The sequence below is a fragment of the Hetaerina americana genome, unplaced genomic scaffold, assembly GCF_022747635.1.
Source record: "Hetaerina americana unplaced genomic scaffold, ioHetAmer1.1.p SCAF_11, whole genome shotgun sequence".
Taxonomy (NCBI): domain Eukaryota; kingdom Metazoa; phylum Arthropoda; class Insecta; order Odonata; family Calopterygidae; genus Hetaerina; species Hetaerina americana.
This window is the reverse complement of record NW_027286181.1, coordinates 2,671,296-2,815,474: the sequence shown is the minus strand read 5'-3', so window position 1 is coordinate 2,815,474 and position 144,179 is coordinate 2,671,296. Positions and strand designations below refer to the sequence as shown.

At 42.8% G+C, this 144,179-nt stretch overlaps 1 protein-coding gene and 1 long non-coding RNA gene across 2 annotated transcripts in view; both read right to left on the bottom strand.

Moving 5' to 3' along the window:
• The window catches only part of LOC139700769 (uncharacterized), a 382,041-nt gene extending 360,566 nt beyond the window's left edge, over window positions 1-21,475 (bottom strand). Inside the window, exon 1 of the long non-coding RNA XR_011703886.1 lies at window positions 21,162-21,475. This is a non-coding gene — a long non-coding RNA (uncharacterized lncRNA). The remainder of the gene's footprint in view (window positions 1-21,161) is intronic.
• A 9,710-nt stretch (window positions 21,476-31,185) lies between these two features.
• Window positions 31,186-139,270, bottom strand: Tet (Ten-Eleven Translocation (TET) family protein). Its single transcript, XM_071599642.1, has 8 exons — window positions 139,209-139,270; window positions 48,413-51,002; window positions 47,063-47,238; window positions 46,201-46,367; window positions 43,903-44,089; window positions 42,694-42,921; window positions 40,876-41,030; window positions 31,186-35,643 (listed from the first exon to the last, which is right to left on the bottom strand). The coding sequence occupies exons 1-8, from the start codon at window positions 139,239-139,241 to the stop codon at window positions 33,069-33,071; spliced, it is 6,111 nt and encodes a 2,036-aa protein (XP_071455743.1). The 5' UTR covers window positions 139,242-139,270; the 3' UTR covers window positions 31,186-33,068.
• Window positions 139,271-144,179: the final 4,909 nt, after the last annotated feature.

Below are 144,179 nucleotides of genomic sequence, written 5' to 3'. Positions count from 1 at the left end.
GATCAGGAATCTCAATTATATTATACGCACATTCATATATGCATTAACTATTAATTAAAATATCGTAACCTTTAAATGATAATCTACAACCCTCATTTCAAGTTTCGTTTCTAAAGCAGCCGAGAACCAACTCTTTTAATAACACGTGCTCCTAGAGACCAGTTTGTTTCTTACAGTTAACATTCAAATAACAAGAATCATTGAGGATGACGAGACCTAGCGGTATTTGAACTTTTGACCTTAACAGCCAACCAGCGAGAGTAATAAATACGAGTATGCATATGGTACTACCACCGTACATATCCAGAGAGTATTTTCACACCAACAACACGACATCTAGCAAGACAGAGTATAATCATGGCAAAGCATTCTAAATTGAGGAGCTTAGTTTTCTCCGGCGACAAAAAAAACAATGACATATGTGACGCCTAATTAAAGTTTCTCACCCTCTTCAGCAGAGAGAGAGGATTCGAAGCAATTTCGTAAGCTCCGTCCTAACGGCGTCGTTAAGATATGTTGCGTGACACATATTCACTTCACTAGCGGAAATGAACATGCATTTTCAATACGAACGAAACTCCACGCCAGTCATGAAAGTAACGCTGAATTTCAAGCCAACCTCAGATATTCCTAGAATAAAATAACACTTATCCCATCTCCTCATTTCCAAAGAAAAACAAAGGCATGCGCTCCTAGAGATGAAAATCGCACATTAGCGCCTTTTGGAGCCATACGGACCCCGCAGAAATGCCATTTGTGCTATAGTTTGAGTCGGGTCACGCACAACGCGTCGTAGCAGTAGGCAAGGGAGAAAAAAGAGGCGGAGGCGCAAAGGAACCTTCCATTGTTGTTCGTCCATTCCCGACCTGACTATTATATCTTCGCATCGTCAGTGTTTTAATTTTCCCATGAAAAAGCATGAAATTTTGCCTACTTACTATCATTGAATTTCTTATTAGGTTTTATGCTACACACTCGTATTTTTTCAGTTTCAAGTGAATTTTGCCGCCTTAGCGATTCAGTGACTCAAGAAAGTTTACCCAATGCAGCTTCGAAACACCCAAGCTACACTGAAGTACTACAAAAAACGGATTATTATTTAAAAGGATGACAATCAATATTTCTAAACACTTTTTGCACAACTCGCGATCGCATTAGACAATATTTTTTAAACAAATTCTCGCCCAACAATTCCTGGTGTCCTAACACCCCCCGCCACACGCCCTTGCGGCGGTTTGGGGAGTATTATGTAGATGTACTTACTCTGCCAGAGTTGGAAATCAATGAGCTTGAAGAATGAAACAGTTACTTCGGTTTCACTTAAGGCTTAGTTGTCTTTTTTTACTATTTCCCTAATTACCAACCAATGCCTATTTAATTTCCCATAAGCATTTCACTGTTCTCCCATAGTTTGGCTAGTATTTTGACATCATTCGACGCCGTAAACTGCCTAATATTCCCTGTCCACCATCTACATATAGACAATACCCCAACAAGCCGCCGCAAGGGCGTGTGGCGGGGGGTGTTAGGTCACCAGCCATGCATGTACAATCGTAATCATGTTACCTCTGCAGAAATATTAGTTTGATCACACGGAAGAAAGTACTAACAAGCAACAATATTCAATAACAGGATACGTTTGTTCAATTTATACTTGAGAACATAAAAGTTGGGCCTATTAAATAAAAAGAATAACATGCAGAATATCGACAAATATATGCACTGCCGATTCTAAATAACTCCTACGCGATTGATGTCATATGTATTTTGATCTCTAATAGTACGAGGAAAAAACGACATTTTAAATCCATCCGTTCTACAATAAATCTCCCCAAAGGTTATACGGCGGTGATCCATAGTAAGTGGTAGACTGTAATACGTCTTTAACATCCTCAGATAAGTAACCTGCCGCAATTGTACGGAGTAAATTTAACCTGTTTTTAAGCCTACGGTCAACTACGCCCCAGAGATTGTAGACCGCGTGGAATACCATGAAACAATTACACCCAGATGCTCGCCACCCTAGCCGCTTTCATTTCAAGGATTGAACAGTTGCGGAAACGAACACTTAAACTTAAATGGATTGCTTTGGTAGAGGTAAAAGAAAAAATGCGCCGTGTAATAATCATCATCAGGAATCCACTTTTCCCAAGGAGCTTAAAAAAAATTACCGCGGAGATGCTCGTTCGCCTTATTGTTTGCAGTACAGACACCTGAAACATAAAACTCCTCTCTCGACGGAAGTAACACGCAACGGGATATTTTGATGAAACTTGTGAATCGGCCCGTAGACGAACGCTCTATCAGCCACCAACCTTCAGCGAATGAGCCTTATAAGGGCATTACAAGCTGATTCGTGCATTGAAGAAATTGGAAAATATACTAGCCATCCCCCTTTCCCCAAAGTACAAGCATATCAAAAACTGGCATCAAAGGAGTGAATTGAAATAACGACCATAGAATTGAAAAAATGAAAATGTTTTCCAGCAACCACATTTCCCTTTGCATGCAAATGATTTTATAATTGGTCCTCTTTCCAGGATCCATTAACGCATTAACAGGCGTCCTCGTACGCAGGAAGGATTTTTAAGGCGTGGTCCCCGACCAAACAGCTATCAAGTACATTATTGGTCAGGACGCTTCCATGCATTTTTAAAGGTTTCGACAGAAGATGCGCGGTGCCTGGGATCCTGTCTAACTTGGATGAAGCGGAAAAGGTTTTGTCTTCATCCAAATTCAAAGCATGTAAATGAAGACCATAATTAAGGTATGATACACATTATAATTTCCTCTTTGTTTCATATTTTCTTTATTTAAATTCTATTAGGAAATCTTTTCTTCAAGAATGAAATATTTTAATTGTTCTTTTATTCATTAAAATTTCTCCGCGGTCTCAGGAGAATTTAAAAATTGTTCAGAGACTGCCAGCAGCAAGCAGCTCAAGACCCGTCCGTTGTGAAATCTGGGGCTATCAGGTGAAAGGGGCAACTATATATTTATTTCAAAACGATCCATCCAAAATTAACCATTGTGCTTCAAAGGTGGTTTTTTTAACTGAAATAAACTATAGACATCAAACATAAAACCCAAGCCATAATCGAACGTGCGAAAACGTGAATCGCGAAGGAAAATGCGATCAAATGAAAGACTACCAGGACAACATCGTCCGATGCATGTTAATCTTCATTGTAAAAATCAAAAGAAGTTCTTAATGCGCAGCTATTGCTTTAAATACGAATTGAGTGACGAGCAATCGAACCCATTAATGACACTGAAAAAAATAAAAATAAATCGTACAATTTATATATTGCATGCATGAAGATTGCTTCAATATGATTCGCCACCTATGAGTTAAATAAAAATAGAACCACCATATCGATGATTTTTGACAAATATACTTAATAAATACAAAATATTGTGGCATTCCGGTAAAAGAAAGATCTGCACAAAACCATAGCAAAAGAATAACAGTCTTCTAACTTGTCTCCTTATTTATGAGTGAATGCCAATAGCCTTAGGGAAACTGAACAAACACAACAACCTGTTCATATAAAAATCAAATCAAAATTCCCTTATCGTTCAACTAGATTTAAAGAATTTTTAAAAACGAAACGATTTCTCCTGATGGCTCAGTTCAACATTGATCAACGGATCAAGGGAATCATACCAGGACGACGCGAGGCGAACTTGAGCCTAATGCCTTTCCCGTACCATACCGAAAAATGAGCACGAACACGGACTTTTTTCAGCGGGTACGATTGAAAATAGCGTATCGGCAGTTGCGAGAGATTGGTGGGCGTTGGCGCTTCGTGGGCAAGTTCAGACCTGCTTACCTATCCCGTCCCTTCCAGGTTTGCAATCACCACGCAAAGGGCGAGACGGAGGAGAGATATACGCAGACATGTCTTTCCTCATTTATATAAACATGGATTAAGGTGACCAACTTCAGTTTAATTATCTGCAAATAAATTCAACCCCGATCATCCGGATGATGCAAAGGCATTCTGAAATCGTTGCGAAGTGCCAATATACAGTGGAGAGGTAAACTTTTATTAGATTTTGACGGCGTTACTACAAATCTATTATTTACGAATCCAGACTGCTGTGAGGCTATCCAATTCTTAAGCTTAGTTTAGGAACAAGATCGAGTGCAACGCAGAGCAGCTGGATTTGTGAAAATCTGTTAAGAACAACGCAGCAGTGTCACGACAATATTGAAAGAATCAAGGTGAGCGTAGATTTGAATAAAGGTCATATTTATTGCGTTCATTAGAGGTATCCGACGATGCTAAAGACATACTACAGGCTTCGACTTACTATGATGGATCATATTAGGCCGAAGGACTTACATAAAGTCTGGGAGAAAGATACGACCATAGGCGGGAAAGAGATAATTAGTATATGTAGTGTAAATATTTTATCGATATTCTGCATGCATTTTAAATAGCCCCATCTTTATAAAACTGTTCCCTCATAATTTCAATATATTCTCCTTTTGAATATTCGGTACATCTTTCGTATGATTATTTTTGCTTCAGTGAATGATCGAACTGATACTTGTGTACAATTGTAATGATTATGATTGTGCCTGCATGGCTGTTGACCTAACACTCCCTGCCACACGCCCTTTCCGCGGCTTGCGGCGCATTATGTACATGTAGAATACTAATGCCAGAACTTGTCCGGATTCCCTTCCGGACGCTTCTCCGTGCTCCCATCCAGTGGGCCTGCCCCCGGTGTAGTTTCAAGTGCGCTCGTCGGAAATTCCAAAGGCCATTCCTTCGCCGCTGCATCGCGCGCTCTCTACTTTCCGGGATCATTAACAAACGCACACGTCTCGCGGGGGGGGGGGGGCTTCTCACCGCCGCCGGGCGGAAAGTCACGAGATGATGGGGGGGGGGACCCTCCGGCGAGGGTCACCCCCGGAGAGGTAGACAGACTTCCGGAATACGACGATGTTCTTGAACCACTCTTCCCTCTCGATCCGAGGTACGTCTTTTCCTCTTTAAACACGAGGAAGGAACTGAGGGTGTTGAAAAATTACTGATTAGGTACTCAAAATTTATCCGAACGAAAACAGAAATTCGAACCCGTGGCTAAGCGAGGCAGAGGACAGGAAGGGAAAAGTCATGTTGGAGTGAACGAGTGGGAGTAGGAAGTATGTATATGGAGTTGAATTAATTCTTTGACGCATTAGTATGTGCTTAGTAGCATAGCAGCGATAAGTTCCTGGAAGCATAACATATCTGTCCACCTTAACTGCGACTAATACTATTATATGTTATCGGCGGATACCTATGTTTTTTTGGGTGTTTATTGGGTGTTTTGGATTTTTTATTTGACTATACATTGCATACCTTTACTTTTTATATGCTTTGTTTTTTTATTATCTTCTATACTTATTTTGGATGGGCAGGATTTTATAGAAGGGGATAGTAATTTGCCTCGTTTTATTTCATTAGTCCTTTTGTTTGTGATATCCATGATATTATTTATTATTAGTCCTAATATAATTTCTATCCTTTTGCGCTGAGATTGATTTCTTATTTGCTGGTAGTTTATTATCAGAATTATAAGTCTTATAGAGCTGGTATATTAACTGTGATATCCAATTTTCCGGGTGACGTTGCTTTTTAGTTGAGCATTCCTTGGATACTTGATTACGGTTCCTGGAATCGTATTTTTTATGTTGATATTTTAAGAGATAAATTTGATTATTTTTTATTTCTCTTTAAATAGTTTTTGCTGCTAAAACTAAAAGTACTCCGATGTCCTTTTCTTTTTGGCTTCCAGCTGCATTGGCTGCTCCCACACCAATTTATGCTTTAGTTAATTAGGGAAGAATCTTAGAAATACGACAGAATAGTCATACGATATCTCACACTAGCAGAATTTGAATATACAGACGTTTCCACGTGTTCTTAAGATTCCTCCGATGCAGGACGGTCCCGAGACTTAACGTGAATGAAGGGACGAGGGAATCCTCACACGTCAACCCTCCTCCCGTCTCTCACCAACCCCCGGCGTAGTACTCCATTCGCTAATGTGATCCTGTACTACCATACTCTGAGGCGGAATTCTTTAACTGTGATATTTTCTCTACATATTTATTTTAAATATAATGCATACATCTTTTTTGTGTTCAAATGATATATATATATATACATATATATATATATATATATATATATATATATATATATATATATATATATATATATATATATATGACCATTTCACTGCTAATAGGCATCCTCACATAAGTCATCTCTACTTTTTTACATCATTATACTGTCGTCAAACAGGATTTCCCCTTTTCTTTCCTTCATATTTCCAAGAAACCACCCCCTCGCAGTTTGAAATCCACGGGAAGCTCGACACCTTCGGGCTCTCCTCGGAGGAATGCCCACGATGTGGTGAGCAAAAACATGACATCATTCCCCTCCTCTAAGAGCTGACGAAGGATAGCCATCTCCCAGGGTAAAGGTCTACAGGGCCGACCCCTTCCCTCGCGCCGAGGGGAGCGAAAGCGAGCGAGCGGTCCCCAGCTGGGGAGGGCGAAGGACACAGTGGCCGGGAGCGAAGCCGCGATCGACGCTCGTGACGCGAACCAGGATCTCCAGGCTGCGGGTCTGCCGGATCGCTTATCTTCCTGCCGTGGCGGCGAGAGGGAGAAGGGGGGGGGAGCCTTGGGCGACTGCCCTTTAGGCGACTGAAAAGTACGAGGCGAGTAATTATTCGAATTGTGAAGCGAACCGATTTTCCTCCGTGACGATGCCGCGACACTCAAAAGGACAACATGTCCAGCCACCGCTTGTTCTTTGATCAATTAAGACCAGGGAGAGAAGATGAGCAACGAAATAGTTGAGAAGAATAGTGAATAGAAAATGTCATTCCTTAATCAAGCCATCCTTTTAATGACTTATTGTTTGAGGCGTTTAGGTTTGAACATGCGTAACAATCATAGTAGCTAGGATATCGTCAAGTAGGATATTTGTTGTAAAATATAAACTGATAAAGCGCAGCAAGTATTCCGTTCAAAAAAGAATTAAATGAAATGAGCAAGAGTCTTGATTTGCTATATCGCCAATAGTTAGTATCCTACTCCAGAACGCAGCTCTGAAAACCCTGATGCAATCAATTTACGTATAATAACATTATAACAAAATTACCCCTCTTAAATTTACAAAATTCAATTGTCAAGCAAAATTGTCTGCAGCCTTTTTACCGACTTCTTCATCGATCGATAACAAACGAAAATTTCTAGAGAGTTATTGGTAAACGTTCACTTAAGATAAATAAACAAAAGCTCCATCCTTTCGTGAACATATTCCAGCGGATAGGATTGTCTCCTAGATATACATAGTTAAGAGAGTGGTGGGGTCGACCGCGAATCGCGCATTCTTCCGATGGAGCACAACGACTAATTTCGGAAGGTCCACATTTATCTTCCCTAGTCCACTTTCACCAGTTCCTAAAAATACTTTTCATTGCTACTCCAAACCGTTAATAAAACCCCAAATCCATATCGTCCGTCATGTGGAAATATACGAACACATTTATTCAAGCATTTCTTCACACTACTCCTGTAAAATGCGCCTTCACTTTTAAATTAAATTGCGCGGAAGGAAGCGATAGTGGAACTTCCATCACTTTCTCGTGACGCGACGTCACTAGCCCATCTAATGCTCTCTATTCCACCAAAAACAATCGAGACTCCCTCAAGAAAGTTCGGCAGAAATCCAAATGAGCGTTTCGTTACAAGGGATGCATTTTCTCATTTTAACTAGGCGAGGTAGTTCGCCCTTGTTAGCCTCTCCACCAACCATACAGGACCAACACAAAGGAGAGGAGAGTGAAACACGGATCGGGGGAAGAGGTTTCACGCATTGAAGACGCTCCACCAGCTGCGACAGACACCTGAGGACAGCGGAAGGTCGAATGAACGAAGACAGCTATATCCAACGGTGCGACGGCAAAACTGAAGTGACAATTATTAAAGAGGAGGAAGCGATTCGGCTGACCATTGGAATTCCACCGTTTATGGTTTACGAGTGATTAGGCCCAGGAATGAATTATCCCGGACAAAAAAACCGATAAGAGCCAGGAAAGATGCCACTCTTCGAAGCAAAAAAACGCGCGATAAGGTCAACAATGTCCATCGAGGCCCATTCGTCCTAAGGTGACCCCTAACTGCTTCTAAATCCATTCCACCTGATCGGAAGGATAACGGAAGCTCCACTTGTCCAACGTCACCATTGAATATCAAAAGAGGGAAGACAGTCGAATTGGACCAATCCTGAGAACGACACACACCGCGGGTAATGAATGATTCGGTGAGAGCACGAGTGATAGAAGGGAGACATTGAGGGAATGTTCGGAGCCTCGGCATTCGTCTCGATTGGCTAACAGCAGGCGGTGTCTGCAGGAAGAGAACTTGTAGAACATGCATGGACGACGTCAACGAAGCAAATCCTACTTGGCCAAATTCTATAACATTCTAACCCTATTAATAACCAACTTCTCTCAAAAGTCATCCATTAAACTTAAGATTATCGTATCGGGTTTAACAGCAGGGACACTGACCGCGAACACGCCAAAAAACTTTCTCACTACCACCGTGGTTAGCGGTGAATAACAACAACTTTACGAATCTATCGAACAGAACAAGGGTCTGTAGCAACAGACAATCAGTGCCCCATAAAACTCGTGCCGCGGACAATTCTACGAGTACCGCTCTAGAGCTCGCCCCCCCTCCCCCCGCTGTCCTCTCACCGTTCCGCCACGCTGGGCGCACCTGACTGGAGCTGGAATACATTTGGACCGCCCGCACACGCAAATGGCTCCGGCGCCGAGGCAAGAACCACCAAACACTCCCGGGGGGCATGGGGGAAATCCAACGAGAGGAGGGTCCGGCGGGGGGACGAGATCGTGACTTACCGTTCCTCTCCTCGTCCCCCGGGGGGACGAATGCACAAGTGCGGCGGGTATTTTATCTGGTGCCGATCGCGTCGGATACTCCTCCATGCCCTGCCCTCCCTGGAGTAGGGCTCAGCACAAATGGGCGAACGCGATATTCGTACCGGAGGCAGTAAGAGAATGAGGTCGGCAACGTACGAGTGGTAGATAACATTAATTGACCTCCCCGTGAGTAGTACATTCCAGGTGATTATTCACCACACAGACGAAAGTGCATTCTTTATTACTGAAAAATGCGGAGATCGACGATGTAATCAACAATCTAAAGATTCAGTTTCGTCTTTACTCATGCGGAACTGAAAATCTGGCCGGAGAAAACAAATACATTGATTGGAGGAACGTTCAGAAATATCTCAGTATTACATCCGCAGTGTTGGGCGTTGCAAGTTAGCAATCTCAACAAATTTTTCATCTAATCACGTACTAAACATGAGACGACTTCCTTATTCAGTCTGTGCGAAAAGAACGAGCATGAAATAGGGATTTGGGAAAATTTCCCGTTTATTGCCGAATTCATGGAGAAAAATCTGGAAACCGTAGGTGAGCTAATTCACAGTGTAAGTGTTAAACCCTTAAAAGCAATTAGCAGAGCAAAGACACATAAGGGAAATCCAAATTCATTTTTGGAAAACAATGACGTCCTTTTTCACTATGGACATAAGCAAAAGTTGTGCAATGGAGAATGATCGGCAAGAAAAATGTTCCGTCATCTTTTAAATCTTAAAAATTAGTTCGTTCATTGGGGTAAAAAAACTAATGTTTTATGACATCCAGTGCTCTTTCTCCAAATAATTAGGAATAAATTTGTTTATTTACAGAATCCAACTAGTCACTGTTCCTCAATTGATACTTCTGAGAGATGTGTTGCATGTATAAGTATTAAGGTGTTATAATATACGTATTGATATAAAACACGAACTGGCTTAATACGAGGGTAAGTCAATAAATAACTTGCAAAACGGAATAGAGGTAATAAATATCAAATTAACTTGCAGAAATTCATTTCACTCTTCTACGTATTCAGACACTTTCATTCAGACAATTTCTACGCATTCAGACACTTATCCCATCCCTTGACAAGCGCAAGATAGCTGGCAGTAAAGAAGTATTTTGTTTTCTGCCGCAACCAACGAGTAACCTCTTGGACTACGGCATCATCATTTTCAAAAATCGGCCACCCAAATGGATTTATTGGGGTCCGAACAGATGAAAATCACTGACAGGGCTAATTACGGTGGATATTCCAAGCGTTTCCAATGAAATGTTTGTAACAGCTCCTGTGCTTGTCCTGCTTACATTTGCGACTTATTTATTGACTTATCCTCATATTATTCGGTGGAGGTACCGTATGGCTACTGACAATTATGTCCAGGATACAAATCCTGATATGGCTCTCGGCATGCCTCTAAAACCTTACACGCGTGATTCTGGACTCGGGATCTTCCTGGGGGACCACCGGGTTAACAATGAACATTATTGCCCCCCTACCACCCCACTACCTTTCTTTTACTCTCACCTATCAGAACCCGGCGTTCACAATGATTACTATTCTGGTGGTTACAAAGCGGATTTTTTTTTCAAATTGACTTGAAAAATGAGAGAATCCTTTGGCCACCGATTCTATTTTTTTTTAGATGTTCTCGGGTGCCTGATTTGAAAAATGATCCCACTTCCGAAACGAATATTGCTTGATACACTTCTATTTTCTCGAGTTCAATACGCGGAGGGGCACTTTTAAACTCAAGCGTAATTAGTCTCACGAAAAGTAATGTTGATGGGATAGGAGATATCATGAATAGGGGCACCCGCGGGACAAGGCGCGAATCGGGCCAGCGGAAAACCAAACCTCGGGTGAGTGAGTCCTTTTTTTCCATCGCGTCGTCGGCTTATAAATTATTGATAAAAAGCAAGAATAGAAAGTCCCGCCGGCCGCGCCGTCGTCAATCAAAAACCCCTTCCCTACGGGGCGGGGATGGAGATCTAACGACCGAGGGAACGGGGAGCCAAATGGCCGCCGCCGCTGCAGTGCCGCGAATACGTCGAGTCGCAAATCAAGTGGAGACTGGAACTCCGTCTCTATAAATATCGAATAACTCCCGCGTTCCATTACTCTACAACTACGCTGCGATGCCTGCGAAGAAAATCGATCCGCGCACTCCTTCCTTTGTTCTCGAGTGCGAAGGAGTTTTCCTCCGACGACGCGCAATCATTTGCTCGCTCATGCACGGAAAACCAACCATTTTTTATTCGCCAGAGCTGCAAAAAACGCCGACAAGAAATTAAGTGGAACTTAACCAAACGCTCATTTTCAATACGTTGCCTTTTTTTCTACAATGGAAGGAGTTCTGCCACTACCGTCGTAAATTCATGCGAGATATATCGCACGAGTGATATAATGCCTATAATGATTTAAAAAAATAACATTAAATTACAATGATATCTAATGACATAATCTCCTAAAGAGCGGCAATTTTATCCGATTGGTTGGATTATTCTGATGGTCAGCGCGGCTGTCACCCGATACGGAAGACGCTGGTTCAATCATGATCAAACGGAATCTCTCATTGAACATGCTAATGTCCGCATCGGGTTTTCCTCTAATCCCAAATACAAGAAGGGTCCCAAAAAGCCCCATCTTCTCAACTGTCAAGTGGGTCACCCCGCCGAGCTACTACGCGCTATGAGCTGACCCGCTTATTGCCACGCACGCCACTTTTCTCAAAACAAAAGGTTCTCAAATATGTAGCTAACCGTGTTCGTCATTAGTTAATTCCATTATTTCAATATCATCTCGCCGAAGTGCCACTTTAGGGATAAGGTAGGATAAAGAAATATCACTTTAGGGATTAACTTATCGATGAATGAGTATTTAAAGGGAAACCTTAAAAAATATATTTAAATATTTCTAAGTACAAATTCACTTTTTATTAATTTGTTGGTGCAAATTTAAAAAGTTGGGTAACGGAATCATTTTTATTGATTCAAGAAATTTCTCGAATAAAAATACCCCTTTATTTCAGCCAGACATAATTGAAATTGGTGTCCGTTGTTTTGAAAATTAAAAAACTACTTTTCTGATTTACGGTTTGCTCGATCTCAGTCGCAATGCACAGGTCCCGAAACCGACGAGCCATACTCCGGGAAGTGAGGTTCTGCACACTGGATCGCCCATGCTATGATTTACGGCCAGAAGTACGAGGGCGTATTGAAAAGTAAGATCTCCTATTTTTTTCATGTAAAATCAAATTTATTTTATACGAGGAAGTGCTAGAAGCAGTCGCCAGTTGGCTTCGCGACGTGGCGGGAGAAATGTATGACGCCGGTATGAAAAAACTGGTTACAAGGATGCAAAAAGTGATCGATCGTCAAGGCAACTATCTAAAAAAATAGCTAAATGCTCAACCTTTCCAACGATGCACGCAAAGTTGAGAGTACATTTGTTTTTCCATGAAAAAAATAGGAGATCTTACTTTTCGAATCGCCCTCGTAATTCATGAAATAAGACTGTGGCCTCTTATATTATAGCGGGTAAGCTTACGCCCTGATATAAATGATATATTATGAAATGAATGCCGAAAATTTTGATTTTTCTTGATGTAAGTTGAATTAGGTGTCGCAAATTCCACACCGATGAGCCACTCACCTGGAAATCTACGGAAATGGTCCAAAACCAGAGAGACTCATTGGTTTGGTGAAGAAGAGGAGGCAGGGCAGGGCAAGAAAGTTCACAAGCAGAGCAGATAAGCACACCAAACTAATCCATGACGATAACCTCAGTAAAAAAGAACAAAGATTCAACTGTCCTACAATTTAAGGAAACGATTATCGTTCGGCAAAAAAATGTATTCTATATTTTTATCTCCTACGAATAACAATGAAACAAAATTCAGATTTACAAGACGTTACAATCCCGTGAAGAAGTTAATCCAATGATGATTCTAACAGAGTCCCATGATGAAAAATGCCATTGGTCACCCTCGATGGAAAAATGGTCGGTTGAATTTTCCAAATACAAAAGGTGAAAACCCGTAGCGAAAGGGACAAACGGGCAGAGATCAATTATGAATATTCATGAAATTTAAATAATCTTAATTGGACAATCTAACGATTCCATGGCAGAACGTTAATAAAGTCCCATTCATGAATGATGAATTTCCGTTTCGAAACCTACACAACAATAGCATGTTTGAGATAGAGCGAAATCTGTTTGGCTTTTGTTTATCTTGACATTAACGACATGGTTGCATCGTCACTAGAAAGAATTTGATTTGATACATCAATTTACAACACAAAGCAATTAAACCTCATTCGAGTACCTCTAGATCGAATCGATGGAGACATCTGTACATATTTCCTCTGAAGGGCGAATCCTAATTATTTTAAAAGTACATCGTCAGCACGTCATTTCGAGTTATTGTCAAAAAACTCTTCTATCGAATAGAAAGTCATTCAACTTGGCGAATATACAACCAACATACGTCATTATTGGATCGAAGACAGAATAATGATTACGATGATTAAAAGAAACGATGCCTCCTGGATGTTTTTCTTAAGTAGGCAAAGTGAAATATATATTAGCCAACAAAGGAATTTTAACGAGAGAGAACGATAGTAAGACTACGCGACATTCTGTGCAAGTGCAGTAAAAAACCACAATACAAATTGCAACAGATATTGATAATCAGTTGAAACCTTTTTCATAAGTATTGCAAATAGAGCGGCCGCTTCGATTTACTAGGCAACACATGTCGAAGATCTGACGGGTATTCGACAGATGGCATTGAAATTCTTGCAAGAAATACGATTCCAGTGATGAAAAAATTCCCAGTGATTCCTAGTCCCGATGGATCATTTCATACCATAAAAACGTGATCCTTGAAATGTCCGTCTTTGAGAGTGAAATAACGGTGGGGTATTCGTCAAAGCGACATTCATTGCAGTGCCGCTGAGTAAAGATGGGAAACGTGAAAATTCAATGACCATCAAACTAAGACGTTCACCTGAGGAAAAGCCAAAGAAACAATTTCTAAAACAACTGAAAGGGGATTAGCAAGAAACTCACCAGTACTTAAAAAAAATAAATAGCCTTATCGGGGCGAATATTGTCGCACAATAGCGTGATGAAAACAATTCATCGAGGGGGAAAAAGAACGGGAGGAAATAGAGAGTAAGAGATAGATGGATCTAGTAATGAGAGACACTAAAGAGAAGGACATACCTTGAAATAAACAGGTTAGCGGATATAATAGGGGGAGCTGAATAAAACCAACCTTGAGATTAAATACCACAGATGAGATAAACATTTTTAACACCAATACCGTTTCGTGCACCAAACACCGTTCATACATAGAACTTATTTTTAGGCATTAATAACGGTAAAAAAAGGTCGACGGTCTAAAGATTCATTGTTACCCATTCACTCAATAAAAATCGTGTTTTTTTCCACTCAAATACCCGCGTCATAAGGTCAGTGACTTATGCCGTAAAAATTTTTAGTGTGCCTTGCCAACTAATATATGCTATAATGATTTTTTTTACAACGACTCAGTTGAAATATTTGAATGAAATATTCCAACGAAGAAGAGCGCTTCGTTACTCCGAAGCGGTGATATGATTGGAGAGGAAATTCCAATTATGTCAGACAAATATATTCGTTCAATTATGGGTGACCCAACAGTTTAACGAAGATATATTTGCCCACTGTAAGTTAGGAGAATGCATGCTCAATCACTTATGTGTATTTCAGAACGAGTAATCGGGCATGCCTGAGATAGACCTATCCCCGATCATGATATGCGATTGATGGTGGCTCATTAATCGCGACTTCCGCACGAAATATGCTCTTTCGAAACTCTCTGAAGACATTTCAGCCCGAGCAGGCGATTGCCCTGGGCCCTTTAATGAGCACGGGACGTCGTAACGAATGTGCACACCAATTGGCACTGTGGAAGTAATTTTCCCCAGCGCGCGCCACCTTCGTGGAGGGTCGTAGCTGCCGCGGGCCGGCGTTCCGACGAGAGGACACGCCCTCTTGTGCGCGTCACATCCAGTCCCAACCACTCACGGGCTTCCTCCCGGCCCGGGTCGAATTCCCTCTCGATCCCCGCGGGTCAAGGTCTAACCCCGAGAGACATCCCCGGATTGTGTGCACACGCCTCGAATCTTTTGCCGTGCCGCTCAAATGTTTAAGTGCTCGTGGAATGGAAAATTGCTCAGCAACGAAATTCTCTGTGCGCGACCTGCTTGGTAGGGTCTTCGGAGACATTACTACTGGGGTCATGAAACTCATATGGCACTGTTCTTCCGTTGACTGAGGCAGGAACCATGTTTGTATGAGTAATTAGGCGTACCGAATTCAATATTAATGCGCCCATTGAAGTTTAACCAACTTGAACTTGTTCGAATTTGAATAACCAACTTGAACTTGTTCGAATTTGAATAAGTGCATTGTCCAATTGTTAAGAAAAGGCTCATCAAAACTTTGATATGGGGCGTAGTTAGGTACGGCGCGGAAACATGGTCAATGATAGATGTAGATTTTGAAATGTTGGGGTGGAGAAGGATGGAGAAGGTGAAATGAGCAGAAAAGAAATGAGCAGGTGCTGGGTATGGTGGGCGAGGAGAGTGGATTGTTGGGAGAAATCATAAGGAGGCAGGATATATGGATGAAAAGCACATTGATCGGCAGTGAGATGTTGAAGGCTGTGATATACAGGAGAGTATGTTAAACAAACGAGCAAGGGGTAGGAATAGGATAGGTATGTTGGACGGGAAAAAGTGAGTAAGGAAGTATACGGAGATGAAGAGGGGCCAGTTGTAGAGTAGGATGTTGGGTTGTATTTTGTTAGGAGAAACAAAATATTAATTTGGCAGTTGTGTCCGTCCACAACCTACCTTAACCGGTAGATTACCTAATAATAATAATTATTATTAAATTAGAATCACGGGGGTTACTAATTCTAGCACGGTCGAAAGCAACGGTGCCTTAGTTGGAGAATAATAGGTTGAACCATTATTTTTGTCCCGCATTGGCCCTTCATTGAAATGTTTTCTTAATTATGTATGCCGTGCTCAGCTACTTCTAAGAGGAAATGAAGACGCTTTCCGAAATAGAGTGCTCGACGGATGATTTTCTTTGGCAGAGAATATGTTCGTGACTCGTACTTGTCATGTAAAGGCTATGTAGGCATACCAGCCGTCATCCTGACGACGAAACTTCTTCCATACGACACAAAAACACAAAAGGAAAGAGGACCCTCTTCTATAAGACTCCCGAGTGCCGGATAAAGGGAGAGTGAGGATGGAGGCTTCATAGATATGCGGGGGGGTACAATGGGGGCAAAGGGATGCCCGCTTCCCGCCGCCCCCACTCCTTAACACTTCCGGGGGCTCTCATTGTCGGAAGGGATACGATGGAAGCAAGAAGGGTCAACTCTCGTGTGTGTAGTCCCGGTGTGAATTGAGATGGGGAGCCATGCAGCCGTTTCAGATTTCCGCAACACACGAGGGTTGGCGACCCTGAGGCGAATAAATGTAAAACACCATCCGGAGAGAAGAGGCCGATGATGATGAGCGAGCACCCTTGTCTAGAAAGGGAGCCTGCGGTCAAATCTACCCAAGTGTGAGGAGTAATTTGCCGACCTTGAGATTTGCCTCGTACATGAGTCCACTTGGATTGATTCAAGAATGCTCGCACAACATAACAAAACTTCGGTCCAAGGCTAGACCTAGAATTCAAATGTTTCAGGTGTGAAGATGAACTAAGAATGAAGAACCTGAAGAAGACGCATACATAATTGCTGAAACCTCGGTCGTGATAATCAACTTCTCTGGAATTTACAGATCATGTAAACAATTACAGCAACACATGCTTCACTGGATTTTGGGTTCACTGGCTTCCACTGGTAAAGCTTGGGTTTTGTTAAACCCAATGTTTAGCAAATATTCTTTTCTCTAGATTCAATCAACTTCCCCAAGGGGGGTTGGGCGTTGGACTACTGATCGGAGGGCCCGGGTTTGATTCCCGGGCAAGTCACTCTGGGCACCTGCAGATCCACCCAAGCTGTGTAATTTTTCGGGTATCAGATCTTCCTGCGAAACCGTAACCGGCACAGAGAAAGGAACTGGCCCACCCTACCCTAATGTGTGAATTTCACACGCCGTCGGGCTTATTACTGGGTGAACTCTACCATCACCTAACAAACCGACCTTCGGGTTGATTATTGTGTTTATGCTTTATGGATATATATAATTTTTTTTTGTTTATATATGTGTTTGTGTGTATATATATATACATACGCACACGGTACACTTTGTATGCAAATAGACTTGATTATTTAAATCACGTATCTAGAAATTCTACAAAGGATACGGTCGATGCATTTGAAAATTTAGAATTAATTCCCGTTTCTTCGTAACGGCAGCCTTCAACGAACTATTTAATATATTAATGCATATCTTTTTACTATACATTTACGGCTAAATAAAGATGGTAACTAGAATAGAATTTTCAAATAAAAACATTGCAAATTGGGTTTTATAGATGTACCCGATCATGACAACCGCGTGTGCGAAAAATTCCAAACTCTTATATATTTGAATTAATTAAGGGCTACACTAGGAATATTATCGAAATGATAGCCAGAAAAATGCACTTCTGAGTTGTATGCGCTCCCTTGCATTAGATGAGAGAGGCTTTCATCGAACCTCTAAGAATTTACTCTTTATCCCCGTGATCATTACTGGAAGGAGCTATCCAGGCCTCGTGGTTGGATTAATGCCTCGATATGTTGATGCATTCTAGAAAATGAGTAGCGTCAACGCTGAGGATTCCCACGACCTTCTCCAAAGCCTACAAAAAAGCAGTAATCAGCACCGTACAACAACGTATTCCCTAGGGAGATCTGCTAACAAGAAAATGTACCCAGACTTGGTAAAGAAGGTGGTCTTCAAACTTATTGTTCACCCAGATTGGAAGCTTAGACCCTCAAAGACACTAAATGAATGCTCTCACAGCTTTAACGGCCTTTGGGTTATTTGGAGCCGAGCGATTATGGAAACGTACAAACATAAATTTCATTTTCTGAAAGTGTAAATGCCACGATTCTACCTCCTAAGATAAAATAGCTTGTGAGCAATAACCACCCCTTCGTGGTGATATGAGAATAATCAGCTTTTCCTTTCTATTATTTATGTCAAAAAATAACAATAAGAACTTTTCATACTGTGAAACATAACAATATTTCACCTTTGTGGCGTTATTCATGTACTAAGCAAAGCCCTGACAATAGTATTCTATACATATTTATTTGGAACTATGAAAATAACGCATAGGAATACATTTTAGCGGTAAATTACTGCACTCATCTTGACATTTAAACTGGGATAAAACATCAGCACTAACATAACTAATATTAATATCATTTTAGTAAGAAGAAATGCATTATTTTCAAGAGTTCTACTAAAATTTTAGTAGTCGGTGCTACCTAAAAGAAGTTTTACATCTTTTGCTACTCCCATTATATTTTTCAATGCTATTCCACAGTGATATGACGCGGCAACCATTTAACATCGAGGCTGCAGTCCTAATTCATATTATTATTTTAATACAAATGGTGATATGAGGGGCTTTGATCTGCTTTGTATATTTTTCAAGGGATATTTTGAAAAAGACAAAAGGCGAGTCACAAGATGAATTCGTGTCCTTTGGAGTCGAAGACGTTCTTCGACTGGCCACCCCGGGGCAAGTAGCGCGAATTCCTTCCTTAAGAGCACTCAACTCGGGGCCGAGACTCGACGCGGGATTTGCATCATGCATGTGATTATCTCGCTTCTTGTTCGACCAGTGCCGGCCACGTTGGACCACTGCGGTGTCCACTCGCCATTTTATCCCTAAGCGGTTGTATCTCAAAGACTGCTCTCGCTACCTGTTGCTCTGCGAATTTTTGTTGTCCTCTCGGTCATCCTAACAACTAGTTGCAAGAGAGACCGTTCGCATTCCTAGGGGATGACAGACTAGCTTTTACTTCCGATGACATAGGAGTAGGGAATTACGGGTTAAATCAACCTAAAAATTGCGGGTAAAATATTATGAAATTATTTAAATAACATAAATATTTCCAATTCAAACTCTGATAAAGGTAAAATATGTTTGTCTAATGTTGAAAGAAAGGGCACGAGGAATAATGGCATGGATAAGAACACTAATATACTTCTTGGCACGCAAAAATGGAAATAAGTGTTTTGATAAATTTTCTCCGAAATGGTTACTTTAATCGGAACGATTCGTGAATAGCTAAAAAGCTGCGAAGTTACACTGCGCACATCAAAACTATAATAGTCGACATGAAATGAAATTATTGACTTTGTAATTCAGATTTTTAAACATTAGTGAATAATGGGATGTTGCATCTTGTTGAACATACCATTCGTGTAACTCTCTGGTTAGCCAGGCTTTCTATTCTACAACAAATTTTATTACAGACGACATTCAAGATACTGGGTTGATACCCGAGGACGGAGATTGCCTAATGCGAATCCACGAGGCTTGTGAAATTAGGGTGGATGGGGGGAGTGAGCGAATTCCTTATTCTGTGTCACTTGAGGTTTCTCAGAAAAACGCTGCACCCATTAAAGCATGAAGCATGCAATAAGTCTGCCCATGGGTACCGTCTGGATTTGAACCCGGCTCTTAATACACTCCATACATTCGGCCACGATTACATGACCCTTCCCCACGCCAATTAACAAACCTCCAACCACAGAATCTTTCATTTCATTCCAGCGTTATCGTTTCAAATATTTCAACAGCACGTTAAAAAAATCTTAAAAAATGTCCTCATTCTCTTGCAGTTTGGTGAATCACCTCTTGCTGCCAATATTTTTTCGCGGTCTTTTGGGCGACCGACTCAAACATCTGAGTGAGTGGGAAATAAACAGTTCGAGGATGAGCGACCTATTGCAGGCATCGATGAAGGTGCACTTGGGTTGGGTTCGCAGACGTCCGGACGTTGACGTTCAGCCGCTAGTCGTAAGGATGAGACGAGGGTGTCAAGCCAAAACAAACGTTTCGGCTCCATCTCCTCTTCAAGCGAAGGCAGCTCACATAAACGTCAAAATACACGTAAACTTCCCAAACCAAGGGAACATTTATTTCTATGGTTGTTTTCAGTCGACGGCCGCGAGCATCTGGGATCCATTGTAGAGGAGAGAACACCACGGTGGCCTCATCCGATGACAGAGGAGACGAAAGGGAGGTTTGTGAGCCCCCCCCCCCTGCCACTCAGGGGCGCCACCGAGGGAGTCGCTGACCGACACTAAAGATGTTGAAATCAGTCAGGTGTGCGAAATCAACAATGGAGTGGCAAAATTAATCATCTTTGCACTCGAGTGCCTGAATCCCTCACCGCAACCCTGAAATCCACCTGCCATCAACCTTCGCCAATAATTTTTTTTTGGAAATTTCGCAAATGTTTTCCTTCGTAATTGTCATCGAATGTCTACGTCCAGATGAATCGAGAAGTCCTTACACCTTCCTCTAAACCTGAGCATCTGGAAAAATGGATGAAAGAACTCATGGTGTGGGACTTACCGTTTCCCTTATCAGATAGCGGGCCTTTTGGTGTCGAGTAGCACTGGGACAGCATCCACGGAAAAAAAATCTTTCTACATACACGGTTTTAAGCCAATGTTTTGGCACGCAATGGCTCTCCTTAAAGCACTTGCATGAATACGCAATTCGTGGTGATATGTACCTGAATCACTCATTCCATGGAGAAATCGCGGAGCCAGCGTCATATTTTCTAAGTAAAAATCCAACGTCAAAGCACTAAAAACTTCAGTTGTTCTGTTTCCACAATAAAATTGCACAAAACAGGTACATTTTAGCAAAACATTATTTTCCAGTTGAAATGGACAAGGATTAGCTTGGTTCGATATCATGCCCAACTTTTCGCGGGCGATGTTGTTAACGCATTGGAATTATTTCGCTGCGGTGCCTACCATACAAGAGAGTTAGGTATTAAAGAAGACAATTTTTCAAATTGAGGAATGAAACGTAAACAGGGCGCATTCAAATCATTAAACATCTACCAATACATCGGTGAACGTGAAGATTCTAGAGCACTTCGCGAGAAAGAGCAAAAACACCGCAAGAAAGGTCTTTTCAACACATTCATACATACCTCACGGGTAAAATCTCGTTCTTTCAGGACCCACCGATGTATCCCAGCCGGTCTGTCCGCAAGGCACTCACTTATTTCACCACCACCAGAACTCAAAGACCAGTTGCGGGGTGAAACTCCACTTGACCAAGAGCACAACCGAAATATATCAAGATCCGAAAAATACCGAACACTCTTTTGCGAATAGGTTCACCCAACTTCCGACGATGATATCTTTCCGACCAAGTTACGAGAGAATGTATTCCTGCTGTCCCAGGTGAAACGGCAACGACAGAACGACACTTCAAGGAGAGAGCGTCACTTAACTTCACGGCACGAACCTCTCTTCTCAAGCTCCCGCTAAAGGATGCCGAGCCTGCGCGTTTGACTCGCGAAGATCGCAGTGGAGCGACAGTAGCGACGACATACGGGATTCGCCCTCACTTCTACCAGGAACAGAAATGATTGGCGCCACGGTCGCACTACAACTGAATGTTTGGCGCGCTTATTTAAGACGACTGAGAATTTCACAATATTTACATTTGTCTAAAACGAAAAACGGTTATTTTCTCAAATTTTAGGTTTTGCAAAGGAAATTTGAGCTTCGTGATAGCCTAGTATGTAAGGATAATAGTGGGTGCTAAGGTAAGGCTAAAAGGCAGCGTCAAAACCAGTTAGACATTAGGGGGCACGCTTTCAGGTTTCATTAATGTAGATAAGAATTAGGAATTACGGATTATAAAAGAAACTATAAACGCAATTATCAACCCGAAGGTCGGTTTCGTAGGTAATGGTAGGCATCACCTAAGTGAACGATCAGTACTTAGCCCAACGGCGTATGAAATTCACACATCAAGGTAGGAGAGCCAGCTCAACTCTCTGTGCCGGCTATGGTTTCCCAGGAAGACCAGTTACCCAAAAAATCACACAGCTTAGGTGGAGCTGACAGTGCCCAGAGGCTTACCTGGGAATACAACCCGGGCCTTCTCGGGAAGGAGTCCAATGCTCTACCCCTGGACCACCGCTATCCAATTACAGGTGATGTGCAAATGTAAATATTTTGACAATTGAGAGAGCTCGTGCCAAAATATTGTGTAGAGGCAAATTCTGATGTCTGAGGCAAATTCAAATGTCAGGCGAAATTCTGAGTTCACTTTAAAATTCATTCGGTCGTGTTTTATAAAAATTTCATTTTTTTAATTTAGTAACTTAAGCGATTTTTGGGACTAGTTTCGTATTTACGAGTTCTCATATTTTCATTTCTCGAACTATATTTACTCTTTTGAGGCTACCCGTTTTTTTCTAGATTTTGCTTCAATGTATTTCTTCATATAGTATTTCATAATAATAGTTTTAGACTTTTTATCTTATTATATAGTAATGGTGGTTTTTTGGTCTTTAATCCTAGTTATAATTTGCTTTAAGATGTGCTTTTTGTCACATATAGTTAATTTATATTAGGGCGTGTTTTTATGGCTAAAGGTTTCGTACTTTTTAACTTTAGATTAGTATCAATTAACTTTTTATTATACAATTAGTTTTTCTCTGCACTTTTTAATTTATTTTGGTTTTACTACATTTTAGGGGAAAATATGAGCGAATTGGAATGAGCAGAGTGACTTGAAAAGACAATATCCTTTGTCATGAAATGAAGCAACAAAGCAAGATAGAGCTCCACCTTTTCCCACCTCACGTTATCAAAGCACTACATTTTTCCAGAGCTCCCTGTGTAATAACAAGTGTACTCTCTCAAAGGACAAAATAGTGATATTATGACCTACATACGAGGTCACTCTACCCTAGATCTACAATATAGTACACTCCTCCCAAGAGGATTATTCTTCTGCTGGTTGCCTCACATCCACCACTTTGAATTATGAAGTCATAATATGGCATATTTAGGACATAATTCTTCTATTCTTAATTCTGGAGCCAAAATAGGTGCCTAAATTTGCTCGTTCTTGGTGCCGAACAAGTTTGGACACCATTCAGGATGGCGTCTTTCAAAAATTTGAGCGATTTTTACATGTCTAACTGATTAGTTTGGACGCAGCTTAAGACTAGGGTCCTTGTTTCAAATTCCATGTGACTCTTTTTAACATGGACAGTTAAAAATTCAAGTGATCTAATTTTATGTACGCCAGAACTTCAAATGAAATGGTACGTGGCCCATAGAAAGGATCTAACTCCCCCTAACTGTGCACCAGATGTATGTGTGAGTTAAGGCTACATAAGAGTAGCCTACTTTCAGATCATACTAACCTATGGTGTTAGACTATGGGGGAATGCTAATGAAACTGTAGAAATACTCATACTGCAGAAAAAGATAATCAAGATTCTAAGCAATCCTGGGCGCCATGAGCATTACAGACCTATATTGAAAAATCTGAAAATTTGAACTATCTACAGCCAGTTTGTGCTATGCAGCCTCATTCACATTAAACAAAGCCTTAAATCTATACCCAATCCGGTTATCAGTTCACTCACATTACACAAGATCAAAATACTACCTTGATGCAACAATTTCAGAGTGTAAAAATCATTTACCTTGATTTTTACACTCTGAAATTGTTGCATATTAGCGGATGGCTCCATTAAAAGTTGCTGCGGCATCTCCCGCAATTTTTTGGAATTTCACTATCTTGATATAAATCAGTATATGCTGTCTAACACCTTTTATAAATCTGACAACTTGGATATAACATTTTTCTACAAGATGCCAAGCAGGGTATAGTCAGGAAGCTGCATAAGGTTCAAAAATATACGGAGTGTTAAATTGTGTTCTTCATTTAATGAGCATAAACTTCCACAAATTTGAGCCAGAAACCTTCCAATACATATCCTCCTACTCCCTTTGCCCACTAATAGGTTGCTGCAACTGTACTCAACTTACCCCTTCTCCCTTACTCCCCCAACCTTCTAAAATTTTTTATGTATGTCACCTGATGAGGATGCCCAGCATCGAAACCATGGTTCTGAAATATTAAATCTTTATATGGAAGTACAAAGTTTATTTTTTTACCCTCTTCATGAAGGAATTCCACAAAGTTAAACCTGAAACTGTTCAAAAATATTTTTGGAAAATGGTTGTGCACCAACCTACTGTACTTTATCAATGAGTATTTATAGCTGGACTTTGAAAATCTTGTATTTTAAATATATTGTTATCGATTCGTTACTCATATAAGATCCACTTTGGGTGCAGCTGTCCAATAATTCTACTTTGCCACTGCTAGAAGTCTGCACATCATGGTTTTGTATTCCATTCCTGGAGCTAATAGTGAGTTGAGTGGCCATGTTCCCATCTGATTATTATTATTACTTAGTAGTCTACTGTCTTGGATATTGGCTTTATTTTTTCAATGTAGAATCATAAATATATTTTGGAGTCCACAATTTAAGGTAGTTTCCAGACAGACACAGACTGAGCAGTGTTACATGGGCATTTCTAAAGCTCACCTAACAAGACACATCCTGACACCCCGCACACTCCATCCGCTTTTCCTGCCTTATTTGGATTTTTCCCAACAAGCCTCTTTCCTTCCCCATCATGCCTAGTACCTCTTCATTTGTTTTCCTTTCCATCCAATTTACCTTTTCCATCCATCTCCAAACCCATGTAAAAATTCTTCCATATCTTGGCATATCATCTTGCTTCAACAATGATGTTTCCATACACAAAACCACTCTCTATATCAAAGTCTCCTCTAATATTTTCTTATCATCCTTGCTCAACTTCCCTGCCATTGAATTCCTCCTGGTGAAAGCTTCTTTGCCTGATGCAATCCTACTTCTTGTGTATTCTCCTTAGATCAAAAACACTAGTAGTAGTATTTAGGGGAGGTGCCCGACAGCTGAGGTCATTTGCACCATAGGGAATGGACAGGAAAGGATGAAGGATTGAGAGAAACCTGGCATTGGCATTAGCCTGCCTACAATATTCTATCAGATGCTTGCTCTATGTTTACTGTGCTTCTAATCACCTTGTTGTTAAATACTATTGTCACCCTTCACTGGCTCTCTTCTCCTCCACTATAACTATCACTCCAGTATAACCTGATATCCTTCCATCTCACAGACCTAAAACATCTATATATTTAATTTCTTGCTTCATATTCTCTAATTTTCCTGTTGTCAACATTGTCCTAATATTGCAAGTCTCTATTCTAACTACTTTACTCTGTGCCCTGTACTTCAAAAGTTGATTTTGCTTTGCAAGGTTTTTGCATGGTAACGACTGTGGAAGCCTCCCCCTCTCCGCTGCTGGGCACCACACATGGTCCATTGGGCCGAATCCTTTAGTTGCTGGGACTATATGTCCATCATAGGAGCCTAGGCTATATAATTGAAGTGGTTTCCCATTTACCTTCCTTCCTCAATTGTGTTGCTAAAGTGATACTATTACTCAATTGGCCGCCCCACTGATACAAAATGTCTTTGCAGTTGTCTCACCTTGGGATGGATGTGAATCCCTTTTTAAAACACATATTTCCCATTTTGTTTTACCAAGATATTTTCAGGTGCGGCATAATAGAGGATCTAATCATAATTTGAAAACTGGGCACAGTGTACAAGATAACAAGGTTAACAAATCTTATAGAAGGATAATGTTCAATTGAGGTAATATGCCATTAATTTTGGGAATCCTGTTAATTCCAAGTTCAATGAAAAGTCTGCCAAATTGGCTCTACAGGGAAAGAGTCCTTCCAAATTTTTAGAGATTTATGATGGTAACTTGGCAATCAAATATAAAGAGAGACTATTCAACATTTCTCAGTTGAAGCACCCTGTGAAACCATGTCCGTTACTTTACCAGAGAACAACAAACTTTGTAAAATTAATTAATGTCAGCCTCATAAATTTGCTGTGATATCTATGACAATAACTAAATATTCTAATTATATATTTTGATGTATGATTTGGTTACAATATATAGATGTTCATGTTACTGCAAATGCAATTAGAAATAACTATATCAATGTTATATCATTAACTTTGCCTTTTATGGGATAAATTATGGATTGCTAAAGAACTAACACTATCCTTCCATTTAAGGGACTTTGAATACAATTAGGGACTCTGGCTGTTCAATGTGTTGCTTTCTTTTAATAGTTATAAACCCCTCCATGTTATCTTAAAAGAATGACAACTGTCTTTTTGGCTGAACCTGTTACCCATGGACATACTCTTTCCCTCTGATACAAGTGCCTTGATTAACCTTCTAGTTTTTGGCCATTTGGAAAAATAATAGACTCAGTAATTTTTCCAGTTTATCATTAAATGATGCACCATTATTGTTATGTGCTTAAATTTTGAATAATTGTCTGATTCCCACCTCTGATTACAGCCTCAAGTGCTCAACTAGAAAAGGATGTCCCAAGGTCAAATGATGTAAACACTGCAGCATTACAGAAAGAAAAATACAGGTATGTTAATTCCACTCACTGTTTCTGTTGCTATTCAGTAATTTTCCGGCACACATTCATCAAATAACTCTTAATCAGTCTGGTGAATAGTTCAGAAACTTTTGATACTACAGCAATGTCTGTTGCCTCATGGAGAAATTAGGCCATAGATGTTTTTATTACTTATATTTGTGGTAGTGACCCAGCAATTCTGCAAGTGCACAGATGTGTGTGCAGACCTAGTTCAAGTCAGAAAACCTTACTGCAAACAAGTCTGTTTCTCCAAAATCAACCTGCCATGGCAGACCAGAGGTGGTATAGCATCAGTAGCCTTGCTGCTGGGGAAGGAATGATGATTGCCCTTTCTCACTCACTAGTCCTCCTCATCCTGCAGGATGGTGAGTAGGTGCCAGTCAAACATCCTGGGATGGCTCCTCAGACATAATGATGCAAAAACTAATCCTTTTTCTGTTATACACAACATCACCAGCATGATGGTGTTTGTTTACATTTCAGTTGTTACTGTAAATAGAAAGAGTGCCACTCTACAATTTATTGGGACATAAGAAATTGTATATTGCACTAAATTTGTCCCCTCTATGTACCATAGTTGGCAACCACTAAGAAAAGTGGTGGATATAGGTGGTCGTTTTCACCCAACAATACATCACCTTACTCTGCGGATTGAAGGAACTGATTAGAAAGCTAAATGAGAAGAGGATGAAGGATGGAAGAGGAAATTAAGGAAAGGTTTGGAAAGGGAAGAGCCGGGAGAAAAAGAATTGGGAGGGGGAGGTTTGGAAGGGTGAGATCGAAATGGAAGGCTTTGGGAGAGGAGGGAGGCATGAAAAAATCTGGAGGGTGGGTTTATTAATATCTGATATTAACCCCAGGTAATTCTAAGTATCTATGAGCCATAATAATACCTGCTCCATTGTTTTAAGTTTAAGTGGAGGGTGGGAGGGATACTAGAATGGAGATGATATACCATTTGCCAAAGAGTGTATTGTTGTGGTAGCAATGCTTTGGGATTTGCAATATTGCACCCGGGGAAGAATATTTGCTGGAAGCATAGTGGTTATTGATTCTAATATTCAGGAGTATGTTAAACTGCCCAATGTAGATAAACTTCATTGCTGGAGATGCAGCAGGAGTAGGGGATGAGTAAGAGAGAGTTAAAAAGTGGGTAGAAGAGGGATGTGATTTGGGTTTTAAAGATAGGACACATTTTGTATCTTGGTTTACTGCAGGGTACGGGAGTGGCTTTGGGGTGGTTGGGGATTTAATATGAGGATTAGTTGATCTGGGGAGATCTGATAGGTTGGAGAGGAATTTGACAGTAACGGAGGAACAATTGGGAAAATAGGTTGGCAGAGGAGTTATGGTTCTTGATGATGTGGTTGAGGTTTTTAGGATGGATCCCAGAGATTCCATGCCAGGGAAGTAGCTGGTACAAATTGACAGGGGGTGGAATTCTGTGGTGGAATTCTATGTATGCATGTTTTTGGATTCTTTTGTTCAGGAAGGGTTCAGGATATCCTAAGTCAAGGAAGGAATGGTGTAGGTTTGAAAGGAATTTATCAATGGATTTGGGATGATTGCAGATTTAGTGTCCTCATTTTGAAAGGGAATTAGGAATGGAGCATTTTATGTGATACAGGTAACCACTATTATAGTGTACATATTATTGTTTGCTAGTTGGTTTTATACACAAAAAAGTGTGGAATTTTTGTGTTTTTCTATACTTTGTCTTGACTAACACCATCTCACTTCTTTGTTTGAATTATTATTCACACCTATGAAACTTATATACCATATATAATTATTATTATTAGGTAATCTACTGGTTAAGTTACGTTTTGGACGGACACAACTACCAAATGAATATTTTATTTCTCCTAACAAAATAGAACCCATCATCCCACTCTACACCTGGCCCCTCTTTGTCTCTATATATTTCCTTCCTCCCTTCATCCCATTCAACATCCCTATCCCATTCCTAACCTTCCCTCATTTTCCAAACATACTCCCCTCTATTACAGTATTCAGCATCCCACTGTCAATAAATATACTTTTTATCCATTTTTCCTGCCTCCGTATGATTTCTCCCAACAATCTCTTCTCCTTCCTCATCATGCCTAGCACCCCTTCATGTCCTGAGGTATGATTACCTGAGATTCTTGGCCTGAGTGCTAACACCAAGGCACCTGTATATAGGATCATTCTGGCACATTATGATGTCAAGTCATTGATACCCTGGATTTCTAAGGCTTTCTACTGTAAGCATCAATACCTGATTTTCACAGGTGCAAAGATAGCTGCAGAGCCTCCATTCCCAGAGTAGTTGTCACTTGTTAACTAGGTACTTCAAATATTTAAGACTTCACCTTACTGGTAGTTTTAAGGTAAGGCGACTGACAACTAAGGTCATTTGCATCATTAGGGATGGATGGGAAAGGAGGCAGGGTGGAGAGAAACCCAGCATTGGCATTAGCTTCCTCTTAACAAAAGGGGCCAAAGGGTCTAAAGTTTAACGTCCCGTACAATGGACTGTGGGACATAAAACTTAAAGTGCTCTCCTCAAAGCACCTCAAGTAGGGATCGGGATACCACTGAAAAAAATCTGCCGTCTCCAGGACTGGAACCCGGGCCCTCTCAGTGGGAAGCCAGTAGGTTAGCCACTGTATCAATGCGTCCCTCTTTGCCTTGTTTATCAGAGCACTAGGATAAATATAGTTGCAATAGTCACATGGGTTGGCATGAATTCAATGCTTCTGCGCAAGACCACAACTTCTAAAACTGAGCTCTCTTGGTTTCACCGTAGTATTACTCACTGAAAGGATTGGATAACATTGGCAACACACGATGCCTAAATTGCCGTATGACCTAATTAGTATATCAACTAATTTTAAATAGAATCCCTAAGTTCTATTGCAATATACATTTTGAAGTAATAAATATCTACTAATGAACCTAGTCTACATTATTAAATATTTTGGTCCAAATTATTTGGTAAATTCTACATGTTATCTTTAATCTACTTTTCTTATGTTTGTGAGTGTAAATACATTTTTAATTTCTTTATGAAATATGACTGATGGTAGCTCCAATTTTTTTTCAATTAAAGCAAAACACAAGGATCCAAAGTCTGACATATATTTTTTATCATACTTAATTTAATATTTTTAAATTTGATCAACCCTTAAATTTCAGAAGTCTGGAGTATATCCTTTACCATTCTTATGCAAGGTTATGTTAATATGCAAAAACTTGAAATAATAATGAACTAAATTTATGGGTTATAAGGAGACAAATAATAACATACTACAAATTATTCACAAAGTGGAGTTATATTCACATAAAACAATTACAGCTAAGTATGGATTCATTAACTACACTACATGTAGCTAACTCTACAAATCTATCATAAACAAAGCCTGAACACTGTAAAAATTCAGCTCCTGGATTTTAGAGCATTGTATTTGGTCAGTGAAAGAAAAATATCCCTGATAAAAAAAATGACCTCATCCTCATTTGTACAGCAAAAACGTTTTGTTTAAATGCTGAAGACCAAATGCTATTTCAATTTGTATTCTCTTTCTTAGATAAAGTGTCAAAAATATATATACAAAGTATATAAATATACTTTAATATTCAAGTGAAAAAATTGGATATTGTACTATTTAACTACTGTTTCTTTCCGTGTTATACACAACACTAACACAAACACAATAGCTTCACGATTATTCTTCACTTGACCTTTCCAGAAAGGTAACAAACAATGTAATCTTACACTTTTATTTTTGTAACTTATTATTTCATTATGAGAATACTTTCCTACAAAATCATCACTATTTGGAAGCAAGTTAACACGCACACACACTCACACACTTTAAAATAATACAGTCCCAGATCTTTCTTGTCTTTTCAGTATTCCATTATGATAATGAGTACAGTGGCTATGTAGGAATAGGGAACACTTATGCAGCACTAATAAAAAAATATCACTGCAAGGCAACACAGCAGCAAGAATAAATACTGACACCTATCTTGGCTAGGAAAAGTTTTCTTGGCACTTTTTATGCAAAGCAGACTCCTTTCTCTTTGCTTTTCAATCTCTGGATTCACTGCAGCACACTTTGGTAATTCATCCATTTCTGGCACAGAAAATAGTGATTCTTTTGTATTGAACAGAGCATTCTTAGCACTCAATTTGTCTAAAAAATAGTAGATTGTCATGAGACAGCTTGAGAGAGTTGAAACATTATGCGATTTGTAATTTTGTGTCTGAGTAAATTTGACTATAATTTACTAAAACATGAGTATGAATGAGAAACATTATAACTTCCATTATCTCTCAAAATCTTATCAATCAACACTCATTCACTTGGGGCATTCAAATGAGTTTATATTCTTGTTATGTAGCTGCCCCTTTGGTAATGAAAGTGGGCCATAAATGCAAAATGAACATTATATCACAGGCCTACATTTACAATATAATGATTATAGCTAGGGTCATGACTCATGACTGCAAGAGATTTGGGTTATGATATAAAATAAGATTTTGATGAAATAAATATTGCATGAGTGAAATGGGATATGGGAAGCTAGGACATTTGCTCTCTTCCATAAAGTATATCTTTTTCATTTTGAGCATCACTAGATCACACTAATAAGCCTAATGGTATTCTTTTGACTCATCCACACTCACTTCTATCCTTTTTTTTCTTTCAATATGATTCACTGGATGGACAAACACAGTTACATTTAGCTATTTTTCTTACAATAAATAGATACAATACACTGACCAGCATGGTAAATTAGCATAGAACATACATTTGGGGAACTATTTACAAACACAGTTGAATATAAATAAGCACTTGTATAATATTGTCAAATACTAATAGTCTTTCTTCATTTCAATTAAATACTAACAATTGCCTATCTAATTCACTTGCCTACACTCTCTCAGACAAAAAAAAACAAGAGAAGAATAAAATTTGAAGGAGTGAAAGGCATCCATGCACACATTGTTTTTTTTTTTTGAACTCACTCACAAAAACAAACCCACAGTTTGGCAAGCACTCCAGAAAAATAATACATACAAATCTCTAAGACAACAGGACAAGGGAATGTGTGTAACGAGGGCAGCGCATGACAAAAGCAGAGAGGAAGATCGAACCTGGGAGGAGAGGAACTTCATCACCTCACATAATATCCCAAAATATCAAAATATACAAAAATTGTTTTTAAGGAAAAGAGAAATAGGAAATGTCAATTTCATACATCATTTAAAAAAAAATGACCTCCTCCACACCTAATCATTCACTTTGGTGTCTGTTTCAAGTCCATAAAAACTTAATGGTAATATAAGGAATAATAAGATTGATAATTAAGCCTATTCAAATGCACACTTTAGCCTTTCAAACTTTGAGCATTTGCTTGTTTGTGACAAGGTTCTCATGAGATCAGAAAGTTCCTTTTATTACCTGAAGGGAAAACGACTAGCTATGTGGTAAATAAAACACAATTAATACATGAGTGAAAGACGTGGGGGCATCTGAGGGGGGGGGGGGGGCAGGGTGACAGGGCTTTGAAAGATTGGGGAAAGGACATGAAAAATTTTCCGTGCAACCACAGAGATCAGAATCTCATAAAATAGATATTTGAATAGGGCTCAAAGTGGTTATTGATGAACCAATAAATTGATAAGACCAACCATTTCAATTTATAAATGAATGACTCAAATTGGTGTACTCCAAATGACAAAAAGAAAGGAAAAATGGCTGCATGAAGACCACTACATATTAATAAATAACAATTGAAAGCTGGTGATATGATTTTCTCCTAAATCTGTAAACAAGTTTCATACTTACAAATTAATATTCCATTATAAAAGAATTAATTGGTGACAGTTGGAAATGACATCAGTAAATAGAAGATGTCACAATACTACTTACATGTGATTCTCAAATGGAAGTGTCATTTGAACACTATGCAGCAAGAGAGAGTAGGAAAACTTTGAGAGGAAGTTGTGCATTTTGGAGAGTACTAAAATGTGAATAGCTAATGACAAATGTTCCAAAATAGGCCCCTTAAATTTTTTTTTTACCTTAAGGCAAGTCAAAATTATAACATAATGAAGTCCATGAAAATGAACAACAACCTATACCATTCTGGTAATTGCTTAGAATTGCTTTTGGCAAAATGCACATGATGCATTCATTATTTGCCCCAACAATTGCTAGGAGATAGCCATTTTCATAAACATCTGGAATAATTGCCAAGGAGATGATACTGGGTTTCTAGTATAGAAAGTTGGCAGTCTGTGGCTCTGCAAACACCCCTGTCAGTCATAATCCATCCTCACATTAGACAGAGGGGCAAGGAGAGTGAGATGCAAGGTGAGACTTGCACACTACAAGGGAGCCACGTAGGGACGGATGGGAGAGATATAAGGTCCAGAGTGTGCACTCTCAGCTGGAGCATGCCCAGCCGAGAAGAGACTCAGTGTCTCTTCTGCTCACGTCAATCCTGCTCCACCCTGGAAGGCACCCGTCACAGGACAAGGAAACATGGGGAACGGAGAGGACCAGCTATTGTTGGTGGGCGCAGTCGACTTCATAAGGAATTGTGAGCCATAGGCCAAAGGTCTCTCGGGTGGCTGCAAGAGGAGCGAATGGTCAACACCAGTTGTCCCTGGAAGTCCTCCACCCACAATTGGGTTGCCACTGCCACCCCCACTCGCTCCCATTCCACCAATCCCCCCACCAACTGGCATACTGCCAACTGGAGTACTGCTGGTTCCACTCCCAGGATCACCACCACTGACTAAACTCATGCCACTGCCCGCCACACTGTTGCTGCTATTGTTCCCGGTGTTTGCATTGTTGGCAGACGTGCTGTTAGAAGTCGTGCTGCCAGAAGCCCCAGCTGGCACCGTTATCCCCAGTTTCCTCAGTCTCATCTTCTCCTCCCATTCATCCCATCCATGGCGTGCCCTGTTCAAATTCCGATGCTGATAGAAGACCAGGGATATTCTAGTCGGACGGAGTCGGTCGGGGCGCTTCAGAGCAGTCGTGGCATGAAGTTCGTGTTTGGCACACTCAAACAGGACGGAACCATGGCCCAAGGCAATGGCCACTCCTCCCATCTGAGTGTCCCGGAAGCACTCCTCATTGTCAGTATAATCAGTCACCTCACCTATCGGTTCTGGCCTTGGCTCAGTGGGGAAGAAGGGTCGGTGGGAGAGATGGGCATGTGGAAGCATGGCGGTGGCTGCTCCTCCCCCTGCTCCAAATGGGTCGCCCCATTCAAACTGACCAGGGAAGAAGGGGTGGTGTGGGGTACGGTAACCAGAGTAACTTCCATGATGATAGCAGGGAGTGCGTCCTGGTTGCTGAACTGAGCCCAAATCTTCCCTCTTGAGAGCTGCGTGGTGAGAGTAACTTCCCCACTGATACTCTGCAGCAACAGCTGCTGCAGCTGCCATACTCTGATGGTGATGATGGTGATGGTGAGCATAGAAAGGGGAGGTGGCCGCATGATCTGTCCAGCCATAACCAGTGCTGCCAGAGCAATACGCACTGCCATATGGAAGAGATGAAAAAGGGCTGGGTTGTGCCACAAAAGGACTCTGCCCTGCAGCAGCTGCTGCAGCTGCATAAGCCGCACTCATCTGGTGATAGCCAAGGCGGGATTGATCTTCAGAGCCCCAAGATGGAGTACCACTAGGGGTGGACAGTGAAAGTGGTTCCCGCTTCAGCTGTGTTTCGGCACCAGTTTGTCCTGCTTTGGCTCCCGTTCCAGCACGAGTCTGGCCATACCAAGAACAAGGGGAAGTGTCTGTGCCGGCGATGGGATTGGAAGAAGCACCAACACTACCCCAAGACTCAGCACACCTTGAGGAATCACTGCCCAAGGAAGAACTGGGAGGGAAGGGTTTGAGGAATCCATTGCAGTATGTAGGGTTGGGATGAGCTATCTCCCCTGCAGGTGCAGACGGAGAGGAAGACGGAGAGCCTCTTGTGGGCTGGGAAGAAGTGGAGGTTGAACTTTGTTGGTGCAGGGAGGATGACCTGGAAGGAGGACGCACTTTTGGGATGCGAAAGGGGGATGAATCAGAAACAGAAGTAGGGGGATATTCCCACCTGGCTTGGGGAGCCAGAGGTAAAGGCACTGACAAACCACGGTCCATCCCAGTGGATAATGGCCTTGGGACCTCCCCTGTACGAGCCTGTGCACCTGGAGATGAGGAATTTTGTGAAGCATATGGGGAGCTGGATGACTGGCCCTCACCCACTGAGTCTGAGGAAGGAATGAGGCTATTCCTAGGCATTGCAGAAGCAGGAGATGGTATTGTTCCAGGGGTTGACTTGCCGTTGGCTGGGTCAGGAGCCACTCCAGACCCCCAGGAAGAAAGACTCCCTGTTGTGCTGTATGATGACCCAGCAGCTGATACCGCCACACCTGCTTGACACTGTGTCCATGATGTTGTTTGGGGGCTCAAGGTACTTGTGCTGGCACTGCCAGAACCGTAATAGCCATATCGAGACACAGGAGAAGCATTTGTAGTGCTGTCTGCATCAGCCTTGGCTTCCTCTGAAAGAAGTCCGTGGTCGCCCATGGTACCTCTGTGGTCTCCCCAGCCTCCAAGCCACGGCGACTGCTTCCCACCTCCATACCCAATCCAGCCAGCACCTCCTCCAGGTCTCGTGGCCCTCCCCCAATAGGAATCACCAGCTGCAGAGTCATATGGGTTATAGGCCCCTCCTTGGGCTGCTCCTGCGGCACCCCACCCCTGGTACATGGACACTGGTGAATCCAAGACTGTGGAAGACACGTGAGAACTTTGTAGCTGCAACTGGGCTTCCTCAAGAGTACAAGGTGTCATTCCCATACCCATGGCTCCCATCATGCTCATTGGCCCCATTCCAGCTCCACCCATCGAGCAAGACAGACGATGGCCCTCAGCCTTGGGACCTACGGCCCCGGCTCGATTGATGACCGCATCTGGCTGATCCTCGTCCTTCCTCTTCTTCCCATGCCGTCGGCAGGGCTGCAGGGGGACTGACCTCACTCGAACTTCGCAGGGATACCTTCAAAAGTATCAGGTATTTAAAAGTTTGATCTCAATTCCACCACACACAGTATTATTATAAATCATGATTTTTCTCTCATTTCACCTTAACCTAATAAATATACATTGAATTATAAGGAAAATTGAATCATATGTTTTTTCATACTAAATATTCTTGTAATATTAAGAGGGCTATAATATTCTATATCTTCATTAGTTTTGATCAACTACTGTTTGGCACAAAAACATTCATCACACATTGCTCAGCATAATTAAAATTAATTTTCAGAACAAGGAGCAATAAAAATGCATCCCTTAATGGGCATTTTCATAAAACTTTAGTTCACAAACTTCTTACTTTCATTATTTCTCTCTCAAGTATCTCAAAGGCCAGGTGAATAATTTAGTAACATGAATTGATATTTGGTCTGTAGCTTTTGCAAGTCCTTTTGTTATATTAAATACGCATTAGTTGAACTCCATATTTTATCTGAGGTTTACAATTATCACAACTGAAAGTATGTAATACAGCTTATAGTTTGATCACCATCTGATTACGCACAGCAATATTCTTCAATCAAGTAGCAAAAATAATCAATTAATAGTATGATTGGATACATTCTTAATCATGGATTAATTAATTTAAGGTCAATGTGAAAATTGTGATGGCCATTTTCAGTAGGTCCCTCAATTTCCATGCTTCTAAAATGTTAAAATCACATTATATACATACCTATTCAAATCATGACTGCATCATTTAAACAACAAATAGTTTGAATTTTAAATAATGAAACCAAATGCATGACATGAAAATTAATCATTGAAAAATAATTGAATGATAAAGCACAAATAAAATTATCCTTAGAAGTTCTAACTTCTCATTGGTACCACATTTTATGACATCAATTACATAGTCCCTAATGGAAATGAACATTACATTCCTACAAACACATTTCACTAGAAGATGGGATTAACAGAGATATAGATAGTTCTAGCACATAGTGGCGTCATGTAAGGGGAAGCAGCCCATTTCATAGGGCTTTCATTTATTTCCCTCTTACCATACAGGATGTCTTAGGAGGAAAGTATAATATTCTATTCAGGAAACAATTACCTCTAAAAACACTGCTACCTATGTATGGATATTTCTCTTGGAACCACTATGACATGCATGTCATAGTGATATGGTTGTTACCGTGATCCCTGTATCACAATGGTCTACAATACCAATAGCGGTGTCTTTTTAGGGGTAAGTATATACTGAGAGAGAATTTATGTCACTCTTTTTTAGTCAAAATGATTTTGTCTCTTACTCCTAATGGTTTTCATATTTGATGTGATTTCCCTTCTTATCAACAAGAAGCACCATTATCCATAATATGTGCATTAAAGCTACCCTCAAGTTAAGCTTTGTGAATGTTCACTGCTGGTACTGTACAGTACCCACTGGAACAAAATGCAAAGGACTGAATGGTGAGTATTTTTACATGTATCACCCAAATTGTACCAAAGATTATTGCCACTATTTTCTGTAATATAGTGTACCCAATGATTTCACACATAACATAGAATTATTTTTTGCAACTAGAGATATAACATTTTTGAAAATATAATCTATGTTTCTCAATGGTGTTTCATGCACTTTCCACTACCATGCTGTGAGATGCTACACTAATTTTCTTCCCTAACAACAATAAATACACCAAACTACTGTGTCTAACAAACATTGCAAGATGCAGGCCTAAAATTGACAAATTAAAATCAGCTTGGATTGCAAAAACATACGTTAGAAATGTGTAACATGTGAAAAAAAATTAAAATCAAGACAACACTCCATTAAGGACTTTCTCAGAGTGAAAATTCACATGAGAAACAGTAATAGGCACTATGTGTAAAGGCTAAAGGCAAAGACATGAATAATATTTAGGAACTCTAGATGAAAATTTCAGTTTTTGATACTTTTCTACAGGAGGAAAAAACGGGAAAAATTATGACATAACAAACAGAAAAGCAGACAATTGACACATAAAGTCATCCAATGCAGATGAATACGATAAGGATCCACAAGGAGAAAGGAATGGAACAAATTGAAGAGGAGTCTCATGATCTAAGAAAATGAGAGGATGAAACACATTAGGCGTTCAATTTTTAACACACTATAAGGCCAATTGGAGCTATAAATCATCCAGTAATCATCCGAAGCATGGAGATTTGGTGATACTGGTAGAAAATACAGAAACAGGCTTTTAGGTCAAAGGAAGGAGGGTTGCTATTCCATGTTGCTGGTTAATGTGAAAGAGAAAAAAACACAGTACGATGAGGATGGAGACTGGGAGTAAACAATCATCCTGGAGGCTGGTTTTGATAGGTGGGGGTAGATGTCACCTCAAACTAAACTGGTATTTGCTGTGATATGAACTTAGGGCAATTTGATAGCCAGCAAAATAATCTATTAACTAGGCTATCATATTAATCCAACACATGGCTTGGCACTTTAATTAGAAGATGTTTCAATTTAAGGCACCGACACTACTTATGAAATACTGACCCTGTTTATTTAAAAGGATACAAATTCTTCTAGTTCTGAATGTGTAGAAATATTATGAATACACATATGTGAAACATAAGAGAATTTAAATCCAAGGAGAGACCAACAGGTCCGATAGATGACTCATAATGAAGAGGGTGACACTTAAAGGCATTGTGCCTGATTGGAGATTTGAATGACATGAATGGCAATGATTAGAGTACTTTACAAATGAGCAAAATACCTTCCCACATCTTCATATTTATTAATTTTCCATGATGCCCACACAAGGGAAAATAGTGAAATACTGTTACCACATTCAATTATTATGAAACAAATCAAAACACAAATCTAATTGGCAAAATACATCATCTGCTTTTATCCAAATGTGTGGTGACCATATGTAGATGTAATGATTGTTATTGGCAGAGTGATTTTCCCAGTTAAGCTTCTGAGGTGGCCTCGTACACTTTGAATTCCATAGGTTAAAAATTCTGTTATCAGTCATATGAGTGTGTTTAAATACAATCTAAGATTGTATCTGTATGCAGTGAAACCATGCTTAAGGAGCACCTCACATTATGAATAATATGTATAACGAGCAAGATTATTGTAAAAAAATGGCTCGATTAACGGGTGACATTTCAAATCATGAGTGAGGAGGAGAGGAGATGTCCTGGATTGATCACCCGCTGCATCGGTCTGTGTATAGCTTTCATTCTGCTAGCATCTTGTTGGTACATATGATAACACATTTGACTCAACTTGTGTTCTGGAATATTATTTGTGATTTTTTGTGCAAAAATGTCACCAAAGGAAAAGTCACAAGAAGACAGCTAAGAGAGTATAAAAATAATCATAGAAATGACACGTTAAATCATTGAAAACTCAAAACGTCATGGGGCATGGCCGATCTAGCGCTCACAAACAATTGGTCTACATCAGCAATTTGTACTATTCTAAAGAACAAGGACGAGGTTAATGAGATAGATGTTTCAAAGGGAGTGATCAGAATATCCATGCAATGGTCACGTATTCTCATATATGTAGTAGAGACCCGTTTCATCATAAATAAAAACCTGTTGCAGCAGTTAACTTTCAGAAACTGCAACCTTTTTGAAGTCAATGATGAAGTTCTTCACTGTCTTGGTGCCAGATATTACTGCTTCACCATGGCTTGAAATACTGTGCATGCTGGTTCTTCTCTTAAACTTCTTGAACCACCTATGGCTTTCCTTAGAAACTTCTTCTTTGACCATTAATGTTCTTGGTGTCTTCTTAAAGAGGTTGGTGAAAATTACTTTTGCTTTCTCACAAAATGATATTGCCATTAAAAGTGTTGCAAGGCAATTACTTTTTGTTTATCAGTATGAGAGACAACCTTTCAATATCATTGAGAATACATAGCTATTGTGTAGATATTCTTGTCATTCCATTTGAATTATCTATCTCCTTAATGTTATCCTTGTTCTTGAGAATAGTGCAAATAATTATCTTCAATGTCACTCTTTATGCAAAATGTTGCTCATTAAGTAAGTCATCATTTATTATATTTTGTACACATTATGCAAATTACCCATTATGCAAGGTGCTCATTAAGCAAAGCTCCACTGTAACAGTTCATAATTACCAAGAAATGTGTGTTGCATTGGTTTGTGAGGAAGGAAAAACTACTATAAGACCATATCAGAGGAATATAATAATTTATAGGTACAAGAAATAACTTTGCACCCCACTTAATCCATGGTTTTTGGGCCCATGTAATTTGATGACTAGAATTTGCCAAATTTTAGACATTCTAAGGAATATTGTTTATAGGGCAGTTGTGGTAACACATGTCAATTTCCAAGTAGTAATGCACATGAAAGAATAAGTTCTTCACTCATGATAATGTCAATTTCCTTGAAACCTATCAGAAATAATTAGTGATTGAAAGTTAGGGATTTATTTTAGAGTTATTCTAAGGTATGTAGCTGGTATCTCCTACATTTCACTGTGTGTCTCATATTTAGGCATTCAATTCTTTAATGTCAAATTTTTCATATGATACAACATGAGATTCTGTTATCTCAGCAATTTTCATAAATCAATAAATTAGCATTTTTACATAGAGAGACATTTCACTTATAGCCCACCCACTGAATGAATTTGGTTTTAGGAAAACATACCAATAAGTTAAACTTTAAAACAATATTTTTACTTTAATATTTCTCAAAAAGGAAGTCGAGCAAAACTCATATCAGCTTTATGTTCTTTTGGAATCTATCTCATCAAGTTTACAGAAGTGTGCAGGGGCACCATAGTCATGGATACAAAAATCAGATGAAAAAGTGGACACCCTATTGGACATGAGCTAGCCATTCCAAAATCATTACCTAAGTTGACTGAAGTCAGTTCACTCACTGAAAGTGCCACCATGTGATGCCAAACAAATGCAAATGCATTGCAAAGCACATCCACTCTCACATCAATACTATGAGATGTGTATTTTTGAAGCCATACGCATTTATGACAAAGGGTATTTAAGACTGTCGTGGGGTGGATACTTTGCATCTTCTTTATTTACAAGTCGAAAGAGGAAAGGAAGACAGTTAATTGCCAGCACCACAAAATGAATTATGGGAGGAGGGTGATGGATTGATGAGGGGGGGAAGAGAGAGAGAGAGATTTGATTAGGTGAGTGAGTAAGTGGGTGATTTGAGTGAGCGAATGCTGGGGACTCACTTGGTGAGTACCTCCACAGCCCCCGAGCGTGTCTTCGCCTCCTGCCCCTCCTTACTGCCAAACTCGTCAGTGTCATCCATGATGTACAGGGGCAGCACATGCAGCTGCTCATCCTCAGGCTTTGCGAGACTTCTGTGCTTCGTCAGACTCACCACCTGCGCGCCATGCACATATACCCAATCACACATCACACCACCCACCTCTACAATTACATTTAAAAGCCTAGAGAAATGCACCAAATTGATCTATTGAAGTTAAGTGCAGCTAATGAATTACCTTGAAGGTGTGCCAATTCTCATATGGGTTAAAATATATTATTATGAGACTAGTTTTGCTCTAGGACAACATTATCATGTGAAAACATATTAAAGGAACAGCAGTGCCAATTTAGTTCACAGAATATTTGAGGGAAAACATGAAAGACGTGGAAATTTTGTCAGCACATTGCGATTATATTGCTCCTAAAAGAGTCATCAGATATTGCAGTCACATGAGATATTGCCGCTCAGTTATTGAAACAGTAACACAGGAAATTTTTTTCTAGTAGAAAACTCTCACAAGTTCAGAAAAATGATATGGATTGATTTATACCATACACTTAAGAAACTTCTATTAATAAGTGCAACTAGGTGGACAGAAAACGCTTTCCTAGCTCATATGGCCATATTTTTAGTAAAATTTACGGTGAATGAAGTCTGGTGAAAATTTTTGACCATTTTGTTCCATTACTACATTTATTTTGCAAGGCAAGTAAGCATTTCTCTTTCAAAAGTGAATGCAGTTATGACAAAGAAACTAGATACCAGCTTATACAAAAAATAACTTTACTTTCCCAGAATCTTGCCTCACAGTAATCAATCCAAGATAAATAAGTTTACAACAGTATGGGTCATCCATAAATTACATTACATGAATGCTATTAACTCCCAAGTAACCATTTCCTCCTAACTGTTCTGCATCACAGTAGATTGACTCCTTTCTTTAAAATTTCTTCACTATTCAGATAACTACTAATATAGCATAGCATAAATGCTGTAAACATTTTGGATTGGATAACTGCAGTCAAATACTTTAGTCAAAGGATTTCCACAACTATTATTGCATGTTTTTCATTATTTTATGAAGTGATTGAATTGAACAATAAAATGGAAATGCTAGCCTTATTCTGTCTAATATGTAGAGATTTAAATAATGAAATTAAAAATTTCATTTTTTGCAAAAAATATTTTTTACAGATTTTATGAGAAACACAAGGTAATGCACATGGAGTCTACTATTAAAGATAATATTTAATTTTGGCTGAAAACCATGCTTTAATTAAATTGTAACAGTATTTTTTTTACACAAGGGTAATTTGAATAATACTGATCACTGTCCATGGATGCATGTAATATTTGGATGACCCTGATGATACCAATTTTTTAATATAATACCAAGATTTCATCACTCATTAATATTGTTGCAACTTGTTCAAAGCAATCAATTTGTCAAATATAAGTTTATAAGGTCTATATTTCTACCAATATGTCATTTTAATCATCATCATCTTGTATTACCTTTACTTAAAACCTTAATGCAAAGACAATGAAATTGTCTCAATGAACAGAGCTCTAATCAGAAAATAAATTAATCATTCATCAAAGAAAAATGTACATTACTTTATAAGACAGTTTTCTAGAAGAAAGTAATGTTATAGCTACAAGTCAAAGTCAGTGGCCTTTAGGCATATTACAAAGAGTCACAAAACTTTACAAATACTTTGTATAGAGAAAAGAAGAGCTAATAGCCTGAATGCTTGATTTCAAGCTTTATACTTACAACAGTGCACCCATTGTTCATGTTGTGAAGATCTCGGTGTGCATGGGCACAGAAATCAAAGCATGCAGTTACTCCTGAGAATGGTCGCCCAGGCTTAAAACCCAGTCTACAATCAGATGCCTCCCTCTCAAACTGTGTTTGGTTTTTATATGCTTCAGGAGCTATCATGCGGTACAGGGGTGATATTAAGGTAGCCAGGACATGCATCCTCTCTTCAACTTCTTGCTCCTGTGTAAAGATGAGTAAAAAATCAATTAAAACAGATGTATTTGAAATAAATAACCATTTAAGGTGTGTCAAATGATTTACAATAGTTTCCAAAGCATCAAATAAACAGAAAAGTTTCATAAATAAAAATACAAGTAAAAGATATATTTTTAATTCAAAGCTATTTTGAATATTAAAGTTTTATTTTGAAATATTTCATGAAAAACAAACATTTGCAGTAATATTTCATTCTTGGTGAGTATTTGGGTATATTCTGAAAAAAAAAACATTTAATTCTTGAAACGGAATAGAAAATTTCAAATTGCCCTGATTAGTTTGCACGAAATGATACACATTCTCATTACAAAAATATAAACCACATTGAACCATTAGCACACGGAAAAGAGTCAAAAAATATGAAAGGAACCTCACATCATGTAGGTTACAATTTCAATCGATACTTCTTATATGTTAATATAATAATTTCCTCTGCATTATATATTATATGAGTAAAATACCCAAACAATAATTATATTCTGTATTAAATCATTTCATAAATCACTTAAATAAGTTCTAATATACAAAGCCAACTGCATTTTTTAACATACAAAATTAGCTCTTTCATGGATTAAGTGACCATAGGTAAATGTATAATATTTGAAATATATAATCATTTGATTGTAGAAAAGTATAATGACTAATTATAAATTCAACAGCATATTTAATTTCCATAAGAAATCACATATTGACATGGTAGTACAATTATTGATTTTTCTTCAAACAATTTCATGAAAAATTAAATAAATGATTAAATGGAAGTATAATCAGTTTTTTCAGTTAGAATTATTAAACAATGTGTGACATTTACCATTCAAGCTTTGACCCATCTCCAAGAAATCCAAACAATTATACTTAACACAATGAGGAGGTGAGAATTACCTACATAAATATATTGAGATTCAAAATTTTGTAAACACAAATGTAAAAACAGAATTTACTCACCTCTGTCCGAACAGAGAGCCTAAATTTCCTAACTGTCTTGGAGCGTGCATATTTGCACCCATTATAATACATGGACCACGAACAGCCAAATGAAAACGATGCTCCACATGTATCTGGATCTAACCCTTGGCAGGCACAAGTCCTGGGTTCATTTGTGGCACAGCGGCGGGTTGTGGGCAAACCAAATCTATAGCAGAAGATTTCAATCAATGAAGTATATGAAAAAAATGAACAGATTTTTCATATTATATATGAATTGCAAGAGATAGCATCTTTCGTTGTATGCATTTCTAATTTGCATTTGCATACACAGTGGAACGTCATATAATGAGCAATTGGCATAAGGAGCAGAAAATGTTATTAAAAAATGACTCAGTTAACAAGAGACTTTTTGCATAATAAGCAACATCGAATATCAATGATTTAAACTATCCTCAAGAATTATGACAACCTCAATGGGAGAGATGCTTCAAAGAGTGCAACAAGAATATCTTCGTAATAATTATGTATTCTAAATGATATTGAAAGGTTGCCTCTCATATAGCAAACCTATATAACTGCAGGGGAGAATGCATTGCATGCCACAAGCCTATGAAAGACTCATGCTGCTATTTTGTGGCAATGCAAGTAGCAATCTGAAAATTAAATTTGCTGCGGTAGGTAACCCTCAGAGTCCACAGGCTTCCTCAAGTTACAGATGAAGTTCTCTACTGCCTTAGTGCTGGATCTTGCTGCTTCACCATGCCTCACAAGGCTCTGGATATGGTTCCACCCTTAAACTCACATTAAACTTCTCTCAAATGATATTCTCATCATAAGTGCCGCATTGTAATTATTTTTCATTTACTATTCACATGAGAATCAACCTGTCAATATCATTTCGAATTCATAGGCATTGCATAGACATTCTTGTCAATCCCTTTGATGTATCTACCTCCTTAATCTTGTCCTAGTTCTTGAGAGCCATGCAAATTGTTGATGGTGACTGTACGTGTGTGCGTTATAGATCAAACAGCTCACACCTCATTCTCGCTCTTTAATGATTTTGCTTTACAATTTTACAGTTATTCTCTTATCGCTGTCTTTCTGCATCTTTTTCTTCAGGGATATTTTTACAATAGTCAATAAAGTTTTCACAAAAAAATCACAAATAATCTGCATGAACACAATTCTGGGAGAATGTGTGATTATAACCTATGCTAAGATGCTAGCAGAACAAGTCCTGATCATAGTCTGATGCAGCAGGTACACAATCCAGCACCTCCACTCTTCTCATCACTCATTACGCAAAATGTCACTCGTTATGCAAGCCATATTTTTTTCGCTATACTTTGTGCTCATTATGCAAATTCTCATTATGCAAGGTGCTCGTTAGGTAAGGTTTTGCAGTGCACCATAAAAATTTTTTGGGGGGGAGGCCTTTTTGAAAAAATCTACCCAAAAGTTTTAAGATAAAGGGAAAATTGATAAAAAATGCAGGTATATGTAGAAGTGAAGTGGTTGAACCTAAATCATTTATCACATTTTGCGTCAGTAAAGCACTAATAATTTATACAGTAATTATATGCTCTAGAGTAATGAAATGCTTGCACAATATTGTTTGATAAAATTGACCTTCATTTTAGCATAAAGTTTAAGATTTATTCAAAATATAACAACACATAACACTAAAAAGATTATACACATAAGACAAACTGGTTCAAATTATTTTAGGAAGCTTAAGTGTATTAGGGTATATTGGTTTGAAGGGGGGGAGAGAGTGAGTCATAAGAATTAGGGGAGGGTGGAAACGACTTAGTGGCACTTATTACATTGTGAAAGGATGTTGTTTAGAAAATGTAACTCAGGAATTAATTGGGAACCATTGAGATGTGAGAAAGAAGAAATAACAATTAAGCAATAATGAACGGGGTCTGACATGACATCAAAGATTTGCAGGTATTCATGCCATAGCTAAACAAAAAAAATGAATATAGAATTTATAAGGATTAAAAGCATAATTTTATTTTAAAGACATCCCTGGTAAATTTGTGGCCCTTAGTTATTATAGAAAGAGGATTAAAATTAACTTGGATTCACATTATTAGATAGATATCTCCTCATGTAATAGTTGATGAAAACATTATACAAGAATCAAGATGCTTAATTAATATAAATTTGTCCAATTAATGCATAAAAATAATATTAATACCAATTTATATCCATTTAATTTTAAACATGACTCATTTTTATGCCTTGGTTTGGAGAAGATGAGAAGAAGTTTCTATTAAAGTTAAGATGTTTAAATGGGAAACAAACCGATTGAGCTTGTCCGTGAGAACTGCATACAATCTGTCAGCTTCGTGGGATGGTACGCCATCCCAAGCAACGGTTGCTACCACAATCCAAGCTGTGGCACACTTGTGGCCTTGTCTATGCTTTGCAATCACCAGGACTTTCTCTTCCAAAGATGTACGCCGGAGTATCTGAGATGGGAGATGAGTAACCATTGGTAACAGTCGAAACAGAAAATATTTCCAGTAGCACACTAACACACCCTGCTCATAATTGATGGAAGATGAAAATGGTTAATATTTATTTTATAGCCCATTCAAAGAATCATCAGTGATAACAAACTGGATAAATGATTTTTACATTAAAAAATTTTGAAATGATCAAATTCCTAGTTTATGTAAATGGTCTTTTCTACATATGTCATGGAAGCAGAAACTGATCAAACTTCTCACACAAAAGAGCGGGAACAATGTCATCAAATTTGCAGAAAAAATATTTTCTTTAATTATTCCTTTATTTTCATCAATCCATTTCAGTCACTAGGTGCATATTAATCATCACATAGGTAAAATCTACAAATAGATTTTTCCTTGTTTATGGATAATTCACAAGGTCAAATTAGGCTGACGTTATATTATGATATGAGTATTTTCATTCAGTTTCCAGTAAATTTTAAATTAAAAAACTAATTGTCCATCTAACTTGCTAAAAAAAATATGAATATTGAGTGCATGTATTTTCATCATCTGATCAAAATATTTATAAAATTATGTTTGAATCAAAATAAAATTATATTCAATTGGGATATATTTATTAGGTTAAGAAAAGCCTTCCAATAAATTACTATGTAGAGAACATCTTATGTCAACTTTCATCAAGTTCTTACCCATTTCCCCATGGGGCACCCTTGCGTTGTTTTCCCCTCCTTTCCAGTGTACACAACTTTTTCAATGCGTATAGCCTTTCCTTTGAGACCACATCTTTCTTCCATTTCTTTTCTCAGTTCACTCAGGCTGGATGCTGCACCCAGATGTGTGTAGTAAGAGCCTGGCTCTGGAGGACCTGGACATGATTGCAGGAAGCATTAATATATAAATATAAAGAGAGCCAAGTAGAGCGATTTTGCATTTTACTTAGAAGAGAACTTAATGACCCTCAATTAAAATTCCATTGAGGGTGAGTAAACAACCAAAATCAAGGATAAATTAGAGAAATAGTTTCAGTTTAACAGCATAACATCATGGTTAGGAAATTAGGGTAGTACTTCTATTAAATAAATGACCATGATTAAAATGAAAATGCAGTTCATAAAAATTGACGACAAATGAAATGATGACATACTCTAAACAGTTTAGTATGAAAATCACCAGCATCTTTTGTCAAACCGATCACATGAAAAATATGTATATAAGTCAATTGGGATCTAGATTATGGTTTTTTATGATTTTGGTCAACATTTGAACTTGGCTCATTGTTCCTCAAACACCCTTCTCATAGTCTCCCAATAAAAGTCAATATGTGGTATATACTGAGTACATATTCCAAATTCATTTTACTGAAGGGCTTCAGATCAGGGATTTCTTTGCTGCCTAGTTAATACGTACATCCCACTCCTGTAGCTAGATCAGTAATATTTTGGTTTTGGTTGCAGGATGAAAAACTAATTTTTTAAATTACACAAATACTGACCTTCATTATTTAAGTTGAGGAATATTAAAAATATGCATTTGCTGATTCCAAAAATGCGTGCCAATTTTTCATAGAATTGGTTTTGGTATGAGTGCACAAGTTAAGGTCTACCATCACAGACAGAAACAGACCACATACTAGGGAATTCAAACTACATAAACATACTCTTAGATCCAACCATGTTCAGCGTGACACGATGGATTAGAATTATATAAAGTGGTTTGCAGGATCTACTAGATTTTGTTCAACACACACTTCATCGCCAAGGGATAACCCAACAGGAAACTATATCTCGAATTGTAGTACACTCAATGCATGGGTCTACTCAATGACATACTGAGACATAATTGTCAAATAGACTTTTGAGACATTAAGGCTTGTAATGCTAGTGTAAATTTAGGTGAATGCCAATTTGAGATACGATTATCAGATAGTAATTCCTAGGCATGAATCAGCTCATTAGATATATTCTAATAAATATCTTGACAGAACAAATCTTGATAACTGTGTTACCTTTTGGTTTGATCTCACAATTGGATGAACTTACATTTGTCTGGAGGAAAGCAATTGCAATCAGGCACTTCTGCTCGGACATTATTCTTCAGCCTTTCAAGGTGGTCCTGGAACTCCTTGGCTGACATCCCAGCTGACCCACCCTTCGAGTAATCCCCAGGAGCGGCAGCCTCCGAGTTGGCTCCGCCCGGCGACCACTCCGCCGCCTCCGTCTTGGGCACGGCAGGAGGCGGCGCAGGTACCTCGGCCGACGGGGGCCGGCAGCACTCCTCAGTGCCCTCAACCTTGCCGCCCCCGGCCTTGCCCTCCGCCCCTAGACCCGCTCCTCCCTCCTCTACCTGCTCCAGCTTGACCGTGTGCTGCCCGGGGGCCGGCGACGAGCACTGCTTCACCGTCTTCGTGTCCTCCTCATAGCCACGCGACCCCCCATAGCAATCCCCCTGATCGCCTCCGCCCGAGAGGGCCTCCGCAGCGAAGATCCCCCCGCAGCCACGGGGACCCTCTGTGGGCCTCCTGGCGCGGCCTTCCTCGCCCGCCACGCCTCCCCCTTCTTCCACGGGGGAGTGCCAGTTGGGCATGCCCAGGCCGTCGGCTCTCCTCTCCACGAACCCCTTCACGTCCGCGCAGTCCACCTCCTTGCTCCTACCCACCTCGGCCACCCTCACGGTGCCCGCGCCGCCGCGGCAGTGGTGCCCGGGAGAGGCTGGGCCCGGCTCCGGCGGTTGCACCCGCCCCCGGCACCCCTCCTCTTCCCGGTTACCGCCGTCCGCGGCCTCCACGTCCAAGTCCCCACTGCTATCCCAGTCCCACAGCCCACCCTCAGACGGCGCCTGAGGGGGGCCTTGCACTAAAAAATTAGCCTCTTCCCCTCCGGAGCCCCTACCTCCCACCGTGCCACTACCGGCCTTGTCCCCAACGATGCTCCCGGCGCCAGACGCCGGGGGCGAGGCCTGGGACTCTGCCGCCGAGGGGTCGCCCCGCTGTCCGGTGGCAGTCTGTCCGACGAAAGTCGCCCCCTCTGACGGGGGCGGTCCCGCCCCACCCCCGGGCCCCGCCGCCTCGCCCCCGCGCCCTTCCGGCCGGGGGAGGCCACGGGACATTCCCGCCGTCGCCTCCTCCAGCTGCCGCTGCAGCTCCATTTGCGTGAGGTGGAGGTCATGGTACATCTGCTGCTGCGCCTGCAGCTGCCTCTCCATCCTCAGGAGGTCCTCCTCCCGCGCCTCGGTCTCTCGAGCACCGCCATCGCCGCCACCCTCCAGTGCCCTCTGCTGCTGCTGCCCGCCTCCACCCGCATCGCTCTGCTGCTGCCCCTCGAGGATCTGCCGGTGGTGCTGTTGTTGCTGCTGCTGTTGCTGGTAATGGTGCTGGTGGTGCTGGTGATGATGCATATCGTGCATTCCCATTTGGTGCTGGTGGTGCTGCACCTGCTGCTGATGTTTGTTCAGGATCATGGTCTTGAGGCGAGAGTTCAGGGCGCCATGTGGGGAAACCCCACCAGCCCCGCCGTAGTCGGGAACTCCCGTGCTCCACTCTGGAGCGGCTCCAGTCGTAGCCGTCGCGTCAGGGGTCCCGTAAGAGCCCCCACCCCACACTCCCCCCCATCCTCGCCCCTCCAATCCTCCCCCCGGCCCACTCCCGTGGACCCCCCCCGCTGCCTTCTCAATAGCTTTTCCCTCTCCCTCCGTATCCCCTACGACCGAGACCCTCCCTGGGTACCCACTAGAGTTCAGTGAACTCCGCTGGGGATGTGGAACTGGGTACCCAGGCAACCCGTTTGGGTGACCGGTCATGCTGGTGCCGTTATTGTTGTTGCTGCTTCCGTTATTGTTGCTGTTGCCACCGGCGCTGTTCGCGTTACTGCCGCCGTGGCCATTGTTGTTCCCGCCCGCGTCGGTGCCGTTGTTGACGGGACCGCCGTAGCCCTTGGACGGGGCGTCCCCGACGCCCTCGTAGCTGCCGTCGGGCGACGCCGTCGCCGGTCCGGACGGCTCCCGGCCGTACCCACCGCCGTTCACGTACGGCCCGCTCCCGGGGGAGCCGTCGCCGTAGCCACCTGGGCCCTGGTCGTCCAGGCCGCGCCCGTTGACGCCGTTGACGGCGGCTCCGGGCGATGACTGCTGGTTGCCGCCCGAGTACCGTGAGGAGGACGAGTAGGAAGGCGGCCGGGAGTCTTGCGAGTGGAACCCGCCTCCCGGGGCGGTCTGGTTGGGGTCGCCGTGGGTGGTTGGTGCCGTGGTGGCACCTACGTACTGATAGGTGGGGTACCCGGCCGAGGGCGGGTAGGTGAGGCCCTGCTCCAGGAAGGAGGCAGCGGACGAGGAGGAGGCGGACGAGGACCGCTGGGTGCTGCCCCCGAAGCGCATATCTTCCCCGGAGACCGGCTGGAGGCCGAACTGCGGGTGGGGCGGGGGAGGGAGAGGGGGCCACTGCGCCCCCACTCCGTTGGTCATGGCGTCCCCGGACGAGGGGGCCTGGTGCTGCTGCTGAGGGTGCCACAAGGATGAGGGGCCGAATCGGTCCCCGGGGGGAGCGCGATGACCCCCCGTCGGGAAGGCGGACTGCTCCGGGGTCACTCCGGGCGAAGGGGCGCCATAGAAGGCGCTCATCGTGGACGGTGGTGCAGCCTGAAGGGAGGAAAACGAATCATTGCCGTAAGTCGGGTGCTGTCAGTTTTCTATAACAACGTTTCTATACTTAAACATAAAAGAAAGAGTTTATTTTTCACTATTCCCATAATCAATAGTGCAAACCACTGAAATATCTGCGAGGTCAACGGTTGAATTTATTTTAAAACTACCTTTTCAAAACTATTAGATATTATAGCTACAAAAAATAAAAAAGGATGTTTTGCGAGTCTCGTGCAATGGTAAATAATCTAGAGGGAACAACAGATATCGCGACAAAATGTAGCTCAACCATTGGATTGCCATGCGTCGTAAATAGGCAAAATTATCAAGGAAGGATATTTGACTCTCCACGTTAACAGTTAAAACTAATCAAAAAGTTCCTGGGCTTAACTTTTTGTGAAATGCTCTATGGGAAATGAAATGATAAAAAAAATCGTAAATTGTTGGCTCATAAGGTCAACGGGATCGCTATGCACTTGGCAGTGCGCTTTTCTAATTTATGCAGCGGCCTTTTGTTAATGGCTATGCTCAGGAAAAGAACCTGGAGTTATCAAGATTTTCTCAGCATGAAACCCACGGTAATCAACCCAAAGGTTGTTTTAATAGGTGAGAGTACAGTTCACCTAGTACTAAACCAAAGGCTTGATTAACGATAAGAAGGAATAAATACGGTTTTCAAACCCCTCTCCAGAATGTGTACCCATATTCGTATTCTCTCCGCAATCGCTTGATCAAACGGCAACACTAGACCCAGCCAGATATAAGGAAAACATTACCGAAATCAGCCAGAACTCAACGGATTTACTACAGTAGGTTAACTAAGGCTGTGCAGACGGCAACGATACGCGAAATTATTTTATTGGATTTCAGATAACTCTGACGCGTAGAATTTAAAGTTGCATGTATTGGCTTGTAATCAAGCCGAAAAAAAATTGTTTTCCAATTTTTCCTCATGACTTTCCCATCCACATATTCAAAGTCGTTCAAATTACAAGTTTAAATATTTACTATCGACTGAATTAGGCATGTAGGAACACATCCAGCAAAAGACCACGCATGCCTTATTTTCACTTCTTATGCCAATCGGCATGGAAATGATGCATCCGGAACTGTTTGCCGGATGTCTTTACCTCAGCAATACATTCCGCAAATCATGTCAATCTTCAGTCGTACGTGGAGAATAGCGACGGAATCAACAGTCGTTTACTTCATCGTAAGTTGATTCGGACTGATATATGAAGAACCACACATTACAGCCGAGATTTGAAAAATACGTTAAAGTGAATTCCTTCGCAACTGGTGACTTGGAACGACATCTCTTACCTTGGGCCTCCGAACAAATCTAAACCAGTTCACCGCACTTCATCTCCTTCGCGCAGTACCGAACATAATGCCGTTCACCGCAGACTTGATTCATTAGTGAAAGGAATGTACGGGGAACACTACGGTCGTCACCCCCGATGAACTCAAAACATCAACGAATGGAATTCACTCTTAATTGCTATTTCGAATTCGTTGAATTATGCCATCACTGGTGACCTTCAATCACAGCAATTCACCCGCGACACGAAAGGGGGGGGGTTCAGGAAGGGGTGGCCGTCATCGGGAGGGTGCGGAATTAAAAGGACGAGAACAAAAGGCGAGAGCATGTGCGAGGTTACGAGTGCAACTAGACGCGCCGCTGCAGGTGAGGTGGTGGTGCCTGGCGGCGGGCGAGGCGGGTGGGGGGGGGGACAGCGGGGAGGTAGGAAGGGGTGGGGACGGGGTCGGCAGACGCTCTAATAGTTGCATTAATGCCAATCTCGAGAGTAGGGTGCGAGAGGGGGAGGGAGGGCGGCGGTTGAGGCGGTCGGGAGAGAGAGAAGGGCGTATCCAGGAAGTGAGGGCGGGAGGAGATAGGGGAGGGGACGCCGCCCCTACGTATCCATTCATGGGTGGGCGATTGTTTGTAAACATGCCAGCAGGGAAGGGGTCCTCGAGGGGGGGGGCGCAACCCTCCCCTCCCCCTCCCAGCGGGATAACGTGCCGTCGCCGCCGCCGGGAGGGGACCGTGTGTGTGTACGGGGGAGTGGGGAGGCGGAGGGCGGGGGGGCAGGGGAGATGTCGGGGCGTTCGGAGGTGTCCGCGGCACGTACCCTCTCAGACACCCTTGCCAACTGGGGTGCTCACTGAGGAAAGTGGGTTGGAGGTGTGGGGGGTGGGAAGATGATGGACCCCTTTACGTTACCAAGAGGGGATAGAGAGAGAGGGCAGGCCGTTTGACGAAGGTGGCAGTGAGGAACGGTACGAAACAGCATGGTATAAATTACGATGCGGAATGGCTCCCAGGCAAGGAGAACGTTTGGGGAAGCCAGAAAGAGGGGGTAAGAGAATCGGTCGCATGTGTGGGTATCGTTTATGAGTAACTATTCCAAAGAAATAACCGAGATATCCGAATGAAATTTATTCTGCATATTAACTGATCCTTATGTACACAATGCTGTAAATTACAGCCGTTTTCATCGATTTGTTTTATTTCTGGAAGCCGTAGATTGAAGTAACTCGCCGTATGAAGAATATAAGAGACTCACAAGGGAATTAAGTTTCTTCATTTGATAGATTACCATGCCCGGCAAATCGACGATGAAATTCTAGCCGTTTATGGAAATGATATCCCATCATATGACATAGTCCTGAGGTCGAAAAGACATTTTCAAACGGCCCACTTGTCTCTCAAAGGCGAACCAAGAAGTGGAAGACCATCACCCACGGACGATGCTGCCACAGTGAAGAAAGTGGAGGACTCTATCCTATTAGAACGAAGAGTAACCATCCAAATGATCATGAATGAGACTATTCTTAGGAGCGTGTGGAAAATTATTCACGAAGGACTGTACATGTCAAAGGTTTCAGCACACTGCGTTCCACGAATACCAATTTCTTTTCAGAAGCAAACATGGTGCGACCGGCAATCAAAGAAATGAGGCATTGTAATTTTACCATATCCACCCTATTCTCCCGTTCTCGTCCAAAGCGACTTTTTCTTAGTCCCAGAAATATAAAAACATTGCGAGGTCGGAGACCGGGCAACACAAATGACATAATGAAAGAGGCGGAACAATGGTTTTCGATGCAATTTGCTGAGTTCTACAATAACGCCTTCGAAAGTTCAAGAAGGTAGAATTGTATTACTAAGGATAGTGACTACGCAGAGAATTCTTAAGAATAATAATCAGAAATTAAGCTTCTATTTCGATTGTTTTTAGTTATAGATAAATGTTTACGATTACCCCTCGCATGATAGGAGACGGTTTGGAAGCAATAAAAATTGGAGAAGGAAATAATTTGGGGCAAATAAAATGAAGTCCAGACGATAGTCGTTGTTTGGATTAACAGCTGTTGGGGACCGCCAGGGATCTGGGGCAACATTAATGGGACAACGATTAAGTACCAGATTTCAATGGCAATATTCGGATCTCTGCATCTAGCCTTAGTCTGGAAGGCAAAAGAAACGCCTTATCACTCGTGCCCCATTCTAAACCGGATGCGGTCCCAACCCGAGCGTATAGGTCAAGGTTCGCTTGAGCCACGAATTATGAACTCGGTTAAGAATGAAGAAGCACAAAACTGGTTCCCACAACCAACCCTGAGGGACCCCGTGGATGGTGAAATTCGAGGAGATTTTAAAAGATTTCATTTCCTTCCTTCGTTATGATTTCCTACAAAGATCGGTGGCTTAGCGAATATTGCAGGCAGTAGATTTTACCCTCAAAATTAAATTAGCTTTCCTAATTTTACGGGACATTTCCCCCTGAAAATTTACCTGAGAACGTCTGCAGTGGGTCAAATTAACACTCATTGAAAACTAAGTTTTATGCTAACACGTATATACACGTATGTATTTGCGCACCACAATGCACATCCTTTCAGGGATTTTATGTGTATGTTTATTTCATTTAATATTCCTTCAAACACTCCTCCTCTACCCTAACACAATGATCTTTCCCACCTGGAGCTTTCACATCCTGCCACACACCTATTGGGTGGATCGTGGGGTATTTGTGTAGATATTATGTAGAAACTGGAAGGGATTAGGCAAATGTTACCGCATAAACCTGGCAGAGCCAAAATACTGCAAGGCATTAAAACAAAACAATACGAGACACATGCGTACCTTATTAGAGAATTTCTTCCAAATTTCGATGACCTTTTTCCAATTAGCGGGTGCACTAAACATTAAGAAAAACGCTTCCGACTCAATTACTCAGCAAAAAAAAGGAATTTACGTTTCCTTTTATTATTTACTTTTTGTACCCAGTTGTTTCATTTATGGATGAACACAATAAAATCTTGTTTTCCTTAGAAAATTGCCAACTTTTAAAGAATTCCTAATGAATAAATGCATTTCGATTGACCCTACTCTCAAGCTTGAACCAAACTAATCTCACTCATATCAAAATTATCCTTATATATTCTTATATATATATCCTTATATATTATTAATATATCCTTATATATTATAACAAGTTATCATATTTTACTGACGCGCATTAGTAAGATATTTTAACGCGCAGCCATCCTCATTTTCGGTCTACGTCGCTTTCGACGGCGATTCCAATTTTGGGGAATTGAGAGACAACACAGTGAAACGGAGCGCAGTGCGCTATCTCAAAAGCAAACATTTCCCGCCGGTATTTTTATCTCTTCCTCTCGAAAGAAACGATCTATCAACAAAGGCGAACGTTCCGTGTCCAGATAAGGGCCTTAATCAACGAAAACGGAGGTGAAGCATAAACGGGTATCGCAACTGGGTTGCCACTCTCGAACAACTTCCAAGCATCAGACTTTTCAAGCGACACAAATGCACCTGCAGAGATCGGGATCGAACCTTCGTTACTCTATATGCCAATCACATATTCCGTGTTCGCATTATGTTTATGTTTTAACACTCATTTTCAATACCTAATACTACCATCAACTTCTTCAATTTGATCGAATGAACTATTATACCACCGGAAGCGATTAATGAAACACATTCCTGGTAATTTAACTAAGTTTTCTATTAAAATGTCTCTATAGAGCTTCTTTCGTAAAATATTTGTACTGTATTTCTTCAATCATGGAAGAAAAAGAAGGTTCCCTATCTTGAAGGGATTAGGAGTAAATAGGCAGGGACGTCTCGGAGAAGAATACAGTGTTGATGACTGCGTTGCTTTTCTGCTGACAGAGATTATGTTTAATCGATTTATTATAAACACTATGATCATTGTAATATACGAGGTGAGAAACAAACATGATGTATATATTAATGTAAATCAGAGTGAAGTGAGATGTTGAAATCTACGATTGAAGGGATACTATTGAGAGAGCGGCACAGCGGGAGGAAAAGAAAGGGCATCTCAGACGGCAAGAAGGCGAGAAAAGGTTGCTAAGAAATAAAGAAGGAAATGACGTAGGGTGAACAAGAGGCAAATTCTCGCGATACGACGTAAGAGATAACAGCTATGATGGATCGTCCAAAACCTAACTTTAAATGGTATATAATTTGAATCACGGTAGTTGTCATGTCTGTATGCAGTCTTGAGGTGTAAAAAACGCAAAAGAATATAATTTTCGGATGCTGAATGTATCTCGTTTTATTTATTTATAAATGAGAATCCGGTACGTTATATTATCACAGAATTATTATTTAGCAACAGACGGTTTGAAGTACAACGAATATGACAACCCTCTATCGAGTAAATTAACTTTCACTCAGTTAAACATTCGGATTAATCGGTCAAATCCTCATGTCAAGGAATATTTACTCACATTTGATCAAAAACAAGAGGAGGACAGTATCGAATGGGAAGGTTTTCATCGCCAGTTGCCGAGACGAAAAAGAAATGGCCAGCGAAAACTCACTCGCCACCAAATGGAGAACCATTTCTAAGCATTTAAGCCCACCGATGCGGAAATAAGGTGGAGGGCGTGAGATTTTAGATGAAAGAAGTCACCGCCGTACTTATCCTATTGTTGGTATTCCCCGCTTTGTTGAGCTCACATGTTCTACAAGTGAGAGAGAGAGAGAGAAAGAAAGAGACAAGACTCAAAGGGAAACGGTCCTCCGAAAGCATTCCAATTGACTTCACGAACCGGAGTGTATTTCGGAGTGTATAGGAAACGTAAATTTCGGGCGCCGAGTTTCGATTGTTCCAGTCCAGCCAATTCATTCTGAGTCCGGCTCCCCATCTTTCGACCGAGTCTCCGACCGACATCCATCCGCTCGACGGAAGCAGCCTCGGCGTCCTCCGCAGAGGGGGGGGGGAGTTACCATGGAGATGAGGAAGCGTAGTCGCCGGAGAGGGAAGGGGGGATCATAGGTGCCATACTTCCGGATTATACCCGAACCCTCCCGGAAATTAGGGGCCGTCCGCAAATTACGTCACGCAGCCGGGTGAAAGGCGTGCGCCCGCCTGGATGAGGGGTTGGAGAGGAAGGACCCCCCCCACTACCTCCACAAGAACCCAGGGCCGACCGCTCGAACCTACCATAAGAGCATTGACCAAATCTGCTGACAAGAAATATTACAGAACTGTGCCAACAAAGCTCGCGACTATCCCGAGTATCAATCAGTCCGATAGCGCGTAATGGTTCCGCGGTTATCGCAAAACGGTAATCATAGTATCACTTCATGAATGAAATATTCCGAGAAATTTTGTATAATGCAGTAAACCAACCACGCCTACCATCTCTTCGAATAAAAACTACACGTCGCTATTGATTGCCAATCAAAGCAATGTTGAAAAGTCATCTGATGTGACCTGCCCTCAACGGGCTCGTTTACTTGAATTGAAATCTAGAATCTCTGGGATCGGAATGGTGCGGGGGCGAACGTAATGGACGCCTACCGAGAGGGCCCAAGTTCGATTCCTGGGGACGGCAGATATTTTCCATTAGTATTCCGATTCCTACTTGAAGTATTTTGTGGCGAGTACTTTGAGTGAGTACGCCGTCCGTCGGATTGGACGTTAAACTACGGACCCCTTGGCGCCTTTCGTTAAAAGTAGGTTAATGCCGACGCCGAATTTCTCTCCACCCTTCATCATTTCCCATCCATCCCTAATGGCGAAAATGACCTTAGCTGTCGGTCACCTCCCCTAAAACTACTACTACTCGAATCAAACTCTCGAGAAATGAATATTCTCGGAATAAATACAGAACTCTTTCGGTCAATTTTTAAAACAACTCAAATCAATACCAGTACCAACTGTGATGGTAAAAATTTCACCCACCAATTGATTTTTCAACCCCTATGTATGTTAGAATCATTTGTGACAACCACTCCCTCGTGTACAGCAAGGGGTTAAAACTCAGCTCTTAGTGTGCATGAATGCTCTTAAATTAGGCCCGACCATAACTACGTGCTGCTGGTTTGCAGAGTATCATGCAGAAGTGAGAAAGAGCTTTACACAAACAATACTATTGAAGCGAAGTCCCGGCGACCTAAGACATCATTGAAATCTTTCCATAGGCCATTTAAATTGATACATTACCATTGCGAGGAAGCAAAGGAAATAAACTACCACTGTACACAGTTCTCTAGCGGGTCATTGCACGGGAAGACACCGCTTAAGCACTTAAATACTCTCTGGGAAACCGGTTTGTAATCCACTCCGTTCAAAGTGTTAAGCAGGATACCCGCGATTCCCGGTGGTTTAATATGTTACCTAAGCCCGGGGCAACGAGATAAAAACACACCGACAAAGGGACGTCTTAAAGCCTCCGGGTTGGCCGGCGTTTCAAAGGTGCCTTCGAAGTTAAATCCGAATCTCTGTTCAGACGCACTCACATTCGGTTGCACTGGTAACGAGTTCATTAGCAGTGCCGCCAGAGTTAAAAAAAAAACTCGGAAACTTCCGACAAAGACTGAAAAATAATGTCGGTAGGAGAGGCAGTAGTCGTCGAGGACGGGGAGAGCAAGGTCGTTGAGGTGGGTGGGCCCTTTTGCCGCCCCGCTGGTGAGCGGAGACCGGAGACGTGGAGGCAGGGTGGGGGGGCGAGGTGGTCGGGTAGGTCCAGGGGGTGGGCGGGGGAAGGGGGGGAGCAAGAAGGCGGGCGCGGGAGAGATTCACGGGTTGGGGGAGAAAACGTTTTGAGAACATCTTCCATTCCGACTTCCCCTTTTCATTCCCCACCGTGAGAGGCGGGAGAGAGGGAGGCAATCTCTCGAGGGAAAAGAGTCCCTCTCTCTCGAGCGATTGCCTCCCTCTCTCTCGAGCGGTCGTTTCTCTTTAAGAGTGGCCCTTCAGAGGGCGCAAAAGGAAAAGGGCGGGGGGGATGGGGAGGGTAGAAGAAGGAAAGAAGAAAAAGACAATCGAAGGAAGGGATGCTCCCCTCCCCAACCCACGCTGCCCCACTCACTCGAGGATGGCGCTTATCTCTACGACAGCCCTCCTTATCTCTCCCTCACTCACTCCCACACCCCCTCCCCAGATCTTCACAAGCCAGACCCTCTTAAATCTCCCCTCCCTCCTCCTCCCCCGTTCTCGCCACCTCCCCAACCGTTCTTCGCCTCCCCAAAACAAATCCTCCCCCCTTTCACCGGAAGATCCCCAATGCTCAATTTATGACGACGGTTTTCGCGGCGTTCTGCACTTAGTGGTCGGCAGGTTTTCTGAATTGCACGCCGTTTTCACATCGAATCTAAATCTAAATAAACAAAGCGGCGAGTTGGGCACCATGATGCATGCAGCACACGAGGAGGAACTTAGCCAGAATAAAGATGACGAGTTTAACTCCCACAAGTGCCTAACACTGAAAGCGCGATTGAAAGGGCGAAATGTTTTCCACGAGAAGTCACGCAAGTCAGCGGAGTCTTATACCTCCCCCTCGCCAATTCGGGCGCAGAGGACCACCTTGGGGGGGCCTTGGCGTCGTGATACAGCAGCGGGAACATCCTAACAGTCACTCACTTGTACACACGCCCACGACGAATATGCCAGCGAGGGATCATTGACGAGAAAACAACTCGATTTGACCAATGGTTCGAACCCGGATCTCAGTGAGGAGTGTTGAACTCTTGCGTGCAATATCGTTCGACAACCGAAATAAAAAAAAAAAATAGTTAACAAATAAAAATAATTCTATTGCTATTCATGTCTACATTTAGTTAAGTGTGAATAATTGTTGGGTAATAATTGCGTAAAATAAAATGAACAGGATAGAAAACACAGTAGAAATTGCTGAGCACGGTTTGGAATGAGAGAGGGTTATCAGGAAAAATTCGAAGAATGCGGGAAAAGTGGATGAAAGGCATTTTGTGTGAGGCGAGGGAATGATGAAGACGCGAATATACGTAGAGAGAAGAATTTTGGGTGAGCCAGGCTGAGGGAGGGTAAGAAATGGCATGTTGGACTGAATGAAGGAAGTGAGGGAGAGTGTATGTGTGGATGAACAATGGTTTACTGCAGTGCGGGCGGGTGTTACGTATGGTGTTTTGCGTGGGAGATTACACGTGTAGCGGTGCGGACCCGCTGTGTCTATCAAAATCATACCGGAAAAATTTCAGTATATGACAACAAACGTTGTGGCCTACTCGAAGAGCTGATTGGGTGTTTAAACGCGAGCTAAGTAAAACAATGCTCCCGCGGTGATTTCCGCGGTGATTTCCGCGGTGATTTTCCGAAGGTAATGCGTCCAGACTCCCATTTCTAGTTATATATATATATATATAATGACGGGAGGGTGCATCGCGTGAATCGGATATGTTGCGGTGGCTGAAGAACTGGCTTCCTGTACAGAGAAACCAGGCTCGATTCCGTGCAATGGCGAATGCAATCGAGGCATAATGGTCCTTAAAGTTGAACGACGCATGGGGAGCGGCACGCACCGTGGGGCACGGATGAATTGTTAATGAGCCGACCCCTTCCCCCCGGTGTCTTTGGCTAATGGTCCGCTGACCCTCCGGCTCTGAATGCCTCTCCACCCTCTTGTCCGCTATTCCCGAAAATTCTCCCCCGGCTCTAAATCACCACCGCTGACCCAAACGGGTCGAGTGACTTTCAGTTTCAAAGCGCCTTCGCATTAAATGCCGAGAATAATGCACCGTATCCATCGGGACTGGGAGGCCGGGGGGGAGAGGGGGGGAGGGGAGGGACAGCCATTATCATTTGGGTGTGGAGATGGAGATAGCATCAATAACAGAAATGAAAGACAAAAGCACCTCAACCGTCCACAGACAACTTCAACTCTGTTTATTGATAAACAAATTAGGAAAAACATCGAAAAACATCCTTTTTTGTGCAAAAAAATAGATTATTACTTGTACTGCATGCTACGTTTAAGATCCATTCTTTAAGCGGATACTATTAAATCGAAATTTAGAAATTTATAGATGATATAAAAAGTATTATGAGAGTAACTACACTACAACCTACAAATCAACTGAAAATAACGGCAATCGAGAGAGACCAATGGCTTCTGAATGCAGGCTCCGCATTTAGAAGATTATGATGATCGAGGATGGGTGTGTTTCCTTAGTGAATTAATTCCTTCGAATGAAAAATTTCGTTTGGAACACCAACGAAGAGACACTGCCATGGAAAAAACAATCACTGAATTTACTGACAAACGTAATGAGGTCCGCAACATGTACATACGTATATCGGATCGAACCAACTCTTCGATAGTACCGAAGATTATTGTAAATTTCCCTTATTCCATCCAGGATGTCACCATTTAGCGTTAATTCTGCCCCAAGTGGTGCCGTGGCTCGGAATAAGGAAGTGGAAGATCAAAAATAATTGCCATAAAAAATAATGAAACATAAATTTTGACGCTGGCCGAATATATCCTTAAATTTTGAAAAGGCGCAGGTACATGGATAGCATTTCGTTGGCAGACGAACATTGCAATCGGTTTTCAATTCGAGCAAATATTCTCTAAAAGTCTTTTTTTTCAGATTCTGGAAATACATTCGTCCGCGAACGAAATCGTTCATCGACTTCCGATGAACACCTGCACATCGCGATCCGCAATATCCTCATCCCAAAACACTTCCAAGGCGTGTCGGCATTCAAGTATTTCGGTGCAGACCAAAATGGCGGCGGAGGGAGAGAGAGAGAGGGGGTCCCTTTGGGAGAAGCCTAAATTCACAAGGAAGGCCTTCGACTGGTGGATAATTACAACGCGTGGGGAATGGGGGGGTGTGTGTGCGGGGGGGGAGGGAGGGGTTGCGCAGGCAATGGAGGCAGAAGCGGCGGAACGCAAATTCCTCGCACTTCGGCCCCCGCACACAAAGAGCAATTCACCATTGTTCCCTGGGCATAGAATATTCGTTTGACGTCATCGCCAAGTTGTAAGGCTCCCTTTGTTTCTATTATGCCTGGCAGAGGGGGGGTGGGCTTTCAGCAGAAATTCTATTTATGAATATGAGTGCGGCGGCGAGGGAGGGGGGAGCGATGAGAGCCCCCCCCCCTTCCCTCGAGATTTCCACTCGGAACGGACATGAGACGGTAGTGATGATGGGCAGTTTGGTTCCCTAGCACCACTTGTTCCTTTCGATCTCGTTCATATAGATGAACGCGTTAGAAGATTCGTTCTTTGTGCCCACTCATTCCTATTTTACACCCCTTTTCAATTGGACCTTCTTATATACGGAAAGTAAAGTGAACATTTTAACCTTCCTCAGCAAATAGGTCAAGCACTATTTTGGTAGAACACGTTCTGTTTCCGTTGATGGAGAGGGATATTCGGATGCTAAGAAATCTCACGCACTTTCTCCATTAATTAAGACTCCTTTGTTTGAATACTTTGCACTTAACTGATATTAAATCATTGTTTTGAGTAAAATATTAATCCATTCTTTTTCCCTTAGCTATCTCTGGGATGAAAGTCCAAGAGAATTTGGGTGTTTTTTATTACACTCCCACACATTTATGGGTCTCCATAAATTTCATTTTATATAGGAAGAATTGGAATTCAAAATGAGTGCAGCTGATTTTATTTAATGAACAGCACTTCCTTATTATGGCATCAAATACATTTTTTTCGAAAATATATATTTTTGGCAATTTAAAACTTAGTGAAAAGAATCAAACGGTAGGAATTTGTCGTATTTCCTACAAGTAATAAAAAACTTTTTTCCCTAATTTTTGTTGTTGTGCATTCGCCATATTTCTGCATTTTATAGATGATAAGGCACGCAATGGGTTAATATTACCCTAATCCATTCAAATGTCGATACAAATAATTTCAGGTAAAAACGCAATTATCACTATTTCATCCAGGTGCATTTTACAAGGGTATGATCAAAGCAACCTTAGCATTTGCATGTGAACATATTATGATTATTACCAATATTAAAAGTTAAAAATACTAATGAGAAAAGATAATCCTTCGAAACTTTGTCCTTGCCGAGTTAAGACAAATCAATTTTATGGGTTTAGGATTAGGAATTAAAACAAGTAGAAAGTATTATTTGAATAAATTCTGTCCATGGACGTCATGCTACTACTGAATACTCTCTTTGAATATAGCAAACCATGCGTAATATTAAAAGAATATTAGAGCATAATCTAGTTTCGACTATGGCAATAGTATCATATAAACTATCTTTCGCTGTAAGCACAAAATAGGTATATTATTGGTGTTTGGGAGAGACCTTCGGGCAACATTAAGAAACTATTTACAGAATGAATCCGTCATTATACTAAATGTAAGATGACTTAGTATCGTTCAGAGTTGATTTTGTCTAAAAGTAACTCAGTTTGTTCCCCACTCCAAGAACGCACGCTTATAAACCAATCACAATGGTTTAGGAAATCGAAATATGTAAATAGGTAGAAATGATTTAAGGCGATCGGTGGCTAGTATCATATCATACCTTCGTTTAAGTCGAATTATTATGAATCAAATGCATCATGATTATTCGTATTACACAGCTGTGTGTTTAACATTAGTTCAGTACATATGTGTACTCATTAAATGGCAGTATGCATATAAAAGCATTCCGCAGAATTTATATTAGTAAATCATGATTTTGATAAAATACTTGCATCACGGCGAACCTTATACAAAAACCATCACATCTAATCATCGGCAAGGAAGAGGCATAATTGTCAAGAGATTTTACAGCGAGCAAATAGAGCTGGTTATATGGCGCAGTCTATCAAGAGACGACTTCTATGAAGACTGGATGGCCAATCCTAAAATGATGGCTGCCTCTTCTCCGTAGAGAAGTGGTAAGAATGGATCAAGTCTCTTTGGTACGTTCTCCGTCTCGTGACCACAAAGTGCTCCCGCATTCCTGATCGAGGGTCTCCGAGGTACTACTATAGCACCTATTATATGCTGAAGTTTATTATGGGCAATAACCCGCCATGACACATACCAGGATATGAGTCACTCCTACAAACATCCGAGATCACGATAGGGAAGCAATCACTCGGAGGTCCATGCCGTTTCTACCAAAGGCTCCTTTGGCTATACCATGCCCTGGATCGTCCCCAGGAAAACCCACGCGATCGTTGGCTCTTAAGGATTTATTTCAACGCCTTTTATTTTGAAGGAGGACAATGGATGACTGTAATTGCAGCAGCTGGGAGTCGGACTGAAACAGTGAAACGCCTCATCAACGAAATCACGGGGGACGACGAGGAATGAGTTGAGAATGGTCCTCGCTGTCTTCGTCGCCTTCAAAATATAAACTACTCGTATTTGTTTGTTCAGGGGGAACTGATCTCATGGAAGGAGTACTGAGGATGGGGTACTGAGCGTGGTGCCTTATCTCCGCTCGGAAGGAAGGGTCCTGCCCACCCGACTGCTCTTGAGAGTGTTTGGGTGGTCGTCACAAGGGGCGGAGGAGGAAAGAGTCGAGTTGCCGTAGAATTCCGTCTCGGCGATGGCACCCAACGCAACGGAGTGCCAACGCTGCTGGATACGGTCTAGTGCGATTGATTGGACTTATAGTGGCTCCCTCAAAATGGCATTTAAAAACACTATGATCAATTATTTTAATTATAGTTAAATCGTACTACAGTAATATTTTTCCTTTATTTTTTAATTTTTTTCTTTCATATTTCTTACACCTGCATTATTAATCAGTAATTTTATTTTAATTAATTTTTCGCCCATTTATATGTATATATCAGTTATCCTTTTGTTTCTTCTCTTATTTTTCATGCATTTATTTATTTTTATTTATCATTATTGTTTTTTTGATTCAGTAAATTATAACATTCGCATTATCTATCTGATGTGTTTTCGCAGGCTTTTCCCACTCCCCTTCATGTGTGGGTGTTTTCCCGCAGTTCCCGATCGTCATTATCTAGTTATTTTTTATTTTATTTAGCACTCAAATATAATTATATTTTGTTCGTTCGCAGGTTTCCGCGGCGATGAGTAGGTGATTTCCACATTTTTCGGGCTGCGTCCGCGTATTTCGTTTAAATGTACAACAGTTTGTACCTGAGGACGCCAGCAGGATAGCTGGCGAAACTGTTGTACATTTAAACGACATACGCGGACGCAGCCCGAAAAATGTGGAAATAATTATATTTTCATTGAATGTATTTGAAGATGGGTTAGACGGAAGAAGGGACCGCCAAGTCTCAATCTCCCAAGTTATTATTATTACTATTATCATCAATTCGTTTTAGAAAGTTTATCTGGAGGAAAAAATGGGGCCATACTAATGGGGCCGCGGTATACTAATGCATAATACGTATTTTATGAATTCATCTATGCCAATGCTACCTACAAACGCGCGTATTGAATTCTTATGATGATTTTGCTTAAGGTCATGACACACACTGTTAAAAACATTAGTTTGACCAAACGACGCCGGAGATTTTTTGTGATTCCAAACCCTGTTTCAGCCCATCCACACTTTCCTTTGTCCTATGATTCGGGAATGCGCATAAAAATCTTAAGGAGAAACTTAAGACATTTTTAAAAGATGCCTTAAGAGAAATTCCGACGAGATAAGTGGAGAAAAAGCTCTAGCTTGCGTCAAAAAAGGATTGGGATCATTTCGTCGAAGCAATGGGGGCGTCGAGAGGTTTGACGAGTGAATAAAAAAATCGGTGTTACGCCCAAGAAGGAAGAATTTTCGACTTTTGATCATCTTTTTTGATCTTATAAGGTAAACCTATGGTATATTGGCACCACAGATAAGAAAGCATAACTAGGACTAATATTTCTCTCATAATCTTACAGAAATAAAGTCAGACCACATTGGAGATCTAATGACATTAGTTAAATTTGCTTCCTAAAATTGCGCTTCATATATAAATGCATAATAATCATTTAATTAGATGGATTTGCCTCCTACTGGTTACTGTAACCTCTGGTATTGGGCTTTCGCCTCTGCTATGATTGAACACGATGCGAAATACGTCCACTCCTCCCCTTCTCTCTCTCTCTATCCCTCTGTCATTTCTTTCCTCAGTGGTAAACATGGCATTCGCTCACATGTACGATAGAGGGGATGGGCGGGAACCAAAATATTCTGTTTCTCACCTCACGCATATTTGGCACTTTTTTCCAGATTGATCTGCGCATTTGATGGCCCCTAAAAATTAACGCGCGCCACCCAGAAAAATTTAAGTGCTTTTCTCCATTCCACTCCTTCCTTCGGGCCTCCATACTTTCTCTTCCTTTTAATTCCGACTGAAATTTCAATTCTTCCCTCTTCTACCATCCTCATCTACTCGTCATTCTCACGTCTACAGGGTGCGTTCCAAAAGTAATGCAAATAAATTTCCCGCGCCGCTCATATTAATTAGATTGGAATCAAATTACTTGGAATAGGTGGGGAGGATCCTAAGCTTTGCCACGAGTTTGGTCTCAGTGCTCTCCAAGCTATGGGAGAGACAGGACGTCAGTTATTGTAAACCTCTGCGCGCCGACCGTGTCACGATAAAAATGGAATCTACGATCGAGCAACGTTACGCGATTGCTAAGTTTTGTGCTAAACTGAAAAAATATCTTGAGAATACTAACAAAATGATTCGTGAGACTCAGCTCACAAGCCCTGCTCACAAGTATCGAAGCGGTCAAAGGGCTTTAAGGGTAGCCGGGAAGAGGTTCACGACGAACAACGCTCTGGACGGCCGTAAACCAGCAAAACCAACTATGTGGCTCGTGTTGGACAATTGATGGACTCAGACCGTCTTAAGAAAGACCTGTAAAGATAGCCTTTAAAATCCCGTTGCGACTCAAATATCTCTCTTTCATCTTTGCTCCTCTTTCCACTATATCTGCTCTTTGAAATTCGGGGATAAAATTAGTGAAAGGATATGATGGAAACGGATTTTTAACGAAGTGAAAATAATAGGCAAGAGAAACAAGTGAGCGACGGTCACATGATAGATATGAGGGCACGGGTCCATCAATGAGGGAATTGCACCGAGCAGAAACTTGCAAGGTTTTGGTATTTCGAATAAAAAAAATATGGAAGAGATAGAGAAGAAATTCCTGCGCGAAAATGACGAATTCAAGAAATAACGGCGATGAAAATAACCAAAAGCCGCCGTAACATCTCGTTCGTTCAACTACACTTGAATCTGAACAATTTCCGGGAAACCGCCCCGACCGGTGTGGGACGCGGTGGGTAGTTCGCGGAATTTTCTGCATGTCACGAGGATGCACGTGTGGAATTTTGTGAGCGCATGGCATAACGGATTGAACCACTTTTCCGTGTGCATTCCCCTCTCTTAAGAACTTCCTCTTACCATCGAAGAAACATATCCAAAACACCGAAAGCACTCGATTTTCCTCCTTCCTCAACGTCTCCAGCAGCCAAGCCATACCAAGCTACTCTTCACTACCACGCCATAAAATGCCTTTCATAATTCTATAAGGACTGGTTCGTAATCTATTTCCTCGCTTTAAAAAGTTTCATTCGATGACATATCCTCATAAATCCTTTCAGCCACGTCCATTTTTTTTCCAGAAAATAGCGCTCAAATAACTCAACTGTTCCACATTTTCCAACTTATGCTCATCCAACGCCCATTAATCAACCTAATTTCCGTAAATTTCCATACTCTCGTTTTAATGCATGAGGCTCTCACCCCGTCGGTCTATAATAGAAAACCGGAAAGGGTATTTAAAATACTCATTGATTTTTAATCGGAAGTTACATAGATATTTTCCTCTCATTACCCACTATTTTAAAACTTTACAGTAGCCGGAATCACATAATGGAAATCCTCTATGGTGGAAATGAACAAATAAAATTAGAATTTCACAAAACCTATTGTAATGTGCAGGGCCAGACCCGACCCCCCAACTCAATGATGCGGCAAAGGAAAGCCGGCCGTGCACATTTAAAAATATTTTGTGGAACACGAAGTTTCGTCGTTGCATTTCATCCAAATAGTTTAAGTAGTTGATGTGGGTGAATTAATTTTTTTGGTAATTGATCATACTCACGAATTACACGTATTTAATAATTCCACGATTTCAGTGAGCGCTACGACCTGTTTCGACAGCTACGTTTTTCTCAAGCTCAGCTATAGGTACTTGAAGATGACAGGATCGTCGAGACCGATCGCAGCAGTTACCTGTACTAAAAAGCGCAAAATATCACGATGCAGTTTCATTTCTGATAAAGTCCATCAACTCCTTTACCGGTGCAAATTATATTACTTCGCAATAGTCCTTATTATGATGGCCTTCGCGATGGCCCTTCGTCTCTCACCAGCGTCCAGAAGAACCCACTCGAGAATCGCCGAGCCGCTATCGCTCAAATAAAAAGCCCACCCCACGTGGAATCGCCGTCAAAACTCACTTTCAAGTCCCCAGGGTCCGAGAGGGGGATGATGGGGGTTGGGGGAAAGGGTCGAAAATTACCGCCACGTTCGGGAGTTGGCGTCCGTGGGTGGGTGGGGGGGGATTGACACTGGGCGAACGACTCTTCAGCCGGGCGTCGAGGGCACGCGGAGAGAGGAAAGGGGGCATAACACCCCCCCCCCGCACTACACAGTCATCATCGCCGGGGAATGGCACGAGGGTGAGTGGTGCACGGGGAGACAACAAGGGCGCTTGGCCCCTCTTCAGAAACGCCAGGATCTTGCACCTGGGCACAGAGGGATGACGTCGCTCGAGGAGGAATCAGGGAGAGGGGGAGGGGTCCGCAAAAGGGTGTGGGGTGAGGAGTTGGGAGGGGGCGAGGTCGCGGGGGGGGGGCATTGGCGCAAACTGAAGACTCCCAGGCCATGGGAGGGGAAGGATTGGACCCGGCTTGAGTCTCTCTAGGTTGGGGAGGTAGGTGGAGGGGTACCAAGGGGTGGCGCGGATCTCCCGGTGGTGCGTGTGTGCTGCACCGTACACCTCTCCACCCCCGTGTCATGCACCCCTCCCTTCGAGTGGTCGGTTCTCCCTCGCCAGGGCGCGCCCCGCCTGGCTGACCCACTTCCAGTCGGCGCGGCCTCACCCCGCTGCGCTTCCTCCGGTATCGACGGCGGCGGCCCTGGGACGACGCGAGTGCGCAAGGGCCAGCAGCACCTCACACCGGGGGGCGGGGGTTGGAGAAGAGAAGAAGGGGGCACATCGAGTCGCACCCCCCCCCCCATTCCCTCTCCCCCTCATCCCACGGCGACACAGTGCTCCTCGTCTCGGCGAGTGTAAGAGGATAGCTATTTGAGACCCTTTTTCTAAATTTAATGAGAGTGAAAAAGTGCAGTTTAATGGCGATCAGGAGGGAACGACAAGCGACAGACAGTGGGGGGTGGGGGAGGTGGAGGATTGCCACCCGGCGCGCTGACCATACAAGCAATCATACACGTATGTCTATTTATGAACTGTGCTCTTCACGATAAACGTTGAACTTTTAAAAAAAAAGGTTACAGTGTTGAATTGACAACAATGCTATTCTGATTCTATAATTCGTACATTGCAAAGATTCCGTTTGGGATCCGGAACGATCCGATAAAAAATATTAGATAAAAAAAGTAAGAAATTTTTAAGCAGAGCATTACGCTATAATGATCTTGAAACTTAAGTACGTGGACTATGGGCTTTCGCATATAATGTATTCAGGAAACTCGAGGAAAGACTAAACGTGAGAAAGTTCTATTTTGAAAAGAGAGGTGAAGTGGAAAGAGGGTATGTGAGAGCGCTGCAGGTGTCAATCTGCAAAAAGCGTCTCACTCCCACATTCTCTGAAGGGTCCACCACTGAATTTGCACATTTTTCCATTTATTTTTGAGGTGAAGTGCCTTGCTTTCCTGAAAATAACATACATCGTCGAGGTCTTAGCATTATTTAACCAAGAGTGAAAATTAAAAATTGGACTTTATTTTACGAAAAGGAAATTTAAATATATTTTTTTCTGATTTGAAGACATAAAAGCATTGGTCCAATCAATATGATGAGTATTGTTTTTTTCCCGATGTGCGACTTCGTTAGGAACGACTACTAGTTAGGGACGGATTTTAATTCTCCAAGGATAAATCCCCAAATTAATGGCAGCCGTGCTTCAATTACACAATTAAATGCGGTGTGTGATATTTTTGGAATGTATCACTGTTATTTTAATCGGTCAGTTAGCACTAAACGAATGGAGAAAAAACCTGAATGTTACCCGGATGATTAAATGAGAATTCTGCTTTGACTTGCACGAAGGCCGTTGCTTAAAACACGGTGACACGCGAAGTACTTAGCAAGGGCGGTGAACATTCTGAGGGCATAGTGGCAATTATTAAGTTTAGTTCACGACGCGAAAAGTCACCAACAACCCTCAGCATTCATCATCAAGTAGTTATTGAAATTAGTTACCCATTCCATCCGGAATGGACTGTGACAGACAGTTAATAGAAAACGTAGAGTTATTTAGAAAGGCCAATAAAACGGTTTATATTCATCAAGTAAAACACACAATATCAATTTCTAGGAAAATCGAACTTTCTGCATTAACTAAATATTATGAAGTTAAATGTCAGGGCAATTCTATTAATGAAATTCATCAATTAATTGTCTCCTGACGAAAATAAAAAAAGATTACATAATTTTTCATTGTTGATCCCTTTCCCATTTTCCGTAATATAATATAAAGAAAGAAGAAAATGGAGATTTTTGAGCCTTGGAGAAGGACGGGGTGAATGGAGAGGAAGACAAACGCAAGCAACGTGGAGGAAGACACGAGGTCTAAAATCGACAAATTGTGGGTGATATTTGAAGAATGGAGGAAAGCCTGAGCAGTAGTGAGATGATTAGGGCTGATATAGAAAAGAGAGTGTTAGGTAAGTAGTATAGATGAAGATTAGGGCATTTTAGTAGACCTTCTCAGGGTAGAAGATGAGATGAACACTAAAGGAATAATTATAGAACAAAAATAAGATTAGGCTGCAAGCAAGTGGTTCGGAAATCTACAACGATACTCAAATGCTTTCACTGTATTCTCGATACGATCTTTTAATAATGGCAATGTGATATTCAGTCGCAATTAATTGCCCGTATATTCAAAATTTTAACGGGCTTAGTTATAAATACGTCATCACTTCAGGTATTACGTATTTAATGACAAGCCCAACGTTTCCTTTTATTTGTCAGACACTCGGATGATTCCTCCAGTTAACGCGATGATGCTATTATACTCGGGGCTCACACGGTCCAAGTGACTGCTCCTCCCCTCTCCACGTAAAATATCTCTGCGTGCCTTCAAAAACGACGACACGACATTCCACTTCCCTTTCGCGTCCTTTCTACGCCCACGCGGTGCATCTCACCGAGGGAGTTCATTCGGCGAAAGTCCATTAATAATTTCCACGAATCGTCAAGGATTGATGTTGAATGCAAAGCGATGCTGCGGGACAAAGGATTTAGATGGACCCAAAACTGTCGGCTCATGTGCGAACGGATGAATCTGTATCCGGCCGCATGTCCTTCCCCGGAGTTCGACCTCCCCCCCCCCTCCTCCCACCGTCACTCCGGCAGAGCCGGAATGATTCCGGGAATCGGGGGGGGGGATTGCCGAAGGGCGGCCGGAGTACAAATAGGACGCGGAAGTGACACGGGCGACGAATTGAAACCCACAACTCCCCCCCCCAGAGAACACCCGCCCCGCGTCCGTCGCTTGTTTGTTTGCGCCTCCTCGCGCCACCAGAGCCATCTAGGTGCCTGCCCATGACAACCTCGGTGGCGAGAGGAAGAGGGAAGAATAACAGGCGGCGTGCATTTCCGGATGTTTATTTTTACGCCGCTTCCGAACGAGGAACAATTAAGGGCCGAAATATTCGGAGCAACTGTTCGAAAAAGGAAAACATTGATATTGATTTTGGGAATTTTTGAAAACATAACGACGAAGGGAAACAAAATAAACACAAGAACAGTAATTGCTACGCTTTGAATGCCAAATTTCAGGATACTTTCGCAACAATATTGCAAAAACTCAGCAGCGTTGTCGCTTTTTATACACATGGTCACGATGAAAGAAGACACTTTACTCCTACACATAAAATGTTTCAATGGCGACCTAGGTTTCGTTTCGTTCGTAATATCTTCAGGTGGATTCAGACTATTCACAGAGGCCTCATTTTTTAGTGGGGGAAAACACATCGTTTAGTAACTGCATTGGGGGGGAAAAACTGTTTGCCGGGGCTAAAAAAATTCAATCTAATAGCACTGCCAACTGTCAACGAACGATACACAATTCAATGTACGTACGCAAATTACACGGAAGATTTTTGGAAAGCGCAATCGAAATTTGTGGAAACGTTTAAATACTATCCCAAAAACTCTCTCTGATAGCATTCTTCAGGCCTTAAGCTCATTTTAGCTCTGTGTCACGATCATACGAAAACGTTTGCCGTGGAGATTAGTATCAGATAAATCAGTAGGAAAAGTCAGGAGAGCTGGTGTGAGAGCACAGGTGTACAAATATTGACATTCGGAAATGCGAGAAATTAGTTAAAGGGTTACATGTAGTTACAACGGAAATATGATCGCCCTGAGGACGGGATCGCTTATGCATGCAAAATTTAGTTGAAACCTTTTTTAACAGCAGTGCATATGAATGTTGCTTCACTGCGAGAACGGTTTGTGGCACTTGTGTTTAAGGTTTCATGGAAATCAAGTTTAAGTGTGGGTGGCCATTGGAACGAGGATCTTGCTCCTCGCTCCAAATCTTATGCGAAGTGGAGAGGGAAAGTTTTCGGGGAGGAGGGATGACAGGGGGAAACTCTCTTCAACAGTCGAAACACTGCCGAATCTTACTTACATCGATATGATGACGGACGATGCCTTAAGCCTTATGAGGGATATCAATTTTGAGATGAAACTCAAAATATAGCGATTCAAATTCTTCTACAAATACATGTGAGCCATCCTTACGGACAGAAAGTCATAAAGATCTCTAGTGAAATAAATATGAGTGCCCATTTCATATGAAAAAATTTCAAATAATTTGGAGGGAACGAGAAGATTAAAGATACTTGCTTAGTATACACTACCTTCTAAGTTCAAAATCCTCATTTAAAATAAAAATTCAAAGCAAATTTGTCGGCAAAGAGTTCTATTTAACGTTAGCGTAAGAGGATTTCTCCAGTCAAGAGGAATTTCTGATACCCCGAGCAAATTACCCGTGGACTTCGAAAGTTGGATTTTACTCCGCGCAGTAAAAACCGCGCACCGCTAACTAGCGAAAACAAGAATTAGGTTCGGTACATTACAGGATGAAAATGAAGGTCGATGGATTGATGACAGCAGTAATTTACGATCGTCATTTCCATTTTAAACCAAACTTCACCAGCAAGCGCATTCCCGGGCCGAGGATGCAGATGGCGCATCTACCCTTCGTCCCACCCCCCCACCTCATCTCCCGCCCACGCAGCAGCAGGTGAACTTAGGCGTCCGGAGCCTCGCAGAGCACCAAACAAGGCGTCTATTCCGCGGAGATGACTGCGCTGCTCCCTCCCACCCCGTCCCGGGAACCCCGCGATTGCCGACTGATTAGGAAGGGCGCGGGGAGCGAGAGCAACGTTGTGGCGGGGGGAGGGGTGCGCCGGGAGGTGAGCGGGGCTAAGGAGGGTCCTTGCAAACACGACCCTGGGGGATCGCGGGGCGGAGACGGCGACCAACCCCCCCCCCTATCTGAATAACCACCTCCACGCCGTGGAAACAGCCCCACTCTCCCCCTTTCACACGCGGCCCTCATCTTCCATACTCTTTACTCACTGCTTTGTCCCGCCTTCCCCTTTCGTGCCGAGCGCGAGATGGGAGTCAGGGGGCATGTGCATACATTTGCACCGCCGACGGCCCCCATACATTATACCAGCGCCTCCGCGCGAGAGAAATATCAACACCCATCGTCCATTCTCCCAACTCACGTTCCATTCGACTACTCCCCATTCCCGCCCTGCTCCGAGTCAAGCAATTAAACCTCACGGTGAAACACCACGGCGACGCCGTCGACTTAAACCTGGTCAGTTGCGCCGGTTTAGCCTCCACGTTCTGCGGCGTCTGCTTAAAAGAAAGATGCGGAATGCTCTCTCGATTAATGTTTTCTAATAAAAAATAAGTTTCTTACTACCAATCGAAGTACAAGACGATGCCTGAGAATGTTTAAATTGTCCTGGATTCCAGAGGAGTCTCGTGAGTAAATCTCTTCGAAATGAATCATTGAACTTACTGCCATAAATTCGGATACGGTAACTCAACAGAGGTAAAACAATGTGAATAGCCCTTCTATTCGCATATTCTCGAAATCACGGTAAATGAATCAAATTTAGGAAAATAAGTGCTCTGCAATTGATAACAAAGCATTCTCATTATTTTGTGACAGATACATTCATGATAAAAACTATATGAGAAGTGATATAATTAACTTTGTAATAGGAAACGGTAGAGACGCATACTGGGCAAGCATTTTATCATATTTAAACAGTGAAGTGATACGATTGATTCGAGAGTACCACAATGCAGCCCAAAGGAATCAAAATTTACGATAAAAAATTAACAGAATGTATCTAAAAATATTAAAATGTCCACTGAAACGCATGGATGGATCGTATATATGAAGGAATCATATTATTTCGATGTTTTCAATCTGAATTTTAGGAAATTGTTCTCATAATAATTTCTATTGGGTTATACGCCATGACTTCCGAGATGGAGACTCAATTAACATCACGAAAACGCCTAACTGTGGGACGGCAAAAAGAGTTACATTCGGAACAACTCTAAAGGGGAGATAAAAGTAGGCGTCTTGGATTGCATTATCTAACTCGGAAGTTAGATAATCACGGGATGGGAAGAAGGTCCAAGGGCACGCGAAGCAGAAATGCCCGGCGAAAAGGGTGTTGGGTAGATTGGTGATATCTGGTAGAGACATATGCACATTTAAGTTAAAGGAGTCTTTGACTGCAGAGTAGGAGGTTGTTTTAGGAACATTTTCCTTTTAAGCGCGACGCTGTACAATGGAATATCACAAAGGCGGAAGCACTAGGGAGGCCTCAGATTTTGGAAGTGTGACGCCCGACATGGGGGGCTGAGGAGGGATTGGAATGACTGTGGATGGAGGAACACCATGTTGCACGCATGGAATGCAGCGAATGATGACCCCAGGAATGCACACCAGGGCCATGATGGAAGAATGTGGAAGTCAACAAGAGCAAGGGGCAAGCGACCATTAGTTGTTGCACATAAGGGTGGTTGCCGTAAGGATGGGAGCGATGCGTGGACGAATGTCGTGGGTAGCCAGCAGTCTTCGGATTACATACTTCAATATCACGACGCACAGTTTACGTATACGTCATAAGTATGTTAACAGTAACTTCCTTCCGGTTCCAGCTAACAAAAAGTCAACTTTATCAACCTAAAAAATCATGTGACCGTTAATGAACGTTAAACTACAAAATATCATCGTGTATAAAACGAATACGAAGACACATTTTTCATCAAATACCAAACCGAAACCTCTTTTTTACAACCAAATGCCGAAACCCCATTCAGATTGCATCAATTGCGTATGCGAACTTTATCAAAATTCAATTTTATACTGTTTGCAATATTCAAACTTCATTTGTAGTTTTATACTTTTCCCACATTGGAAATTTAATTTTAAGTGATTGAAAGGATACAAGTATTCACGGTTTAAATTTTAAAACGCAATTTTATTTATCAGTAAATGAATTAGGTTATTGCGCACTCGTTTAAAAATAGGTGCTCACTGCATTTCGGGTGATTATTTACCCATGATGTACGATTCCAAATGGACTAATGGACGATGACCAATATTATCGAATCAATCAAATCATATATCATCAATTATATACATGGAGATGCTTTTAAGTAGGATAAAAATATTGAGAAAATTATAAATAGTAATAAAATTCAAGGGGAAAACACACAGCAAAAACAGTCGCGTATCAAATTTCTCACGATCTCGAAGATACTTCTAAATCATCCACCCCCACACACCGATCCCCTCAGCCACGGGGGAAACTACAGGCGGTAAAAAATGCATTAAAGCTCTAAGGTATTATATTATTCGTCAAATATCTCTCAAACACTCGTCTATAACCTTTTATATATATATTATAATTTTGTGTAATATTTGTGGATAATTTTCGAGCATATCAGTTCCCGCAGTCTAAAAACTGACGTACGAGACTGGAGGATGCTACGAAGCGACGCCGTTATGACTTCTGAAAATCATAATCACTCGAACAATTGAATAAAAACTCCCCGACCCTTGTGATGGCCTAATTAATCAAAGAATTCAACCAATCGTTTGTAATTACGAATCGTTTGTCATCAGAAAATCTGAAAATGTTTAAAAGATTGCCTATACAGGGTTCGTCCGGAAAATAAGTGTACTGACTCCTGGGCTGGGCGCGCCGATCCAGGTGCGCCCAGCACCGCTCTGACGGGCTGCGATTGGAGGGGGGTATGTTGGCAAGCGACGCTGAAAAAGGCAGTCGGCTCTGAGCTGTGGTGTAGTGAGGAGCTCTGTTAACGCGAACCTCCACGCTCGACCCACGTCACGGAACGCGATGCCGAAGCAGCGTTATTCCATCAAATTTGCGGTAAAGCTTGGGAAATCGTCTACCGAAACTGTCGGTATGATTAACCAGGCTTACGGGGAGTCAGCCATGTCCAGAAACATGATCTTTCGGTGGCACAAGATGTTCGTGGAGGGCAGAGAAGACGTCGACGACGAGTCTTCGAGAGGTTCCCGATGATGCCTTCGCGGGAGCGTTCCAGGAATGGGAACGCCGCTGGAACAAGTGTATCGACTCACAAGGGTCCTATTTTGAGGAATATTAGCTTAAGATATGTAAAAGTGTAATAAATTTTTTTTCCTGAGCTCAGTACACTTATTTTCCGGACGAACCCTGAATTTCACAACCCCTGCGTCTTAAAAGAAAGATTCAAATTACCTATCGTAATAATTGATCAAGAATAATCTTAGTGATTAAAACAAATGTGGAAATCATGCATAAACAGATGCAGATTCGTCTTCAGTCTTCCCTTTGCACGTGTGCTGTGAATAAACGAGTTAGCAAATCGAACATATTCTCCACATAAGTAGTTACTGCCAAAGCATTCAAAATTACGCAATTTTGCCGTTTTAAGTCAAATATTTCCATAACAAGCAACATATCGTGAGCAACATGTTGATTAATGCAACTACAAAATCATCTACCAACATCTCGGAACTTATTAGTGAAGTACCTAGGCGATGAATTCAGGTGGTAAATTCATACCTACTCTATCAGAGGGACGAAGTTCAGGTGATATGTAAATACGAAATATTTTGCAATGATATCACGTAACATTCTTATGCCAGGTCAAAATTTCCTCGAGCATTATTCATTTATAATCTTCTCTCAAGTGTAAACGGTAACCCTCCCTGAATATTTTACGTGGAAAATTTTTGAAATGGTTATGAAAGTTTCCTAGTTTTATTAAAATGAAGAGCACACTTCAATGTACGCCTATTCTCTCGAACTTTTGACTGATTCGTTTCCAAATTGTTATGACGATCGTGGAAGAACCACCGTCACGATATTTCCTCGTTGCCACGGCGCAGCGCAAGGGTAATCCGCGATCTCCCAAAAATATTTCAGAACTAGTGCATGCGATAATAAAAAAAATGAATTAGATATACATGCCCACAAAAAACATTCACCTGAGAGTGAGTGAAACGAGAGCTTGAGCCTGAAAACTTTGAGAATTTTAAGCTCTACGTTCGCTTCCGACCCGCACTGGATATGATGCTTCTTTCCCCTCGCGATCCAGTCGATATCCCTACACTTGACGAATCCGCCGCCCGCGTGTGATACCGAGGCCTTTGAGCTGAATAATCCATGGAATCAGCGCAACGCCAAACAGCGCGATATTCCACCCGCACGCTGTCCGCCTAGACTAGAAGAGGGATTGATCCCTGGGTTGGGAACTATGGTGTTTGCTGACAGTATATATCTACCTACCGAGTCCCATACGAACAACCTCTCCCCATGCATTTCATCCAGTTCACCAGCTTTAAGCCATTCTCACGAAGAGAATGCTAAATGTAGTAAGGACGTTAATAATTAATCAATTACATAAGCAATTCCACCATTCATTCAGAGGGATTTCTTTCGATAAAGATGAACGACATACGTTTCATAACGACATTAATAAAAGCCGTAAGTTGAATTAATGAAGTTCAAACCAATGAGGTTGCATTGGCTTCGTTAATTTCATATTCCCAGACTTACGACAGAGGTGACACGTTCAATTAATGCCGTTTATCAACCGAAAAAGCTTATACGCTCTCAGAGGCCATCAAAAAGTTTAGAACTCAGTCGCCAAATATATCTATCTGACCTCGGAAATTATAGACGAGGGTCTTCAGAGTCTATCTACCTCGCCCCTCAACACATTGAGTGCGGTCGAAGGAATACTGGGAACATAGGTTCTCCGGTACAGAAATCATTCCCAATAATACTACAATGATAGCAATCACATGTAACCTCAGACATAGAATTAATTTAGATTTTCTGATCTTGATTTTTTTGGAATTAATTAATTTTATTTAATGATTTTTAATGACCAAATTTATAATACGCAGATAACGCAAAGTGAATCGCAATTCTTTCATCATGTACTTAAATTATTTTTAATACTTGGAAATGGGAGCGGGATTTCATCATCTCGGCCCTCATTTCACGAGTAGTACCATTAAATCGTCCCAGAATGGTAATGCCCTATATCTTGAAAATGCGCTGAAACCGGGGCGTGCCTTATCCGTTTCCAAGGGAACATAATCGTCGCTGGAACGTGCGACGCCCCACGGATTTCCGTCGGGTGGGTCCCCGTTACCCTTCATGCAGGGCCCACCATCAAAGCCCTTTTGGGCCCTCGCAAGATCCTCGAATGGGACCCGAAGTACCAACTTCACAATTGCGCATTCCGACGGGGCGCGCTACGCTGGCGTTCCGATCACCTCATCCCTCCTCCAGGCAGGAGGCTCCAGCCGTCCATCCGCGCGTCGACCGGATCGGAGTGGACGGCGGGGGCGGAGGAGAAGAGAGACCGTGGGGGCGATGTGGGGAGGAGAATCGATAAAAGCGCCGGCGTATCGGCACCGCGATACACGAGAATCGCATCGGGTATCGAATCGGGCAGCGAATATACCGACCGGAGAGGAATTACACGAATCCAATCGTCGCGGTTTGCACACCCACTCTTGGGTCCCATGGATAATGAGTGTAGGTCGATATATATATATATATATATATATATATATATATATATATATATATATATATATATATATATATATATATATATAAGGTATATGAAGTACAAAGCACAAAAAAGAAAAGAAACACTCGGTTTCGAATTTTCGGTGGTCCACACCATCTTTCTCAAGGAAGAGAAGGACATATATATATATATATCGATAGGTATAACACCCGATCTACTGGATATTTTGTCGAATATCGAGGGTCGATATTAAGAATGGAAGGCAAATTTGCGTCGCGTGGTGGGCAGCCGCGCGGACGTAGCAGTATCTTCGTAAGGCCCCAGGAGAGTGCGGATTGGACCCCCCCCCCCGCCCACTCGCCCGCTTTAGTAGAGAGAGGAGGAGGACGGGTAGTATTCAGAGCCGAGCGGAGTAGACGCGACGAGTAGAGGGAGTGAGGTGGGGCAGCATTGGCGTCGTGAAATACACTCTCCGGAGGTATTTGCACGGAGGACGGAGGGAGCGAGTGTAAAGTAGGGAGGGTGGTGGGTGACGGGGGGATGGGGTGGGGAAGGGAAGGAAGGAGGGATGAGAGAAGGGAGGGATGGAAAAGTGTGGTGTCGGGCAACCCGCTGCTGTACCCATGGGCTCGCCCCCCTCCTCCCCCAACCTCCCAATGCCTCCCCTCCAACCCCTCCCCCTCCCCCGGCACACACGTCAGTCCAATACCGCCGCCGAACCTAAACGATGCCGCAGCATCTGGCAACGCCGCGCTCAATTGCTTCGGGAGGGTTGGCGGGTTGCGGGGGCGAGCTTGTGCGCGGGGTTGGCGGGGGAGAGTGAGGGGGGTTGGAGGGAAAACGAAGTCGGGGAGGTAGAGGGAATGGGGGCGGTGGGTTGGGGGATATGTTAGCACACGGCTGGAGGGAGGGAGAGAGGGAAAGAGAGTGAGAGAGAGAGGGAGGGAGCGAGAGTGAGAGAGGGAAAGGAAGAGTAAACGGGAGATGGAGAAGAGAGTAAGGGAAGAGAAGGAAAGGGAGCAAAGGAGAGAAGGGAAGCTGGTGCGCCCGCCTCGGGAGGGCATTGGAAATGCAGCGGTGGGGAGCGAGGGAAGAGAAGGCGGATGTAGGTGTAACCAACCCCCGCGGTGCTTCGTCTGAGGGAGACGGCCACACTTTCGTTTCGTGTGCTCTCACCTCTCCCGATATGCGGATCCGCGGATTGCAAATGCCGACTCCCTTTGCGATTGAGCAACTGCGAATAAGCGATCCCACGCGGGAAAATTTCAAAATTACTTGATCGACGTCAAGACGCAAGTTTATGAAAAAAATAATTTCATATAAATTCTTACCAAAGGTCGCGATCGAGTGTGACCAATATTGCCCGCTAAACCGATTGAAACGTTCACTTTAAAACATGGCGTTTCTCTCCCACCACCACTCACCCGAGAGACTGGATAGGAGATTTTTTTGGGAAGTGCGTTTGAGGGAATTGACTGGACAGAAAGGAAGTCCGAGCGCAAGTTTTAAAACGTGAGGAGGAAGAGGGGAATCTTTTGGATGAAATCGAAAAGGAGAGGGAAGGAGGATGGAAGAGCTACTGGGAGGAGAGTGGGATGCCGACGGCCGTGATCGAGGGGAGGATGTTGGGTGGGCAAAGAAGAGGCTGGAAGAAGAATACCGTCAGTCATTCCGGACGGTGCGAAAGAAGGAGGTGGAGGGCAAGTATTGAAGGAGAAGAAAGTGATGAGGGGCTCCTATCAGATAGAACAAGGCCTCGAGATATGTATCGATTTACATGATATATGTATATATTATGTGAACGTGTGTGCGCGTATTATATATATATATATATATATTTATGACACATTTGGACGGCACAATGGAACACAAAATAAATTAGATAATATGTAAATCCCACTCATATTGCAGATTGTTTGAGCTTTTGACCTCTGAGGCCTTCTTCAGGTCAGACTCTGACCTATGCATCTGCATTATGTATAATATGAATAAATATTTGTTCACCACATGGCGGGATTTCGTGTTTCAATATGTGTATATAAATATATATATATATATACGAGGGTCATCCGGAAAGTAGTACCCGTTCGTGCCGCATGAAGTGCTGACGACGCGAGTAGCCGCTGGACGAGGTCAGATAGCTTCAGTGGCTTGTCTGCCTTCTCTGAGCCAAGTTGCGTGACGCTAGCATTGCCTGTGTTGTTTCTGTGATTGTTTACAATGTTTAAAAAAATTGAGAACGCCGCCAGTTGTGAAGTGAGGGCAGTGATTAAATTCCTCAATGCAAGAAACGTTCGCCCATGTGATATTCATCGCCAATTAAAGGAGGTGTATGGAGACAATGTAATGGACGAGTCGTCTGTTCGGCGGTGGTGTCGCAACTTCAACATGGGGAGGGGGAACACACACGACGATGAGCGTTCGGAGAGACCGTCTGTCATTACAGACCAACTGGTGAGCTCAGTTGACGAATTCGTGAGGAACGATCGGCGCGTCACAATTGATGACATCTGTGAGCATTTTCCCAATGTTTCTCGAACAATTGTTCATGAAATTGTTAAACACCATCTGCATTATGCAAAAATTTGTGCAAGATGGGTCCCTCGCGTATCTCAATGAGCTGGCGGCGAAGGACTATGCAGCAGGAATACAGAAACTTGTCACACGTTATGACAAATGCCTTAATTTGCTTGGAGATTATGTTGAGAAGTAGTTTAAAGTATCCTCTTTCAAATAAAATTTTTTATGTTTGTTAATATTTACTTTTGTGTCTTTATTTCACGAACGGGTACTACTTTCCGGATGACCCTCGTGTATATATATATATATATATATATATATATATATATATATATATATATATATATATATATATATATATAAACACGAGTCTCACTATCTACCTAAAATTAATAGATGGACTGGATGATGACGTTACAGCTTGGATTTCTATGTAATATCGGACGATTACAGGTTAACTTCGAGAGCTTGGAGCAAGTTCTTGACGAATACTGATCGATTTTCACGACTATTCGGATCGCTTTACTGTCCAAGTTACAGAGTGGTAAGAATTCAACTATCCTATGGACACCGCTGTGGGCGCGTGGAGTCGTTTCGCGAGCGTCCCAAGGACGGGCGACCCCCCCCCCCCCCCGTCGACATAATAAGAATCATTTTCACGCCGACGGTGAAGTGCGCGGAGGAAGGAAGGAGACCTCGTTCGCCCGTGTCCCTCTCGGGAAACTCCGACGCGCTCTCCCCCGAGGTGGTCGAGGTCAATTCGCCGACGGACGCCCAGCCAGACGCGCATGGGGACATGGTTGCAGCGTCCGAGTCGAGGGCTCACTATTGTCAGAAGGAAGAGACCTCAAAAAGGAAAAAAAATACACCGTGGCATCGAAAATCGGTGCGCATAGAAAGGGTAGCTCTCCACGGATGATCCCGTCTGAAACATTAAAATATCGGTTTTGAGACTAAGCGCAAAGTTGGAAACAAGCTCAATCTTTTCAGGTGCCATGCTATCCTAGGAAAAAATATACTTGGAAAGAATATTTGGTGCCATTTCTACACTTTTATCTTTCGGTGGATTTAAAAAAAAAAAAACTGCAATTCGAGTTGGAACTTCTGCAGTAGGATTCTCAACCATTTTGTTCATCACATTGCCTCGATGGAATCCATCAGGTTTCCTCTCGCGTGTTGGCCCTGGGGAACGTTTTTCGCCCGAGACATTTGAGAGATGCCTAGGAGGCGTCTTGAAACCATGGCGCCGGGCGCCGCGAGGGAGAGAGAGGGGGGGGGCGGAGGAAGAGAAGAGCGCAGGCGCCCAGGGGGAGCGGGGGCGAGGGGGAGTGAGGTGAATGTGGCGGGGGCGCGAGGGTGGAGGGGCCGGGAGCGGATGGGAATGGAGAGCATATGCATGCGTGTGGAGGAGGACGGAAGAGGAAGACGGACCACACGTGGAGTCACGGCTTGAGGGAAGGGATTTGATTGGCGAATCTGAAGCGGGAGAGGGGCGATTGCCCAATAACCACACTCGAAACTTCGTCGTCCACGAATGTATAACAAAATACACCATGCATTCGCTTATTTGGCCAGCGCGTTAGACGAGAATAGAAGGAGCAGAAACGACATCAGATGAATTGCGCTTGTCCATAAAGGGGAAGGAAGCATCGACAAGAATATGAGAATGTAAGGGAAATGCTCGAAAACTTTTTGGCATGGATGCTTTGCGTGTTACCGTGCCTAAACCCACTTTGCGAGACGTCAAGATGAGCGCACACTGTAAGATTTTCAGATATGAGAATGGAGAGAGTACGATGCATGGAGTGGAAAGCAAAGGAATGAATATAGGGGTGCTGTGTGTGCCAACGCCCCTATATTGCACGAGAGGAAGTGGTTGGCGAAACACGGTAGAGGTCTGACGTAATCGTTAGAGTATCCATTGGGGGGCTAGAGTCTGTGAGAGTGCGATGAATTCTGGGTATTCGAGATAGGGCGGGAAAAGGATGCATTTCAAACGAAGCGGCTTCGTGGTAGAAAGTGTGTGGAGTTGTTTGAATTACATAGTATATGGAGATTAAATTTGTGCTTCAGAACATAAGTTTCGTGAAAGAACACGCCACTTTATTACACGCAGGTAATTACAGGTTCAATCGCCACAGGGAAGAGATTTCGGTTTACCATAGCTGACCGCCACTTTGGTTAAAAGCAAAGGTTCTCGGCCAGTGGGTTACCGAGATCTTCTAATCACTTGATTTCAACTATTCGGCAAACCAATCCGAGATATAGCCCGCCATTTTATTCCGAGGGGACGCGACGCTGTATTATGAGGGTTCCGTTGGCGCTACGAAAAACATGAGCCATAGGGAGAACGGATGACTCAAAATAAAGCCGGAGAGGGAAGCGGGAAATTATCGCCATGCAGAGGCAACGAAAGAGCGACCGCGGTTCATGGGAAGAGCCGCAAACAACGGATTGGTTCCCAAGTAAGGCAAGCTGAAGGGAGAATGGACACACACACACACACATATATTCACGTGGGAGATACGCTGAGCAGACACGAAATACAATGCAGTACACATGGGATCACACAAAAAAGAAAGCACAAACTTTTTTTATATTATTTTCGGAGGTCATACCGTCTTCTTCAATCACGTTACATCACCACCGAAACGTTGAAGACATTTTTTGTGTATATATATATATATATATATATATATATATATATGTTTTAAATAGTGTTTTTCCCATGCACATAAAATCTATAGTTAGAAATTCAACCAGACTGATTTGAATAGATAGCCAAACCAAATATTTAAAATGTTTAATTTCGTAGAAACTTTCAATATCCATTGTAGTATTTCCTCTGGAAGATTTACATCCCCATGGAGCATAAAATATGCTGAACAATCAATTGTGGTAAATAGGCAGTCAAAGTCTTTCTGGCATATATTATGAGTACTCGCAGCAGTGCAAGAAATTAAAACCAAGTATGAAGAAGTAAACGTGTGATGAAATACATCAACACAGTATCACCGTATTATTATTAAGCAGAACTTTAAATCATGATGTACAGGGTACCTGTGGTACCTGTAAGAGGGTACCAAAAAAATGCGGTAAAGGGGAGCGTGGCAAAATGGAAAGACCCGCATTGATGAATTTGACGGCAAGAAAATAATAATGAAAAGACAAAAAGACATGAGCCAAAGAGATATCGGCTGATGCGAGGGGAAACGGAAGCGACCCCATGCGTGCGTGGAACGGGCGAGTTCTTTGGGGTCACCTGCCCAATCATCGGTCTCTCGCCTATGACCGGGCTCGGCCGCCGGAACATGCAACTTGTCTAGACCATAGAGCGCGGAACTAGAGGAATTATGATTCGCACTCCTTCACGGGATAAGCATAAAAGAGGATGACGTGCTTGGCCGATGCCTGATGTTGTAGGATCAGGGTGGAATTTGATAGGGAATACTAGGAGGGATACTATTCGTTGTCCGTCGTGCCTCCTTAGTGCACAAAATGTTTTCGCACGATCGGGAATCAAGGCAGTGGGTGGAGGTGGGGGGAGGAGAGGGAGGGTGGAGGAAATGCAGGGGGTGGGGAGGACTCGAGTGCTTTTCGGGAGGGGGTGACGAGGACGATAAGGGTGTGGGCGAGGAAGGGTTTGTGCAGACGGGAGGGTGCATGCAAGGAGGGTTGGGGGGGGAGGAGGAGCGGAGGGGAGGGGGATGAGGATTTGTGGGGAGTGGAGGTGGAGGGGAAGAGGGTACACAAAACTCCAGGCAGCTACAATCGATCTCGGTGGAGTGACGTCATAGGTGGAAGGATATAAAGGAGGGGGCGAAGAAGGGGAGATAGTGGTGGCTATGTGGGGTGGGGGAGGGGTGGAAAGGTGTAGGGCGTCGTAAGGAAAACGGGGGGGGACGATGTGGAGAGGGGACGGGAGGAAGATGAGGGGGGCGCGGAGGGCTGTCGTCGGGGCGTACGCGCGCGAACTCCTGCGAGGTGCGTGCGGGAGGTGCGTGTGGTCTACGCGCGCGCGCCCTCGTGTGTGCGTGAGTGCGTGCGTATGTGTGTGCAGCGAATGGGAAGGGTGGTGGAGAGGGGAAGGGAGGGGAAGGCTTCGATCAGCCCCCCTTCTCCACATCCCCCGCCGCCCCCACCATCCAACATGTGCTGTGCTACTCCTCACACACAACCACCTCTCGACTCCGCGGAGGTCAGGGCCACATAGGAGGGAGGGTTGGTAGGGGAGGGGATCGGCAAAGGGAATGTAGGGGGGAAAGGGGTCTGGGAGTCGGCGAACAGCTCTCTCTCCCCCCACCCCCCATTTCACTTGCCCTCCTTATATCAATCCCTTAGTCATCGGCATGCCCCCTCCTCTGCCGTAACGCATGCCCACCCTCCTCTTTCTCCCGACCAACAAAACACACACTCGCGGATTCTTTCCTCAATCCTCCACTTCGCCCCACTATCGCATCGTTCTTGCATCCCTCCGACAACTCTTCCCACCCTCCGCCATTCACCCAATTTATTCCTCTCTTTCTCCCCCCGTAGGTATCTCTAGACTAGAGGCTACCATCTCCGACTACCTCCTTTCCCAAAACGGATTCGCGAAATATCAGGAGATTATGTTACACTCTTTCGGATCGAATTCTAAGCCGCCCTTCCAATCGATTCGCTCGAGGATTCAAAAGGGTTGGTATGCAGAGGGATTTTTATTTTTTTTTATATTTGAGGTGCTACAGTTTCAGCGATTTTGGCTTCAAATGGGCGCACGAGATCCATGAATCACCGACCGCGATGGTTGCCCGCTGCGGAAGGAACTACTTCCTCGCAGCCTGTTGGATGCCCTTTCAAAATTTTTACGTGTTTCCTACGCGTGGGTACCTACCTACCTACATAACATTATTCTTCTCTATCGCACAGTTCAGGTTAGTTGGAAAAACGACCAAGGCTGGTAAAAAATGGGCTAAATACTCCTTACAACTGAAACGTAAGATGAAAGAATATCTCTTTCTTTACATGGTTTTCTTCCATTAAAGAATGAACGCCCAGAAAATAATTTGTCCGGTCCATGATTGTAACTAGTCTTTTGCGGGTATAGCACTTTCCGGGGGACATGAGAAGATAGATAGATATATAGATAGTGGTCTTTATTTGGGCGAAATTGAGACCAAATGGTCCCTTCTTCCATTTAACCCATCGTCATTTACATATTATATTAGCCATTAAACTTATAAATACATTCATATGTACACATAAACACATATAGACAGACATCAATTCATTAACACAGATTTGCACATCGAAAAGAAAAAAGTATATACATATATATAGACACACACATACACATACATACACATACATACACATACACACACATACATACCTATATTCATACACATACCTACACATATACATACATATCCACACACACATACATATACACACATAAACATACATACATGCATTCATACACATACATAAATACAAACATAAGTACGCACATACACACCCATACATACATACATATACATATATAAATTAAGAATACACCTACATATACTCAAATTAAATGACAGTGAAGATAGAGTACAATAAAATGAGGAAAGTCTAAGCAAAGAATGAGGTTTGTGGGAAAAGCTAGGGAGGGCGTGAGCGAGAGAGAAGAGAGAGCAAACCTACGAGATAATGAATTAAAAAACTGGTACTCGAATCGGACAAATCCTTGACGATCAGAGAGATCAAAATTAAGTTAGTCGATGAAGCACAATGGGGGATTGGTATTTATCGGCTGCCGTGCACTTTCCAGCGCTTTGTCCTTCTAAATCTATATCGGCTATCCGACTGTCAGTCAAAGTCCTCGTGTAAAGCTGAACAACGCCTTTAAAAGACATCTCTGGAGTTTAATTCCAAAAAAAAATGAAAGGCATATTCACCCCGAGGCAAACGTCTATTATATTTATTATTTTTCGGTGGCTCGTCTCTTCATGCAAGATAAAAGTGCAGGTGGAAATAAATGTTAAAATACTCAAGGAGATGTGAATGAGAGTAGAAGAGACGGTGCATCGTTCCTCCTTTCCCCACAACTTCTCTTGATCTTCAGCTGGAAAGAGTCGTGCGAGCGTTCCAATCCCCTCCTGCCAGATAAACGAAATTCCATCCCTTCACCCGATCCCATTCCTCCCCGTTAACGGATAAAACCGAAAAACGATGGACATCGAAAATGAAGATGACATAATTGACTACCGATGCATTAACGATTTCAAAAACTTTTCGCTATCTGAATTCCAAATGCCTGACAACTTAAAGAGTCGAGTATAGTCACATGAATTTGTTACATTATTGTTCGATTCCATAAAAAATATTCAACACATTTGAATTTCTGAGTAGCTGACGTTTATTCATTCACAAAATATTCTCAAACCACTAGGCAGTTAAATATATATTCGTTAATATCACAAGTTTAATCGTGTAAAGGATTTATCAAAGCTCAACCGTGTTATTTCAGTATGAAGGCATGGCCATATAAAAAGCTATTATTTTAATCATTAATGTGTACATAACCTTTCACATGAAAGAGATAATAGAGTTAACATAATTAGGGAGAAAAAGACGTCATCTCATTTTTTTCGATAATTAAATCCAAATCTATTAATGAGACAATACAATGCGTGGACTATTTCCAGAAAGAGGGGCTTCTTTTGATATTAATGACCACGTAATTACAATTTCGATTTTATTTTACCTCGACCAAGGTTTCGATGGGAATGCATCATATATTAAGGTGACCTGAGGGTAGAACGGTAATATGGCAACCTAGGTAAAGTGAAAATTCGCAATTATTTTTCAATTCCATCACATAACGCCTGAGTCTTCAACATTAAGAACCCGTGTGTTCGGTGTGCCTTTATGTATGAAGCAGTAGGTCTGCTAGTTAATTAGTTCCGTGTACATCTGTAAATTATTCCACCACTCTGGATCAACTCTTGCCGGGTTAACTGTCGGGACCCTCAGGGCTTTACTGTCGGCATGAAGACACCGCAATCCTACGCCTTCATTTTATCCCCTTGACACATGAAACAGTTGGCTGAATTCCGCGAAACATCAGATTTACCACAAAAGGATCGAAAAAGTCAAGCGTCAACAGAAGCGAGAAACAAAAGAGAAAGGTCCCTGAGGGATGCTGAAAAGGAAAAGTTCGTGGCTCTGTGACGCACCGATTCTGAGAAATTCGCGCCGGGAGGGAACCCGTTCTCCCCGCGACGGGCACGACCATTCCCGAAACCACAACATCTTTGTGGAACTTGGTATTGTAAATGGAAAATTTATTCAATATTTACACTTAATGTAATCAAAAAATATAAAATGAACCCAAGGTAGATAATCTCACTCAAAAAAAGCTGGCTCACCACTTCAATTATTGTTTTATACGTCCAATATTGAAAACGCTGCACTTAATATAATACATGTAATATATCTCGGTCATGAAATAATTCGCAAAATCTGATTCGTCGATCACTCAAAATCATATCGTGGATTTTGTCAATAATTTTGAAGGGAGTAACTTCCACTGAACGTGCCGAACGATGTCCATCATTTGTCGATGAACGGCCACGTTCAAATTCATTAACCCAATTGTTTCAATTCGCAAACTCGGGAGCAAATGTACCATGAACTTCATCCAACTCGGCTTTGATCTCTTTCGGTTTTGAATATTAGTACTCGTATTTAATCACAGCACGAAAATAACTTCTTTACCATTTTTATAAACAAACAAAAGTTTGTTACGTCAATCGACTATGAAAAGGGAACCAAGCGACGGATATAGCTGAAACTTTAATAGCAGTCTAGTGACTCATGAAGCTTACTAAAAGCAAACCTATTCCCATACTTTGAGCTTACTGATCTCTGATGAGTATACCGTGATGTCTTGGATTTTCTATGTAGTTATTGAGCAACTCACGCATAGTCATTTGAATTAGCAGTTAATACCGGGAGTAGAACACGATAAACGTATTATCGACCCATGTTGCGACGCGAATTTTTCTACGAAAAGGATAAGCACACCTAAGCAGAAGTCTGCGAGAAACCAGTGAAGTAGATTTTTCACCCTAGCGACCTGTGCCCTCGAAGGAGTGGGGGGTTGAAGGGTCGAGCGAAGACCACGCCACCCTGCTGCGTGGAGACCCCTTCAGGAGGAGGGGAGCGGAAATAGGAGCGGGGGTTGAGGGGAAACGGGGATGATTGAGAGGGTGGGTGGTAAAGATATGGGGGGTGGGGGGGTTAGTAGTATGCGTGACGCGGCATAAATGCGAGGGAGATGAGTGATTCGCGGGGGAGATGGGGTTCAAAGGGGGAAGGGGTTAGGGACGAAAGCGCGGAGAAGGAAAGGAGTTGCGCCGCCATGGGGGTGGACGGGGGTGTGAAGGCGGGGCGGGGGGAGAATGGGAGTTCGCTAAGAGAGTCAAGGGTGTGGGGAAGAAAAACGAAGAAAATAGAAGATTATTAATGGTCAGCGTGAAGGTCAGAAACGAAGGCATTCTCAATTAACCGCGGGAGACGGGAGCGATATAATGGGCGCCAGTCTACCCGTGTGCAAACTTCATTTCAGGTAAAAACGAAGCCGCAGACTTCAAACCCGAAGGTCGGATCGACGATGGGTCGGAGAACTCCTAACACCGTACTCCACCCTGCAGTATGTGATTTCTCACAAATTAAGAGGGCAGGTAATGAGGGCGAGAGTTCGTTCCATTCCCTTTGCCTCCTCCTGCGGTTTCCCAGAACGATGAGCCGTCCCAGAATACGGCACGGTTTGGGTGTTCCACCGGGGAGTCGAGAGGGGGGGCTGAGGCACCGGCCAGACCCCATGATCCTCCGGACGCTTACCGACCAGTCCGGAGCCACCCCGTCCGCCTGATTGAAACCATAGAGGCGGCGGAAAACGACGGAAAATGATACAAGAAACGGAAACCAATCCAAGAACAAGTCTCTGACGGAAGAGAGAGAGATAACGAGTTTGTCCTTGGGCGATACAGGGACGAAATTGAAGATGGCAGTTTGCTGTTAACCTCTGGGCTGCTAGTAGTCAAACTGCAAGTGTCAGGAGGTGGGATAGGGAGAGAATGGGAGAGAGGTAGAGAGGGATGCAGAGGTATGGAGTGGGATGTGATGAACGCACACATCCGAGGGTGGGAATGGAGAGAGGAGGGGTTGAGGGTTGAGAGGGCGTGGGTGGCAGGCACGAGAGGGGGTGGCTTAGGGGGGGAGGGATGCGCGGGGTTGGAGAATGGGGCGATGGGGGCGAGAGCCGAATGCAGGCCGGGGATTGGAGGGGAAAACTCGCAGGACTGCCAGGAGGCGTTCGAGTGCACGCGTGGAAAGGACTCGAGCTTTGAGATGCAGAGAGGACGCTGCGGCTAAAGGGAGATGAGACGAGCGTCCTTTGAAGCAAGAAGGGACAAAAAAAAAACAATATGAAGCATTTTAAAATACTCCCGGAAAGGGCCACGACGTAACACAAAAAAAACATTTCACACGAAAATATAACGATTACATTCCATCGGAAGATATTTTGCCTTCCCCTTGGCTTGGATTATTTTTTTTTTTTAAAAAGGAGGAAATTACAACAGGAAACGAATCAAATGAATCCAGCACGAGCAGAAAATGCAAAGACATCGTTAAAAATTAGCAAATATTCTCGAGAATTCGAGGGGATCAAAAGCTTGCAAATCTACGAAGAGAACGAGGAAAATCACGAGGCAGGTAAGAAGATGGAATTGGTGGGGGAGAAGGAGAGCAGATGAGGGAATGTAGGGTAGTTCGCGGACTAGGCGTGGCTATCCTAGGGAAAGAGAGATAGAGAGGAGGAGGAGGGTGGGAGCCATGGGAGAAAATTTTTCGTATCCCGCAAAATGGCAAAAGGGGGAGGTGCAGCTCTAACCTGCGAAAACCCTGGATGGATCGTCGGTGGGAAGTAAGGAAGGAGAAGGTTGGAACTGGGGGGGGAGAGGAGAGTTCTTGGGTCGGAGATGGGAGGAGGAAATGGGGGGGGTACGGGTGGAGGGGGAGGCACAGATGCAAATATGAGGCGAGCGAGGCATTGTGCGGGATTGAATAGGAGAGGAGGGGCGAGGGGGAGGGTGGAGAGGGTGGGGAGGGAGGAGGGGCGAGGAAGAAGGAAGGGGTTGAAACTTCGGATCGAATGTGTGCGAGGGATGGGGGAGGGGTGGAGGGTTGGGGGAGAGGGAAAGGAGGACAATGATACGATGCGGTGGGGAGGGAGGTGAGTGCGCCGCTGCTGCTGGCGAGTCTCTTTCCTCGGCGGGGAGAGGGGAGGGGTGCGGGTGGGCGGGGGGAGAGGGGGCGAGGGATTGGGGGGGGTGGGGGGAGAAAGACTGAACCTTTGGGTGCACGCCACACCACACTCCTCGCGCGTGGAAGGGGGCGAGGCGGCTGGAGCCCGCCGTCTCTGCTCCGGCATCAGAGCCGGCCGTCTCTCCCTCTCCCTCTCTCCGTGTTACGCCGGAATCAATAATTCCATACGCCATACACGTTCTGAGCAGAGAGAGATGGCGAGAGAAAGAGGAGAGAAAGTGGAGGAGGGCGATGAAATGAAGGAAGGAAGGGAAGAGAAGAGAGGCGAGGAGGAAGGATGCTCGGAGAGTGGGTCACCTTGGCGTTTAGTCGGACGGCGGAGAGGGGGGTTGGGGAAGAGGAGGACGCTTGGGGGGGACGGGGTTTAAAGTGGGGGAGGAGGAGCGGGGGGGGGCGAAGGGTGGGTGTCTTCTTCTTCCGCGGATCGGAAACCGATGGCTGAGAGGTGGGAGGAAGGTGAGCAGCGATGGGGGGGGGGAACTGCATGCCGAGCAATAAACGGGAAGAGAAGGGTGGGGCGGCTGCTGGCACCCCGGGAGATAGAAGGGGGGGGGAGACAAGAGTGGGGGCGTTAGGAGTGTGTTTGAACGTGTGTGTGTGTGTGTGGGGGGGGGGGGCTCTGTCTCCCCCCTCCACCCTCGCGTACATTCATACACACGTAGTCGCAGCAGCCGACGTCCCATCCCCTCCTCTCATCCATTCCCTCCCCCCTCACCCAACCCAGTTCCCCACGCCCCTCCCACACTGTGACCTTCCCGGAGAAACGGAGAAATTGGTGACTAGAAGACTATGGGTACCATTTCTACATACATTTTCTCTATGCCTGACACTTCAAATGTGTGACGAGTCTATTTTTTTTAAATAGCGAAAACCAGCGTCAATAATGGAAAATTAATCGTGACGCATTTATGTCCCCATTAAAATAATAAAATAAAAGGAAAATTTTCTTATAATTCTCCTGTTAGCCATCCACATATTTTGTTAATTTCCTCGTTTTAATGTTGTAATACATTAATTGTTCATTTTTGTCGCATAAATTGGATCTAAAGGGATCGATTTGGACGCCATTACTCTGGGTTTTGGACACTGAATTGAAATGCGCGACAGTTTATACAAGATAACCATAAATATATCAAAAAATGATTTAATTAAAGGTGTGAAGAATAATTGTTGTTTAAACTCAAACGCAAGGAACTTGTTAAATGCACGAAAATTGCACGATATGAAACGTGAATGCTCCATAGATATCATTAAATAGCCTTCCTCATTGCAATTTCATTCTCAAGCATCAACATGTATCCTCATTCTCCGACATTTATGTAAATCCTCCACTATTTTGGTTTCAAACGTATTACACGATAAGTTGGGCTATAGCGTCGAAAATAAAACAGAATGCGATGTATTTGGTTCATAAATAATACTAAATAACAGTGATGTATTTCCATCAATTACATCTGACCAATTGCAAAGAAAGAGCCATCGAACAAGTCAAAAATTCGAACGAGTCTATGGAAAACTAGATTTTGTACCGTAATGACAACAATGGTTTCGAAACAACAAAGTGAATGCTTAGAGGGGTTGAGGACAAAACACAATATATAATTCCTAATTTCCAAATGCCATCACGACTTTTTCTTTAAATCGAATTACTTCTTCCTCTCAATAGCTCATCTGCACTATTATTTAACGCTACCTTCCGCAAAATTGCCATGACCATGCTAATGTTTCGTAATTTTATTTGTATGTCATTAAATAATTTTTGGTTGGTGTGTATTTTCAACTATCATGTGCTCTTTCCGTATCGAACGCGCAATGGTAAATTAAGCACGACTAATGGTAAACGGGTGGTTACATTTTGTTATATGAAATAAAAGAAGACAATTTACATGAAGAAGAAATTACTCAGCTCTAAAGATATTTTGACTGAAAATGAAACAATACATGAAGACAATCGCAAAGATCATGAATTTAAGGCATTCACCATAGGATAAGTACACCAGAGAGAAATAGAAAGCTGAGAAACCTAGTTCCGGGCGACCGATCCGTGCTCATAACCTTAGGTGAATCTCATGACGACCTCGACAGCTTCCATAGAAATCTGAAGGGTAGAGAGATTTAAATAATGTCACCAAATATCTCTCATAACAAAACAATCGGATAAGCAGAAAGGGATACTCACACTGAAATCGTTCAAAGCGAAAACCCAGCCCCCTGGATAAGTGGAAAGAGCGAAAACTCTACGAGAAAAAATCGACAAATATCAAAAAAATTCAGAATCGAATCTCGAATGTTTCAGACAAAAATTAGTCATGAAGGCAGGCTAAAGCCATTCACTTATGAGTCAAATTCTGCAATCCTTTCACTTTGGCATTTCCATAATAGAAAGTATAAATTACACGGAAAGAATACTGGAAATGTCCTAATCTGATTGAAGCTTGGAAATGCATCCAGTGTCAAGGAACTCAATCCAACATCCAGCATGCCACATTAGAAAGCACACAAACTCAAATCAGTACTTCAGAAGAGCAGTTTAGAGTGAGAAGGGCTTAATATGCAAAGCAAATGAAGATAAGCCCACGTAACGGAGAGGATAACCTTCAAAATTGAAATGAAAGCGCGATAAATAAAAACCACGAAATCCTCTTCCGAGTTCATTCATCCGAGCAATTGATTTGAAATCTCGATTAATTTCTTTTCGCCCCGACCACGTGGGTGCCCTTTCCAATTCCGCTCCAACAGTTGCCGAGGGCGTGTGTGTGTGTGGATGGGCGCACCGAAATTAAGCGCTGCCTAACGGTGACATTTGCACTCAAAAGCGTAACAGGAAGGGGCGCTCGTCTAGAGGAAATGAGTCACCGCGCGAGGATTTTGGCGGGAGGGTGACGTCATGCAGTGTTGCGCCAATCGAGATGGACTCGATTTGACTCGCGGGAAAAGTATAGCGAGGAGCCTAAATCCCAAAATTCTCCACTCTGGATCTGACTGGAAATAAGCAAGTGGAGTAATTCGTGAATTGGGAGGCTAAAGAGAGGTCGCGGTTGCAATAGACATGGTTAACGAATTCCGATAGGAAATACTGCTATATCATGCGCACATCAATTTAGTTCATCCCATGAATATTAATATCTCGAAACGGCGAGATATTCAAAACCCATGAGATTAGAATATTATCAAACAATTATGTCCATAACAGAAATCCCCCCCGAAGAGAGAACTGTAAAATTAAATACGTGAAGGTAGAGCTTAGCAACTTATAAACTTAACCAAGAGTAATATAGTAGTGGTTCTTATGGGAGGCGTCCGACAGCTAAGGTCATTTGCGCCATTAGGAATGGATGGGGAGAGGGAAACCCGGCGTCGGCATTGGCCTATTTTTGTTGAATGGCGCCAAGGGGTCCGCAGTTTAACGTCCCATCTGACGGACGTCGAACTCACTCAATGTGCTCTCCACAAAACACCTCAAGTAGGGATCTGGATACGGCTGAAAAATATTTTTGTCTCCAGGATTTGAACCCAGGCCCTTTCGGTGGGAATCCTGTATGTTAGCTATCGCATTATCCCGATCCCTTCAAGAGTAATATTCGCTTACTCGGAGTAGAGGGACCAGCCTCTTTCTCAGCGACATCTTTGGTTTTCCACGAATATCTGATGTGGTTTCCACGAATTTCACTTGTGGTTTACAGGTGAATTAACAGATCTTGATCTCTGGACCTCAGGATCAGAATACGCACACTTTAGCATATTTAGTACGTTACTATATGATGAACTAAAAAAAATAAGATGTCTTAACCCGCCACTAAAAACAAGAATAAAACACTAAAATCGAACGTTTTTGCCAAACCATTTCTATCTATGGTCCGATCAGAGACGGTTCGTCAAAAGAAGTGAAGGAGCACTCATCACCCCTCTTTATACGAAGAATACTTTCAAGTCCTATGGAGGAAAGTAATAAACCTTATCAAAATTTAAATGGAAAATTTTAAAAAGTTCAATTTACCTTGTTCTGTATACCAAAATAATGAAGTAAGTATCACTCAACGACATAGTTTGTGGCTTACGTAGGCGAAATGGAGCTGCCAGGTCCTGCTCCAATGGGGTTTGTTGAGAGGGATGCAGAGAATTGCATTGGTGCGGTGGTTATTGCACTAGCTTCCACCTAGGGAATCGGGATTCGAATCCAAGTAGTGACATAATTTTTTTAACTGAAACTTCTTTGCCAACAAAATTTTTTTACTATAGTATTCAGCGGTATCCTGATCCCTGCTATGCTATATGGAAAGAACTTACAGTGGAAAACCCTGGTCATTTAATGGGAGATTATTGTGTGACCCCTTGGCACCTTTTGTTAAGAGTAGGCTTATGCTGACCCAGGGTTTCTCTCCACTCTTCCCCTACTCCTTAAAAAATCCTACTTCTACTTAATTACTCACCAATTTATAATGGCGCAAATGACCGTGGATGTTGGTAGTCTCCCATAAAAACGACTTCCAGTAACGAGAGGGTCGCGGAGGGAGATGGAGGCTTAGAGGTAAGGCTAAACGAGAAATTAGGCTGCAAGTTTCTGCAGCTCCCATGACCCAATCGGCCGAAGGGACATACGACGTCAACCGAGCTGGACCGTAACGACTTGGCGGTTTCAGGGAAGGAGAACGAAGGTGGGTTGCGGCGGGAAGGGACGCGGATATATTGCGGGGGCAGGAAAGCATGCGGCCTGAACGGACTAATGGAAAAGCCGGCGATGTAAGCATATATTGAGCAGGGCCTCACAAAAAGACTAGTCGCACAGTCGGATGGGTTATGGGAAATACTGGTCAAAACAATGGTTAGCTAAGGTGAAATGACCTAAATGTTTCTCACTTTAGGGAAAAATATATTCTAAATATTATTTTCATTTACGCCATTTAATTCATTGAAACCGTTAATTTAAACTTAAATGTTAAATTCTTCATCGCGAGATTGTGACAAAAAACTTTCCAAATAAATAAAAGTAATATTCACTCATTGTTTCCCAATGGAATAGATACAAAGAATACTTCATATTGGTCATCACAATGCAATCTATGCCGTCAGATTTGTTCTAATCCATTTATATCACAGATAAATGACCTTTGAAATCCACTTATCACTACCTCATCATATCCGTAGAATTTACCAATACCGAAACGACTATATTTAGTAGTAGTAGTACTATTTAGGGGAGGCGACCGACAGCTAAGGTTATTTGCGCCATAGGGGATGGACAGGAAAGGATGAAGGGTGGAGAGAAACCCGGCGGCATTGGCCTACTCTTTACGAAAGGCGCCAAGGGGTCCGCAGTTTAACTTCCCATCCGACGGACGGCGTACTCACTCAAAGTGCCCTCCACAAAGCACCTCAAGTAGGGGTCGAGATACCTCTGAAAAATATTCAACACCGCCGGGATTTGAACCCGCGCCCTCAGAGTGGGAAGCCAGTACGTTAGCCGCCGCACCATCTCGATCCCCGACTATACTTAGATAAGGTGTTTTGTATGTAATGGACTTCTGATTTTTATATCGAGTAAAGCATTCATGCTTTTGTTTGGCTTAAGGTTAAGTGCCGAAGCTAGCATCTTCCTTCATTATACCCTTCATTATATATTATATTATAGTATCCAATATCTATGATGCTATATGAAGTCTTGAAAACTAGAAATGATCTCCCTTCGACTCCTCTCTGAGGGACAAGAAGGGAGGGAGAGCGTAAGTCCTCGTGAGCCGGCGCGTGGAACATTCCTATTAGAGGTTCCCCAAGGGGATGTCCTAGGCCCTGGACGCTTAGCGACACCTCCAGCCCCTCTCCCGGGCTTCCCTTTCTGTAAAGCGGCCCCCAGGGGAAGCGGGCGGGTGGGGTGCGGCCACGGCACTTCCCCCATCCCCATCAACAACCCCTCCCCTCTTCGCCTCATCCCGTCTCCACCATCCCTTCTCCATCCTCGCCCCCTTCCTACATCCATCCACTCCGCTCCGGGCATTAGGTCAGTGCTTGCATACACGTGTAGTTCTAGGATAGAGCTCCTGGGGTCGAGAAGGAAGATTCCCAGGGACCGTTAAAGACGCAACAGACGCTTCCCAGGGTCCGCAAAAGCACGGCGTAGGTCTCGGTTTTGGGATTTGGAATTCTGACCCGTAAGAGGTGGCCGATGTCGAATAATTCACCAAGACTCCGTCGAAAGTATGATCAATGCGCGTTCCAAGTTCACTGCTTAAATATCCATTCCGTTACTCTTCCTCTCAATTGCAACCCATACAAAACTTTGAAAAAACCACACTTGCGCACAAATTAGCTTTGTACATTTTTCGTGAACTATTCTCCGTTGTAGAGCTCCCTTAATTCCAGAAACGTTGCGCCAAATCTGGAACACCATGGAGGAACGGGTGCAAATATGCCAACATATGCGGCCGATCGACAAACAAGGGGAAATTATTATTGCCAAATAAAAAAAATAATAATTGAGGAAGGGATTACTTACGAAGACAGATTGTTTAATCTTGTTATGGGACTTGAGAAAATATTCTCTACAGTGACACTGTTAGAAAATGAAGACATATTAAAGTTGATTATACGGGATTAGATCAGTTGATTTACCGAAAAATACCATTCTCTGAAAGCTGTAGGCTTTTACAGCCGCCACTTCTTTTCCCAATCTTCCTCCACTACGGTTCTATCAACCCATACTTCTCCTCTATTTCTCCGTTTCCAAATTCGAGAATCAAGAGGGTGTCCCAAATAATTCGGCCCCCAATAATGGAGTCCATCCAAGTTGAAGCAACTAGTTAGCCGCGCGCCACCAGAAACCTACCCCTCGGCGGGAAGGGGACGAACACACCACACTCCTAGACTCATCTCCAGAATCCTCCACGAACCCTTTTACCCTTCCTTCGATCCCCAAGCCGCCACCAAATGAGAGGGACATGTCTTTTCAGGATCCAATTATGCGTCACCTCGTGCCAGGGGAAGTGCAACCCACGTACGGAGTCAAACACGTGAAAACGATTCTCTTTCATCGATAGGCTCATGGCCAATAAAACTGGCGAGTGATCCGAAAGGCATGCATGCATGGTCAAATTTTATTTCCGGAGTGTTCCATTGAATCCGAGGTTGGAACTCACTCGAGTTAACCGGAATCGAGTGGACGTCGGTAAAATTTGATGTCGCACGGGGCAATTTTCAGCAGAGTACGGCACGAATCAAAAGAACGACTCGCATACGTCGTCTGCGTGTGTGGAGATCGTATGAGTATCGTGCGAAAAGTCGCCCCGGGGCGGAAGGATGGGGAAAGAGAGAGTTAAAATTCAGAATCCATTCGCCAGCTTTAATTTTACTCGACCACCAATTAGAATCGAGCACAGCGTCAAGTCGTTGATGACAAAAGAGCGCTGCTTCGCGAATTGTAGCGAAGTGACGGCGGGAAACAATCCCTCAAAAATTTGGTTGAGGACAAAAATGTAAAAAGGATGGTAATTTTAATCCATTTTAGGAAGAATGTACTTTGATTTTAATAGAACAGTTTCCCCGAGTCGTTGCACGCGATCATCTATTAAATGTGTCGAGTGAAAGGACGTAGTGACAGATTTGCAAACGAGTTGCTCCGGATGTTTTATCGCACACATACGGAAATTTGGGCCCTGCGTGTGACACGCTGACTAACCGTGAGTGAAGCTAACTAATAATCAGTTTATTTGGATCTGCATTCCATTGCTCTCCTCACATGAAGATCGTCTCGATATTCGTAGGGGAGTATTTTACGCTTACAATTAGACGCGGTAGTGCACGAAAACCATTATAATTTGTAACTGACATTTAGAGCAACACTTATTTTTGATTTTTCATGCCCGGTGAGTAATAACCCCTTGCAACACACCCTAGCAGTGGCACGCAGGGTATCATGAAGATGGATTGGACGGTTGATAGACATTGAGAGACTCCGAAACAACGCGCCCTGACCCGTTTTCCCCCAGGAATAACCCAGACCCATAAGTGCGGAGTAAAATCCCATTGGTTCCGAGGCCAACTACCGTAAATCCACCTTGCGGGGGGTTGTTACTGAAAGCGATGTCACACGAGCAGAATTTCTGTACATTTATTTTGAGAAAACTCATTGTGCAACTTCTCTGACGGCGTCCTTTCACAAAATGCGACTTTGCAAAACCATTATTATACCCAAACAGCATCCTTATTCCAGCTCCTGTTTATATATATATATATATATATATATATATATATATATATATATATATATATATATATATAACCAAAAACACAGTAATCAACCCGAAGGTCGGTTTGGTCGGTGATGGTAGAGTTCACCCAGTACTAAGCCCTATACGGTGTGTGAAATTCACACATCAGGGTAGGGGGGGTAATTCCTTTCCCCGTGCCGGTTATGGTTTCCCAGGAAGGTCTGCTACCCGAAAAATCACAAAGCTTGGGTGGAGCTGCAGGTGCCCAGAGTGCCTTGCCCGGGAATCGAACTCGGGACCCTCCGGTAAGTAGTCCAACGCTCTACCCCCTGGACTACCGCGACCCATATATATATATATATATATATATATATAGATACATATATACATATATATATATATACGTACATATATACATACGAGGGTCATCCGGAAAGTAGTACCCGTTCGTGCCGCATGAAGTGCTGACGACGCGAGTAGCCGCTGGACGAGGTCAGATAGCTTCAGTGGCTTGTCTGCCTTCTCTGAGCCAAGTTGTGTGACGCTAGCATTGCCTGTGTTGTTTCTGTGATTGTTTACAATGTTTAAAAAAATTGAGAACGCCGCCAGTTGTGAAGTGAGGGCAGTGATTAAATTCCTCAATGCAAGAAACGTTCGCCCATGTGATATTCATCGCCAATTAAAGGAGGTGTATGGAGACAATGTAATGGACGAGTCGTCTGTTCGGCGGTGGTGTCGCAACTTCAACATGGGGAGGGGGAACACACACGACGATGAGCGTTCGGAGAGACCGTCTGTCATTACAGACCAACTGGTGAGCTCAGTTGACGAATTCGTGAGGAACGATCGGCGCGTCACAATTGATGACATCTGTGAGCATTTTCCCAATGTTTCTCGAACAATTGTTCATGAAATTGTTAAACACCATCTGCATTATGCAAAAATTTGTGCAAGATGGGTCCCTCGCGTATCTCAATGAGCTGGCGGCGAAGGACTATGCAGCAGGAATACAGAAACTTGTCACACGTTATGACAAATGCCTTAATTTGCTTGGAGATTATGTTGAGAAGTAGTTTAAAGTATCCTCTTTCAAATAAAATTTTTTATGTTTGTTAATATTTACTTTTGTGTCTTTATTTCACGAACGGGTACTACTTTCCGGATGACCCTCGTATATACATATATACATATATACATATATACATATATATATATATATATATATATATATATATATATATATATATATATATATATATATATATATATATATATACATATATATATATATATATATATATATATATATACACACACATTTACATTTGACACATATATATATATATTTCGTGTTATTATATCATTGCTTGAAGTGCTGAACAAGAGTGCGCATCAGCGCCCTAAAGTTGTTTACAATGTCACGCCGTCATGATATAAGGCTCTCTTCTAATTGGTTGTTGCATGCAAACTCGCTCGGAAAAATAGAGCGCACCCTGAAATCTTCTTCGCAAAGTTTCTCGTACCATTCGAATACGATTCACCACACACCGATGAGACGCAATTGCGTCACGGTGGGGAATGGGATTTGGAGAACATTTCGGGACGAGAATAAGAGGGGAAGGGAGAGAACGATGGATCGAGGGCTTAAAACAATCGAATGAAGCGATCGATTGATCGACGACGGATTGATTGACCGGAGGAGTGCCTGGCTCATTGACGGGAAGGAGGATTTCCATTGCCTCCCCGTCGGAACGCACGAAAACGATAATAGCAAAGCAAGCGAGACACGACGCACGCGCAGACGTGCTTTCCCCCACTCCTCTCCCCACGGAAGGAAAGTTGGGGGAGGGAGGGATGGAATTGGATGAGGGGTGTCGTCCACCCCACCTTCCCCCACCCACCAACTCAGTGTCCCACGCACGCGATAAATAAATGAAACAAAAGCGACGGGAGTAAAAAGAAAAAAAATAAAACCGCGGGAAGCGAAACGTGATTAGTGGTTTTAATGCGGACGCACTCCGCCGCCGATGCAATTTGACCGAAAATTACGCGAGACGAGTCTGACAAGCAAAGAGCACGTGTTTTGACTCGCTCACAGCGATGGGGATTCCCCGGGGCGGGATAGGAGGGGGGATGATTCGCGTTTCCCTGTGGGTGGAGGGGGATTCCAGACACCCTTTCGGAAATCGGGATATGATTTGGGGAGGGGAGAGAGGAGTGTTTCATTTCTCACGAAAACTTTAAAAAAAGAGAACACGAAACAAAGGTGGACTTCTTCTTGGGAGTTAGCGATATATCCCAATTCCCCGAACGCCGATGACCCGGGTTCACGCCTTGATGCTGGAAGAGTACACTCGTTTTGGTACCATCTGGGTGGTGACTATTTCCCAGAAACCCCCAGGAAGGTACCCTGTTTCATTTATTGAGACGGAGACAGGGAAATTTTCGCCCTATATAAATATCACTGATATGTAGAAGGGACCTAGATTTTGGAATTTATCACAGATCTCTCGCCGTGGAGGAGACGGGTGTTTTTTTCCTCAAAGACTAAACGAAACTCAATCATTCAATAGTGAAGGAGATGAAATTTTGGAATTTTTGGAAAGAATGAGGATTTTTTAGGGGTATCATTCAAAATGACTTTCAGAAAATACATTTTTTTAAGAATTAGCCTCCTTTTGAGATATTGTTGCGAAAAAAGCGACGCGGGGAATTCTCACAGTTTCTCAGTCACGTACGACGAAAGGTGAGGAAATGGCAAAATAATTTTATTTTTTGGAAAAAAATACTCTATTAGATTTGGTAGAAGATTATGTTGCCCTGGAAACATATGTACGGTGCCACGAAATACATGAAATTTACGATTGACACTTGATAAAAACTTTTACGCAATTGAAGATTCAATGTTCGACTAAATAAACTAGTATTACTGAGCCTTATTAGTTAAGGTACACATACACCATCTCGATACATAACTATCCAGCCGTTTTGTTCGTTTCGACAATGTTCAAAACTGAAAATAAAATTTCGGATCTATTAATAGAATTTGTTTGCGAAAGGAAAAGGTCTAATAACGTATGCAGAACAAATTATAAATATTTACAAGAGGGAATTTTGTGATAACAAATTGAATATTTACATTTTTTTTAAATACACAAAATACATGCATATACTCATAAGAATGTAGCCACACGTATTTGAAGCTATACCTTAAAAAAATAATCAGTATTATAGCGTAAGGAAATCTTGCGCAGGTATTCTAGCTGGGAGATTTTTCACTGATGAGTTTATTTATGCCATGCTGGATACAAATACATCGCTGTCATCAGCATTTAAGGTGAGGCTTAACAGGTGAACTCACCTCGAACTAAGCTGGTGAAATTCACACTTAAACATGGCCAGAAGAGACCTTATTCCTTGGGCAGAATGCGGTACTAGGATCCCGTACCCAAAAAAACACCTCACTGCGAGGTGTCGAAAGCCACCAGGAATCAAAGTCGGATCCTCCGGTCAAAACCGTATGCGTAAACCCTTGGCACGCCACCGCTATATTCTAAAACAGTTAAGGAATATTATCGAAATGATTTTACTCTGACCGGTATTCTCCAAATGTGCTAGATTCGGGATGTCTATGCGTGGAGAATCTAGGACTTTCCCACGCTCGCCCTATGTTATTAATGGCTGTCATAACCAGTCCTATATTTTATGGGATGGAAATATATTTAGCCCGGTAATACTCATGACTGGCTTACGAAAACAGATGATTTTACATGATCCTCATAACAGAGGAAACCTAATTCCGCAATGATTCTTAAGCCGCGACGCTTCGAGTTTGGCTCACGTATCCGTCACCGACAGAAAGGACCCCCGAGAGAGGATTACCACCGAAACGTAACTACTCACAGCGGAAGATATGCGACGCGGCAATCGCGCATTTAATCGTAATTACGATTTGGTTAACGAGAGTTGTGGGACGTGAGAGGAGTGGGGCCTGGTGGGATGCTTCAAAAAGAGTGATGGAAGGCTGCTCTTATCAATATTACGCGGTCATAATGGGTATAGTTAGTTACGTCGCTTCGGCTCAGCGAGGGAGAGCCAGCCACCTGCGCCCAGAGGCGTTATTCCCGCCTTTATGGCGGTCGGGGTGAGGGGAACGGGGAGAGGAGGGGGGGATGTATGCGAGGAGGTGGGTACGCGACGGGAGTGTGGTGGGGATGGTGGAGAGGGAGGGGGGGCGGGTGCGGGGGTGGTTTCGGTAAGGGACCCGCCTTGGAGGGAGGCTAGTTTGCGGGCGACCAGAGAAGGGGGGGACTCTCTCTCTCTCTCTCTCTCTCTCTCTCTCTTTCCCTCCTCGCCCGGGGACTTTCCCCCGGAGCCGCATCACAAAATAATATTCATTTCGGAGGGGAAGAGACTTTCCGAGACTTGTTTCGGACGCATTAACGCACTCGGAGCGAATTCATTCCCTCCGAAATGTTTCTCTCTCCTCCGGAACCGACTCTGCGCAACCGAACACATCTGTGCGCCTCGTATGCATGCGGGGGATGGATACGTTTTCCCCGGGAGGAGGAGAGGCGGCTGGGATTTCCGATGCGACACTGCCGTTACACAAGGAAGTTCGATATATATATCGATTAAACTCCATATCGATAATTGTCTTGCGATATGAACGGGACGTTAGGCGGAATAGAGCGTGGCAGATACCTGTACGTATGCATACGGAGTCAAAGAAAGGTTTACATATATTGTAGTTTGGAGTATCACGTAGTTTCGTGTAAGTTGGAGCCAACCAGTGTGATGGTGGTTAGTCTGCATGTCTATCCAAATCTATCTTAATCGGTAGACTACAATTAATATTGTAGTCCATTTAATAACCATTCTATCGATGTACATATACCCTATTATTGATGGTAGCCATAATTTTCTTTCGATATTTCATTCGTTACGCAGGTCTCTCAATTTGGGAAAGTGAACACATGTTTGCACGGGGAATAATGCCTTGTCGGGCATGAAGCTATATGTGAGAGGAGCATACATTATTTGCCATGTAGGATATGAAAAATGATCTGATAGAGCATTAATTCTGGAATAAAAAATGTCATACTAATTCACTATTTGATGCGCTCGTAGCATTTCACCACACTGTGGTCTAACCGTTTGCAAATAAGGGTGATTACTAGAATAATTATTATTATTTATACCGTAAAAGGTAGGTTAAGGACGGAGGAGGACTGTACAACGACAAATTTCTTTACCTTTCCTAATAAAACGCAGACAAACACATACATCGTCTATCCAAAAATACTATAAAAACCTTCCATAATTCCGTATACTTCCTTTTTTCCCTTCAATTATGGAGATGAGGGTCGTCGAAATATATAGTCCGGGTGGAAGTGGTGGGAGAGGAGTGTGAAAGATGCGCGGAAAGAAACTGAAAGGAGAGATGAGGGGGGTGAGGGCGAGGGAGGGAAAACTGACTCCGAAATAAGCAATGGTCCAATCACGGCCACGGATGGAAAAGGGTGCGGGAGAGCGGTGCGCATACTACACGGCACCAGGTTGCTTTAATAATGAAATGTAATAACACATCATAACAATCCAATTTATTATTAGTCACGTGTTTTCATTTTTATTAAACTATTCTTCATGGAAAGTATAAATCAAAGGAAATTTCAGAAGTAAAAAGTTCTTTCACATCGGTACTTGATTCTACATAGTGTTCCATTTTATACAATAATCATCGCTAAAACTGAATCAATATATCAAATTAGCATCTTTGATGCATCGATGAGGCCGTATCGATGATTAAGATTCAGTTGCCAACCCTATAGAACCCCATCTTCCGACGGTGGGTGAAGGAAGGATAAACGAGTGTCAATCTTAGCCACGTCTTCACTCATAGGATTACTTTGACTCAGCTCTCCGACCGGATCCCACTTCCCATAATATCTTCTTGCACCCACACTCCTTCGCCCTCAAGCTTTGATCGACTGATTCGTTCATCGAATCCAAAATCTTCCCCCGCAGTTACATCCATTTACATCACCTTCGGACCACCTTAGGTAGGCAGGTAATCCATGGCATCGGATGGTGTTCATGACTATAGTATCTCGCATCTCAAAGGTAACGGTTTCTAACCTCACCACGGGCATTAGCATCGTTGTATCCCTGCCGTCAGACTTATCGCATAGGTTAGAAAGTGGGGGATGATATGTTGTTAGCCTAGTAACTAAAAATAAAACCTGCAGACTAAATATAAGTGACATGGGTAGAGATTTCTTGGCGAAGGACCGTGAAAACGTGAAGAAAAAGAGAATAATGTTCATTATTCCAGTAGCTCAACACTTCCTGCCAGCTTTCTCCCTCTTCACACCCCTGTTTCCTTCTTCCTTCCTCCCGCAAAACACCTCGGAACAGACCCGCTTCTCTCTTACTGGAACACAGTCGTTCCATAGCCATCGAAGTGGCTCAAATACAAAAACCCCGAGGATTTGCTAGTGACGCCATTCTCTGTCGGGATATCACGTCGAGGATTCAATGCGCCCACGGAGAGCGCATTGCTCCAATTAAATTTGGTAATGAGGCGGAGATTAGCCAGCAGTTCGGGGAACATGGGATAATGAGGAGGCAATAAAGAGGAGATTCAAAAGCGGGATCAGATTCTGCAGTATCAATGGGCTTACGGTTAGCTAGTTATCGTCAGGAATAAGACACGAAGGGAATTAAGGTTTCTATAAGGGAAGCTTAAACACTGATTGGTGCCCATTACCGGCCTGTTTAACAGTTTCCCTCCCTCACTCTCCCCCCACTACCTGCGCTATTTCACGATCAAGCTGTTTTACTGTACGCTTCCCGCGGACCTCTTTTGGATTAACTGAGTATATTTTTATTTCGAAACCAGCTGAATTGCGAATTGTACGCGGGCACTTTCATCGATCAGACGAATTCGCACAGTTCATTACTTCACTCTTTTCAGTTACGTCGAGCGTGTGGACGCATGCGAGGTCGATTGGGACGGAATCCCGGCTGATGGAGGCACTTTTACCGCAACCATCTGCTCGAGCCTCCGTGAAAATGGTAGCACAGTGGTCAGAGGACATGGAATCCGATAGTCCGAGGGAAAATCGACATTAACCGGGAATGTGCGCCAATAATTGAAAGTGTTAAAGCAATAGATCCTCCATTAGATTCCTTGTGGCAAATTAATTATTAATTCAAGTCACGAACAACCTTTAAGAATCGCTGTTAAGATTATAAATGTTTTCAATTTATTACCGGCCGAAATTTCGGGATAATGATGGTCTGGAAGTCATCTCCCCCGAACTACGAATACACAAGTGGTTTGTGCACGCTGTCGTTTGGTGCTGAGCCAGCGTCGTTGAAGTCCAACACTAAAGGCCCGAGACACAAAAACGGCCGCACAAATATATTTTAAGTACGAAACTCTTCGCTTTTCGAGTAGAGAAAAACGTGACACAAACCCACTTCTCCCACGGTTAAAAGAACACGTAATTAAAACCCCCAACAATCTGGAAAAAAAAGGAGGAAGAGGTGTAGGAAATTCGTTAGTAATATTTTTCCCCAACTTTTTCAGAGAGGGAATAAAAAAAAACACCTTTTCAAGTTTGCGGAATAAAAAAAAGGAAGGCAACCAGGGTATAATCAGGAATTAATTAAAAGCATCTCAAATAATTGTTTTTACTCCGCGAATTATATGCGAAAAGTATAGAGCCACCATCCCTCGTGCATTTAATTACGGGCCAAGTAAACAGTTTCCTCCCTCCTTTCGCTTATTCTCTCTTGCCTTTCCCACTCGCCTCTCCCTCCCCCCTCTCTTATCGTTTTAGAGTTTAATTTCGTCCGCCTGCCCCCCCCCTTCTTTCTCCTATCCCATTGCCTCCCGCTCCCCCCCACCCAACAAATGGAAGCCCGATACCCGCTGGGAGGGGCGTACTTTCGTTAACAGGCGTGCCAACAAGCAAAATCTCCCTCCCTTTGAAACTACGCCGAATTGGCATTAAAAGTACACTTCAGTATGTGATGCCCTTTCCTTAATAATTATTCATAAATTTTTCACTCCTTTCCATTTTTACGCCAGCAAACAAACACCGCTGAATCACCTACGCTGGATTGGCACGGCTTCACCTATGAGCACTTATGGCACGGTCACGACCGTGGTCGGCCAGGCTAACGGGCGAGCGGTTGGAAGGGGTGGGTTGTCAGGTGCGTTTAGAATCTCGAAAACGTATCAATGATATTGAAAATGTATCATAGGACCTATCGCACTACGGTAGGAGAGTTCATGTAAACAAAATTAGAGAGATTAAGTGTAGAACAGATAGATTTAAGATGCCATTTTTTCCACAAATGACAGGGGAAAAAATAATTTTGGGCCAATAGTAGTCTGGTGCGTAACCATGCCAATGTGTTCATGAGCTGTGTCAGGATCATCCAGAAAAGAGTCTAGTAAAAGTCTTTAATCATGAATTGTTCACTGAAGTACCTTCTTTTAGTTTTCACTGAACAAATTTCCGTATCAGATACACACATGCACATACTTAGGCATTATTTTTCATCGCAATTTAACGACAATTAATACCCCGAAGGTTTTTGGTCCTAATGAGGTTAGACATCACCTAATACTAAACCCAACGTGTGAAATTCACGTATTCAAGATAGTGTGACCACTTCATTTCCCTGTGACGTCTTTTGTTTGCCAGGAAGATCTGGTTACCGAAAAATAACATAGCTTGGGTGAAGCCGTGTAATTTCTTGCTTGTTTAGGATGCTCAGAGGACTCGCCCGGAATTGAACCCGGACCCTACGGACAGTAGACCAGTGCTCTACCCGCTGGATTACCACGTCCCTACATCTCTGTCGACTACCACCAATGAATCTCCGAAAGATAAGATTATAACAAAATTAATTAAATCACTATAATAATGACCAAAAAGCAACAGCAGCCCACTGTATAAGATTTATCTCACGACCGGCTTTGATGCACTACAATATCTTCAGGTTGATCATCTGAACGATAATGCTGTGCATCGTAACCGGTGGAGCAATAAATCTTAAATCTTATCAAGTGGAATATTGTAATTATTTGTTTATAATTATGTTCGAATTTCAACATATCACGCATGAAACAACGTAATTCAACCTCGTTCGACATGGCGTAGTAGAAAAACATTTTATATTAAATAAAAAATAGTTCGAAACCTTATTTTTACAAGATAACTTCATTACATCACATAAGTGTTATTGATGTTGACTCCTAGGCATTAAATGGTATGTCTCATTCAAATTAGACACGCAAAAATAAAAAAAATTGGTTGATTTTTCCGATAACCATAAAAAAATTTTAACATAAATAAAAAAAATCCTTTTTGGATTTGCGTGCCGTGAGTAAAAAAATTAACTTTCCACGAGAATGTCCCGCGTCGACTTTCCCATGGAAAAAACACTCGACGCACCACAGTCCGTGTCCATATGAATCTCGAATGTACCGAAGTCAGTGGTGATGCGAGGCGTCTTCTGCCGCGGATGACGCTCTAAACGTTTATTCTCGATATACATATAGTATTGCCCGCGACGAGCGTTGACATTTCACGCACGCCTCCTTTCGGATGCCCCGGCTTGTTTGGCGAGCATCAGACGACGAAAAAACGCCGGCGGCACCGGGATGCCAAAACGAAACGGGGTGCGGTCGACGAGAAGGGGTCAAGTCATGGAGGTGAGAATTTTACGGAAAAAGCAATACCGGAGGGCACTCAAGATGACACAGTTTATTCGAGGCCGCCATTACATCGCTTCATTCGCCGAGGCGTGGACCGAGTAGGTTTGCGCGCGTGACTATATAAATAAAACGGAAGTGCAGGAGACGACACGCACGTATAAATAGGACGTCACGCGGAGAGCGGTTGAGACTGAAGGACTTCCCCGGCGTCCGTTCCGAGAGTCAGCCGGATGAAAGGTGCCGCGGATTTCGAGGAAATGTGGAACAAAACCAAACGCTTTGACAAAGAAATTTCCGAGGGCATGATGAGAATTTCTTCTTCGATTCCTCGAACACTTAACGGCGTCTGGCTCGGAGATTTATATTAAACCGTCAGTGCTTCGGCAGACGTCCACTTTGGGGTGAGCGAATTGGAAACAATTTCCCACATTTTCAAAGGTCTCGCGAGGGCTTTTCTCTCTCAAGAGGGATTAACAAAAGTGTAGGGGAGGTAGATCTGTGAAACGATGTTATGAAAAACTGAGTAGCTTATCAAAATTATTAGAGGAGCTAGGCTGGGAATCACTCAGGGAGCGAAGGTTGAATTACAGATTAAATCTCTAGCATAAATTGAAACGTAAATAACGTTGTCCGCTTGGCGGGAAAAGTATTTTGGGCCAATAGTAGTCTTGTGTGTAATCACCCCCTGCCTGACATTCAAGCGGAGGCTTGGAGGGCACTATTTAAATAATAGCAAAAAATAAATAAGAATGAGCAGAAACGAGGACAAACTGGAAGTAGTTGGTGCGTGGAATTTTCACGATATAGGCTTAATTTCGGAATATGATTTTGTGTGTTTAGGAGGAGACAATTTTCGAAATACGAAAACCCCTTAAGTTTTCCTTAGTTCTTGGGATAGGTGGGGTAATAACCACTCCATCTCTCACAATATTATAATTGAAACAAATTTATTAATCAAGCTTCGAGCGGATCACTTCCCTGTAATTTAGAAAACACATTGAAGATCCTATCATGTCAATGATAGGTGGATTTATGGATTCTCGAATTTATATTCGAGGACTCGAGGAGAAAAGAACGAATGAAAATATTAACGAGCATAAAATTAAATTTAAAAACCATGTTCCTTTTTCCTTGAAAACCAAACTGCCAGCAGATCTTCGCAACAATTACATTGTACACTCGTTAGGAATAAATTGTTCGAATGGCATCCTGGTAATTTACTACTCTTAATATAATTTTTATTTTATCACAACCAATACACGAAAACTTCTCCTGGCGGATACCCTTCAAATCATAATATCATAAGGGATAGTGATCATCCAAATCTCACGTAAGATCCTCTGATAGATGAACACCGTGAGACGTTGAGGGGAATCGTTGCATTTCTTCCATGAATAATTTGAAAAGGAATTCGCGTGGAGAGAGGCAGAAATAAAATTACAAATATATTATTTCAAGAATATTATCCGTATCGTACTTAAAGCCATTTGCCATTTGAACACCACAAACGGGCGTGAACTACATTTCTTTGAATCTGCTGACCTTTTTTTTCAGGATGCTTTTTATCGAAAATTATTCCATTTGAATAAATATGGTTCTATGATAATGCCTTAAATAAATTAACAGCCTAAGCTAAGTCTATCTTCGATCCCGTTTAAGATGGAAAGTCGCTGCGGTAGAGCGGTGGGCAGAGCATTTGACTCTGGAGCGGATTGTCCTGGGTGAATCCTCGGTCGACATCTTGGATAACCCTATCTAAAAATTCAAGAGGTCGCCTTTAACGGTTGCTATGACTTTGTGGGAAATGGAATGACGGCACAGGGAAGGAATTTGCCCCCACTACAACCCCGGTAATGCCAGAAATCCACTCGCCCAGAGGCTAGTTCGGGTTGGAATCTACTCACACCCGTCAATACCAACAAACGGGGTGATTAGAGTGTTAAGGCGAGATGGTTAACCTTGAATTATCCCGGAAATGTCACGTGGCTCCCATTTGACACGTTTCGCCATGATATTAATAATGCAATTATTTACCGTAATGAATCGATTGAAATGGATTTACACAAACGCATTTACCGTCAAGAGGCGCCCTGTGGTGGCCCGCCCGGTACCAGTGCGGGTGGCGGTGCGGGCGGGGTGGTTCCCACCGACTGGTGGATTCCGAAAGGGGTTTGGAGAGGGCGGTGAGAGGGTGGGTGGCGAGAGGGAGGGGAGAATGCATTCCTTTCGCGGCGACGGCGGGAGGGGACGAGGGGAGGTAGAGCGGGGAGGGGTGCGGCTGCACCCAGACGTGCGGCCCCTCGGCGGGGTCCCCTCGCAGCCGCTGCCGTGGAAGTCCAAAGGGGGCGAGGGATCGAGTGTGTGAGGGGAGCGATGGGGGGGAGAAAGGAGGGAAGGGGGGGGAAAGGCCCCCGCCCTCCTTCCCTCTATCGATCCCGGTCTCCGTGGAATAGGCGCACTCCCTCTTCCCCCAAGAGGTGCACCGTCCTCACCGCTCCCCACCACCAAACCCCTCGCCGCCCCCAGGGCCGGCGGCCCTCTCGCGCGACTGCACGCGCGGGGGCCACTCCTCTCGACGCCCGCAAAAGAGAGCATCGGTGGCCGGGGCGATTTAACGCACTCGGGAACACGAGGAGGTCCGCGCGGGATGATCTGGGTTCTCGGTACTTTTCGTTCGATTCGTATCGAGTGATAATGCGTTGGGTGTTACCACATCTGCACGGTCACCACACAACTGGGATCCTTCGAGCGAAGGTCGCGAATTGGGAAATTTGACAACGATGTTAATTCACTCTTTAAACGCATTCATTGAAAGATTTCTATCGCGTTCTGTTTCACCCAGATCGTGGTTTGGTCCTTCCCGATCACGACGAGAGCCTTCCCAACCGGCGCCAAAGCTCCTCGTCCCCCGTTCCATGCGTGCGCTATGTCCCGCCAGCGACGCGGTCTGTATATGAAAAGCTGAGCGTGATTCCCCTTGGAAAAAATTTAAGGTTAAGTATTCACCGAGAAAATATTTCGAAATAATTTCATCCAGCCAGAAAACAAACACAGTGCGTCTCAGGGATTCACTGATCCTCATATTGATGAGTTTACTTCAAACGTTTACAGAATATAAGGCATTTTATGGTTCAAAATTACCTTCGCGTTGTCGCGAGCTTCTCCAGGAGCGAACTTGGGCCGTAGGATATTTCTCTCCTGCGTTGGTCAACTACCCCTCTCCTCGAAGTCTGTCCGTTTTTATAGGCCCGAAAATGTACGGGAAGAAGTGTTTATCTTTACGCAATTAGTAATTTTAATCGAATCAATGTAGTTTTCGCTTCTAGACTGTATCTTTTAATTACCTACCACAGATTTTCAGAATTCTCTATGGATGAAAATCGGAGCAATTAAGATTTCCTTCAAAATGGTTGGGTGGTCGCGGTAGACAAGATGGCGAACGTGGTAGTCTAGGCGCCCGACGAACCAATTAGCGCAAAATTCCAAGAAGAAGCGACAAAGGCGCCATTTTCGCATAAAGGAGAAGAACGATAGCTCAAGGGGTTAGAGCATCCTCCCGGCAAGTGGAAAGATTCGGTGTTCAAGCCCCGGTCAAGGAAATATTTTTACGCTCGTGATCTGTTCGATTCCTCCTTCCACATCTCTCCTGTGTTCGGGTTTTATATGTGTTCCTATCCATTTTCCTTGTATCTATTTCCATGTATATATACATATATATATACATAGATACATATATATATACAGATACATATATATATATATATATATATATATAGATAGATACATATATATATAGATAGATACATATATATATATATATATATATATATATATATATATATATATATATATATATATATATAAATATCTTCGAAATGGAACGCTCTTCGGCGACGCAGAAATATATAAAAACACAGATGTAGATTTTTAGAATATAGAGACACAAAGAAAGGACTCTCACAATTTGTTATTTGACGTTTCGACAGCTCGGCTGTCGAGCTGTGTTGGACTACTCACTGGATGCCTGCGCGGGTTCGATTCCCGGGCAAGGCTCTTCGGGCACCCTCAGCTCCCCCCAAGCTATGTAAATTTTTTGGTTCCAGATCTTCCTGGGAAACTATAACCGGCTCCTGGGAAGCAATCTCCAAAATAAAAGTACTGACCCCCCCTTCCCTGATGTGTGAATTTCACACGCTGGATAGGGCTTAGTACTCGGTGAACTCTACGTCGCCGACCAAAGTGAACATTCGGGTTGATTACTGTGTTTATGGTTTATGCAAATATATATATATATATATATATATATATATATATATATATATTTGAAATAAACTTGGCTTTTCTTTTCTACATGGTTTCCTAAAATTCGGATCCAAAAGCCTCAGTTTGATTTGCTCTTACAACTACCGCAAAGATGATTTTTTAAGAAATTATTTATCTGAAGGAGCAGCATTACCTTCCTTAGAAATATTTAATTAATAAAAAAGGGAAGAGAAGGAAGTAATGAATTTCAATGTAAGTTCTTTATAGAGTTTGTGGATAAATGCCGAAACAATTTGTCTTAACCTTCGGCTAATAAATTCCCTCTTTCCAGTGAAAGCTTGTTAGCCAAAGGCACTAATTCCTGTATCCCTACTACTTTGATCATCTGGATCTAAGACCCCTCAAGAATACGAAAACTTTTAGACTACTAAAACCTTATACTCCGGTTTTTGGCTTCATAGTTTAACGTTTAACTTAGCATTCCTCTTACCCGAAAACCACACATTCTTTGTGTTCCTTCAATTTATTCTCTTCCCATATCTATGGCCTGATTCTCTAATCCGCTCTGTAATGCTTCTAATACTTTCCGTAACTAAAGTTTGATCAACCACAAGCAAACTAATTTTACAGAATTTAATTCCTATATCCAGTTCCTTCCTTTTTTACCATTTCCTCCACATATAAAGTTGCAAAGCACGGATTATGATAGTAATCCTTGTCAGCTACTCTCCCTAACACTGCCTATTCCGATTCTCTATCTGCCATGAACACCTGAGCAGTTTGACACATGCACAGGTTGCGGGTAATACGCCTATCCCTCCAATTTACCACTTTATTCTGAAATAAACTCATCAATTCCACCCAATGTTTTCTATTAAACGCCTACTGGAAATATTTGAAACGAACACATCTTGATTGCACACTAACAGGAAAAAATAAATATTATTTTATCATCAAATAAGCTGGGCACTAAGACTGAAAACTATATCGTCGAATAGGTACAATCCGCACTCGGAGTGCGTAGAACAGAATATTACGTAGATTAAATATCGTAGTAGGAACAACTATGCCTTCATCACAAACCAAGTTCCAGCCGAGTATGGCACGTGGTTCCCGTCACTTTGGGACGACACCCCGGGTTTGGATTAGAGTGTCCTCGCCGCAGATCCCCGCGTGCGGAATCTGTTAAATAGAAATGGCCTGCCCTCGGAGAGCGCATTCACCGGGTGGCCGGCACCGGGAATCGAGTCCACATCCCCGAAAATCACCAAGCCCCGCGCCATTTCTCTCTCCTTCGACAGTTGAGAACACTAATACCTCGGATTTGCTTGACTCGGATGCGATGCACCGTCGCCACCTCCTCCCTGCGCGGGAAACAAGTCCGACCCTGCGAAAGCCAAAGAGCCGCCGCAGTACAGAAGAGACCCTTTTGGTCCTAGGGGGCGGAGCAGGTTAACGTAGATCGGCCTAGTCTCTCCAGTCATCAAAATTCACACTTTATACACGCACACACACACACACACACACACAGCTTCCCCCAGATTCAACCATCCCACTTTCCACTCCTTTTCTGGGGTCTGACAGACAATCACTGATTACATTTGGCCATCTGCCTAACCCTTCTTACTCCAGTATTCCCTTCCCCCTTCCTTATCATTCCGTCAGTTACTCCTCGAAGTCTGATGAAGGTGGCAGAGACAAATGGTATCATTTTCATTTTTGTTACTCCTTTTTGAAATTATATATAAATATATATATATATATATATATATATATATATATATATATATATATATATGTATATATGTATATATGTATATATATATATATATGTGTCTGTGTGTATATATATATACACACAGACACACACACACTCACATACAAAAACTTTCGTTCCGAGACGACCCACAATGGGCGGAAGAATATTTGGAATGAATCGTTTCCAGCACGAAATTTAATCACTCACTGGTGGCTGTCAATGTAATCTCTTTTAAGCACGTTAAATTTTCGCGTTTTTTTTCTGGAAAACAGGTGACTTGGAATTATGGATAAAAATTGGAAGGATGGAATTAATTTGTATGAGGGAGAGTGTGCGAGGGTCCGCGTGGGAGAGGGGGGGGGGATGGAATGGTAGGATCGAAGCCGTTTGATGGGGCACCGGGGTCATTGCTCTCTCCTGTCTGGATCCCGGCACGAGATAGCGAGGACTCCGCTGCACTCCTCTCGAACTTTTACGCTCATGAGAATCCAAAATGATCTCCCCGAGTATTAAACCGTTAACTCTAAGGTCTGCTGGTTCCAATGGAAAATATTTACGCGAATTAATTGTTAATTCATCCGACGATGGGAGGATTTAATCAGTCTCGAGTAAAGTGCGAGATGAGATAAAGGAAGAACATGCGAGGAAGCAATAAAATTTAGCTTTGCTGTTCATTAAAAAAATGAATGAAAATAATCAAATTCAAAAAAATCATTTTTGCACAATATTATAAAAAAAACATCCTAAATTTAATCATTAAAATCATCTGGACCATTTAATGCATCGCTCCTACCTGATGATTGATGGCCTTTTTTTGAATCTGAAACGCGTTGTACGTGCATGAAAGTTTTCAAACTGTGAAAAAGTGCAGTTTTCATCGTGCCGAGCAATACGTAATCAATAATTTTGCAACGAAAAGAACGAAATACTAATAAATTAATTTAACTTGAATTAAAGGGTGAAACATTATTAACTTTTATGCATCAACTCCTATTAGGAGTTTTTAATTGCAAATAATATGAGTCAAATTGTTTTAAGTTCAAATATTTGCACATTATTTAGCATTTTTTTCATTCCCTGATCAGAACAATGGTGTGTGTGTGTGTGAACAGACTGATGACCAAAGGAGAATTAAGACAAATCGCGATTGTGAATTGAATGCCGTCGGTCGTCTTCCATAAAAACTACTACTACGAATGTAACTCTACTTATCTGCAGGCACAAAATAACTCAATTCACAGTAAAAGAACAAGTCATCTACTAGGGTATACAATTTTTCAACAAAATGAGGAATATTTCCGCACCCAGAATAACACTCGGGGGACGTTAAACTTTCTTTTGGCATTCCTGCCATTTACGGATCCATTTAATGACCGTTCGAATGGTCCAGAAGGTAAAATCGTATTTTCCGAAATATTTACATTTAAATTATTCCAAATAAAATCATGAGGTATCCTATGATAAATTTATTTTACACATTTCAATATTTTTACAACGCGGTTCTCCCAGGCAATCATCTGAGAGTTTAGTATTTATTTATTAATCTCTTATCCCCTACTTCTTTCAGTTCTTGATTGCGATAATAGATCATTGTTATGATCAATGGAAGCGTATTAATACGACACTATACGAAATTATCCAGATTTCAGTGAAAGAATAATTTGAAGATCATTCCAGCTGACTAACGCATTTTCCTACAAATAATAGGGAACCAACGCTAGAGTATATGGTCGGGGGTAATGGAAATTTTACAGTGTGCAAAAGGATTTTACGTATTACATTGTACGTATCCGGCGATGTAATTCCTTTTATTTGGAGTTTATTAAATCATTATGTAGTCGCAAAATATGCATGTTATTTAAATAATAAATTTACTCGGTTCAAAATGTGTTTTACTTTTAGTTTTAAGTTTACTAGAAGATTACGCACAAGTAGAAAATCTATGTAGTTAATTCAAACATTTAACCGACTCGGTTTAATAACAGTTTTTACTCAGCGGAAAAAAATCATTCAGCAATACCCCAAGAAGGAGCCGCCATTTGCTCTATTAGTACGAGTTACATTGAGAAGGAGAAACGAAAATGGATACAAAAATGCCCCATTTCTCAAATTATCAAGTCCTTTAAAGACAGTTGTAAATGTAATAAGAACGTACTAGTATAAAAATAACATTCTGCGTAATAAATAAACGCAGGGTGCGAGTAGTCAGTCGAGGAGGTAATGCATGGGATGGGCCTTTCTCTCGGACCCGAATTTTATTCCCCGCCCTCCCCCCTTACTCTCCACCCCGCGGGGGCGGGAGATGATGAAAGGGGGAGAGGGATGGATGGTTGGACGAAGGGTAAGGGGTGCCGGAGGGGGGAAGGGTGGGGTGGGGTGGGAGGTACGGGGCTTGTGGCGCCAGGCGCTGCGTGGTCGATACGTGCACCGAGGGGGCGACGCACTGTGGGAATAATTCACCGACAAGGAACGGCGCTTGCCCCCTCCCGCGCCACCCCTCCACTCCTCCCCCCCCATCCAAACCCCGAACTCCGTCCCGTACCGAAATGAGAGACCCTGAATAACACGGCCCGCAAGCCACAGACACATGAAAGGGCTCCGTATGCGGAGCGCAACAGCCGTTCTAAAATTTACACCTAAATTTGGCCGCACTATCTTCGACTCCATCATCAACACGGGCTATCAATTCGGAGATTAGTTCGTGGAAGCTCTCTCCAATTCTATATATCCTGTTCCCTTCCAATCTCTTCATTCCCTCACCGCTCCTTGCGCCGACATTTTCCATTGCCTGCTTCTCTCATAGTTCAAACTGGGCCTTTCTCCGAAAGTCTCCCCCCCCCCCGCCCCTCTCCCCCTCGGGTTCCCTTCGGTTACGCTCTTCAGCAAACATACCGCGCTTCAAAATGATCCAACTAGTTTCCATCTTCGTCTTTCCCGTGGCCTCCTAAGGCTCATCCCTTAACCCTCTCCTTGAATTACCTACTTCTTCATTTGTTACTCTCTTGTCTATTCATTTCACTTGAATCATGATCTGGTCTAACCGGATCCCCAATGCCTCCGTATCTTCTTGTCACCAATGCTCCTATTGTCCAAGTAATTTATCATCCGCGGATAATTAAACTCCATTTATATGCAGACTTTAATTGAGTCATCTTCTCCTTATGAATCAATAATGAGACGAAGATGATACCCTCGGTAGGTATTGCAGATGATTTGAAAGAAAACTGAGAAACTAAAATAGGTGATTTGTGATATATTTTTCATCGTGAAAAACGCCTACCTGTGGGGGTTTTCTTGTTTTTCCGAGTCTTTTCATGTTAGGTCTGTGTCAACATCCATAAATTATGACACACCCTCTCGGGATTGGTTGGTTTGTCCCTCCGTGCCGACACGGCGAGTGGGCCTCAATTGAATGACCCACCGCGCTATGTCGTGCCCCATCCACTGGCCCTGAATCATAATGAAGGAGTGCGATGCTTGTGTGTCCTCCGGATGATTTATTTCTAGCCTATTATGCGACTCCGACAACGTATGAAATTCTATGTGTGATTCGGCGATGATTTTCCCTTGAATGGGATACTGTGAGGATATAATCTTACCATTTCACTGGTAAGGATCGTAATTAATTTGCTCAGTGTAAATAAAATTGTGGGGTGAGAATCGCTGGAATTGTTATACATCGGGATTCCAGCGGGGACAGAAACGGACAGAGGACACATGGACCCCAAAGAAAAGGAGGCAGATCTTATCTGATGTAAAAGTTGAAGGGAAGAGTTGATTCCAAATCAACGACGACAAGTTTACCTCGATTGATAAAATAATAAATTTCTAAATACACATGTTGTAATGGCACCTCATTTCCTAACTTCCTATCATATTTTTTTGAAACATTTTAATTAGGGATTATAATTAATTTAAGGCATAGAACAAATGCAGCTAAAACGCATGGTCCAACATTTTTATTAGTTGCATATATTGAGGATTGCGTTGCAGAATCATATTTACCCCTTACTAAACCTTTTCTCTACCCCTGAACTCTAGATACTATCATACGAAAGTGAGACTGTTGGGTGGGAAGAATAAAAAAACTGAAGTCAGTATTTCTTGCAACTTAAATCTACGCAAAACATGATTTTCACCAAATAGTAAGAAGTCTGCTGGCAATGAAGAGTGAAATTTAATGAGTGAGAGAGTGAGCTGACAGGGAAATGTAATGAGGAACGTTGAGAGACAATATGGTAAAAGGGCGTATTGGTCGCCAGAGACCTACGTGCAATACGTCATTCGTATGAGGCGAACACATTTCGTTGAGTGAACATTGGAAGGCAAAGAGACTAGCAGGTCCTCTCGCCGATATTTTAGGGATTTGGTAGAAGATGTCGGAGAGTGATTGCTTGCCTCCATGGAAAGGTCTTTAGGAAAATACCGAGTGTCTCACTCCCGATGTACATGGAAAATCTTTACTGCTTATTGCTAAGCTTATTTTCAAAGAATACAACTCAAAAACAATCCTCATTTTTAAGCATAATTCTTCCTAATACACAGCCTAGACGACAAATAATTTAAAATTTTCCAGGTCCAATATCATGCACTCGGAAACTTCTGTCCCAGACAAATCATTTTTCAGATATTTAGAGCATCACTGAAGACAACATGGATGTTGAATCGAGCCAGAAAAAGCATCACCTCAGTGCGATATTTGGTTGGTAAACAATCAGGGGACACGGAAAATAAACCATAGATGGATTTAGGACTCCATTTCAATAAACAGAAACTTTTTCAATAAAACAAGATGTCACTCTAGACCATTTTTTTCAATTATTATCACTATTGCTGTACGAAAAACATTCTGTTAGTGCGACAGCAATGGAGAATGAGACCCAGCGAAAGGATCAAATGGGACGAGTGAGACGAATAGACGACGAGTGCCAGTCTTGTGGATGTCGGATGATTCCTTTGATCTCAAGGAAGGTCTGGGGAGAGCGCAACGGAAGTCGGAGCGGCGTCACTTTTGCAGGGCATAATCCCGGCGCCAAAAGCACTAGAGCGATCACAAAAAAAAAATAAAGAGGGAAAAAATTTCAACGGTGGAAGAAAATAACGAGGGAAAAGAAGATAAGGCAATAAGAAGACTGGAACGACGGCTGCTGGGTCGACGAATAGAAATGCTAGACGGAGGGAGACAAAATAATGGTCGCAAGTGGAAGAAAGACGGAACCAGACGAAAAGACACGGTCAAGATAGAGACGAAAAGTGTGAATTGATCTCAATTTTCCAAACCAAAGAAACGGCGGAACGGATTCACTGCACATTTTGGAAAAGTACAATTTTTATATCATTTCCCCGATGAGCGGAGAAATGATTAATCTCAAGTATTTAACGGATTTTTCCGACTTATTTCGTGAATACACTTACTCATGGATACACGTGAATGACTGTTTTAGATTTTCTTAGTATTCAAGTCATTTCCCTCGGCTTGGAGCATTCCTCTCAACTGGAAGATTTCGAGATGGATTGCCGGACAGCGGTTGCCTTTTTTTTTGCTGAAAATTTCTTCAAAAAACTTCATTATTAAAAAACATTACTCTTCAATCAACTTCTTTACCCCAAAGAAACTTTTTTCACAAAATTTTGAGAATTACAGCACCTCCCAAATCAAAAATTTCTTCTCAAATGACTCGTCTGTGGAAAAAAAACATAACTTCGCCCTCATCGTACAACCCGGGATTTATGTGCCCTTCATCGTATGAAAAGACGTCACGACTCAGCGAGCACGTCTCCGGACAGGTAGGTGGGCTGGCGCAAACTTTGTTAAGATGGGTCTAGCCCTCAGATAGGAGTTACTCTGACGGAAATTCGAATAAAACGGCCGATTCCCCTTCCCTAAGGAGGCGGCGGCGATTGATAACGCGGGGATGTCGATCGGGTGAGTGTGGCGAAGGGGAAACTTCCACCCGTACAATTGCCGTCCGTGGGTGTCGTAGCTACGACGCGTGTGAACAAGGCGACTAGTCTCACCCGGGCGACGACGACGCAATTCCCGCCGCCGTGGGCGGGTGTGCCACGGCCCATCCCGATACCCCCCTCTTCCCCCCGCACCCTTAGCGACCGACACCCCCCCCCTCCGCCCTGGGAATTAGGCCACCCATGCAGATATCTTCCTCCTCCTTCACTTCACAGGACCCTGGGAACTCACCCCTGGACCCCACCTCCTCGGCACCCGGGTTGAAAGTTCAAGAAGGGGCGGGTGAGAGGGCGCGATGGGAGTGGGGGTTGGATGAGGGGAGTCGGGCGACAAAGCCTCAAAATGGCTGCCGTGCCGCGTGTTGACACACGCCGACTGCCCCTTATCGACGCATCCTCTTCCAGCCGGCATCACGCGCAGGAGATGACGGCGACACACCCCTACACACCCACAGCACTTCCCCTGCACCCTCTTCTTCACCCCATAGAAAACCTCCCCCCCCTTCCGCACGATCTATTTGAACGCCGAGGTGAAGGCGGAGAAATATCGACGAGACTCGATTTGATTACCTCGAGCAGTCACCGTGATCATTCCCCCATCGCTTCTTTCGGTCCACGCAGTGCACGTACCTACTCCACCACTTAGGGGTGAAAGAGAACCGTGAATTTGCAAAATACGTGATAAACTGAAATGCACGTAAAAGAGATTTGCCGGCTGTTTTTTTGCGAAGGAGATCACTTTTCCATCGATCGAAAATTAGAAATATTTGGGACACATTTTTGAGCATTTTCTATGAAAGTAATAATGATCTATTCATTCTCCTCGGTCCCGCTTTTGATGCGAAAAAGGATAATATACTCTCTCGTTGTATTTTTAACCCATTACGTGGGCAATATAACGAGAACGTTTTAATTCATGCATAATAGTTTTTTTCCAAATAAATATCGATCGAAAGGAGCTTTTAGGGAATGCATTACTTGTTTGTGACTGCGACTGTTGCTTACAATTACATGAAAATTACAAGAAACATTTATCTGGTTTGCCTCCTTCAAAGATGGGGTTATTCATATGAACATCCGCGTCCAATATCACAGTTTCTTGAACGTAAGCGATTATTCCTACAGCCACATATGTTCAAAGTTTCATATTAAGTCTTTGAAGGATTAAAAACGAAGTAAATCAGCTACTCTTTGCAATAATTTCTTTCATTTTAGGCTTCAATCGAATTTGACCATTAATGTGCAATTATATGCATTTTTCCAATATTAAAATACGAGTACGCTTTAATCCAAAGGGTTTTTGATAAGTCAATTCACATAATGTGCGCTTAAAAATTACACATATTCATGATATAACATTGGAAATGTTATTTGCTTTTGGAAACGCTTGGGCAATCTATACACTAAAGGTCAAAATTTGTCTGAAGATATATCTATATTGAATAGGCGTTCAATATATTATAATTTTTTAATAGCTCCAACTATGATAACAATACCCGTGGAAATGAAGTATAAAAAGCCGCAGAATAAAAATATACCCTCTTAAAGGGTAAACTTTTCCATCAAAGCATGTAATTATTTCTAAATTCCCAGCATTGAATCCTTCCATATTATCTAACATGGGGGAAAGAAGGAAAACAAATACGACAATACTAATTCCAAAGCTTCCACGCTGGGACTGATGAAAAAATAATATTTTCAAATGGCGTTGGAACGCACCGTTTCCACGGAATTTCGAGCTTGAGAAGATGATAAAAACAAGAAATTCTCCTTTATTCTTTGCCACTGGATACCCAGTTTGAACGCAAGGGTACGCCCTTGCCCTGGCAAATGTGACCTCAAGATTCCAGGGCAACGACCGTTCCTTGAACCCTCGTTAATATTGGCCTATCTTTATTGATTGATACCTCATTGCCTAACTATTGAATCGAATATTTTTCTGGGCAGTTCTGATACGGTGCTTTTATAATTATGGCAGCGTAAAAACCTTATACTATACTCTGTAAGAGCACGATTTGATGAAGGGGGAAAATTTCCGAAGCATCCGTGCTTCCGTAGTACTACTAGGGTCAGGAATTCTAAAAAAGCGAAATAGGAAGGATGGGGTGAAGGTCGCTGAAAGCAACTTCAATCAAAAATATTAATTAGCATTATTTATTCTGTAATGGCGTGGATAATTTGAAATAAATAACAGAATTTGTAACAAATGAAAGAAAAAGATTAAGAAAAGTAAACATCAGTTTCATTATTATAAGAACTAGTCTCCAAGCAAGCAAGCATTAGCCAAATCGAGGTATTAAATATACTAACAAAAATCTATTAGCATTGCACTATATCATTATTTAACTCCCCTACTCCATAAGGTCCAAAATGCTCATTATTTTCCCTCCTCTGCCTCGCTTGCCCAACATTGTCCACTCTATCACAGCCTTCCACAGCACAATATCTCCTTCATTCAAGTTTCCTTTCCAATTACGATCTTTCCGAACAAACCTCTCTCTCCCTCTACCATGCCTTCGATTACCCTCAATTCCGTCATTTCTAGTGTATTTCTTGAGGCATACTCCACGTACACATCCCCCAAGACGTAATTCTACTTCGTCAAACTCCTCCCTTCAAATGATAAATTAAGCAACCATACACGACTGTGCCCAATTTCAAAGGTTATCTAATATTTTCTTTGCATCTCCAATCAATATCAATTAACATAATCTTCCATCTCTCCTTATACATTTTCCTGTAAATGGAGCTTTTATTCTCCAAATTTATTGAAAGTTTTTCTCATATTTTCATTGAAATACTTTCCAAATAACTGAAGTGTTTTGTATACTCTAATTCACATCGATAAGCAAGGAAGGATAATTCCTCGGCATAGGAACATAACCATCGACACATACATGTATAGCTAATACAAAAATGCCAGGAATTTTTTCCGTTTCGAGAGTTATGTTATGAGTTGACCGAAGTCGAACTTGCACGCGAGCAATCGATGAACCGAACGCATCATCTCACCCCGGAGCATATTATTTTGCGTCCCTGGTGTTTCCGTTCTCCTCGGTCGTAGGACGGGCAAGCGACGTAAGCCGCACTCGATCGGCGCGATGAACGCCTTCCACTCCCCCGCCCCAAGCCACCCGCACACCTCCACCCTTTTGGGCCGCCTCTTCCCCAACCTAGCCCATGTCGTCCTTCCTGTTCCACTTGGGTTTAGATTGGAAACCGTGAAACGTCCGCTTTTTCCGCCTCCCCCACCCGCCCTCTCCCTGGCTCCAAAACCTCCGAAACGAGAAACGGAAGGAACGCGGGGTGAGCATCGTCGGGGGGTGGCGAACAGCGCTCGCTGTAAAACGCACGCGCGAGTGACGATTGGAATAAATTTGAGCAGGCGGGCGCGATCTCCTTTCGGGAATATTGGGACCGAGGGGCGGTTGGGAAGTGAAAAAAAAACACCAAACGAAACGTTTCGGCCCATCCACCGCGGACTTTTCCAGGATTCCCCCTACCCTTCCCCCCTCGCGAATGACTCAGAGGGAACGGAATCGGCTAGGGTTGCGTCGACTCGCGTATCTTACCGAGGCCGCTTGACTTTTTCGCGCGCGCGCGTCCCCTCCCCCCCCTACCCTGGGAACCCCCTTCGTCCTGATCCCCCCCTCCCCGGCGACGGCGGACACCGGGCGCCTTGACGCCCCTTTGTGCCCGTCCGCGTGGTATTTGCGCTCGCGTGGAAGCGAATGCGTGCAACCGTGCTCGTGTTACGACGGTCGCCTCCGCGGTACACGTCACCTGGTACAGCTGTTACCCTCTCCCACCGCCCCACACACCCCTATCCACCCTCCCCGCGCGGAGTGGGGGTGTGTTGGAAGGGTATTCAGGGATGGCGGCACGGTGGGATGGGGAAGGGCAGATGGCGGCAAGGGGAATGGGAGAGGGAGAGTATTGGCGAGATAGAATTGGGAGGGAAAAAAAGGAGATAAAGGCTGGATTCGATAGAAAAAAGGGGCGGAGAGGCGTATTGGGAGTTGGGGGTCGTGAGGGAGGAAGGTTGGGACTTAAAGGGGATGAGACGAGGTGGGGGAAGGGGGCGGGTGTGGAAGAGGGTTGGCGGAGAATGAGCTTCTAACCCCCACCCCCCCCCCCACCACCAGACCCCTATCGCGGAAACGTCTCGAACCATACGCAACGAGTAAAAAGGCAACCATTATTGTCAAATACCTCGTGACTTTGAAGGTAAGAACAAATCAGTTTTTACGCAGAAACGCGGCGACAATGGACACTTTTGCACTCAATTCCTAGACGGTGAGATAAAGGGTACCGATAGTCGGTCTGCTCCGACTGATGTGCGCCGCCTCTTTTCTACGATGTACACTCCCTACCATGAGGTCTACGTGCGTCGATATGATTGGAACCTTAGGGCGATATCCACCAACAAACCCGCAAAAATCCAAATCAAAATCATAACTGCCGATAACACTTGAAAGGGAATATTATGACATTGGATTGAGTTTATTTATTTTGGAAATCCTGGAATTATTTAAGAACTTCACTTATGAAATTTCCCACTTAATTTTGGGATAAATTTCCTAATGGATGACCTTTCAATAATTGCTAAACCCACCGAAATACACCAAAAGGGAGCGTGACCGAGTTTTTGAGGGTATGGAAAAGGGGGAGGAGCGAGGCGGTATAGGACAGATGTGATTTACGTTGTTAGTATTTCCTTCTGTCATCGCTTCGTGGGCGTCAATCGGGACAGAAAGAATAATGGACGAGGACAATGATCTATCCGTTCGACAGTGTACAATACATTCTACAGGCTACAATTAGGCTTCAACAATCCGTTAGTCCATGCCGTTAATGTTTTGAGAAAATGCAGCGTTCCTTAAAATTAGAACATGCTAATGATGTTTCGATTGCCCCAACTCTACTTCAACTATTGACTGAATTCAGCAAAGGAAGGACATATCATGGCATCCTAATATTTAAAATGAATATTTAATGGCAAAATAATGACAACAGAAAGCCGACTTATCTCCAAGTGCATGAAGAATTAAAAGACTCAATAGATACATATATTGTTTTATGACAAATAAAACGGGCAAGTTACTTCTTCTTTGTATGCATCTACGGCTATGAATAATTCTGGCTGGAAATACTTGGATAATACACATAGCAAAGGAAATTCCGATGAGCATTTCTAAAGTGAAATTTTATATTCGAGAGAGAAATTACAAAGAAACATGAAAGGAGTACATAAATATTTCTTTACAAAGATAATTAGGGTATGATGTTTTAATTTTACCATATTTCATCTGTTAATTTGGTCTAACTTCGCATCTCTGTTGTACAAATGAGGTTACCACGGCTAAAATTGAAGATCTGTTTGAGTGTCATCCGACCCTGGACCATTTTTCTTCCGGTTTTCCTTTCGTCAGGTAATCAGAGTTCAGATTCCAAGGATGGTTTACTTAGATATTCTACCTCTCGGGACCGAAGAGAATGTCAGGGAAATCGAAGAAATCCAATCTCTGCAATGAGATCAATGGAGTCAATGTGAGGGTCGGATGAAGTCCTTTGGCGCCGTTCCGATGCAGTTTTCTCGCTTTTAACAGTCGATGACAAAGGACATGACACCACGCTAGTGTGAAAAACGTAATGGGGCAAAGGAGTGATCCGTCCATTCATAAAGAAGGAAGTGATATAACTCTGTCATCACTCCTGCTCGCATTTAAGTGGGCCGCAAAAACTTTCCCACGGCGTTGGCTTCGCTGGGTCGTCCTCTCACGGGATTACCTGTCGCCCGAGATCACCCAGCCTTGCGGGCCATCTTGGCGGACGGCTAGGTGAGGATCTGGGGGGCGGGGGTGTGTGTGGGGAGGGTCGTTTGCCAGTCTCGGGAGGTGCGAGAGCCCGCCGCCCTCCCCCTTAATCCCCCCTGGGAAGAAAGAAGTTGGCGACGCTGGTGGAGCCGAGGGATTAATGCCCCGGAAGGGACCGCAGGGGAGGAGTGATTAAGGCGATTGTATGTACAACACGGTGGCTTGTTTAACTCCCGCGCCGCCAGGAACAAACCGTGGATGCGATCGTTTTAAGCTTCGTCGCGTCCGCGCGGGGAGAGGGAGGACGAACGGGGGAAAGAGTGAAAGTTTCGCGGAGGGCAAAGTGGCGGCGGCAAAGGATCAAACAAGAGAGAAGGGAGCGAGCGCATGAAGGCAGCGGGTCCCGGCGATGTACGTAGTAAGGCAAGGGAAGACCGCGAAACGCGTCTCCATAATTAGGGGTAGGCACTAGCTTAAGACTTGGGAGAAGAGTCGCCGGGATACGAGGTGAAAGCAAAATCGAATGCATTCCGGGAGGGAAAATTAGCACGCGATATTAAAATAAAAAAATAAATACGGGAGAGAACTCCGAGGAAAGTGAAGTTAGAATTAGTAGTAGGTGAAATCCTTGGAAATTTCAGCACTATAGCAAATTGCAAATTATAAATTCGATTTGGTTAGATTTCCATGGGGACGCGTCTTGTGTTTGTGAAGAAGTTTTGTGAAACTTTGAAGAAGAATAAAATTGTGGATAAATCAAAGAGGAGAGGAAGAAAAGCAGTCCGCTTGGTGGGGGATTGATATGAAAGAACAGAATACGTTTCACCGTTACTGGATAACTTATGCTTAAGAGACAAAATGTAAGCAAGTTGACGATATACACGACTTTAACTTTTGAAATGACTGAATTAAAATCATTCAAGTGGTAGAGAAAATGTAATGTTCGCGTCGTATTGCATTGCCAATACGACGGAATTAAAATTGTATCTCAGCATGCAAAAATGGAGGTGACCTTTCTCATACAATTCAAAATTAGTCATACCTCCGCCAAAGCCATTCAAGTTCAATTGCTAAAGAGGAGGAAGTGCACTTTAGGCGAAATTAGTTAGAAAATAATCATTGAATATGAAGAAAATTTGTACAAAACATCACGTGTGATACCATCGGGTGTAGTATTGCCGTGCCAATTCATAAAAATATTTTTGGTAATTTGAAAACTTAACACGACAACAACATACACTCTGTGATAATGCAAAACAAATTTTGGAAGGAATTACAAACAAGTTTAGCAATAATTTAAGAGAGACGATAATAGATATAATGGCAAAGCAGTGAATAAGAGAAAAAGGAAAAGTAAAATGAAATTAATAGCTATGCCATGAAAGCTCTTTCCTTATGATGTCCAAGCATATCTCAGATCTTATTTCCAATATAAATATTACCACCATTTAAATCACTGAGGTAAATTATTCTAACATTCTATGGCATCAATTAAGGGACTCGTGTAATTTTGATAAAGGATGGGGGTGGGTTTTAAATTTTTCAATTCGTTAATTTTTTACCGTAGGGGGAAATCTCGAAACGCGAATGCATCAATACTACAGGTGGGAGTGGAGGAGGGGCAGGAAGACTCCAAGACAAGTAAAGAGTCTCACCGACCCCCAAAACTTTCACGGGAAAGTATTTAGAAGTTCATACCTGTATGCAGATTCGTATTTAGTGCATTTGACTCCATTGGACTGATGCCTATCATATCCAAGGAAACAGCAGAGGAATCTTTTTTTTACAGTTTTTTATGCCACATTTAAAATATACGGTAAGTATCCATGAGGAATTCCACTCAGAAAGTGTTACCTGGGATCAGAGAGTGATAAAAAATAAGATCCGCTGGATTCTTCATTTTTTTCACGGAAAAATTGTCGCCAGATTAGTAAGCTAAGATTTAAGTCCCTCAAGTCACGAGGAGATCAACGGAGGCTAATACTCATAAAACGGAACAGAAATTCTTAAGACGTGGGATGGAACTGTTAAAGTCCCGCACACTATATCATGGGATTAGCCCCCCCCCCCCAAGGGGCGGAGGGAGAATTCGACATCGCACGACGATTATATGCGAGGGGGTGGCGGTTCGGTCGCTCCCTGCTCGGAGGGATGGGGGAGGGGAAGAAGGGGGGGGGGAGAAAGGAGGGGGAGAGGATGGGCGGCAGGATGGGGGAGGGGAGTCGGCTTGTGAAGCGGCGAAGGAAAGTGTGGTCGTAAACAAAGGGGCAACAACAGAATATCGCGCCGTGATCCCCTTGTGGGCAGGCGTGCGCAGGCCAACCTGTTGCTCGCTCGTTCACAATTAATACGTGAAGGGGAGCCTTGTTCCCAGCCCCCCCCCCCACAACCCCCCCCGATTCCCAAATACGCCCCACTCTTCGTAAATCCCCAATCCCTCCATTGTATATTTTATATATATATATATATATATATATATATATATATATATATATATATATATATATAGTATATATACACGTATACATATATACACACACGCATATGTGAGCCCTTGTCACATTAAAGATTAAAAGAATCCTCCCCAGCAGGAGCAAAACCGCCTCCGCTGCTAATCGCTGTTGTCGACTTTCGGTTACATCGCCCAGATCTCACTAATCCAGACAAAACACGATCATAATCGCCCTGGGTCTCATTGTCATGGAACGCGCATTCCAGCCAGAGGAAGAGAGCGTTAGCCGAAATGCATTCCGATTCTAGTAAGCACAAAGAGCAGAATTATTGAAACTCCCGATTCACAGAAAGGGCGTGTTCAGATCGCGTCGGTTTTTCCCGTAGGATACAGGTGTTGTAGATTTAGCGTGATAGAAATCCAAGGTCATTTTGCGACTTTACAACATAGCAAAAATTCCTTTTACAATCATAGTATCCATGTCTAAGAGGGGATTCGATCCGGAACCTCTCCAGGAATTCCAGGCTATGGACTAGCATATCATGGTCAACACGATCGTCTCTTGCACCATACCGGTTCTGTCCCAAAAATAAGTAGATTAAATTTTGGTCACCAATGCAGATGCCTGGAGTGGGGTGATTTGTGGTGGGAAAGGTAACGGGAGATCTTGAGAAAGCAACGCGACCCTCATTTAATTCTTATTGACCCCCACGTGTCAGGATGCTAGTAGAAAAGTGCAATATTCAAAAACCCACACTGCATTGCATTCTTACAGAAGATTTAGCAATGAGAAAGTTGTGCCAAGATGGTTCCCAAGGTGCTGTCGGAAGACTGCTGGTGTGACAATCTTGCCTTGGACCTCATGGACCACGATGAAAGAGGGCCGAATATTTTAGAATAGGTGGTTACTGGTAATGGGGCATGAGTCTTTGAGTACGACCCAAGTATAACCCCTTTGAGTACCATTTAGGACTACTGGGTTATGTCAAAGAGACCATGACAAGGTGGCTGAACGAGGGAACTGTTGATCCCTTACAGAAAGTATACACAGCTGGTGGAGGCACTGACATTAGGGTGTGTCGATGCATATGGGTGCTCTTATGAAGAATTTTAGCAATTTTTACTTTGATCTTCAGTAAAACTTTTCCCAGGTCTATTCTATTTGTTTTTGGGACAGACTTTGCACATCTTTTAATTAAAAAAGCAGAGTTTTTGAGCGAATATTCTCCCTTATATTTTGGTCGTCTTCAGAATATTTCATTAACTCAATTAAGGTAGTCAAAACTATAATTTGTGGGTCTGAGACGGTGCCTAATAATTTAAATGTTCTAAGCTTTGGTTGTACCTCCTCTTATTTGCCCTAAAGTTAGTTCTTTCTTCGGCTGTTTGTGTATTCCACATGTCTTCACCAAGCCTAAAATGTTCTCTAATCTCCTCGTTGTTCAATGCAGCTTTCAACAGCGTTCTCCCTTTTATTATGGTGTTTGGCATCCCCAAATCCATCAGTATTTCCTCTGCAAACCTTTCCTGCCTTTTTGGATTTCACCCGGTAACCTTTTCTCTTCTCCCATCAAATTTAAAACTTCGTCATTAGTCTTCATTTTTTTCCAACTAACTTCTTCTTTCTTTATCTTTCGGCCCATGGCTCACATAAATTTCTTCAATATTTCGGCGTTAGCAATCAAGCTTCCTGTTTGAATTCTGAGACTTCCTGGCACACTTAAGATATTGCTTTCATGAGAAACTAGGATATTTGCCGAGATCTGAATTTTTCACCTTATACTGTACTGGATCGAGACCTCTCTCGGCAACTTCACGAAACGTTTCCGGTACTAAAAAATTCCCCTATTTTAAAACCCATGGGAATACATTAAAAATCTATCTACCACGCATTAGAGACGAAATGTTGCACTACTTCCATTTCATATACCGTTACCTTAATTTAAACACCCAATTACCACGTTTTCATAAATACTACTGGCAACACCGTTACCAGATCCCTGTGGGAGTTGACCAACTCGGTCAGGAACGGTCGAGAAAAACCATCGTGGCAATTTAGGCATGGCATGGCACTTAATATATTACTGTGAAATTAAATATCTTGCTCGCACTTAATTGATGGTATTCCGATTTCCGAACCTAATATTTACGGCAGTTAGCGGTTTCAGAACAACTAATACACTCTTACTAACATAGTAAAAAGAATACATGCGGATTAGCTAACTTTACATCTGATGACCTCGGTATTTGGATCGAATGACTGCCCATTATTGTCAAAAAAAAGTAATTGCCTCGGGAAAATCACTACCAGGGCAATTTTGCCCATTCACACTGGGACGCGGTAACCAATCCACTTTGATTTCTAAATCATCGCTTTGAAGAGGGTCCTGATTGCATTCAAGGATACTCCTTCGCTTCGTCCCCAAAGGCCCCATTTTACTTCGGCACGCGAAACAATCGCCGGATAAGAAAGGCTCTCGCGTGATGGAAGCGGCTAGCCGTCGCGGACGCTTCAGCGGGGCTCCGGCCCAATGGACCCGATGGGGCTCCATTTATGGCGGCGTGGCATGCACGGGCCGCTCCCTATCTACGGCATCCCTGCACGCACAGAATGCCAGTCAGCTCGGCGCGGAGAGGATCCAAATCCGAATTGAGGAACCGCAGTGCAGCGAGGCCGAACACAAAGAGGCCCTCGCCCTGGCCCCAATCGTCCCGAGGGCGCACAAAAGGCCCGCATGTCGAACTATTCTCCTGTAATCTCCCTGGGTCTCCAGCAGATGTCCCCCTTCCGCTTGCTCGCACTTTTTTACTTGGCGGAGAGTATTGTTGCAACCGGGCCTCAAAATGGCGGTATATGGCGCGCAAAAAAAAGAAACTCACTCATCGGCTGCTCTTTGTGAAGTTCCTCCTTCGATTCTAGTGCCGCCCGGCTCTCGGGGGAGTTCCAAGGGGATCCCAACAAAGCCATCGGCAGCGAACGATCAGCAGAATGAGCCAACCGAATGATTGTGAATAACTCATCGGGGAACGCGTCCAATATGGTCGGCTACTACTTCACCCTCCTTCACCCCGCACCATCCTTTACGCTCCCGCGCACCCTCAACGGGTCCATCATCTGTTGCGGATTCAACTTTCAATCGGGGCGAGTTGTAAGTCCCAGTTTGCGATAAAGACTAGTTCAAAATGAGCCCGAACTAGCACTGATTTCAATTAGGGCCGTGATAGCAAAAGTTTGCATCGTGATAAGAGACGGGTAAGCCTCAAAATTAACACGGTAATTTTCACCGTCGGGGAAGACCTCGGTTAATTGAATGACGCGTAATTTTAGGCGATATTCAGAGCACAGCGTTTAAACATCAAATAAGGTCTTATCGTCACAACTGCCGGCAGATATTCCTATTTTTTACAATAAAACATGATCCTAATTGCGATAGAGTGAAAGTGTGCGAAAATGTCTTATCACAAATTACAATAACATTGCCTCTATGCTCAATGCCCAATTTTTTACGAAAAACTGAGGTGAATGAAAAAACCGGAGCATTAGATATCTGCAAGAATTTATTACAATGAAACAAATAATTCGCATAGAAAGGGATTCTGACCTAGATCATTAAAATTCAGGCAGCGTTCTTCAACCACTTAAGCCACCAAAAATACGTTGCATCGGAAACGTTGTAATATGTCTTTCATAAATAATGTACTGCACACAATTCATTTCTTGTAATGTGCCTATTTTAACGAAAAATATGATTTAGTGCAGAAAACATTTATTGGTCCAATTTTTCTCATTCTATGATGGAAGGACGTCGAATTATCATTCTAAGTGTCTATTGTAACTTTGTTGTCATTCGCTTAATTTAATATTTTAATGCAGAGGTTTCAAAAGGCTAATGTCTTAGTTCCTTTTACAGATTAATGGCTAGTTCACATACAAATTCGTGAAGAATCATAAGATTAGATTCCAAATTACTGGAAGATTGTATTTTTTGAAATTATTGTCCATAATATATGATAAGTGTATACAATATTTAGCAACTATAAAATTAAAGATACAATTTAATAATTTAAGATGCTTGCTGGCCAGTATAAGCTCTAAAAAGTGCAAATTTACCTAATGCTAACATTATCCCCTGCAATTCCATAACAAACGTTGCAACCTAAACATGCATATCCTCTGAACAATAATGATACATACTTATTCAAACTTTTCTCTCTACCAAAGGCGAGTCACAGGATAATCTGATTGACTTCTCGTGAATTGGCAGAGTAGAAATTTATCTGTACCATCCATATTGAAAAGTAACGATTACATTCATGAAGGTACCCCCGCATGAAAGCCAATCATATTCAAAGGAACCGAATCGAGTATGGGTCATCATTAGGAAAGGTTACCGAGAGCAGAAATTAATTACGCCGTAGGGAATGGGTGGGTAATTTCATAGAAGTAGGATATTAAGGGAATCAGGAAAGGGTGGAGAGAAACCCGGCGTCGGCATAGGCACACACTGTACGAAAATTCCCAAAAGGTCCAAAGTTTAACGTCTCATCCGACGAAGGGAATACACAACTCAAAGTGCTCTCCACGTAGAATCCAAGCACGGATCTCTGAAAAAAATTTGCTCCCGGTGAAATTCAAACTCGGTCCATCTGGGCGGAGAGCCGAAGCACCAGCCACCGCACGAAACCTATCTCTGGGAACCATCCGGGATGATGGAAAGGTGGAAGGAGAGAGGGGCAATTGGGGCGGAGTTCCTTTTTCTTTAAGAGGGTGCGATGGCAGAGAGACCGCCGGAGTGGTTAAGGGATGGGGATATGGGTTTCTTGGGGGGTTGGGGGTTAAAGGAGCGTGCGTGTGTCTGTCGAGTTGGGGCGAGGCTCCCGGGTGCGTGCGTGGGTGATGGCTCGGGGGGAAGGGATGGATCGACGGGGATCGATACACGTCGAAAGCACGGGAAGGGTGGAAGGTGAGGGTAGAGGGCCGCGTGGGTGCGTGCGGCGGGGCCGGAAGGGGTACGGGGGTGGGGGCACACGCGGGTGTGAAACGAAAGAGCCCCTCGTAGCGGAAGGGACCGCTTCCCGTCTCTCAAAGCGGCTTACAAATCCTCATAATTCGTAACTCACGCTCGGCCGATGGTAATGAATATTGCTGCGGCTCTTGCTACTTGACTGCATGGCACAGTTGTTTGAGTTTTACATTACGTTTAAGACTTAAGTTTCCAGGGGGCTAATAAATCGATGATTGGTAGGCGTTGAGGAACTGATCCCAGGGACGGGCGTGGGTTCATAGAAACTCATTAGCGAATCGATAAAAGTACAGACATTATAAATTATAAAAATCATTAGCCTTGATCGGGATTCGAACCCGGATTCATCCATGTGTATTAGCCGATTACTCCGTTAAAAGTTGCTTGCACGGTATATCCCGCAGTTCTTTGAATTGATACAAGGTTTGTACTCACCCATCATACGAGGGTGGTCTGAAAAGTTTCCGGCCTTAAAAATTTTCAGAAAAATTCAGAAAAAAAGTCTTGTATCTTTGTTAGGTGGGAAACTTCTCAGGCCGCCCATGAATGAATGAAGGGCGAACTCCAATGGCATATTAAAATGTGACTGCTGGAGGCAGAATTGATATCCAAGAAGAAGAGGCTGCGGTTTTTCGTTAATGATAATTATTAAAGGTAAATCAAAATAAGATGTATGTAGGTACATAGAGACGAAAGAGTTTTAGTATAGGCTAAATTATCATATTACCGAGGCAAAGTTGCAGTACTATTATGTTTGTAAAACTGCACTATTGACTTTTATTTAACTTTGTAATCCCATCAACGAAAATATCGCGCACTCATGTTTGAGCTGGTACGCAGCATGCGTGCATCTCTCTCGGGCAAGTGTTTCACGACTTTTAATTACTTTCAAATTGAAAATCTTGCTACCATTCAATTATGTTGTATTGACTAAAATTTTTAAGATAATGATATGAAGTGAGGTCGCTGTATCAGTAGGGGGACAAGTAACCCCACTGTGCTCTTTGGATCCTTCGTCTCCCTATTTATCTTCTCCCCAACAATGAAACAGGCACGCGGAACAAGTGGATAATGCGAAGGGGGGGGGGATAATCGAAACACTTTGCATCGCGGACGACGCCCCGATAACAGCAGAGAATCAAGAAACATTTATCGCCTTAAATCAAATACTCCATAAACATGTTTGTCATTAAGAAGATTAAGACAATGTTCTCACTGGTAATTTTTAGAATTTTCCTCAAAAGGTAAGACTTGTGAGGATAAAGATAAGCATGTCCCGTAATATCAAAACGTGTTGTATCTACTATTATAGCTAGGGAGATTAACGGCGGCGAGGTGAAAAAAAGCGAATATTATTCAGTCATTACGTGCTTATTCCATCACAGAGCTTGTTATGCCATTATTTTCTCAAGGGTTATCCTACAGCTTTTCAGAAATGACATTCCACTTAAGATAAAGGGTTGGCGTGACCAGAGTCCAACTACGCCGCACGAGATTCATCAAAATGAAAAGCCAGGCGCCGACGTCACACGCGTCTCGTGTAATTGTCAACTTCCGCTTTCGAAAAAAACACACGCACACAAGTGCCTCGCAACACGATTCTACGACAATGGCGTTTCCTTTCCAATTTGACTCGACCACGGAAGTCGCGGTGTCGACGTTTAAGCCGAAAGTCGCTGGGACCACCACCACCACCAACGGCGGTGTTTCCCGACCGACCAGAAACCCTCCATCAACGAGCCGGACATCAAAACATAAACACGGGCGCTTGCGGAGGGAAGCGAGAGGGAGATAACATCAGGTGGGGAGGGAGGGAACGAGCCGAGAGATACATAATTGCTTAATCCCTGAATGGCGTGACGAAACCGCACCTCGACACGTTAACTCGACAAGTGTCAAAATTGACCCACTCACCACCCTCCCCCGGGCATCAATTTCCGCGCGGCCCTCGGGGGACACAAACGGCCCAGGGGAAGGGGGGGAAAGGGGTCCACCGGAGGAATGACGGGAGAACGGATCGCTGGAAATCTCTTCAAGCGCAAAACGTGACGCGAGTGGCGGCTCATGGAGGATTCCTCTTTCGCGCACACGCCAAAGGATTTTGAGTGGCGAGCCATCACTTCTGATCATTGAGCACTAACTCCTGGCCCGTTAACTGCAGGCATATCTGCCTTTCGTACACTACTTCATTTAAGAATTACCCTTGAATTGCCCTCGAAAGTTTTAATTCGAACAGTTTTGGTCGAAACGTTAACATTTTGACGTGAATAGAGCCTCAGATCCGAATTCGTGTCCAGCAATCTCACGGAACGCCCGCAATGGAACATGAATCCGCAGAACTAAATTCACGTAAGAGCTCACTCGTGGAATTAAAGTGAGACGCAAGAGGACAGAATCGTTTGTAAATTCCAAATAATTGTGACAGAACGTTACTTTTTAGAAAATATTCGAATAAAATCCTTTAATTAAATCCTGGAATAATACCATTTCAGTTCGCTAATTCACTTCATACAAAAAATTAATAATTCAAATTTTTAAATGGTACAAGGTCGTTAAAAATGGCATTCCATAAAGTAATCTTATTCGCCAAATATTTTTCTTGAATAAAACGAGCATTTATGTTACAGCATTGAGTAAATATAGAGGAAATGCTTTCGAAGAAAAAATCGAAAAACATAAAAAATCGCAAAAATCTTGTACTAAGAGTAGGATGGGGAAATGAATCATGATCAAGATAACAATTATAATATTTTTTGAATTATTTTTATTGCTTCCGCAATTACATAATTACTGGTATAAATTTCAAATTACTTTGAAAGGCATAAAAATATTAAGAATCTATGCCACTTTATCTAACACTAAACCAGTATAAAAATGTCCAATTTTAGGTATAAAATATCTTTATAGTTAGTATTACACAATATCATTAATATGATTGACAATTCGCAATACTGTAGGTAATGTAAAATTAACTATCAAGCTTGTAGAATAAATATTAAAAATACTTGAAGTTCAATCATTAAATTCTTGGTTATATCTAGTTGAGCAATGTAATGAGAGATCGCATGAATGCGAATAAATATATATGTATATTTATAAGTGAATATTCTAAACACTAGTAGGCTACATCATTGGACACTGCGACATCTAGCTGAAAAATCTTCAGGTGCTAAAATCAAACTTCTCCGCCGCGATTCTTATCGGCAGAAGATATCGACCGATCGATTCCCCGCGAATCGGTTGTTTTTCGACGCGGAAATCGAACACATTGCCGAATTGCGATATTCGATATTCAGGGCCGGCCGCCGCTCAAAACTCGCGGCCTAGCCCCCCCACCCCTAACGCGTGACCCCCCCTTCCCCGTACCTCTAGGTGACATTGAGCACGTACGTGGCGTACGAATAGTGGGGGGAGGCGTCGGGGGAGATGGAATGGAGGGGGGCTGCTCACCACGTTAGTGGCTCCAGGAACACTGGACATCATCGCGGCGGCGTCCGGGGTGACGGTTCCCGCTTCGGATCCCGACTCCGACTGCGCCACCTGTTGCTGCTGCTGCTGCTGCTGCTGCTGTTGCTGCTGCTGTTGCTGGGCTCTGAGGACCTTGTTGCGATACGACTGCAAAGAGGAAAGAATTACGTCAGAAGGACACTTCTCAATTTGGACCTGGTCTAGGTTGATTAAACAATCGCGCTTTTTATGTGAAACGTGATACTTACTAATAATAGAAACGTTAATGGTAATTTCAGTAATAGAAATCAGTGGTAATACGAACAAAATGCACAAATGACAGACATGGCCCGTGTCTGGCGTGAGGTGGCGGAACAGCATTGCATACTAAATGAAGGACGCACTTTTCACTAACCGATTATCATTTAATATAACATACATTATTATTATCAGGTATAATACTAATTATTTACAACGATTAAAATTTAAGTAAACGCACGAGGGATGGAGATGAGGGAGACTATAGACAGACAAACATCCTGGAGACATTATGGCACAGTAGAACCACTTTCTACGACGCTTAGTAGTTGGTTGGTACATGTATTTGCATACGTGTGGTCGAGAAGGTTTTTGCGTGAATATATATACACCTCTGTGGGTTTGCATGAATGTGTATGTGGTTTTGCATGCGGTTACATTTTATTTTTCGGGTGGTGACCTAACATCCCCCGCCACACGCCCTTGAGGCGGCTTGCGGGGTATTATGTAGACGTAGATGTAATTTAGTTAATTTCGAAAGATATCACTCGTCGCATGCTAGCACAAAGAGACAAAAAATTTGACAAGGAAATGACATTGACCCCTAAAAATGTAGAGGACCGCAAGAACTAACCGCTAGTACCTAAATATATTGGAATATAACGATGCATTTTAAAGCCCAACCTCCGAAAAAAATCCTTAGAAACAATTTTCAAAAAATTCAATTTTACACATGTAAAACAAAGAGGCAATTAAAGTAATTATAAGAAATAAAATCAATGCATATTTCTCAAAAATATACACACATCGGAAATAGTCAGCAGAGGCTGAGAAGCATGCATCAATCCTGTTTACCTATAGCGGAATTGACCTTAGTAATTTTTCCGCCATATATATTTTTAGTCGCAAGCAGCAATTTGTTTCAGTTCATTGTAGCATATACACGATCAAATTGATAAAGATGCATATGGTTAGCTATAAAAATGCTTCCACCTCATGAAATTCTTCCAAAAACTCACTCCTTAATCTACCATTAGTAATATTGCCTACATTCGTAAAAACCCATGTTTTCCTTTACAACGTGAGCGAATAAAATACCGTTCGAGTCATGCGTGAAAGATAATAGACGAGAAATGTTGAGTCACTCATATTGCTTTGGGAGACTGAATAGTTAGCTCTCTGCCATCAAGACACAAATCGTAATCCGGTCGGATGGACGAGAGCTGAGCTCGCTTCGTCCACATCCCGCCCATTCGCGCTGTGAAACTCGTACACGTAAAAGTACCTTCCCCTGCTGCCCATCTGCGGTTCCCAGGTGGTCAAATGACTTGGGTCTGTCTGGAAGTGCCTTGAGAAACAGATATGGGACGCTCCGGACATAAAACGAACTGTCTTCCCAACGGAGTTACTGTTCCGCAAAAGTGCCAAATTGTATCGAGAATTTGGATCCCTTGGAGTAGAATTCGAGAGTATTTCGTCCCTTTTGGTCGGATGAGCGAAGGGATGAGAGGTCAAGGGAAGGGGGAAGCGAGAGGATGCAGCCACGGGCAGAGGGGCAAAGAAGCGCGATTTGGGGAAAGGCGGCAACTCCAACGACAGTCTTGCAGTGCGGGTAGCACACTCTCCCAGGAGGACGTCCCCGCGTCGACCGCCCGCCAACGTTCCTCCCGGGAATTACCCGCCTCGTCCCCGGGTGGGAGAACCCACCGCGGGCGGGGTCCTGGGTTGGTGTGCATCCCACCCCACAAGCAGCGAATGGGTGGCGCTGAAGACTCTCGCAACGTACACCACGCAATGAAACGGAGGCTCCCAAACAACGCAGGGGAGTGATAACCTCCTGTCTCCAGACAATAAAAGTTCGAAAAGGAATTTCTGACTTCTACCTCGATGAGAGAACATGTCATTAAGCATTATTATCACTTAAGAGATCAAATAATGACTCTCTCCGATGGATTCCGTCCCACTAATTGAACACATGGCGCCAAGTTTCAATGAAGTCAATGGTTAAGAGCAATCGTTGATGACCAAATATTTCAATTACGAGGAACCCACGAAAAGTAATTAGAGAAACTCTCGCACTGGTAGCCATATGTTAATTATTTACGGATTCACATTCGTGATTTTTTTTGGCAATTGCATGAACATAGTAGGATAAGGTTGAAAGTATAAGAAGTCAGAGTTTTACTGACAGTAGGGCCGCTATTTTAAAAGAAAAAATTGTTGAAAAGCGATTAAGTTAAAAGGATACATATCGTAGAATATCTCAATGATTTATTCAAGTTCATCCTCTTTGCAATGAACATCAAAGTGAGTGAGTACCTCAATTTTCCTCCAAAAGAGAGCGTTTTAAAGTTGCACATAAATATATTCACACCCCAGTGACGATTTTTCGGTTTATCAAGGGGAACTCTACACAATGTTGCCGTAAATGGTTAGGAGGTTTTTTCTTGCAATTAGGGGTAAATTAAACCATTTCAGCAAACTTTAACATTCGTTTTTTTAGTTTTTAAAATAGTCCTTCGACTGTGCTTCTTTAGAGCTGACTACGTCACATTCAACATCGCCCTGAAGGAATTAAAGCGGCGAAGAAAACTGACTGGCAGATTACCAGCCCCGCCCCATTCCCCTTTGGTGGCGGATGCTCCCCCCCCTCCCCCGCCGGCAGCGTTTCCACGTACGCTCCATCGACGGGCATTGATAAGGGCGCCATGGGAGTCGAAGAAGAGGAGGGAGATAAAAAGTTGGAAGGTGGGCGGAGCACGTGGATGCCTCAGGAGAGGTGTCTGAATGCCGTGAATCGTGGGGGGCGGGTCCAAGGGAGTGAAGGGGGAAATAAAGGGTGGGTGGGAGGGAGAGAGGGATAGAGAAAGCGTGGCGGAAGATGCGAGGGGAATAGTCGAGCAGGAACGAGGGATGTTTATTTAAAAGTCGACCTGGGGTGAAGAAGTCGCACGTGGTACTCCAGAAGGGCTATCAATGTGACATATATTAATAAAAAAATAGCAAAACACATGCCAAAATGATTTGTAGATCTCAACACTAAGCGTAGAATATTTAGAATACGTTATCTTTAGAGAATAAATAAACCAATGGCCTAAGTGAATTTATATTTGGTTATACTCGACCTCTCAGCATAATATGTGATCGTTGATACGCGAAAGATGTAAGCTTACACGCAAAGGCAAAAGGCCAATTTGCTGCTCTACATCTTGAAAATTTTTTCGTAAAATAACTTTCGACGACAGTCATATCAACAAAAACAAAGTGAAAAAATCAGAAAAATACACAATATTTGTTAATATTTAATCGTAAATGTACACGTACGTATTTTAGGCTCAGTCCTACGCGGTGGATGGAGCGAATAAGAGTAAAATCAATATATATTTCAAAGAGTCAGTCTGTACATTCCTACGGAATGTATATGAAGTGTAACAAATGAATGGAAAAGTAAACTTTTGTTAATATTAAGTCATGCACAATTTTCCCTTGCCCAGAAATAAAAGCCTATAACGGAACATTAGATTATTGAAACCAAATTAGAAGATAGTTTATGATCTCACAAAACCATTTAGTTTTTGGAGATGGAAATTTTATTCTGCATTATTGTAATACTGTATACGTTTAGCATTCACTAATATATCTTTTAAATAAATTAAGATGACAACATATTTTAAAAAATGATTTAGGCTACGTTCACATCAATAAATTCAATATTTTGGGCCACTAGAGTTTGTAGGCTTGCAATCACGTCAAAAGGACATCATACTAAGTGCGCCGCAAAGCCCAAAAAGTTCACGACCTCATACCGAAGTCCACATCAGGTAGGTACCTATGGTCAAAGGGTGGACAGCTCTGGTTCACGAATACGTCGACACTGAATGCCAAGTCCCAGGCTACAGTTGCTGCTAGCATAACTCTCAAAGCGTTCAATTTGCGCAGTTTGTGTTGCCCCAAATTGAAATTTAATAACAATCGCCTTCTGTTAGGATTCCGCATTCTAAGCATCAGCACCCGCGAAATTATCAGAGTGGAGAAGCATTAAACTTTGAAGCCCCGACTGCTGTTATTAAATTCCAATGTGCAGCGTCACTAAGGGTTGAGATTCCACGAATTGGAGGCCTTTGAACGGCGTCTACTAATCCGTGCGGGTTGAGCTCACTACCGTGAGACTCCGAGAGCCTTTGTCGATCGGTCGGAATCTCGGGGGGGAATGCGCCGCGGAGGACGTAGTGGTGACGGAGGGTCGGACGAAGGTCGCGCGCGAGTGGACGCGTCATCGGGGCGCGAGGGACGAAAGAGCCGCGGATGTCCGATCCCTTCCGCGGGCGAAGGGTGGCCGTCCAGCCGGACGACCGCGTCCCGAAGTACCGCACGGAACTTCCCAGAGCTTCACGACTTAACCAATCTGGCCACCAAACGTGGGACTTGAAGATTCCCAATATTTCCCTCGCTTTCTAAAACGCAAATTTCCACGAGTGCGTCGCTGGAAATAGTACGGATTTTGCTTAAAAATCTTTATTTTACAAGTTTTATGGAAACGTATCGTCATAGCTTACTGAAGAAGGGAAAAGTATACAAAAAAAAATACTATGCATTATTATACATCTGGAGACATACGTAGAAAAAATAATCAGGGATACACGCTATTACTCAAAAAGTGTTTATTGGCAATTTTTCACACAATTCTTCAGTACGCCGAGGCTTAACGTTTTACTT

Coding starts and splice junctions, on each gene's coding strand:
- Tet (XM_071599642.1), bottom strand. CDS start 139,241: ATGATGTCCAGTGTTCCTGGAGCCACTAACGTG. Junction 47,239..48,412: donor TTGCTTTCCTCCAGACAAAT/GTAAGTTCATCC, acceptor AATCATGTCCAG/GTCCTCCAGAGCCAGGCTCT. Junction 42,922..43,902: donor GGCTCTCTGTTCGGACAGAG/GTGAGTAAATTC, acceptor ATCTTTACACAG/GAGCAAGAAGTTGAAGAGAG.